This window comes from Pongo abelii, chromosome 16 (assembly GCF_028885655.2).
Source record: "Pongo abelii isolate AG06213 chromosome 16, NHGRI_mPonAbe1-v2.0_pri, whole genome shotgun sequence".
NCBI lineage: Eukaryota > Metazoa > Chordata > Mammalia > Primates > Hominidae > Pongo > Pongo abelii.
The window spans coordinates 104,367,254-104,497,760 of record NC_072001.2 but is presented as its reverse complement, the minus strand read 5'-3'; the positions used below and the strand labels follow the sequence as shown (position 1 = coordinate 104,497,760).

Genomic DNA, 130,507 nt, shown 5'->3' with positions numbered 1-130,507 from the left:
TGCTCATGGGCTGGATTTGGGCTGCATGCTGTAGTGTGTGGACCCCGTCTAGATCATCAGAAGGAAAAACATTAACCTTCAGAATAGGGGTAATTCGCTACAAAAGTACTCTAGGATGTTCTCATACATAAATTAGTCAACATTTGTTATCTCCTGCAGGTAGAATATTCCGTGGTTGCTTCTTGACCAAGGGAAATACAGTCTGGCTGTGCAAGACTTAAAATCTCTTGAGGAGCGCTCTGGAGAATGGCTGAAGGAGAGGAAACAGGAGCTTTGAGCAGTGTAATTACAAACAAATAGGTTGGCATAGTCTTTAAGTCTTTGAGTCTAGAGAGATTTGAGTTTTATTTTGCCTGTGGAGGAAATTGGGGGTTTCAGGTCAAAGACAGGGTCAGTGGAAACAAGGATGGGCCTTGTGACGTGTGGGGAAGCCCTGGGAACCTCACTCCCCTTCCAGTGTGTAACTGGATTGGCTCCCACCAGCACAGAAGATTTACAACGTGGGAAATGATATACTTGGATTAAAATATTTCATCCAGATACTTGGATTAAAATATTTCATCCAAATCTGGAGAGAACCCCTTGTAGGTTATAAGGAAACTTTTTAACATTCTTCTTTGAATATATTTTCTGTAGCTGAAAATGTATGTGAAGTGGCTGTCAACTACACATTTCATAAGCAGAGGGGCTCTGGGTCGGGGTTTCATATGCAGCAGAGCAGCTCCCTTGCTGCCGTCCATCAAGAGCCCTCAACACAAGAGTTTGTTATAAATAGAAATAAACTACGAAAAGTAGAAAAAAAAAAAAAAAAAAGTAGAGGGGTATGTTTAAGTATACTATTAGATGTGACTGACTATCTTGAAACCTGATTTTTTTTTCATGGGAAGAAACAGTGCTTGAATTCTGCATGCCCCCCTTGCATCTAGCACCTTTTGGTGGGGGTGGAAGGAGGGTGTCATGGAGAATGATTAGGAGATAATGGAGGGGAGGGGAAACTTGCATTCTGTAATAGCATTTGAAGAGCACTTACCACATGGCAGGAGTGTCCATTTCTATTTGATCCCCCTAGAATCCTATGAAATGGGTATGTTACTAACCTTGGTTTTCAGAAACTGAAGCTTAGATGCGTTTAGTAACTGGTCCACAACCCTTCACTGTAGTCTCCTTCATCCTTGTGTTCATATTAGCCAAAGGTCTTAGGTCATCAAGGTGTGGGAAGCTTCTTGTAGCTAATGAAACAGTTATGTGGCCAGGCACAGTGGCTCACGCCTGTAATCCCACCAGCCAAGATGGGTGGATCACCTGAGGTCAGGAGTTCAAGACCAGCCTGACCAATATGGTGAAACCCTGTCTCTACTAAGAATACAAAAAATTAGCTGGGCGTGATGGCATATTCCTGTAATCCCAGCTCCTTGGGAGGCTGAGGCAGGAGAATCGCTTGAACGTGGGAGGTGGAGGTGGAGGTTGTGATGAGCCAAGATCGTGCCATTGCACTCCAGCCTGGGCAACAAGAGCAAAACTCCGTCTCCAAAAAAAAAAAAAAAAAAAAGTTACGTGGAGTAATAATACAGTGAAAATCACATTACAGATCTAGGGCTTTTAGCATTTCAGAAAGGTGAACTGAGCCTGCCGGAGAAAGCGGGTCTTGGACCTTTCTTGAAAAAATGAGAAATTGGGGCCAGAGGTGCAAATGCCAAAAGCTGAGGCCCCTGGGGAAGAAGGGACGGCCAGAGCCATAAAAACCATGCTTCAAACCTATGCCATGTGCTCACCTTGTCCACCAGCAGAGGCTGCGGTGGGGCTCGTGGCAGGTCCTGGCAGTTTGCAGGAGTTTGGGACAGACACTGGGAGCTGTCAAGCTTTAGGTAATGTGTGACTCACCCTATCCTAATCATGGAGCAACATGAGTAAATTGTGGGGCAGAACACACATGCGTCTTCAATTGGAATGCTTAGGAGATGGAGTTGTGCCCTTGCCCAAAGGTTTGAGGAGAAAAGACTTCAACAGCCACGTTTGGATCCCATCACCGCCTGGATCCCATCCTCTCCTCAGGGACTCCACTCTGCGCCCCTTCCTCTCCTCTCCTTCATGCCATCTCCACTGGCTGCTCCTCATCAGAGAGGTAACATGCCAAGTCTGTCTCTTCTTGGAAAGAGCAAGGCCCCGTCAAATGCGCAGCCCTGGGTGCCTCTGGGTAGGCGTTCCTCACCCTACTCCTTAGGGATGTGGCAGGTGCTCTTACTGAGTTCATCCCATTTCAAATGCCAGTGGAATTTTGGTCTCACTGTATTTGACTTGACAGCACATTTCCTACATGCCTCTCCTCGCAGCCCTCCCTTCTTCCTTCTAGAACACTCTACACACTGGATCTTAGCCCCCGTGACAGTCCACACCTCTCTCCTTTGCCAATTGTGCCATGGTCTCTAGTCTTGAAAAAGTGTTCTGTGTTCCCTAATTTCTCTTCCTGCATTTGCTGTTAAATCCATTCTGCTGAAGCTGCTCTTCAGGTCACCTGTGGCAGGGAGTGATGTGTCGCCTCGGTCCTCGCCTGAAGTTAGCATCCTTTGCAGTCCTTGAGCACTCCTCAAGAAACACCTCCCTTGGCTTCCAAAACACCGAGTTGGCCTGGTTTTCTCCTGTGTTTCTGGCCACTCCTCGTTCTCTTTTGCTGCTTTTTCTCACCTTCCTGAAACCCCTGGGGTGCCCAGAGCTGTCTTTAGACCTGTTCTCTTGGCCACATTTGTCCTCAGTCTCACAGTGGCTGAGGGGATCCCCCTCCCTCCCCCTTTCTCGCCTGACTAAGGGGAAGAAGTCAGGTTGCAGTGACTGCTGTGTGTGCTCGGAGCATCCAGGCTTCCCCTGGCACAACTGTCACATTTCGTTGTAATTGTGTCTTTTCCTCACTCCAAGACAAACGGAGTTGTCTCTTTGGTGTGTGGGTGCATCCCCGGCAACTAGAACAAGGCCTGACGTAAGCGCCTACCTCATGGAGTTAGAAAAGGCAAGAAGGAAACCATCACTAATGCCACGTGGCGAAAGTGGCATTGTGGATACCACATATGTGCAAACGCATCTTCTAGTGATTCTGTAGACGGGTAATTGTGGCTTATGATAAAATATCAGTGTCTCATACCCCAATTCAAATGCTCTGTTTCGAAGAACTCACAGAAAATGATGGGCTGTGGGGAACTAAAGGCTCAGAATGGGCCTGGGGGTGCCGAGGATGCTGTGGACAGTGTAAACACAGGCCCCGCCCTGAGGGCCTTGAGATCTGTGGGGGAAGACGAGCACTGCATGGTCACAGAAGTAGATGACAATAGCTGATGAAGACCCATAGATGGGAAATACACATTCCAGTAAAATGATCTGACTTACGAAGACCTAACTTAGGTTTATTCTGTAGCTACAGATTCCACTTCTGTGGAAGTAGGGGTTGGAAGTTGTAGGAAATAATTTAGAGATGAAACAACCTTTTCCTCTGTCTTAGCTGCTGTAACAGTACCACTGATTGGGTGGTTTCTAAACAACAGGCATTTGTTTCTGGAGGCTGGAAGTCCAGGATCAGGGTGCAGGTTCTGGTGAGGCCTTCTTCCAGGCTGCAGATGGCCAACTTCTCGTTGTGTCTTCACGTGGTGGAGAGAGCTCTGGGGCCCCCATTATAGAAGAACTAATTCCATCATGACCTAGTTAACCTCCAAAGGCACCCCTCCAATACCATCACCTTGGGGGTGAGGATTTCAAATGCTAATTTGTGGGGGACACATACATTCAATCCATAACAACCACAAACCAGGAGACTCTAGTGTTCAGTATTAGTACAGCTCCTAACACTCCTGAGTAGCTATGTCCGTCTTGGGGTCTAAGTGGTCCTTTGCAGGTTCTGAGGAACCTTCACTGGCCCCTTGCTGCCTTCAGCATCCTGAGAGGGGGTCATCCAATGCCACCAGACCAGCTTCAGGAGAGCACGTCTGCAGATGCTGATGCAGGTTAAGCCCCCTTCTCTTTGAAGTAGCTATTCCAAGCCTCCACTCGGCTCACTTCAGGCTTCTCTTCATCATCATCCAAACAATGGCAAACCCTGTAATACAAAGGGCTTGTCATGAACAAATGCAAGAGAAGTGAGCTTGCCAGGGTGACCTCTGATTTGGAAGATGGTCAGCTCAGCGTTTCCAGCATCTAGACTGCTCTGAACATAATGACTTCAAACAACCATTTATCCCTAAGATTCTGCTGGGCTGGCTCCGCACTCACGCTCGTGGTCAGCTGGCGGCTGGCGGGGCCCAGTGGCCTCCCTCACACCTGCCCGCTGGCTGGCGCTAAGCTGGGCGACAGGCGACTGGCCCGTGTGTTTCTGCCTCTGCAGCTAACCCGGATTTGTTCATTTCCAAAAACAGTGCGCCCAAGTTTTTCAAGCTGCTGCTTGCTCCACGCTTTGCTACCATCCCACGGGTCAAAGCAATTCATAAGGCCAGTCCCAACGCAAAGGCTGGAGGAAGGCACAGCCTCTCGGTGGGAGGGGCTGTCGAGTCACATTGCAAAGGCGTAGATGCAGGGAGGGGAAGAAACTGGCCATTTGCAGTAGAAGTTGAGTCTTCCGGGTCACACAGCCTTAGTATACATCTTTGCGTCTGTGAAACTTCTCCCCATCTGGATCAAGACTGCCCCAACTTGATCTTTGAGGATCATCCCCAAAATTTATAAGCAAGAGAATTACCCGGCAAATGTGAAGACTCCTGCTCTGACCAATACACTCCACCTGAATCCCAAAAGAGCCTAGGAAATGGCCTGTATCAGTCAGGGGTCAGCCGGAAATGGCATCTAAATTGGCTAGCTGAGGAGCGTTCAGTAAAGGAGCTGTTTGCCAGGGTGCAGACAGGGTTAGGCATGATACAACCCGGGCGGCTAGCAACATCGGGGAGCCTTTAATGCCCCCAAACCTGAGAGCAGTTACCAGGACCTGGGGAGAGGGCCGCTCGACAGAGACCAGCCTTCAATAGAGACAGCCAGCTCTCAGTGACCCAGCGAGAAGGACCATGATAAATGACCTTAGTCTCCTCCCACCCACCAGCCTTCTGCCCGTGCCTCCCATTGGCTGAGCCCAGCTGAAGGCGTGAGCCTCTGGGGATGGCATTAATATCTCTTTCTGTTTCTTTTTTTGAGATGGAATCTCACTCTGTGACCCAGGCTGAGTGCAGTGGCGCGGTCTCGGCTCACTGCAACTTCCGCCTCCCGGGTTCAAGCCACTCTCCTGCCTCAGCCTCTTGAGTACCTGGGATTATAGGCACACACCACCACGCCCAGCTAATTTTTGTATTTTTAGTAGAGACAGGGTTTCACCTTGTTGGCCAGGGCGGTCTCAAACTCCTGACCTCAGTGATCCTCCTGCCTCGGCCTCCCAAAGTGCTGGCATTACAGGCATGAGCCACTGCACCCGGCTTTAATACCTGCTAAGCTCATTAACCCATGCCTGCACTCAAGGTGACTGTTAGGGGTTGAGTTGTGTCCCCCAAAATGTGCTGAGGTCCTGCCCCCAGTACCTGTGAACATGCCCTTATTTGGAAATAGAATCTCAGCAGATGTAATCCAGTTAAGATGAGATCTGCTGAGAGGGTGGGCCCTGAGCCAATGTGATTACTGTATGAGTTGGCTAGGGTTGCTGTAACAAGATGCCACAGACTGGGTGCCTTCAACCACAGACATTTATTCCCTCACAGTTCTGGAGGCTGGAAGTTGGAGGTGGTGCTGCAGGACTCTCCTCCAAGGCCTCAATTCTTGGCTTGCAGATGGCCACCCTCCTGCTGCCTGGTCACAGGGTCTTTTCTTTGTCACAGTTACCCCTCCTGCCTCTCTGTGTCCTAATCTCTTCTTACAAGTACGTCAGTCTTACCAGATTAGGGCCCACTCTAATGGCCTCTTCTTAATTACTTCTTTAAAGACTGTCACCAAATATAGTCACATTCTGGACTACTGAGGGTTAAGGCTCCAACATATGAATTTTAGGGGGGACAATTCAGCTCGTAACAATTGGTGTCCTTATAAAAGAGAAGAGGCCAGCCATGGTGGCTCAAGCCTGTAATCCCAGCACTTTGGGAGGCTGATGTGGGCAGATCACTTGAAGTCAGGAGTTCAAGACCAGCCTCGCCAAAATGGCGAGACCCCATCTCTACTAAAAATACAAAAATTAGTCGGACATGGTGGCGTGCACCTGTAATCCCAGCCTCCCAACTGGGAAGCTGAGGCAGGAGAATCGCTTGAACCCAGGAGGCAGAGGTTGCAGTGAGCCGAGATCCCGCCACTGCACTCTGTTCAGCCTGGGTGACAAAACGAGACTCTAAATAAATAAATAAATAAAAGAGACGCAGACACTGAAAGAAGGTGACACATGAAGGCCTGGGGGACAGAGCGAGACTCTGTCTAAATAAATAAAAAATAAAAGAGACGCAGACACTGAAAGAAGGTGACACATGAAGGCCTGGGTGACAGAGCGAGACTCTGTCTAAATAAATAAATAAATAAATAAATAAAAGAGACACAGACACTGAAAGAAGGTGACCACGTGAAGCCCACGGCAGAGACCGGAGTGACGCAGCCACAGCCACAAGCCAAGGAAAGCCTGGGGCCACCAGAAGCTGAAAGAGGCAAGGAAGGATTCTCCCCTCAAGGCCAGGAGGGAGCATGGCCCTGCCGACACCTTCAGTTTGGCCTCAGAAACTGAGAGAAGCAATGCCTGTAGTTCTAAGCCACCCAGTTTGTGGTCATTTGTTCTAGCAGCCACTGGAAGTGAATACAGTGGCCTTTGGCAAGTTCAACTGTCGGAATTTCCCTCCCATGTGACGAGATGTGTCCCAAGGCTCAGGGCACACGCGAGTTGCATGGATGTACCACGTGTAGCTTGCTCAGCACCCCTTCCCAACAATGCTCCCCAGAGATGCTCCAGAGGACATTCCTTCATCAGAGCATAAAGCAAGTGCTGGCGGGAGAACCAGGACTCTTGCAGCAACATGGGAGGAAGGCCGGCTGAGGGCAGTGGGACTGTGCCATGCTGGATGAGGTCTGTCTGCCCCTCCACATCTACTCTCCACCCGGTTCCAGCCCCAGGAGGCTGACCTGTATGCATGCAGGGAGCCCTTCTATGCAGTCCATTCAGGCCCTCTCCTGGGGTGCTGTCCCTAGGCCACCTTGACTGCGGGCATAGGTAACTTTCTCAGTGGATACGAACACCACCGCAGGTGCTCTGGCCAGCACAGTAAACCCTGAATTCCTTTTCCTGAAGTTGGGCTCTAGCAAGCCTTAGGATCCATTCTCCTCCTGACACCCTTGGAGTCCGTGGCCGTGATTCTTCCCAGACTCCTGCCACAGGGATGGATGAAGTCCTACTACATTTTCAGTGATGGCTATGTACAGTGAGCCTTGTACTTTTCGACCTGGGATTTTCTGGAATCAGACTCTTTCCATTGCCTGGAGGTTGTGAGGGGCGATGAGAATGAGGCCTGCAGGATCAGCAGCAGCTGGAGAGACAACTGTCCCAGTACCTTAAGTGAAAGCTGTTTCTGCAGGAGGAAGGCAGGGGGCTGAGATGAAGGGATTTGGAGGCCCAGCGTTCTCAATTCTCAGCCTCCTTTGTGATGACCCATATTTCAGGGTCCCGCTCCTTTCCCGTCAGTGCCCTTAGCATTAGAGACCTGACGGGTCAGCATTTCATTGGCAATGCTGCTCTGCAGACCTTAAAGCCAGGCCTGGGCTGGGCTTCAGCCATTTCTCTCCTGCAACTACAGGGGATGGGGGAATTCCAGCAGGGCTAGAAGTCACAGTATTCACGTCCTGTGGCTGCTAGAACAAATGACCACAAACTGGGTGGCTTAGAACTACAGACGTTGCTTCTCCCACAGTTGCTGAGGCCAAACTTAAGGTGTCGGCAGGGCCATGCTCCCTCCTGGCCTTGACAGGAGGGTCCTTCCTGGCCTCTTTCAGCTTCTGGTGGCCCCAGGCTTTCCTTGGCTTGTGGCTGCACCACTCGTCTCTGCCATGGGCTTCACGTGATCACCTTTCAGTGTCTGTGTCTCTTCTCTTATTTTTTATTTATTTATTTACTTACTTGAGACAGAGTTTCGCTCTGTCACCCAGGCCAGAGCGCAATGGTGGGATCTCAGCTCACTGCAAACTCTGCCTCCTGGGTACAAGCGATTCTCCTGCCTCAGCCTCCCAGTTGGGAGGCTGGGACTATAGCTGGGACTATAGGCACATGCCACCATGTCCGGCTAATTTTTGTATTTTTAGCAGAGACAGGGTCTCACCATGTTGGCCAGGCTGGTCTTGAACTCCTGACCTCAGTTTTCGTCTGTGTTCCGCGTCGGATCCTAAGTAACTTTAACGTGTCCTTTTCCCTGTACACACTCAAGGCCCATCAGAAGCAGCCAGGTGACCCCACCTTCTTCATAGTCATCCTCATTGCCATTGTGCCTGCTTCACAGCCATTTGGCCTCCACTGCCTCGCTCTGCTCTCATCCACTTTCCTCGGCCATGGCCATTGGTATTTTGAATGCCCATGATGCCCCTGCCTGCCATGGAGTAAGCACCAGAGTCCTGCTGCTCATTCCTTATTAAATAGCTGAGCGAGCCTGTCCCCAGTCCCATTTTGAGTGTCTGTCTCCCAAGACCACAATGTTAGTCATTAGGAAAATGCAAATTAAAAACCACAATGAGATAGCACTACACACTTATTGGAAAGGCTAGGCTGGGCGCAGTGGTGGCTCACGCCTGTAATCCCAGCACTTTGGGAGGCTGAGGATGGCGGATCACTTGAGGTCAGGAGTTTGAGACCAGCTTGTCCAACATGGCAAAACCCCATCTCTACTAAAAAGAGAAAAAAAAAATTAGCTGGGCATGGTGGTGCCCACCTGTAATCCACTTGGGAGGCTGAGGCATGAGAATCGCTTGAACCAGAGAGGTGGAGGTTGCAGTGAGCTGAGATCATGCCACTGACTCCAGCCTGAATGACAGAGTGACACTCTGCCAAAAAAAAAAAAGAGCTAAAATTAGACTATTCCAAATGTTAATGAGGATGTGGATGAACTGGAACTCACACACTCCTGGTAGCAACAGAAAATGGAAAACAGTTTGGCAGTACCATAAAAAGTGACATTACACCTACCATATGATCCAGCCATTCCACCCATAAATACCTAAGGGAAATAAAAGCATCTGTCCATACCAAGACTTGCACCTGAATGTTCCCAGCTACTTTACATGTAGTAGCCCAAATTGAAATCAATGCAAATGCTCATCAACAGGTGAATGGATAGATAAATCGTGGTATGTTCATAGAATGGAATGCTATTCAGCAACAAAATGGAATGAACTATTGATGCATGCCACGTGGATGGATTTCAGAATAGTTACGCCATGCGAAAGAAGCCAGGCCAAAACAACAACAACAACAAAAAACACTACATACCATATGATTCCATTTCTACAAAAATCTAGAAAATGCACATTAATTTATAGTGATGGAGTGCAGATCAGTGGTTGCCTGAGGTGGAGGTGGGGAACAGGGAGGGAAGGAGGAAAAGGTGGTTCAAGAAAACTTTTCAGGGTAATAGACAAGTCTGCTGTCTTGGTGGTGATGGTGTCTGTGATACTGTGAAACATATATTTGGTTTTCAACTCTGTTTGCTGGGATACAACTCCTGAAATCCTCAGAATCTTCAAGTGATGTCCTCTCCTATGCTAACGAGTTGACTGGTGGCTGGTAGCTCCCTAGGTAGCTTCGGGATGGGGCTGGTACCGGAAAGACCAAGGCAGGGTTAGAGGGTTGGGACTTCCAGCCCCATTCCCCAACCTCAGGGAGGGGAGAGAGGCTGAAGGTTGAGTTGACCACCAATGGCCAGTGATGTAGTCAATCGTGCCTGTGAAATGAAGCTCCCATAACAACCCAAGAGGACTGGATTTGGGGAGATTTCAGACAGCCGAACATTTGGAGGCTTACAAGGAAGTGAACAACACCTCATCCATGTGCCAGGAGGGTAGTGCCTCCCAACTCCACCAGGACAGAGGCTCCGGTCCTCAGGACCCTTCCAGACCTCTCCCTGTGTCTCTCTTTATCTGGCTGTTTATCTGTGTCCTTCAAAATATCCTTTGTAATGAACTAGTAAACATAAATGTTTCCCTGAGTACTGTGAGCCACTCTAGCAAATTCACTGAACGAAAGAGGGGTTGTGGGAACCCTAGTTCATAGTCACAACGTCCAAAGGCCCAGACTTACACGTGCCTGAGTGTGGACAGGACCCATCTGGGGCACTGAGCCCTCAACCTGTATCTGACGCTATCTCCAGGTAGATGGTGTCAGAATTGAATTGGAAGACACCTAGCTGATGTTGGCTGCAGAATTGATTGGTTGCTTCTTGGTGGGGAAAACACAACCCCCAACACATTTGATCACAGAAACCCTCTGTGATGATTGTTATGGTGTGAAAGCAGGGGAAAAACACAGGTGAGTTGGTTTTTCCACACATGGCGTCACAGGTGTATATGTCAGCACTTAAACTGTACATTTTACACGTGGCGCCACAGGTGTATATGTCAGCACTTAAACTACATTTTACACATGGTGTCACAGGTGTATATGTCAGCACTTAAACTACATTTTACACGTGGTGTCACAGGTGTATATGTCAGCACTTAAACTACATTTTACACGTGGCGTCACAGGTGTATATGTCAGCACTTAAACTACATTTTACACGTGGCATCACAGGTGTATATGTCAGCACTTAAACTACATTTTACACATGGTGTCACAGGTGTATATGTCAGCACTTAAACTACATTTTACACGTGGCGTCACAGGTGTATATGTCAGCACTTAAACTACATTTTACACATGGCGTCACAGGTGTATATGTCAGCACTTAAACTGTACATTTTACACATGGTGTCACAGGTGTATATGTCAGCACTTAAACTACATTTTACACATGGCGTCACAGGTGTATATGTCAGCACTTAAACTACATTTTACACATGGCGTCACAGGTGTATATGTCAGCACTTAAACTACATTTTACACATGGCGTCACAGGTGTATATGTCAGCACTTAAACTACATTTTACACATGGCGTCACAGGTGTATATGTCAGCACTTAAACTACATTTTACACATGGCGTCACAGGTGTATATGTCAGCACTTAAACTACATTTTACACATGGCGTCACAGGTGTATATGTCAGCACTTAAACTACATTTTACACATGGTGTCACAGGTGTATATGTCAGCACTTAAACTACATTTTACACATGGCATCACAGGTGTATATGTCAGCACTTAAACTGTACATTTTGCACATGGCGTCACAGGTGTATATGTCAGCACTTAAACTGTACATTTTACACATGGCGTCACAGGTGTATATGTCAGCACTTAAACTACATTTTACACGTGGCGTCACAGGTGTATATGTCAGCACTTAAACTACATTTTACACATGGCATCACAGGTGTATATGTCAGCACTTAAACTGTACATTTTACACATGGCGTCACAGGTGTATATGTCAGCACTTAAACTACATTTTACACGTGGCGTCACAGGTGTATATGTCAGCACTTAAACTGTACATTTTGCACATGGTGTCACAGGTGTATATGTCAGCACTTAAACTACATTTTACACGTGGCGTCACAGGTGTATATGTCAGCACTTAAACTACATTTTACACATGGCGTCACAGGTGTATATGTCAGCACTTAAACTGTACATTTTACACGTGGCGTCACAGGTGTATATGTCAGCACTTAAACTACATTTTACACATGGCGTCACAGGTGTATATGTCAGCACTTAAACTGTACATTTTACACGTGGCGTCACAGGTGTATATGTCAGCACTTAAACTACATTTTACACATGGTGTCACAGGTGTATATGTCAGCACTTAAACTACATTTTACACATGGTGTCACAGGTGTATATGTCAGCACTTAAACTACATTTTACACGTGGCGTCACAGGTGTATATGTCAGCACTTAAACTACATTTTACACATGGCGTCACAGGTGTATATGTCAGCACTTAAACTACATTTTACACATGGCGTCACAGGTGTATATGTCAGCACTTAAACTGTACATTTTGCACATGGCGTCACAGGTGTATATGTCAGCACTTAAACTACATTTTACACGTGGCGTCACAGGTGTATATGTCAGCACTTAAACTACATTTTACACATGGCGTCACAGGTGTATATGTCAGCACTTAAACTACATTTTACACATGGCGTCACAGGTGTATATGTCAGCACTTAAACTACATTTTACACATGGCGTCACAGGTGTATATGTCAGCACTTAAACTGTACATTTTGCACATGGCGTCACAGGTGTATATGTCAGCACTTAAACTGTACATTTTGCACATGGTGTCACAGGTGTATATGTCAGCACTTAAACTACATTTTACACGTGGCGTCACAGGTGTATATGTCAGCACTTAAACTACATTTTACACATGGCGTCACAGGTGTATATGTCAGCACTTAAACTGTACATTTTACACGTGGCGTCACAGGTGTATATGTCAGCACTTAAACTACATTTTACACATGGCGTCACAGGTGTATATGTCAGCACTTAAACTGTACATTTTACACGTGGCGTCACAGGTGTATATGTCAGCACTTAAACTACATTTTACACATGGTGTCACAGGTGTATATGTCAGCACTTAAACTACATTTTACACATGGTGTCACAGGTGTATATGTCAGCACTTAAACTACATTTTACACGTGGCGTCACAGGTGTATATGTCAGCACTTAAACTACATTTTACACATGGCGTCACAGGTGTATATGTCAGCACTTAAACTGTACATTTTACACGTGGTGTCACAGGTGTATATGTCAGCACTTAAACTACATTTTACACATGGCGTCACAGGTGTATATGTCAGCACTTAAACTGTACATTTTACACGTGGCGTCACAGGTGTATATGTCAGCACTTAAACTACATTTTACACATGGTGTCACAGGTGTATATGTCAGCACTTAAACTACATTTTACACGTGGTGTCACAGGTGTATATGTCAGCACTTAAACTACATTTTACACGTGGTGTCACAGGTGTATATGTCAGCACTTAAACTACATTTTACACATGGTGTCACAGGTGTATATGTCAGCACTTAAACTACATTTTACACATGGTGTCACAGGTGTATATGTCAGCACTTAAACTGTACATTTTACACATGGTGTCACAGGTGTATATGTCAGCACTTAAACTACATTTTACACATGGCGTCACAGGTGTATATGTCAGCACTTAAACTACATTTTACACATGGTGTCACAGGTGTATATGTCAGCACTTAAACTACATTTTACACGTGGCGTCACAGGTGTATATGTCAGCACTTAAACTACATTTTACACGTGGCGTCACAGGTGTATATGTCAGCACTTAAACTGTACATTTTACACATGGCGTCACAGGTGTATATGTCAGCACTTAAACTGTACATTTTACACATGGTGTCACAGGTGTATATGTCAGCACTTAAACTACATTTTACACGTGGCATCACAGGTGTATATGTCAGCACTTAAACTGTACATTTTACACATGGTGTCACAGGTGTATATGTCAGCACTTAAACTACATTTTACACATGGCGTCACAGGTGTATATGTCAGCACTTAAACTGTACATTTTACACATGGCGTCACAGGTGTATATGTCAGCACTTAAACTACATTTTACACGTGGTGTCACAGGTGTATATGTCAGCACTTAAACTACATTTTACACATGGTGTCACAGGTGTATATGTCAGCACTTAAACTACATTTTACACATGGCATCACAGGTGTATATGTCAGCACTTAAACTGTACATTTTACACGTGGCGTCACAGGTGTATATGTCAGCACTTAAACTACATTTTACACATGGTGTCACAGGTGTATATGTCAGCACTTAAACTACATTTTACACATGGCGTCACAGGTGTATATGTCAGCACTTAAACTGTACATTTTACACATGGCGTCACAGGTGTATATGTCAGCACTTAAACTACATTTTACACATGGTGTCACAGGTGTATATGTCAGCACTTAAACTACATTTTACACATGGCGTCACAGGTGTATATGTCAGCACTTAAACTGTACATTTTACACATGGCATCACAGGTGTATATGTCAGCACTTAAACTGTACATTTTACACATGGCGTCACAGGTGTATATGTCAGCACTTAAACTACATTTTACACATGGCGTCACAGGTGTATATGTCAGCACTTAAACTACATTTTACACATGGCGTCACAGGTGTATATGTCAGCACTTAAACTGTACATTTTACACATGGCGTCACAGGTATATATGTCAGCACTTAAACTACATTTTACACATGGTGTCACAGGTGTATATGTCAGCACTTAAACTACATTTTACACATGGCATCACAGGTGTATATGTCAGCACTTAAACTGTACATTTTACACATGGCGTCACAGGTGTATATGTCAGCACTTAAACTGTACATTTTACACATGGCGTCACAGGTGTATATGTCAGCACTTAAACTACATTTTACACATGGTGTCACAGGTGTATATGTCAGCACTTAAACTACATTTTACACATGGCGTCACAGGTGTATATGTCAGCACTTAAACTACATTTTACACATGGTGTCACAGGTGTATATGTCAGCACTTAAACTACATTTTACACGTGGCGTCACAGGTGTATATGTCAGCACTTAAACTACATTTTACACATGGCATCACAGGTGTATATGTCAGCACTTAAACTACATTTTACACATGGCGTCACAGGTGTATATGTCAGCACTTAAACTACATTTTACACATGGCGTCACAGGTGTATATGTCAGCACTTAAACTACATTTTACACATGGCGTCACAGGTGTATATGTCAGCACTTAAACTACATTTTACACATGGCGTCACAGGTGTATATGTCAGCACTTAAACTACATTTTACACGTGGCGTCACAGGTGTATATGTCAGCACTTAAACTACATTTTACACGTGGCGTCACAGGTGTATATGTCAGCACTTAAACTACATTTTACACATGGTGTCACAGGTGTATATGTCAGCACTTAAACTGTACATTTTACACGTGGCGTCACAGGTGTATATGTCAGCACTTAAACTACATTTTACACGTGGCGTCACAGGTGTATATGTCAGCACTTAAACTACATTTTACACGTGGCGTCACAGGTGTATATGTCAGCACTTAAACTACATTTTACACGTGGCGTCACAGGTGTATATGTCAGCACTTAAACTACATTTTACACGTGGCGTCACAGGTGTATATGTCAGCACTTAAACTACATTTTACACATGGTGTCACAGGTGTATATGTCAGCACTTAAACTACATTTTACACATGGCGTCACAGGTGTATATGTCAGCACTTAAACTACATTTTACACATGGCGTCACAGGTGTATATGTCAGCACTTAAACTACATTTTACACATGGCGTCACAGGTGTATATGTCAGCACTTAAACTACATTTTACACATGGCGTCACAGGTGTATATGTCAGCACTTAAACTGTACATTTTGCACATGGCGTCACAGGTGTATATGTCAGCACTTAAACTGTACATTTTACACATGGCGTCACAGGTGTATATGTCAGCACTTAAACTGTACATTTTGCACATGGCGTCACAGGTGTATATGTCAGCACTTAAACTACATTTTACACGTGGCGTCACAGGTGTATATGTCAGCACTTAAACTGTACATTTTACACGTGGCGTCACAGGTGTATATGTCAGCACTTAAACTACATTTTACACGTGGCGTCACAGGTGTATATGTCAGCACTTAAACTACATTTTACACGTGGCGTCACAGGTGTATATGTCAGCACTTAAACTGTACATTTTACACGTGGCGTCACAGGTGTATATGTCAGCACTTAAACTGTACATTTTACACATGGCGTCACAGGTGTATATGTCAGCACTTAAACTGTACATTTTGCACATGGCGTCACAGGTGTATATGTCAGCACTTAAACTACATTTTACACGTGGCGTCACAGGTGTATATGTCAGCACTTAAACTGTACATTTTACACATGGCGTCACAGGTGTATATGTCAGCACTTAAACTGTACATTTTGCACATGGCGTCACAGGTGTATATGTCAGCACTTAAACTACATTTTACACGTGGCGTCACAGGTGTATATGTCAGCACTTAAACTACATTTTACACGTGGCGTCACAGGTGTATATGTCAGCACTTAAACTACATTTTACACGTGGTGTCACAGGTGTATATGTCAGCACTTAAACTGTACATTTTACACATGGCGTCACAGGTGTATATGTCAGCACTTAAACTGTACATTTTGCACATGGCGTCACAGGTGTATATGTCAGCACTTAAACTACATTTTACACGTGGCGTCACAGGTGTATATGTCAGCACTTAAACTACATTTTACACGTGGCGTCACAGGTGTATATGTCAGCACTTAAACTACATTTTACACGTGGCGTCACAGGTGTATATGTCAGCACTTAAACTGTACATTTTGCACATGGCGTCACAGGTGTATATGTCAGCACTTAAACTGTACATTTTACACGTGGCGTCACAGGTGTATATGTCAGCACTTAAACTACATTTTACACATGGCGTCACAGGTGTATATGTCAGCACTTAAACTACATTTTACACGTGGCGTCACAGGTGTATATGTCAGCACTTAAACTACATTTTACACATGGTGTCACAGGTGTATATGTCAGCACTTAAACTACATTTTACACGTGGCGTCACAGGTGTATATGTCAGCACTTAAACTACATTTTACACGTGGTGTCACAGGTGTATATGTCAGCACTTAAACTACATTTTACACGTGGCGTCACAGGTGTATATGTCAGCACTTAAACTACATTTTACACGTGGCGTCACAGGTGTATATGTCAGCACTTAAACTACATTTTACACGTGGTGTCACAGGTGTATATGTCAGCACTTAAACTACATTTTACACGTGGCGTCACAGGTGTATATGTCAGCACTTAAACTACATTTTACACATGGCGTCACAGGTGTATATGTCAGCACTTAAACTACATTTTACACGTGGTGTCACAGGTGTATATGTCAGCACTTAAACTACATTTTACACATGGCGTCACAGGTGTATATGTCAGCACTTAAACTACATTTTACACGTGGCGTCACAGGTGTATATGTCAGCACTTAAACTACATTTTACACATGGCGTCACAGGTGTATATGTCAGCACTTAAACTGTACATTTTACACATGGCGTCACAGGTGTATATGTCAGCACTTAAACTACATTTTACACGTGGCGTCACAGGTGTATATGTCAGCACTTAAACTACATTTTACACATGGTGTCACAGGTGTATATGTCAGCACTTAAACTACATTTTACACATGGTGTCACAGGTGTATATGTCAGCACTTAAACTACATTTTACACATGGCGTCACAGGTGTATATGTCAGCACTTAAACTGTACATTTTACACGTGGTGTCACAGGTGTATATGTCAGCACTTAAACTACATTTTACACGTGTAGTTTATCGTATATCAATTATACGTCAATAAAACTGTTTTTTAAAAATCCTCAGCCAGGCACAGTGGCTCACGCCTTTAATCCCAGAACTTTGGGAGGCAGAGGTAGGCGGATCACCTGAGGTCAGGAGTTCGAGACCAGCCTGGCCAACATGGTGAAACCCCATTTCTACTAAAAGTACAAAAATTAGCTGGGCATCGTAGTGGGCGCCTGTAATCCCAGCTACTCAGGAGGCTGAAACAGGAGAATCCCTTGAACCCTGGAGGCGGAGGTTGCAATGAGCCAAGATCGCGCCACTGCACTCCAGCCTGGGTGACAGAGGGAGACTCCATCTCAAAAAAAAAAAAAATCCTCTCTGTTCAAATAAGTGGCAAAGTTTCTGTACCCTCATGACACAGGTGGTTCTGGTTCAGGGTCAGAGCTCCCTGTGGGATCTTGGAGTCTCTGTGAGCTTTGCTTCTTTGACATCATAAAAGTTGACCAAAAGTGAAGCAGAGGTGGTTTGGCCTGGAATATGTTTCAGGCAAGCATCATGGGCAGCTCCAGTGCCCTAGCTGAAGTGACACAGCTTCTCACCCTTGTTTCTGATATTTGCTGTCTCATAGGTGAAGCAGTTGGCCTCGCTACTACTAAATACTTTAAAATTATGTGTACTTTTCAGTGGCACAAATGTTCATTTCTGAGTTAACAAATGCTAAGTGGCATACATGTTTTTTTAACCAAGTAAAACATTGACTCAAAAATTTCCCATCTCTACAAAACATTTTGCCGGGTGTGGTGGCTTACGCTGTAATCTCAGCACTTTGGAAGGCTGAGGCGGGTGGATCACGAGGTCAGGAGTTCGAGACCAGCCTGGCCAATATGGTGAAAACCCATCTCTACTAAAAATACAAAAATTAGCTGGGTGTGGTGGCGTGTGCCTGTAGTCCCAGCTGCTCGGGAGGCTGAGGCAGAAGAATCGCTTGAACCCAGGAGGCAGAGGTTGCAGTGAGCTGAGATGGCATCACTGCACTCCAGCCTGGGTGACAGAGCGAGACTCCATCTCAAAACAAAAACAAAACCCCAAGTAATCCAATTTAAAAATGGACAAAAGATCTGAATAGACACTTCTCAAAAGAGGACATACAAATGGCCAACAGGTATTTGAAAAAATACTTAACATCACTAATCATCAGCGAATTGCAAAGCAAAAGCACAATGAGATATCACTTCCACTTCACCCCAGTTAAAATGGCTTTTATCAAAAAGACAAAAAATAACAGATGCTGGCAAGGAGGCAGAGAAAAGAGAACTCGTACGCTGTTGTATAAATTAGTACAGCTATTATGGAGAACAGTATGGAGGTTCCTTTAAAAACTACAAGTAGAACTACCCTATGATCCAGCAGTCCCACTGCTGGGTATGTACCCAAAAGAAGGGAAATCAATATATCGAAGATATGTCTTCAATATCCCACACTTATTGCAGCACTATTCACAATAGCTAAGATATGGAATCAAAAGTGTCCATCCATGAAGCTGGGAGCAGTGGCTCACGCCTGTAATCCCAGCACTTTGGGAGGCCAAGGTGGGCGGATCACTTGAGGTCACGAGTTTGAAACCAGCCTGGCCAACATGGTGAAACCCAGTCTCTACTAAAAATACAAAAATTAGCCAGGCGTTGTGGTGGATGCCTGTAATCCCAGCTACTCAGGAGGCTGAGGCACAAGAATCGTTTGAACCTGGGAGGCAGAGGTTGCAGTGAGCCAAAATTGTGCCACTGCACTCCAGCCTGGGTGACAGAGTGAGACTCTGTTTCCCCCCGCAAAAAAAAAAAAAAAGAAAAAAAGAAAGAAAAGTGCCCATCAATGGATGAATGGATTTTAAAATGTGGTATGTATTCACAATGGAGTATTATTCAGCCATAAAAAGAATAAAATCTTGTCATTTGCAACAACATAAATGGAACTACTAAGGACATGTTAAGTGAAATAAGCCAGGCACAGAAAGACAAATATTGCACTCATATGTGAGACCTTTTTCTCATGGAGATAGAGAATAGAATGGTGATTACCAGGGATTATAAAGAGGGAATGATTAATGGGTACAAAAGTAGAGATAGATTAGAAGGAATATGATCTAGTGTTCAGTAGCACAATAGGGTGACTTTAGTTAATAATTTATTGTGTATTTCAAAGTAACTAGAAGAGTAGAATTGGAATGTTCCTAACACAAAGAAATGATACATGTTTGAGGTGACCAGTTACCCTGATTTGATCATTACACATTGTAGGTTTGTATCATGTACCCATAAATATATATGACTATTACATATCCACAACAATTTTCAAAATACCGAAAAAAAAAGTTGGCAGTTTTAGGAGAATTGCAAAGAAAACAGAAGTCTCAAAGAGGTCAGCAGCCCCTCATGGGGAGGAAGAGGGGCTCACTCCCTTTGCATTGGTGTTGGGGGGCTAGTGAAAGCCCGATGATGTAAACAACCTCTCTGACCTTTAACCCTGGCCCCTCCTCCCACTGCCCCGGATTCTATACCCACCAGCCCCCATGGGACATCAAGATTTGCCCGGCTGAGGGAAGGCACTCTGATGACCTTTTGCATTGTGAGCATGTTTGATGCTGTTGGAGGCAGTGTACCCAAGAGTATCCCGGACAACTCCAGATTTTGTACAGCCACATAGTGCTTATTTGGCTGAGACTTCAGCAGCAAGGGCCTGCAGACAAGCTGTCCTGGGTGACCTCCTCTGCAGCTTGAGATACCCATGCGGATACAGGAAGACAAATCTTCTCAACTAGCACCTACAGCCGTGCGCAATAACTTACGCTGGCTGACAGTTTGCATCTGTTGGGGGATAACTGACCCGTTTCTCACATGAAAGCAGAGACTGTGACTCTCAAACCACTCTGGGTATCAGAATCACCTTGGGTGCTTGCTGAAGTTTAGGGGGAGTTTCCAGCCGGCAGCTTTTAATTCAACTTCTCTCATGTTACAGTGTCACCAGCTGGAGAACCACAAATCCAGAACTAGGGTATCACCTTGGAAAATGCTGGAATAGGCGATAATTAGAAGTAGGTTATTATTAACCATAAAGTAAAATGTCTGACCATTGTTCTTTAAGTCCAAGATTAAAGAACTCCTCACCTCGCAGGAATTAGCTGTATACCACAAGAGGGTGCCATTGTCGCAAAGTTGTAGCACTGCCCCTCCAGCTGTTTGTTATATTCAATACGACATCCAAGGAAATTTTGAAAAATTATTTTTCTATGTTAAAAGGCTAAAAAAAAGACATGACACAAGGCTCTAATAGTATGGAAGGTCCGAGAATAAAGTACAAGGAGGGACACATATAAAACGAGGGAAATAAGGCTGGGTGCCGTGGCTCACGAACCTGTAATCCCAACACTCCGGGAGGCCAAGGCAGGAAGATCACTTGACCAGCCTGGGCAACATAGCAAGACTCCATCTCAAAAGAAAAAAAAAGAAAAGTCAGGCCTGTAGTCCTAGCTACTTGGGAGGCTGAGGTGAGAGGATGGCTTGAGCCTGGGAGGTCAAGGTTGCCATGAGCCAGGATTACTCCATTGCACTCCAGCCTGGGTGACAGAGTGAGACCCTGTCTTTAAAAAAAAAATCACGCCAGGCGCAGTGGCTCACGCCTGTGATCCCAGCACTTTGGGAGGCCAAGGCAGGTGGATCACCTGAGGTCAGGAGTTCGAGACCAGCCTGGCCAACATGGTGAAAACCCGTCTCTACTAAAAATACAAAATTAGGCAGGCATGGTGGCAGGCACCTATAATCCCAGCTACTTGGGAGGCTGAAGCAGGAGAATCGCTTGAACCCAGGAGGCAGAGGTTGCAGTGAGCCAAGATCACGCCTTTACACTCCAGCTGGGCAGCAAGAACAAAACTTCGTCTAAAAAAAACAAAAAGGGCCAGGCACGGTGGCTCCCGCCTGTGATCCCAGCACTTTGGGAGGCCAACGTGGGCAGATCATGAGGTCAAGAGATTGAGGCCATTCTGGCCAATATGGCGAAACCCCTGTCTCTACTAAAAGTACAAAAACTAGCTGGGTGTGGTGGTGCACATCTGTAGTCCCAGCTACTGGGGAAGCTGAGGCAGGAGAATTGTTTGAACTGGGAAGCGGAGGTTGCAGTGAGCTGAGATCGCACCACCGCACTCCAGTCTGGCGACAGAGCGAGACTCTGTCTCAAAGAAAAAAGAATATGTGAGATATATATATATCTCTCTCTCACATATACAACATATATATAAATAATATATATAAACTATATATATATCTCACATATACTATATATAAATTATATATATACAAATTATATATATAAATTATATATATATACACACACACATATCAGTGATATCAAGGATATTTATCAGTGCCCAATTAGGAAATCTTGCACACACACTTCAACTGCCCTCATTTTCCCCACTCCCCATTAGGCCATCACTTTTATTTCTTGTGCATCCCTCTAGCGTTTTGTTATAAAAACACTAGCAAACTTCTTATTCTTTCTGCTTTCTGTTTTGTGCCATTTCAGTAGAGAGAGCACCTCCTTGCTGTGGTTTACAGCTGCACAATAGTTCATTCTCTGACGGGTGCACCTTTGTGTATTTATCCATTCCCCTATACATGAACACTGGGGTCTAATCTTTCACTATCACAAACAGTGTCGCGGAGAATAACCTCGTTCAAGTGTCATTTTGTACTGGTATGGTTGGAGGACAAATCTCAGAAGTAGGACTGTGGGGTCAAAAGTAAATGCACTTATAATTTGTAATGTTGACAGTGAGCCACGATCACTCCACCACACTCCAGCCTGGGTGACAGAGTGAGAGCCTGTCTTTAAAAAAATGAAAATAAAAATTCACACGTATATTCAGACAAAACTGCCCTCCCAGTGGGTTGTATGACTTTGCTCTCCTGAAAGCCTCTATTTCCACAGACTCCTCCAAGGGAATATACATACGGTGATTATTTTGAATTCCTAGAGAGGCCTTAATTGCCAAGTTTGGATAACAACATTTATCACCCATGAGGTGTGCATTAAGAGTATTTATGACCCTAGCATGGGCTTGATAGCATAATAACGGGGTGTATGAAGGATCAATGACTTGGGGCCATTTAGCCGTGAGTATCATGGTGACAGTGTTTTCTCTTGCATTGTACTTTCAGGTGTTTGTAGATCCCTATTTCTGCTGCTTCACTTGTAGCTTAAACCGTCTTCTGCAGTGTGAATGTTTTTCCCAGTTTTACGCTTCATTAGGCCTCCAGTGGGAATAGAGTCTGAGCTGCACATCTGGCCCCAGCTGCGCTGAGCCCTCAGGTAGCCGTGCTGCTGCCCAGCTGTCCAGTGCCTGGGTTCCTACAGCGAGTTCCCTCCTGTGGATGGGAGCTTTGTCTTTGTGCAAACTTCCCAGCTGTGGAAACGCTGGCACCGCTTTAAAGATCAATGCATTTCTTGGCAAGGGATGGGAAAGGCAAACTCCTCCACACAAGGATTAAGTCTTACACCAGAAGCCAATTGTCCTCAGCCTCTGCAGTGAGGTTATCTCCTAAAGAACATTCAGGCTGTTTCCCAGTAGTGCCTGTGCTGGCGGCACCCAACGTTTTCTAGTTACGAAGATCACATCCCATCTGGTGGTCCACAGAGTTGTACTAAATTTAAATTTCTCCTGTGTCTCTGTCATACACATGAACACTCACACACACACACACATTGTGTGAGAAGCACTCACACTGACTCAGCGTCTGATGGAAACAGTGTACACAGCTGATGAGCAGATCCCGGCAGCGCGAGGCACTGCAGGACTTTCCAGAACACCCAGGGCTGGATAGGCCAGTGTGTGAAGCCAGAACATAAGCCCTGCTCACTTGCCCTTTCCTGCATCTGACTGGAAATGCTACAAACAGAAGGAAATATTGAGCAAAATTAATAACCTAATGAGGATCTTGCTTGTAAGTTTAATAGGAGCATTAATAATGAAGCAGCGTTTTACTGGGTTAACGGAGGTTAAGTGGCAATATTAGTAAAGTGGTCATTATAGATTTTTTTTTGCAGGCAGTGAACAGAACCTTCTGAAAGGATGATTATAACTCCTCAGCATTCACTGTTTCTTAAAACAGGCCTTTCTGAAAGTTTTTTTTCTTTAATAAAAATTACCACTTTTTCCAGGGACCCCTGTTTGAGGCATGAGCGGAGAGGCTTCATCTTTAAAGAAGCTCTTACAGGGAACTCTGTCGGTCGTTTGAGGCTTGCTGCCAACAAACAACTGAGGTATTTACCAAGGGTTTCCAAGAAATTGCTGCAAATTATATGAAATGTTATACTGGTAACAGACGTTCAATGTATTAGCAACAGAAAAAAAATGTGAAGTGTGTGGGAACAAAGCTGCCATCTGTGAGAAAATGTTCAGTAAGGTAGGTGGCGATGAACTTTAATGATGTGTCATAAAGAGTCACACTCATGAACACAGAAGGGAAGTTAAATGATCTGGGATTTTTGAACAAATTTCTGAATACTGGTCTGGAATCACTATGGAGGACCGTTTAACGTGATCCAGCAGAAAGACTCATTTGGAGACACAGTCGGACTCCCGGAGCCCCTCCAGGTGGAACTCACTCCACGCGGAGCTCAGACTCGGTCCCACACTCCTGATCCCTGATCCATCACAGCCCACCTCCTGGGCCAGTCCTGTGCCATTGGGACTTTCATGGAATAACTACAGTTAAGGGCTTCCTTACAAGTGTTCCTGGTAAGTTAATACCTCCCCTTCTTTTATGATGAGAAAAATGGTCAATGATTCCCTCAACAGAGAAGGGCGGTAGCACACTGAAATCAAGAAACCCGGAATCATGAGAAGTCTTTCCTCAGCTCACTGCAGTGAAATTCCCGTAAATGCGAATCACCCTGCCTTCTCCTTACCTTTAAAAATAAATTAGGGTGAGGGGGCTTTAGGATGAGGAGCAGCCTTGGCCCCCAAGGGGCTTCGGGGAAGGACGCATGTGTGTGCATTCGGGGCAGATGTTCCAGACCCTCGTTGTCCTCCCTAGCTCCTTGCTGGTATTGACTAGTGGGGCTGGGCATGAGACAGGCCTTCATACTGGGGGTACCAGTCCTGTCTAGCTGTTTGGGCCTCTGGCTGTCACTGAAGTTCTTGATTCCAGGTATTTGCTACTGGCTGTGAAATCTCCACTTAGGATAGCCCTGTCTCCTGAGCCAGGCCCCTTGCTGGGACACTTTTGGATTCTTCCCCAGGAGAACTGTCTCAGCTCAACAATCCAGCTGCTCCTTCCAGCTGTGCTAGAGCTTGCCCTCCTGCTCCTAGGCTGCATGCCGGAATTGGTCCCTGCCCCTGGCAGACTTCTATAGGACCTCAGTTTCTCTCTTCTCCTTCCAACCCTCTCTTGGCCTGGCACATCCCTCTTCTCCCAGAGGGACTTCTCTTATGTCTTACTCTCCTTCTCCAGGGAACTGTAAGCCTTCAGGCTCAGCCTTTACAAAGAAAACGGTATCCTTTCCACATTACGAAAGACCCCCACTGAGCCTGCAGGTGAGACAGGTGAGACTGTTAACCTAGGAACTGAGAGACAACTAGGAACCAGGATATTGAGGAGGACAAAATATTTGGCATCCTCAAAATATTATTCCCATCACATATTTATATACTTTTTTTTTTTTTTTGAGACGGAATTTCGCTCTTGTCGCCCAGGCTGGAGTGCAATGGCACGATCTCGGCTCACAGCAACCTCCGCCTCCCGGGTTCAAGCGATTCTTCTGCCTCAGCCTCTCGAGTAGCTGGGATTACAGGCATGCAACACCACCTCCGGCTAATTTTGTATTTTTAGTAGAGTCGGGGTTTCTCCATGTTGGTCAGGTTGGTTTCGAACTCCTGACCTCAGGTGATCTGCCCGCCTCGGCCTCCCAAAGTGCTGGGTTTACAGGCGTGAGCCACCGCGCCCGGCCAACTTCTCATTGGACACTAGTTTAGAAGAAAACTAGCAGGTTAGAAAATATTGAAATCATTGAATATGTCACAAAATTGAACATCTGAAACTTGCCAGATTTGTGTTTCATGTAAATCACTGTGAATGACGGGGCTGCTGCTGAATTTGGGGGATCTGGTGACTCCTCGGCATTGTGGTTTATGGTCTTACTGGAAACCTCTTTCGATGGTTTTCGAGCCTGTAATTCATGGTTGTATGTTCTGTATTTTTCCCAAGACCACTACTGGAATCCTGTATTCACTGCATAATGAGTATTTTATTTTTAGATGTGGATCACCTCTTAGGGAGGGAGTTTGTGGGAAGGCAGGTAATGAACTATTTTTAATATAAATCACAAGTGTCAAAGAAAGTGGTAATATCCAAAGAATAAACAAGAGTGACCACCATTCAGGTGCCGAGAAGGTATCTGAAGCTCCCACAGGCATTTTAAACTGTGTGATAGTATTTCAACCATTTGCTCAACAATGAAGAAAGATCCAAGGATTGCCCCAGGCATGTGTTTATTTGATTTAATGAAGGTAACTTCTCAGGCCCAGGGAAACACTTTGCCCTTCAAAAGTTTCATTAGAAAACCCCAATATACTGGAGACTAAGTAACAAGACTGAAACTCTACACAAACTTTTGTACGGAGACCTCCGCTTTTGTTGCCTTAGCTGAAGTATTGTAGAGGAAATGTATAAAACTTAAAATCCAGAGTAGAGGATCTGGGACCCAAAATCCGTCTTTAGAAATCCACGGCACTTTTACAGACAGACTATATTAAAATACTGACAAAGTCCCAGGCTGGGGGTACTAGCCGGCTATCTGCCCACACAGTATGTAAATGAAAGTAGGGTTTACCATCCAGGGCATTAACATCACTTTCCTTGTCTTCAGGATCCATTAAATGCTAGTACTGTATGAGAAGCGTGGACCTCAAATATTAAAGATGGCTTTTTCTTCTTCTTCTTATTTAGCGTAGAAACTGGCAACAGGGAACAAGGTGACTGAATTCACGGTCCACTCGCAGGCGCGCACGTCCCCAGGGCTCCGGGACGGCTGTTCCCTGCGTGCGGCCGCGGGACTGCGGACAAAGCTGCAGTGTGGTCGGGAGCGCGGGGCCGGGAGCGGGAGGCCGGCCGGGCGGCAGGAAGGGCGTGGCCGTGGGGTGCAGCGAGGACGGTCTGTGCGGGACGAACGTGCGCAGCGTGGAGCCTCGGGGCCGAGAAGCCCCCACTGCAAGGCTGGCTCCTGAGACTCGCGCCCCGGCGCCGCGGTGCAGGAACCGGCCGCCCTTGCGCCGGGTGTAGGTGCGGATAACGGGCAGCTCCGGCCCCGCGGGCCCGCGCCGGAGCCCACGCCCCCTCCGCCCGCCAGCTCCAGTCGCAGACCGCGCGGGCGGGGCGCTGAGGGCTTTTTTTTTTTTTTTGGTCAAACTTTGGCCACGTGAACCGCCCCTCATTCACTTTTGCGCCAATCGCGCGGCGCGGACGGATCCCGAGAGGGGCCACGGCTCGCCGCCGGCGGGGCCGCTTCATAACGCGCTGTGCGTGACGTGAGAGGCTCCTGTTGCAATGGCGAGCTAAGCCGGAGGATGTGCAGCTGCGGCGGCGGCGCCGGCCACGAAGAGGACGGGGGCAGGCGCCGCGCGAACCGAGCCGAGCCAGCCGGAGGACGCGGGCAGGGCGGGACGGGAGCCCGGACTTGGCTGCCACTGCCGTCGCCGTCGTGCCGGCCCCGCGTCCCCGCGCGCGAGCGGGAGGAGCCGCCGCCACCTCGCGCCCGAGCCGCCGCTAGCGCGCGCCGGGCATGGTCCCCTCTTAAAGGCGCAGGCCGCGGCGGCGGGGGCGGGCGTGCGGAACAAAGCGCCGGCGCGGGGCCTGCGGGCGGCTCGGGGGCCGCGATGGGCGCGGCGGGCCCGCGGCGGCGGCGGCGCTGCCCGGGCCGGGCCTCGCGGCGCTAGGGCGGGCTGGCCTCCGCGGGCGGGGGCGGCGGGCTGAGGGCGCGCGGAGCGTGCGGCGGCGGCGGCGGCGGCGGCGGCCCGGCGGGCGGAGCGGCGCGGGCATGGCCGCGCGTGGCCGGCGCGCCTGGCTCAGCGTGCTGCTCGGGCTCGTCCTGGGCTTCGTGCTGGCCTCGCGGCTCGTCCTGCCCCGTGCTTCCGAGCTGAAGCGAGCGGGCCCACGGCGCCGCGCCAGCCCCGAGGGCTGCCGGTCCGGGCAGGCGGCGGCTTCCCAGGCCGGCGGGGCGCGCGGCGATGCGCGCGGGGCGCAGCTCTGGCCGCCCGGCTCGGACCCCGATGGCGGCCCGCGCGACAGGAACTTTCTCTTCGTGGGAGTCATGACCGCCCAGAAATACCTGCAGACCCGCGCCGTGGCCGCCTACAGGTGAGCCCCTGCTCCCCGGGCACCGCCTCCTGCGTCCGGCATGCCGGGTCCTCTCCTGGCTCTCGCCTCCGCCCGCTTTCCTAGGCCCTTCCTGGGCTTCCGGTGGGATCGGGTTGCCTCTCGGTAGACGCCGGGCCGAGGGAGAAAAGATCAGAGGCGGGATGGTGAGCGCAGCGCTCAAGAACATGGCCTTTGGGGTCAAATGGACTAGTGTGGCCTCACTGGGTGTGCCTCTCACCCTGATTAAGGCACTTTAGCCCTTTACAGATCGAAGCTTCTCGTTAAAAGGGCCCGACAGATCGGGTCTCCCTCGTAATGTTGGAAAACTCATAGCACAGTACCTGATAGTGGAGGCAGTTGGGGCTGATATTGGATTCCCTAAAATGTGCACCTTTGTCCTTGCAAAGCTAGAGCCCGTGTCCATTAATCTAGTACTAGAACCTTTCCACATCGTACTCTCACATTTCGCCTTTGGAGGCACTCCTATAAATGAAAGAGAATGCCCGCAGCACACTGGACCACACCAGTCTGTTGAGTAAAGAGAGAGAGAACCTTGGGGGAAAGCAGTTCTTGGCCCTTGGTAGATTCAGTGGAAAACTGCATTCTGGTGTTAATTAGTTCAGCTTGGTGGTGTATGCTTGTTATCCAGTAACTGGGCTCTAGTTGGCCAAATGAGTCATAAAAGCAGCTGGAATCGTGTTCAGGTTTAACAAAGGGATTAGCCAATGTAGTCTTTAGAAGGGAGATGATTTTGGAATGGCTGGCATGGTTAGAATCAGATTTGTATTGGAGTGAATTTGAAGTTGGAGAGGGTTGTAGACTCAATAAAGGGATTTGATGGAAACCCTATATGTGTGAAGTATAGAAACACTTACTGTATGGATAAAGTTTGGGTCTTATCCAGCCACAGAGCAAACCAATGTGGGGAATGGTTTTAGAGCGTCAATGGTCTGGGAATGAAATTTCAGAGCAGCCAGTGCTGAGCCAGGCTAAGCTGGTTGCTGTTTGTTCTTATAACCAATACCTTTACACTTCAGTTTTAAATGCAGTCTTGGTCAGATTTTTCAGGCACTAGATGTTGTGAGGGGAAAAGCATATATGGTCCCCCCTGCCTTTAAGGGAGAAAGTAAAGGTCTGAGAAGGAAGGTGAAAGTGGTCTTCAGTGACTGCCCGTTGAATGGCTTGATCCCCATTCCTGCACATTTCCATTAGGGTCCTGCTTAAGTCCAGAACCCACATTCCGCCAGGAAGGGTCCTGAGTGGCTTGAAGAGCTTAGAATGCAGGTATTGTAAATACAGACTAATGCAGGCCAGGCGCTGTGGCTCACGCCTGTAATCCTAGCACTTTGGGAGGCCGAGGCGGGCGGATCGCCTGAGGTCAAGGAGTTCGACACCAGCCTGACCAATATGGTGAAACCCCGTCTCTACTCAAGAGTAGAAAAATTAGCCGGCTGTGGTGGGTGCACCTGTAGTCCCAGCCACTCAGGAGGCTGAGGCAGAAGAATCGCTTGAACCCAGGAGGCGGAGGTTGCAGTGAGCCAAGATCATGCCACTGCACTCCAGCCTGGGCTACAGAGCGAGACTCCATCTCAAAAAAAAAAACAAATTCTATCTATCGATCGATAGTTAGAGATGCATAGACTAATGCAGCGATTTGGGAACCAGCCGATCAGGATTCTCTCCCAGATCTACCTTGCATTACCTGAGGTTTTATGGGATTTTTTTTTGACCAGAGAAACAGCCGCATCAGAAATCGAGGATGAGCCATATAGATTATTTACAGCATGGTTTTGAAAGTAAATCTGCATGACTCTAGTGTGATAGACGATGTGAAATCACAGTTTTGGGGACAGTTACCAAACTAGTTAGCACAAACAGTAAATTAGGTAACTCCCTTATCTCCCCCATGCCCCCTGAACAGATGCATTTTCATGGTTTCGGTATCAATATATTCAAATCAGTGGGGGGCCTAATGCACCAGCAATACTCAGAAAATGTAATGCAGGCCGGGCGCGGTGGCTAACGCCTGTAATCCCAACACTTTGGGAGGCTGAGGCGGGCGGATCACGAGGTCAGGAGATCGAGACCATCCTGGGTAATACGGTGAAACCCCGTCTCTACTGAAAATGCCAAAAAAAAAAAAAAATTAGCCGGGCTTGGTGGCAGGCGCCTGTAGTCCCAGCTACTCAGGAGGCTGAGGCAGGAGAATGGCGTAAACCCAGGAGGCAGAGGTTGCTGTGATCCGAGATTGCGCCACTGCACTCCATCCTGGGGGGCAGAGCGAGACTCCATCTCAAAAAAAAAAAAAAAAAGAAAAAATGTAATGCAAACTAGAACTACTGTTTCACACTTGGAGATGGTTTCCCAAACCCGAGCTTAACGCTCTTACTTTTGGCCTCCTTTCCACATCTCTTCCCTCATCTTTTTCTGGATGTAAGATTTAATCTCATTGTTTATTTATTTATTTTTTTCAGGTAGTTAGGGGAAAGCAGAAACACAGTTTGCCCCCAGGCCGGGTTCTCCCTTTCTTTTGACACTTCTGCTTTTCTGAGAAAGGAAAACGCCTGCCGGGAGATAGTGTCCAGCTAGTGTCACTCCAGCTTTCTCACATAAGTTTCTTTTATCTCTCAGATCTTAAGAAGTCAGTGTGTGTGGAGCCTGGAGGTGGACCTGCCCTGCCAGTTAGGGTCCTTTGCCTCTTGCCTGCCAACCCTGTGTTTAGACTGACTGCAGGAGTTGGCACAAGACGATTTTAGCCTTAAGGCTAAAAGTTAAGAAACTTTTGGGGAAGGCCTCAATTGGGACGGAGGTTATAGGGTATAACATATGATTACAGTTTTACTGTGCTTTGCAGCCCAGGCCAAAAGTCCGCACTGAGCTCTTAAATTGGAAATTCCATGCACAGTTCAGTATAAAAGTAAGCTTGACTCTTCTAGCACACGGTAGAACTCTGGTTTGGAAATCGATGTGCTGAGCTTTACATTTCTCCTGAAAGGTAAATTCATTCTTTATCTTAGAGAAAACTCTAGTTTTGTTTTTTAAAAAAACAAAAAAAAACTGTTGTTTGGTTTATAGATGAAGGAGATGCCAGCACTTTCAGTAAGATGATACTTTGGTGTAGAATACTGAAAATGTCAGAATTTAGGTCTAGGGACTAGTAGCTAGCAACCTCTTCATTCCAACAACTCTGAGATCCAGAAAGGGGCTAAAAAAGCTTTTGAAAATCCAAGGAGATATGCCTGTCCACACTAAAGGCACTGCGCTTTGATGATAGAACATCTCCATCATTACACATTTTTACTTTCTAGACCTGCCATCTGCTTGAGGGGTGGATGGGGGCCACCAAGATATAGCAGGGCAGTGACAGCTGATAGCAGACAAGAAACAGATTTTTCAAAGCAGGCGAGACAAAACTCAAAATGTAGCAGGTGAGTGACCAGCCAGGGCTGACCTTTGGAGGCCCTGAGTGACACAGTAGCTGTTAAGTTAATAGGAGTGATCCTGATTCATTACTTAGGATCCATTTCTTTGTAAAGCACGTGCATGCATGGCCCATCTGGGCCCGGACCCTGAGTCCTGGGGGACACTGCAATACACGGCTTGCTGTCATGTTCTTTAGTCAGAGGGACGACACTAAAAAGAGGGTTTCTGCTAGTGATGGATGCTGTAGAGAAAACAGAACAGGGTTGGGGCAGGACAAGTGTGTCCTCTCTGTGTTAGGTGATTAGGGAAGAGTTTGGAGAGAGTGTCATTTGGACTGAGATCTGATCGTGAAGAGCCAGTTGTGTGAATGTCATTGATGAGCATCAGGGCCAAGGAAGCACTGGGAAGTCCCAAGGCAGGGACCGGCTTGGAAAGGAACACCAAGAAGGCCAATAAAAGAAAGGGAAGGGGCTCGCTAGTGTCCAGTCTTGTAAAGTTTCATTCTGAGTGAATTAGAAAGCCACTGGAGGGTTTATGCAGGAAAAGGAGGTGGGTAGCTGGGGTTCTGTAAATTAACACATAAAATAATTTATTTTGACTCATCTGCAAGTGTGTGTTCTAGGTAATTTCGCTTTAAAATGGTACTGTGATTCCTCTGAAGTCATTTATTATGCGAATTAAGGACCGCTTGTCAGAACCTCTGGGTTTCTTGTGTCTTGCATTACTAGCTGCGATTCATATTTTTCCCATATTTAAACATTTCCTTCTTAGTTATGTTCTGTGATACATGGAAGGGAAATGTTTATGTAGTTTAGTCTATGTCTTTCCCTTTCTGATTTTAGTTTCCTCTACCCCAGGTTCACAGTTACTGCCCTGGAGAGATTTTCAAAGGTAACATTTCCTTCCTAATTCTAGAAAGGGTAGAAATCATCTCAACTTTATTTTTTCCCCAAATAGTATGTGGTCGCAGCACCACGTACCATTGACTAAGTTCTCATTTCCCTACCAGTTTGAAATGCCATCTTCGTCATGCTCAGAATTCTTGGGTATGTTTCTGGACTTCATGTTTTGTTCCATTGATCTTTCTGTCTGTTCTTGTGCCAGTACCACCCATTGAAATCATTGGAGGTTGAATAATATTTTAATATCCGGTGGACAAGTTCCCCTTTGTTCTTCATCTGCTTCAAACATTTCTTGGCTACACTTACCTTTTCTTGCTGAGAGAGTTTTTATGCTATTTAGATTTTTTAATCAACGTTTGGATAAAAAGAAAAAGCCACACATATTTTGCTTATTCGTCCATTTTTATGCCCAGAACCTTGAGCTAATCCAACACCTTTTGTTTGTTTTGGTTCTTACCCTCTCTGGGCTGAAGATGGGGAATAGTTTTGTTCTTTTTTTATGTCATCAAAAGAAAGAGGTGGATGATTTCTCTTCTATGCACCAAGATTGAACAAGGGCACCATTAAAGACTAGCATCAGTCTGTAGGGGACTGTGGGAAGAAAGTTTGAGAAGCATTACCTTGAGATATAGGAATCTTATTTCAAGATACTGTTATCAGTTAATGATCTCTTCCTAATGCTTTAAATGAAGACGGACTGTTCCTTTACCAACCTTAATGAGATCCTCCTACCTTATAAATCTGAATTCATTTCCTTATTTCTTGAGCTAAGTAAACCATGTTTATCTTCAAACAGTTCAGAGCAGTCCTCACTTTCTTAGATAGAATTCAGCTTGGCAAACATTTATACAGAAGGCTTTTCCATATAAAATCTAAGTAATCAACCTGTAAGTGAACTTTTGGAGCACAAAGTCATTTCAGATTATGAATTTGCTGTAGGAGACTAGGGAACAATGTGGCTCTGAAAATGAGTGTAGTTTTTTATGTCATGGTTCAAGATCTTGATGCCCTCAAACAGAATATTCCAGGGATAGCTATGGCTGTCAATAGGGGATTGTGCATGACTGTTTTCAATGCATCGGCAGCTTCACTTTCCCCTGTCCATTAACTAAGCTGCTCTTTATTAACAGTAGATTCCAAATACAGGGCCCTAGTCTCTGCAGAGTTCATAGTCTCAGAAGGAAACGAGCGACGGTATTGGTTGATGAGGGCTGTCAAGGTGCCTGAACTAATCACTGTGGGGGAACAGAAGAAAGAGGCTTACACCCAGTGGGTGAATGGATCAAGAAATGTCTCACCCACACTCCCACCCTTTTTTTTTTACCCACTAGCTGAGTCTTGGAAGATGAAGAGGTGTTCTTGAGGCAGAGACAACTACAGGTTTCCTACAACATGAAATGGCAGGAGTTAGTGAAGGAGCGATGGGAAAGGCCAGCTCCTTGGGGCTGGGTGTAGGCTGTGGGTGGTAGAGTGGTGGGCAGGGACCTGGAGGGAAGGTCTGCGTTCCAGGCTTTGTGTGGTTGCTGTCCAGAGCTATTGGTGACATTTCAGCAGGACAGTAGCCTGATGGGATGTGTGTTTTGGAAGATCAGCCCAGCGGTGTTGCTGCTGCAGAGGGTGGCTAGAGTTGGTCAGGTACCGGTACCTAGCTAGAGTTGGACAGGACCGGTACCTGTTGAGGGGTGCTTGGGTAGCATTTATCAAGAAGTCTAAAATGCAGCTCTCTTGAGGTCTAGCAATTCCTCTAGAATTTTTTCCAAAGGAATTTTAAAGGTGTGCTTAAATGTGTACATATGAAGTGGAAATTTCAGGTATCTTAGGTGTCCTGCTTTAGGAGATAAGGACCAAAATTGACTTAACTGATTCATCCATACTGTGGTCTGCATCTCTAACAAAGTAAAAATGGTGTGGCTGAAATACTTTTATTGACATGAAGAGAGGTTCAGAATATACTTAAGTGAAAGTAAACTGTGAAACAGTATGGCCAGTACAAAGCCCTTTGTGTTTAAAGTAAAACAAAAGTGTATGTTTGTGTAGCGTAGAAAAGGAAACATAAAAGGATGTACTCACTGTGATGCCACATGATCTTTTATATTCTTCTTAGTACTTTTCTATATATTCTAGTTTTTCTACAGTAAGCAGTTATTTTGTAATAAAGCTACAGTAAAACCACAAAAAGATGTCAGCTCTAAGAGAAACTGCATTCCATTTTGAGCACATTAGGCTGCTGGCGTGGAGGTCCGCTAGGCACAGAACTGCAGCCCATTCTTGTTTCAGTCAGTTACCATTGATTCTGTCCTGAAGTGACATTTACTTGGTTAGTGTAATGACTGTTTTCCTCAGTTACTGTAACTTCACGCTTCCAGGTGATACTGGGGAGGATCTGGTGGCAGCCTTTTCAATGCAAGGGCCCCAGCTTTTGTATCTTAATGTAAATACTCAGTGCTTCCACCTGTTGTTGATGCCTTTTTGGCTTCTGGTTCCGGATGGCATTGGGTGAACGAGAAAACCTAGCTACAGTTTACAAGTATAAAAGCTGTCCATCTTCTCACCTGAATTCAGTGTCATCTCTGAAGCATTTATAGCTGCAGCATTTATTCTATAGACAAATACATTTTCTGGATGATTAAAAATAAGGTACAGTCTGCTCTGATACGGTGTCAAGTTGGTGCTTGTAAACCAAAAGCCTGAGGATTATTGACAGTGTAGGTTTGAGGCCACTGAAGTTGTGGTTTTCTAGGTGGACCATAGGCACAGAGGCTGTTATACTTTGCTCGGCGTGTTTCTGATGGTAGTGTCTGCAGATAATTGGGCAAAATTTAGAGTAGCACACGGATCCAGAGTCAGAATGTGGCCTCAGAAGCTAACGTTGGAATCAAGGTTTCTGGCCTTCAGTTAAATGCAGCCCAAGCACTGCAAAGTTGTCCTTGACAGGCAGGTTTTGTCCAGGTTTTCAAGTCGCCAAGCCATGCACGCTGAGAGTGGGTCTGAAAGTGGTTGAAGTGTGTAAGGCTGGTCTCCTTATCCACGGTGACTGTTTGTCCAGCCTTAGCAGTGTCCGTGAGACTGGAAAAGTGATGTGGGTGATCACCTGGGAGGCGCATGTGTGGGATGGAAAGCCAGTGTGGAGGCTGTAGGGCCGGGGTGGCTGGTGACTGTGGTTAGGTGGGCTTCATACAGGGCAGTGCCTCAGTCCAGGAAGACGGTGATTTGCAAAGTGGTCGGCCGGAATAAGTTCAGGGTGGTTTAATTGTTTGCATTAAATGATACTAATTTTTGGTTCATGTGGATCGTTAAGAATTAGTCGCATATTTATACTTTAAGGGTACAGCAGTGATATGCAAATTATATAAAGTAGCTCTCCAACACTTTCAAGCTTTGGAAATGTCTCATGAGATCAGAATTTGTCTTCTGTCATTTACACTCCAAATTTTAATTCTTATGTTTCAAAAGTGGCCTATTTGTGGTCTCTGTTCCCGTTGTTTGCTGTGAACCTGGGCTCAAAGGGCAGGCTCCTCATAGCTCTTAATACCTTGGAATGCCGTCTGGGCTTGTGCCCAGGCCATTGTTGAAGTGAGAAGCTGTAATCCACCCTGCCAACAGCTTAATTAAGAAAAAAAAGGGCTCTTTACTGCTTCCTTTCCCTTCAAGTCTATTTTTTAGGATGGACAGTAAGGAGTATAATTTGGTTTTTCTTTTAAAATAATTTCCCCACCATTCACAGCCTCTGTTATATTTTCCCACCTCCTTTCAAAAAGGATTTGAGATTGGACAGGTCATAAGGACGTGCACGATGAGACGGTTAAGGGTTTTGAAAGAGGAAACCACATGCCCAGGAGTGGGAAGCTGCAGCTGAATGCATTTGCTGCAGAGCTTCTGGGACCAAGGCAGACGACGGAGATGAGGGATTGAACAGTGTTTGCAGCATCCTGCCAGAGGGATTCCTTCCAGCCCAGGCGAGGCCCGTGGCATCACTTGGTGGCCTTGAAAGACCTCTGCCTTTTCTGAAGGCCGTGGCTCTGACTGGCAGCATAGAGTAGTGGCCTCCGTGTACTTTTTTGGAGGATGAACTTGGACTGCCGCTCCATCATCCTGTGCTTCCTGTAAGGACACCTCCATCACTGACCTCGGGGGAAGTTTCCCTCAGGCCTTAGTATCTGAAAGAGTTTTTACACTTAACCCTGAACAGTAGAACACAGTCTTCTGACTTCTCATGGCTGCCTGCTGAAAAGTTTATAGCTGAATTTGGGCCCACCACTAGCAAATCCGTAGGTCACGTGATGGCGGATAGGTCTCGGCACATGAGCACTTTGCAGTTGAAGTGGTGACTCCTGAGAGTGCTCTCACTGAGTCAGGGTTTGCCCTGGGCAGGGCAGCCCCCACTAGGATTTGCCTTTTGTTCCTTGCATAAGGGTTTCCTACTCTTACTTTTCTTTGGTCTCATTTTCTTGCTGATTTTTCTCATCCTGTATGCATTTTGGTTAAGTTGTCTTAAATCCCTTCTGTAACAGGGGAGAATGTAAATACAGCTGGCCCTGCTATCTGCTACATCTGTGGATTCCACCATCCATGGATTGAAAATATTTGGGGGGAAAAACAATGAAAAATAACAATAATAAAAACAATACAAGTAAATACAATATAGTATGACAACTATTTACATAGCATTTACGTTGTACTAGGTATTATAAGTAATCTAGAGATGATTTAAAGTAGACAGGAGGATATGTGAAGGTTTAAGCAAGTACGGCACCATTTTATATCAGGGACTAAAGCATCTGTGGATTTTGGGGTCCTGGGCTCATTCCCTCTTGGATGATAAGGAACAGCTGTATATACACTTAATTCCTATTATCCATCAGTTCTACAGAGAAAAACCCATATCCTCCCTTCTTTAACTTCCAAGATGATTTTGTCATGAGTCCTTTAAAACTTACTGCCGTGTATCCATCAGACAGCACATGTAATAGTGATTTTGGGGAACTCACAGAAAATCTCCCCACCTTTTTGATGGTAAATAGTAGAATAACTATTAAAGCTTAAAAATCACAATCGAAACGACTCAATTTTACTCCATTTTTCTTTCAGTTTTTCTTGTTGGGTAAAAAAAAAATGTTTTATTACAAAAGTAAAAATTCTCTGTTGTTACATGTTTTGATTTCTTTGGTTGCTTGTTAGCCTCAAAGCTTTTGCCCAGTTAAAACTTTTTTTCTAACGCTAAATATACCTGTTGCGGAAAACTTAGAAAATTTAGAAAGCACAAAGAAGACTGTTGGCCAGGCGCGATGGCTCCCACCTGTAATCCCAGCACTTTGGGAGGCTGAGGTGGGCGGATCACAAGGTCAGGAGTTCGAGACCAGCCTGACCAACATGGTGAAACCCCGTCTTGACTATAAGTACAAAAATTAGCTGGGCATGGTGGGAGGTGCCTGTAATCCCAGCTACTCGGGAGGCTGAGGCAGGAGAATCGTTTGAACCCAGGAGACGGAGGTTGCAGTGAAATCACGCCATTGCACTCCAGCCTGGGCGACAGGGCCAGACTCCGTCTCAGAAAACAAAAAAAGACTATTAAATCCTTTCTGGTTTTCCCATCCAAAAATAACCACGGTGAATACTTTGGGGGTGGAGTTGTACGTTATTTTATTTTTGTATATGTACTTTTGTTCCCTTGGTAAGCCACATATATACTGTTGCCTGCTTTTTAAACTTACCCATATATTATGAATATTTACCGAGGACAAGAGTCATGCTATAGATGCAGTTTTGTACAGAAGTGTATTTTATGTAGTTTTTCTTAAAACAACACTGAATAGAAATGGAGACTATGATATTAACCCATTTATGCCTAGAGTTCCATTATTGGAACGCTAAGCTTGTGGGAGTTATTTATATCCTGCTCAAGGTCATCACTAAGGTCTGATTTTTTTCCACACACAAAAATCGCAACCTCCGACATAAATGGGTTAAGTCCTAACCAGCAAAGGCATTCCTTAGCTAAGCTAACACTGGTCCAGCTGAATTACTTAACTGTGATTTAACTCAGTGTAGGAATAGCGTTTAGAAACCTAGATTGATGGAAGATTCACTTGGCACTCTCAAGTTTCAGCTGTCTTATCTGGGCTTAAGCAAGAGTTGGATATCAGTTCGTTGAAAATGAGCTTTTTCTGGCAAGTCCTCTGCAAACGTTTTGTCGTTTCAATTAAGTGAGAGTTCTTTGCTCCCTGTAACACATTTGTTGATGGCAAAGCTGACGTTTGCTTATGAAAATGAAGGAACTGGACCTGTTGATATTGCAGAAGAGGGGACAGCTTGCTTCTTTGGGAGCATTCCCTTCAATTATTTGAAATTATTAATGCACCCCCTCCTCCTTCCTCAAGATGGTGGTGAATCACGATTGATGTTCCAGAACTCGTTCACTTTGTGGAGCTCTTTAAGTTAAAGGACCCTAATTGAAAAGATGATAATTTCTTAAGATTGGAGGGTTTACAAAGATTTGACATTGAGAGATTTCCCTCAAACCAACCACCAGTCATTTAGAACAGAAAAGGACAACATGAGGTTTTTCCCTGAGTTACCTAAAAAGGAACAGATAATAATTGGGTGGAGTTACCATAAAACTGTAGGGTTGAGGTTAGACTGTTTTTAAAATTAATTGGTTTCTCTTCTTGGGCAAATTACACCGTTTCAAGTCACAGTTGAGGCATTAGTTGCGTACGTGCTGGTTGTACTGCTGGGGCCTCCTTCACTGTGTTCTTCCTGGTGGGGCACACGGGAAGCAGGGCCAAACTAAAATGAAGTTTCATCCTCAGTCTAATAGGAAAGTTTCTCGTGTTCTACAGCAAAAATACTTGTGAAATTTAAAGTTAGACTTCTTTCCTGTAGCATTGTCTGAAGTTGATAGTAAAACAGGATTTCAGTACATAGCTTGAGGCTCAGGTTTTTAGCCAGAAATGTAAGAAGGATTTTCCACATTACCTTTGCTCTGTGTGCTGCTGAGACTGACTAGTCCATGTGGAGCCCACACTTTCCTGTCTTCCGTACTTTTTCTTTCACTACCTTATTTGATTTGCAAACTCTTGTCCTCCTTAATAATAAGTCATACTTACATAGTGCCAGGCAGGCTTCTAAGCTGGTTATAGAGAACTCATTTAACCCTCACAGCAACCCCCGTTTACAGATAAGGAAACTGAGTCACAGAGTAACTTGTCCAAAGTGGAGCTGGGATTCTCACCCCATGGCCTGATTCCAGAGCCAGCTCTTGACTGTGATGCTGTAGATTGCCTCCTTAGTTGGTTGTTCTTTGAAGGCAGGAATTGTCTTACCCACCCCATCTCCCAAATAACATTATAGTGTTTTAGTATTTTCATGGCTTTCTAGGTTGAAAATTTCTCAAAGATACAAGAAAGAAATGATTTCTGACCTTTTGCAAACACATGCGGCACCATTAAGTCACTTACTGTACACGAGTGGGAAGTATTCAGTCCACACATTTATTGATCTCTATAATGTGCCAAGCACTGAAATTATTTACATTTTCAAAGAATTGTTGTGACTGCCAAATGAAAAACATTTCTCTATAAAGAGAGCATTATCAGGGGGGTCATTGCACTATAATTTTGTCCTTACTAACTTCCCAAGGCTGGAGGAGTTCTGAGAAGTTATCTCCCCTCCACATGTCACCACATCAGAAGACTATGTATAGCTTGTCACACATTCACACATTGTCGCATTTGCAAAAGGACTTGTCCCTTTGTAGGTGGGATTGGTTTTTCTTTAAATTAATTGCCACATCTCTATGTTTATTCTACACCCTTTTTCTTCAGGAGCATATCCTTTGTGAAAATGGAGTGCAGTACCTGGAACAGTATCTGTTAATAACCGTGGAATGAATGAATGGGCTGAATTTGTTTTTTGTTGTTATTGTTGTTCTTTGTTAATGAGTTGTTTACGTGGCATAAGAATACAGGTCCATCTTAAATCCATAGGCACTAAGGGAAAACATTAACAACACCATCTTATATCCATTCTGTGATTTTGACATCTCAGAAATTAGGATGCATTTTATAGTTACTGGCATCCTGGGATTATGATTGGCAGTATTTTTTTAATTTGTTGATAGATAAAACAATGGTGCATCTTCCAGTTAACATCCTAAATTTGATGGAAAAAGGTATATATTTAATCCTTGCACTTTTTGAGAGGCGTGTTGGCAGAAAGTTGAATTCCATCGAATTTTGCCTCTACTTGAAAGAGATACATTCGAAGTTGTTTTGTATTCCTCATATTTGGGTTTGGAAGAGAAATAAAAGCCAGTCATTTGTTTTCCAAGTACTTCATTGTAAATTCTTTTTAAAATTACAAAAGTAAAATGTTTAGAATCTCAGTTTTGCAAGATGAAAAAAGTTCTGGAAATGGGTAGTGGTGATGGTTTCACAACACTCAACGCTGCTGAACTTTACATTTAGAAATGGTTAAGATGGTAAGTTTTATGTATATTTTATCACAATTTTTTTTAAAAAAAATAAGTAATATGATACTTATGCAGTTGTCCTTCAATATAGAGATGCATAGAATAAAAAGTGAAAGTCACCTTTGTCCACACACATTCCAGCTCCTCCCAGTTTTCCTCCTTGTGTACCTCTTCCCCAGAGATTTGGTGTGTATCTTTTCAGATATTTCTCTCCTAAGTCTTTCCCTTAAAGATGTGTGGGGTTTTCATTGATCCTTCAAGTAATTTTTCACTATAATGAATACACTTGTAACAGGTAAAATAAAAAATATTTGAGAGAACATCATTTGATAACTGCTTTTTTGATTTTAGGATTAAATTTACTATTTTATTTATTCTCCATGATACATTTTTCTTGGAAGTAGTCTGTATAAATGAATTATTGTAGCCAAACAACTTTAGATCTTAATACAGAACGTGAAGAAAGTAGGAGGGAAAGTGCGACATGACAGCCTTCCATTAGCTGCTCAGCAGAAGGAGCCTTTACGTGGTTTCCTTGCCACTCATCTTCCCTCTGTTGATGGGCAACCGTTGTCTCTTGAACCCGGGTCTGGGCTGCTGCAGTAGTTTACTCGGTGGTCTTCCTGTGTCCACTCGGGCTTCCTTCCGCCCTCTTCTCCATTCCTAGGGGGTTCAAAATGTGTGGGCCTTAATCTTGTCTTCTGCCGCGTTCCCTCTAGAGGCTTCGTGTGGCTCTTGCAGCATAGAGGCCTGCATCTCTAGTGTGCTCTGCCAGGCCCTGCACATTTGCCTCTGTTTTTTGTTTGTTTGGTTGGTTGGTTGTTTGTTTTGAGATGGAGTCTTGCTCTTTTGTCCGGGCTGGAGTGCAGTGGTGCGATCTCGGCTCATTGCAACCTCTGCCTCCCGGGTTCAAGCAATTCTCCTGCCTCAGCCTCCTGAGTAGCTGGGATTACAGGTGCATGCCACCATGCCCGGCTAAATTTTGTATTTTTTTTTTTTTTTAGTAGAGATGGGATTTCACCATGTTGGCCAGGCTGGTCTTGAACTCCTGACCTTGTGATCTGCCTGCCTCAGCCTCCCAAAGTGCTGGGATTACAGGCATGAGCCACTGCGCCCGGCCACATTTGCCTCTGTATTAGTCCATTCTCACACTGCTGATAAAGACATACCAAAATAGGTAATTTATAAAGAAACAGGGTTTTTAAAATTATTTTATTTATTTATTTATTTTTGAGACGGAGTCTTGCTCTGTCGCCCAGGCTGGAGGGCAGTGGCACGATCTCAGCTCACTGCAAGCTCCGCCTTCCGGGTTCCCGCCATTCTCCCACCTCAGCTTCACGAGTAGCTGGGACCACAGGCGCCGCCACCACGCCCGGCTCATTTTGTTTTTGTATTTTTAGTAGAGACGGGGTTTCACCGTATTAGCCAGGATGGTCTCGATCTCCTGACCTCATGATCTGCCCTCCTCGGCCTCCCAAAGTGCTGGGATTACAGGCGTGAGCCACCGCGCCCGGCCCAGAAACAGAGGTTGAATGGACTCACAGTTCCACGTAGCTGGGGAGGCCTCACAGTCATGCTGGAAAGTGAAAGGCACGTCTTATTTGGTGGCAGGCAAGAGAGAATGAGAGCCAAGAAAAAGGGAAACCCCTTGTAAAACCATGAGATCTCATGAGACTCACTCCTGACCGTGAGAACGGTGTGGGGGAAACTGCCCCCGTGATCCACTTACCTTCCTCTGGGTCCCTCCCGCAACATGTGGGAATTGTGGGAGCTATCATTCAAGATGAGATTTGGGTGGGGACACAGCCAAATTGTATCAGCCTTCTTCCTCGCCTCATGACAGCGCTCTCGTGCCCTGCATTCCTTGATGTTTACCCTGTTTCAGGGGAAGGCTCCCTGTTCTGTTGATCTAGCTCATGTCCTGTGCTCTGCCCTTTGGGAGTACTTCTCTTAGTTCATAATAATATGTACATTAGTCTCATTATTCTGAAAAGTGTCTGTCTCTCCTGATGTCCTCTCTATGACTTGGGCACCACGTTTTTGTTCACTACCGCATCCCTTTAGCTTAGCACATACTTGGCACTTGGTTCAAAGAAAATTTTTTGAGTGAACCATTTGATTTTGTTTTTTGTTTTATAGAGGTGAGAAGTTTTTAGGTAGGGAGTTGATAGTATCACAAAATTAATCTGTATACCCAGACCTTGGTCCCCTGGCAGTTTGGTTTTCAGCCATAACTAAAACTTAGGTATCCTAGAACAGTTTTAACACTTCTTCATTTTTTGTTGGGGTTCTTTTGAAAATTAGTTTAGACTTTGCAATACCCGGTAACTTGGCCTTTCATTAAGAGGAACCAAGCAGGCCAAGTAGCTTTTTATCATTCCACTGGACACGGCGATACAAGATGAGCAGATACATGAATTCCTGAAAATCAGCTTGAAATAAAGTGTTCTCTAACCGATATTTATTTTAATTCCAGAACATGGTCCAAGACAATTCCTGGGAAAGTTCAGTTCTTCTCAAGTGAGGGTTCTGACACATCTATACCAATTCCAATAGTGCCACTACGGGGTGTGGACGACTCCTACCCGCCCCAGAAGAAGTCCTTCATGATGCTCAAGTACATGCACGACCACTACTTGGACAAGTATGAATGGTTCATGAGAGCAGATGATGACGTGTACATCAAAGGAGACCGTCTGGAGAACTTCCTGAGGAGTCTGAATAGCAGCGAGCCCCTCTTTCTTGGGCAGACAGGCCTGGGCACCACGGAAGAAATGGGAAAACTGGCCCTCGAGCCTGGTGAGAACTTCTGCATGGGGGGGCCTGGCGTGATCATGAGCCGGGAGGTGCTTCGGAGAATGGTGCCGCACATTGGCAAGTGTCTCCGGGAGATGTACACCACCCATGAGGACGTGGAGGTGGGAAGATGTGTCCGGAGGTTTGCAGGGGTGCAGTGTGTCTGGTCTTACGAGGTAAGAACAGAATTCTTTACCATGGGAAAAACTTAATTTTGTCAATTTTGTCATTAGTTCTAGCGTATCATAGGAAACTAGAGATGATATCCTCTTCGAGGGTTAAAGTTGGTATTATTCTACATTTTTAGCCTTAGATTAAAAAAAAAAATTCAGTTCCCCTTTATTGCCTTTCCTTGGCTTTGAGCGCGTATCTTCTGTACTTTTTTCCCCCAGAGAGAGTCTTGCTTTGTCTCCCAGGCTGGAGTGCAGTGGCACCAATTTGGCTTACTGCAGCCTCTGCCTCCTGGGTTCAAGCAATTCTCCTGCCTCAGCCTCCTGAGTAGCTAGGATTACAGGCGCCACCACGCTAGGCTAATTTTTGTATTCTTAGTAGAGACGAGGTTTCACCATGCTGGCCAGGCTGGTCTCAAACTCTTGACCTTGTGATCTGCCTGCCTCAGCCTCCCAAAGTGCTGGGATTGCAGGCGTGAGCCACTGCGCTCGGCTCTTCCATACTTTTGTCCTAATGCTTAGTTAATAAATAATGGCATTTGGGGCCTAAAGAAAAGATAATGGGTTGCCGATGGTCACAGTGATATTTTCTTGATTATCCAGAAAATCGTCTTGTCTGACTTCTGCTGATTCCACAGATGTAATTGCGAGAATGTAGGATATTTCCCTATTTGTTTTTGCAAAGGCCTGGCTCTTCTCATCTGGTCATAATGACCTACACAGATTAGAAACTTACATGTTTTGAATTTATAAAAGGAATTATGATGTAAAAAAGCCAATAGCATTTGACTTCGCATTTGTTGTGTACCTTGACTTTTCAGATAGTTACTTTAATCTGTGAGTTTACAATATAGTTGTTGCTTTCAGAATAGTTGTCAATGCAGCTCCTGAGTTACCGTGACACATAAATGAAATTTGCCAAAGGAAGTCCACTTGTAGATGTTTTCTCTGTAGCAGTTCTAGAGAAGATCAGTTGGCTTTGGACTTTCCTCTGTTGTTACTGGCAACAGAGGACTTTCCTCTATTGTTACTGCTCCCTTTGCCTGCAGTTTGCAGAATCTGATATCAGTTAATGGTGAAAAAAATTATTTAGGTTGTGTTGTCTTTAGGTTGATAAACTCCTGGCAGTTGTGAGGAGCAGGGGGAATTGCTGGATCTTTTGCCTAAGAAAAAGAATCCACTTTCTAATATGAACTGTTAGCTTTTTTCTGAACTAATTTTCTAAACCACTTACTTGAGTGAAAGAGCAGTATTCTTGCCTGTACTTGTCCACCCCCAGACTTACTTTTAAATGTCTGCTAATCACTCGTACTTTTTTTTTTGTTTGAACTTTAGGGAAGTGGACATTTTCAAGCATACAGGGAGTGGTCCTGTAATTTTTAATTACAAAGTCACAAAGATACATTTTAAGTCCTAAATGTGATCTTGAGTGAACTCTTCAATCCCTGTGTGCCTTACACTATCCCCCCAACCCCAGCACTTAGGGGACAGCTCACTGGGCCTACGGGATCTCTCTGTTGTCATGGATTTTTGCAGCGAGGAAAGCTGTTTGAGGGTTTCACGCTGTTTTAAGCAGAATACAGCTGGCAATATTTCTGCATTTTTCCCCATCCTAATTAAGTAGTTATAACCTTGACACATTTCATTATGGTTAAAATATGTAACACGTTGTATATTTTGGAACACTTTCTCCTGACCGTCATCTCTGAGAAGACAGCCTTCTTGCTGGATTCACAGAAGACAGACCTTCTTTTGGGAGAGAATTTTTAAAAGTATGTCTTAGTGTGGTCGCGCTGTTATATACTGCTGGACAGACACCAACAGAGCCAGTCTCTTGAGTTTGATCAAGAACATGGGTTTAGCGTTAATGCCAAGATGTAGTTAGAAAGTGTCATCCTGGGGCTGCAGGGCTAGGAGGCCATTTTGGAGGTGGTTTTCCTCTGACATGAGGTAATTACAAAAGGTTTCTGATGACCTGCGAAGGGGTGCATGGAATGATCCTGTCTGGACACTTGGAGCCCCCTCTTAGGCTTGGTGCATCCTGTCAGTGGCCTCATCAGCTAAAGGGACCTGGTTGGTGAGGAGGCCTCCTCCCTGTGTGGTTCCCTGTCTCCCTGCCTTGGGAGGTGGGTCAGGGACAGCAGCAGCAAGGCTGTCCCTGGGAGTGTGGTTATTGGGCCTGCTGCCGCTCTGTATTTCTTTAAATGCCCTGTGGTTGACAGAGCTTTGACTGACTGCTGCAGGCTTCTCCTCGGGCTTGTGCCACAGGGTCCTCCCCCCTGCAGTGCCCAGAGCTCTCTTTTTCTCTTCTGTGAGCTGCCTTGCCTGTCCATAGTGTTGGCCCATCTGTCTGCTGAAATGTTGTCTGTCTTACGGTTTTGTTGAAGTGCTTTATTCTGGATAGAGTATCTTTTCTCAGACTGTGACTTATCTTTTCACCTTAATTGTGGGATTTTTATTGTACACGAATTGTGAATCTAAGTGCAATCTAATGCATCATTCTTTTCCTTTACGGTTTATGCTTTTGTGTTTAAGAAATTCTTCCCTTCCTTAGGTCATGAATATTTTTTCTCCTGTATGTTTTCTTATATGTTTAAAGTGTTTCCTTTCACGTGTAGTTCTTCATTATAATTTTAAGAATTCATCTATTGGAACACTTGCCATTTTATTAGACCTTTGATTTCTATTTTTTTTTCTTTTTCTTTTTATAAAGCTTTAAGTGCTTCTAACCTAAGTTGTTATTAGGTTTATCATTGTGTTCACCACTCAGTTAAGATTAATCCTTCGTGTGGATGAGGAACTTTTATTAAACTTCCTGTAAATCTAGTTTCCCCATTAAGGCTCACATTATGGGAAATTATTGAGGTGGAGTCTTATGTTAAAGACAATTACGTTAAGCTTTGGGACTTGGAAGGTACTTATTTTGCCCTATTATAAGCCTAGCCAGAAGGTACAGGGTTTTTTTGGCAAGTAGAAATAATACCTTGGGATAACACTTAGGTAATTAAAATGACTTGTGAGGAACAACTGTCAAAATCAAAGTCTAGATTCATTTCTAAACTTGTTTTGATAATTATTGGTGGTTATTAATAAATAGCCTTGAGAACTGTGTTTGGAAATAACGTTAAACTCAGAGAAGTCACAGGAGAGTGATAGCTTAGGCCTTGAGGCTGGAGAAGAGCTGAGAGGAGCTCAGCTCCTGGTTCCCTTGCCACATGGTGTCAGCAATATTGACTCAACTCAGGTGAGGTGCTTTTGAGAATTATTATTGAAAAATTTGAAATAGGAATTCATTTTATCAAGGCAAATATATGAAAAGCTATACTACTCTTAAGAGGGAACAAAAAGAAAATTGACTTAAGTAACCTATTCATTTTGTCTTTAACTTTCAAGTTGACGTGTACTATACCTATGGAAAAGTGCGTAGGTCGTAAGTGTAGAGCTCAGTGCATTTTCACAGACTGCACGCAGGCAACCAGTAGATCTTTCTTTTATTGTTTTCTCATATTTGACTAGGGGTGAAGGTGTAGACAGTAATCATTATTAATGAAATTTGGAGATAGGCAAAGGTGGATTTGACAACTTTAAAATATTAATTGTTTTTAATAGCCAATATTGTCGCGTGGCTCAAAATTCAGAAGTGCAAAGGGCATGTAGGAATAGTCTTCCTTCCTCTGCCTCCAGCCCCTGGGCTTCTGCTGTGAATTAGCCACCATGGTGCCTCAGGTTTCCTGTGTATCGTATCACATACAAACAATTAAGTTTCTACTTCTCTCCCCATTTACACGAATGGTAGCATAATACCTACTATCTATGTCTTGGAAGATTTCCCATTTGGTAAATAAAAGAACTTCGTCTTTTTGATGACATTCAGGCTGACATTCAGGCTGTTTCGAGTTCTTTCAGCAGTGTTTCCAGGCGGTCATTTAGCCCAAGGCTCCCCAACCTTTTTCACATCATGACATTGACTCAATTCACTTACGCTGAGGAGCCTGCCTCCAAGGGCTGCTGTTACCCCAATCCCTAGCTCCTGTCCCCTCCACCACCCCTACAGCCCCATACCACTCTAGGCCTGGAAGGTTTGTTGTCTGGGCACACGTGGAACTTGTTCATGTTACACCCACACACCAAAATACACCAGTTATGAAGCTCCGAGTTAGCCAGTGAGTAGTTGTTAAGGGTTCATTAATGACCTCAGAACTGCCCTCTGAATTGGTAGGGAAATTGCAAAAGATTGAAACATGAATGGCCACCTTTTTCTCCCTCAAGGACTTCAGAGTAGTTGAGGAGACAAAGACCATATGTTCATGAAACAGTTGAAGAGAAATTAAAAATATGAAACCTGTGATACTGATTTTAAATATTGAAACTTGTGATACTGATTTTAAATATAAAACAGTACAGAGAAGGCTGAAATGGATAATGTTCTTTTTATGGGGAGGCATATATCATCAAGGGAAATTGGAGTTTGCAGCAAAATGTGTAAAAAGATAAAATCTTCCTTGTTAGTCTGTCTTATAAAGGAACGTTGAACATCCATATACCAGAAGCCTGGGGTATTTTTCCCTTTAATAATAGAAGAAATAATGTCTCTTTTTTAAAAAATATTGACACATTATAATTGTACATATTTATGGAGTATGGTTTAATGTATTCATGTATATGTTGTATAATGATCAAATCAGGAAGGTTGACATGTCCATCACCTCATGAGAGGTTTTTGAATGTTCTCTCCACAAATAAATAATTTTTCTTGACTTTGGGTTGTCGTGGAGATGATTTGTTTTCCAGTAGTTCCTTCCTCACTCATTTAGGCTGCCCGTTAAACTTGCAGGCCTGAGAACCAGGCAGACCGTCAGTGGCTAGATGTCCCAAAGAGTGAGCACTAATGCTGCATGTTCTATCCATTATCAAAAGTGGGGTATTAGGGTCAGGCGTGGTGGCTCAGCACTTTGGGAGGCCAGGGTGGGTGGATCACCTGAGGTCAGGAGTTCAAGACCAGCCTGGCCAACATGGTGAAACCTTGTCTCTACTAAAAATACAAAAATTAGCCGGGCATGGTGGCGGGCGCCTGTAGTCCTAGTTACTCTGGAGGCTGAGGCAGGAGAATCACTTGAACCTGGGGAGCAGAGGTTGAAGTGAGCCGAGATCACACCACGTCACTCCAGCCTGGGCAAAGAGCAAAACTCCATCTCAAAAAAAAAAAACAACAAAAAAAAAACAGTGGGATATTGAAGTCTCTAATATCATCATCATTATTTTTGAGGCAGAGTCTCACTCTGTCACCCAGGCTGGAGTGCAGTGGCATGACCTCAGCTCACTGCAACCTCTGCTTCCTTGGTTCAAGCGATTCTCGGCCTCAGTCTCCTGAGTACCTGGGATTACAGGAGTATGCCACCATGCCCAGCTAAATTCTGTATTTTTATTAGGGATGGGGTTTCACCATGTTGACCAGGCTGGTCTTGAACTCCTGGCCTCAAGTGATCTGCCTGCTTCAGCGTCCCAGAATGCTGGGATCACAGGTGTGAGCCACTGTACCTAGTCAGAAGTCTCTAATGTTATTGTTGAATTGTCTATTTCTTCCTTCAGTTCTGTCAGGTTTTTCTCCTTTTATTTCAGGGCCGTGTTTTGGGATGTATATATGTTTATATTTGTTATACCTGCTTGATGCATAGACACTTTTATCATTATAAAATTCCTTCTTTGTCTCTAGTAACAATTTTTGTCTGAAGTCTATTCTGTCTGATATTAGTATAATGACTCCAGCTTTCTTGGTTACCATTTGCATGGTATATCTTTTTTCATCCTTTTACTTTCAACTTGTTTGTGTCTTTGAATGTAAAGTGTGTCTCTCATGAAGACAGCATATAGTTGGATCATTTAAAAAATTCATTCTGCCAATATTGCCTCATAATTGGGGTATTTAATTAATTTGCATTTAATATAATTACTGATAGAGGAGGACTTATGTCTGCCATTTTTCTGTTTTCTGTATGTCATATCTTTGTTTTTCTGTTATTCCAGTACTACCTTTTTTATTACCTAGTGTACCATCTTAATTCCTTTTTCATTTCTTTTACTGTATTTTTTAGTAGTCGCCTTGGGGATGAACATCTTACCTGATAATTTAGTTCTGATTAATACCAACTTAATAACAATAGTAAACACAAGATTTGCTCATGTGTAGCTGTGTTGTCTCCTCTCTTTGTGCTGTTGTGGTCAAATAAATTATATCTTTATGCATTGTATGCCAGTCAACAGAGATTTATAATAATTGCTTTATGTACTTGTCTTTTAAATCAGATCAGAGAAAAAAGGAATTACAAATAAAAAAATGCATTTATACCCTTTTTTACCTATGTAGTTACCCTTATGGGGCTTCTTATTCATGCCTATTTGAGTTACTGTATAATGTTCTTTCATTTCAGCTTGAAAGACTTCCTTTAATATTTTTCATAGAGCAAGTTTGCTAGAGATGAATTCTGTTTGTTTCTCTTGGAATGTCCTAATTTCTCCTTCACTTTTTTCCTAATTTCTCCTTCACTTTTGAAGGAAATCTTTCTTGGATATAGAATTCTTAGTTGCCAATCTTTTTTTCTTTCATCACTTTGAATGGATGCTTTCTGGCCTTCATGGTTTCTGATTAGAAATCAGTTGTTAATCTTATTGAAGATCCTTTGTATGTCATGAGTTGCTTTTCTTGCTACTCTTAAGATTCTCTTTGGCTTTCAACAGTTTGATTAGGATGTGTCTAGGTGATCCCTTTGAGTTTATCATACTTGGAGTTTGTTGTGTCTCTTGGATATGTAGTTTGTTTTTCATCAAATTTGGAGATTTTTCACTTATTATTTCTTGAGTATTTCTGCCCCTTTCTCTCTGTTTCTGTTTTCCTTTGGAATGCCCGTCATGCTGTGTTCTACTCATTTTTATTCCTGTTTTCTTTCTCTTTCTCACACCAGATAATTGCAATGGCCTATTTTCAGTTTCATGGATTCTTTCTTCTGCCTGTTCGACTCTGTTGTGATATTTTCGTTTCAGATATTGTACTTTTCAACTCCATAATTTCTGTTTGGCTCATTAAAAATACAAATAATTTCTGTCTCCGTATTGCCTGGTTTTCCCCCCTTTGTATGGGCCATACTTTCTTGTTTCTTTGATACCTTATAATTTTTTTTTGGAAACTGGACATTTACTTACTATTATTTAAATGTGACAACTCTTGAAATCACATTCTGCCCCTTCTTCAGGTATGTTATTGCTGGGTTTTGTTGTTTGTTTAGTGTCTTTTCAGAACCACTTCCGTACAGTGTATTTTTTTTGTATGTGGCCACGGAAGTCTCTACATGATTTGCTTAGTGCTTAGCTAATGACTGGACAGAGATTTCCTTAGATGCCTGGAGCTAAAAAGTTTCTGACTCTGCTGAGGGGCTACGTATACCTGTTGGTGCTTGCCCTGAACACTCACCAGGCGTTTGACAACCCTGCCTTAACCTTCCCTTAACTACTTAACTTGCTTGTGCAGAGAGCTTAGGGCCTTCGTGGATCTTTGCTGAACCTGCCCCACCCCCACACATGCATGTGGCCTTGTGGATTCCCAGGAGTAATATATTGAAGCTTTTTCAAAACCCCATATCGCATCTTACTCCCTGCTTTTCTTTTTAAGCTTTTTATTTAGCCTGTTTTTTTTTGTTTGTTCCCCCCCCAACCCCACTGCGTTTATGGTTAGCCATCTCCCTTGGGCAGTGCTGTATTCAACAACTGCCTGTGATTGTTTTTGACCAGCCTCCTTTCCCCTTCCAAGAAGCTGTTTACGATGTTTACGATAGGAAAATTCTGAGTCAGGTCAAATAAAGGTCTTCCAGGGGACCACTTGATAGGTCAGATAATGACAGTTCTTTGGGAATGGGGCTTTGAAGGAGCTCCAGCCCCTCTTTGACCCCTCTAGTGGCTTCCAAGCTGCTGGTTTTTGCTGTGATTGTAGACTGTTGTTTTTCAAGGCTAGGGTAGAAACCAGGCTGGAAATAGGGCAAATTAAAATGCTACCAAGCTTACTGTTATCAAAATTTTTGTCTTTTTCTTGCATAAATACTATCTGGATTACTGCAAATCTTTAATATCCAGAGTCCTGAAAAGGTTGCCTCTGCCCATTTTTGTCAGTGTTCGCTTTACTTTCAGGGCAGACAGAATTTTTGGAGGTCTTCACTTTGCCATTTTCACTGATGTCACCTAAGAGCATCCATTATGGGGACTTAGCGCCACAGCTTAAATTTTGCTTTTTATAATTAGATGAATTACGCTGAGTGTCACCTTATACTCTGTTTAAGAAGTCAGGGTATTGTGCTCTAAAAATTAGAAAGACTTCCAACCAATTAGTGACTATTCACATCCATTCATTTCAAAAATAAATTTTGGACATCTGTAGCAAGACACTGTGCTAGCTGGGGACACAACAGTGCAGAAAGCCAAGACCATGGTCTCCTATATGCTGGTGGAGCTAGGTGGGGTGCAGTGAGAGACAGCACAGAGGAGTATGAGTGGTATGTTTAGGACATAGCACAGTGGCCAGCATGAGTGGAGTGACGAGGCAGAGTGGGGCGAAGGGTAAGGCCAGACAGCACCAGAGTTGAGGGAAGGCAGGGAATGCTGAGGACATTGGTTTGGGCGCAAATAGGCCTGAATTGAATCATGGTGCTTCATTCATTCAGCTTTGTTCTTCACTAGCTGTGTGGTCTTGGGCAGCGAGTTACCTGACTCCCCTGAACCTTAATTTCCTTAAAGATGGGGTGAGGGTAGAAATTGTCTACATTATAGGGTCGTTCCAAGGATAAATTGAGATGGTGCATGTTACCTATTACCATAGCTCATGTTTGGGACAGGTGAGTGCTTGCTTGTGAAATGTGAGGGCTACCGGAAACTATCCTCAAGTATCTGAAAAGCAAAGCCCTTCAGAACTCATTCCCTGAGACCACCACATAGGTTTTGATCTATATAAACAAATACTTGAATATGCTTTTTATTAACATTGTAGTCTTGGAATCTCATGTTTTTGTTTTTACAATTTAGGGAAGACTATTTTGACAGAACCAATCATAGTTTACCTAAAATGGATGTGTTAGTTGCTTTGGATCTGTGATTATTTTGTTGGCAAAACAAACCTTCTCCAGGTACATGAACATCTCTGAAATGGTTTCACCATTGGGTATATCAGAGTCCTGTGATTGTGGGAGCCTGTTAGCACATTCTCAGGAGGTGGGATCGACATATCATTTTCTTTATCTTAAGGCATAGCACAGTGGCATTTCCTGTATACATTTGAAGAGACTGAGATCACAGCTGTTATCACCTCAGTTCCCATAATAGAACTGGCGTGTTAGTCCGTTCTCGCACTGCTATAAGGAAATACCTGAGACTGGGTAATTTATAAAGAAAAGAGGTTTAATTGGCTGGTGGTTCAGTAAGCTGTACAGGAAGCATAGCACAGGCATCTGCTTGGCTTCTGGGAGACTTCAAGGAGCTTTTACTCATGGTGGAAGGCAAAGGGGGAGCAGACATCTCACGTGGCACAAGTGAGAGCAAGGGGAGGGGGGTGGTACACGTGTTTAAACAACCGGATCTTGTAAAGAACTAACTCACTGTTAGGAGGACAGCACCACAGCTAAACCATCCATGAGGGATCCACCTCCCACCAGGGTCCAGTTCCTCCCACTGGGACCCACCTCCAACACTGGAGATGACATTTCAACATGAGATATGGGAGGGGACAAATATCCAAACTATATCAGCGGCAATCTGCTTTTTAAAACGTATATCAATATTCGAAGCATTTTGAGATAGGAATAAAACAAGGCTCGGCAGTGGCTCACGCCTGTAATCCCAGCACCAAGGTGGGAGAACCACTTGAGCCCAGGAGTTCAAGACCAGCCTGGGCAACATAGTAAGACCCTGTATCTGCCAAAAAAAAAAAAAAAAAAATATATATATATATATATATATATATATATATATATATATTAGCTGGGTATTTTGTTGCACGCGTGTGGTCCTAGCTACTTTGGAGGTGAGGTGGGAAGATGGCTTGAGCCTGGAAGGTTGAGGCTGCAGGGAGCTGTGACTATGCCACTGCACACCAAGGCAGAATACTGTAAGCTGTACGGGAAAGCAGGGGGTGGGTGCCTGGATCAATTAGAGCAGGCAGGATGAGTTGGGGAGCGGTGGGAGGCACTCTCGTTGCCTGGGCCACGCCCTTCTGTAAAGGTGGCTGGGTTTCTGGACTGTTCCAACCAATCACGAAGGCATCCTTTCACATTTTTAAGAGGTCTTAAGATGGCATCAGCAAAGCTTTTGAGTCTTTAGTTCTAACATTTAATCATCTTTATTGAACTAATAAGACTCTCTGGTGTTTGAAAAGGAACAGGTGAGGGAACAAAGGTGCAGCTGGATCTGATGGTGGCAGTGTTGATAGGATGTAGGGAGAGAGTGTTGTCTGGGACAGGAAAATCTGAGGTAAAGTGTAAGGTTTAGAAGTGTAAGTCAGTGTGTGTGTGGACGTCAAGTATTAGCATTGCCTGTGGGTCTTAGACGAGGTGGGAGTTTCTTAGAGGCAGACCGTCTGCAAGAGAATCACTTGAGGTGCTTGCTAATGGGCAAATTTCTAGGCCCCGGACTTGGCAGGTGGAGTCCAGTGATCTGCGCTGTTTACAGGCTTCTCTGGTGAATCTTATAATTGCTAGTGTTTAAGAACCGTCATTGCCATTTATACTCTTAAAACATTTCTTATGATGTAGTGATGTTAGGGATGTGTGGAAACTGAAGTTATGTTTTTGTTAATTGACATCATCCCATTTAGCCCTGGGTCTTTCTAGTAAGTAACTTTTATAAAGTCAGGTTAGTGGGAGGCCAGACTTGGCACACAAATGCCCCAGTCATATGTTTGATAGGTTAATGCTTTATATATATGTATTCTTTTCCTTTCTTCTCTCCTCTGAGCCATGTTACTGGCAATGAGTTGCATAACCAGATGCAGTAATGTGTTACTTAATGACAGGGATGCATTCTGAGAAGTATATCCTCAGGTGATTTTGTTGTATAAACATCAGAGCACTTACACAAGCCTAGATGGTACAGCCTCCAACACACCTAGGCTGTATGGTGTAGCCTGCGGCTCCTAGGCTACAAACCTGTACAGCATGTTACTGTGCTGAATACTGTAGGCAACTGTAACACAATGGTAAGTGTTTGTATTTCTGAACATATCACAACATATGAAAGGTACAGTGAAAATAAGGTGTTACAATCTTATGGGACCACAGTCTAAGGGGTCAGTTGTTGACTGAGACATCGTTACAGGGGCCAGGACTGTAAAAGTGAGCAGATGAGTGGTCAGCACTAAATCCTGAGTCCCAATGTGGAAGTACTCTGTATTGGATGAGATGATGAAAACAAAGAGCTTTTGGTGGGGGGTTAAACTGACAAACACCTTAAAGCTAAAACTATATGATATTTTAAAACATCTTTTGTTTCTGTAATTGATGATTTCACAAATGTTCATGTGGTCTGGTTATAAGCCTTCTTAAGCCTCAGCTTTTGTTAGTTGCCATGAACTGTAACTCCAGATTTATTTATCGAACAAATTATAGTTTAAAGAAAGTAGTTGGCCGGGCATGGTGGCTCACACCTGTAATCCTAGCACTTTGGGAGGCCGAGGTAGGTGGATCACCTGAGATTAGGAGTTCGAGACCAGCCTGGCCAACATGGCGAAACCCTGTCTCTACTAAAAATACAAAAAATTAGCTGGGCGTGGTGGTGCATGCCTGTAATCCCAGCTACTCGGGAGGCTGAGGCAGGAGAACACTTGAACCTGGGGGGCAGAGGTTGAAGTGAGCCCAGATCGCGCCACTACACTACAGCCTGGGCAAAGAGCAAAACTCTGTCTCAAATAAAGTAGTTAACAAAGTATTTGTTAATCACTGTGGCGGTTTTAATGCTCATTTTAAAGTCTTTGATAATCTTCCTCCTGGAAGTGGAGCTTAATTTCCCTCCTCTTGACTGTGGAGGGACAGGGTGACTCGAGTCTCCTGAATGGAGTGGAGAATGGGAATCTGGTGGACACTACCTTGACATCACAGTGGTGGGTCACATTCGTATCAGGTACTCCCCCAACATGATGGCATGAGAAAGACACATCACCTCTGCATAGTCTTCCCCAAATCCACAACCCCACTTTCATCAGGAGAAAACTTCAGACAAACCCAAGGGGTGGGATTTTCCGCAAGATACTTGACCCGCAAGATACTTTTGTTCTTCAAAAGTGTCAAGGTCACGAAAAGCAAGGAAAGACAGGGAAACTGTCTCACAGGTTAGAGGTGACCAAGGAGATGGGATTAATAAATGTACTGTGGGGCCCTAGATTGGAAGAGAAAAAGGACATTAGTGGGAAAACTGGTGAAATCTGAATAAAGTCTACACTTTAGGTAATAGTGTACACGTGTATCAGTTTCTTAGTTTTGCTATGTGTAGCATAGTTAAGTGAGATGTTAACATCAGAAGAAGCGGGGTGAAGCTGTGGGAATTCTCTCTGCCATCTTTACAATTCTTCTTTAAATCTAAAATCGTCTTGAAGTACAAAGTGGCTAGAACCAAGAGATAATTGGACACAAAAGTGATGTCGCTGTCTCTGCCTCTGTATCCTGATAGCTTCTCCATGCTGAGGGGAGACTAGGCAAAGCAATAGAAGACTGGATCCTCTGTGACTCTTAAGTGGCTATTGTGCAGGATGTGATTTTTAGCTTATTGACTTCTAAGAACTCTCACACAGAAAGGTCTTTGTGTGTGAGGGCCGTAGACTTCTAACCCTTACAAAGAGCTTATCAGTTGAGCAAGCTTATAATGTGCTGTGTTATTACTGTGTTATTACTGTAAAAAATTTGTAATGGTACCATTACAGCAAAACGTTTCCCTGGCTAAAAAGATCTTTCAGCGTTCACTCAGCAATTTAACGCTCGGGCTTGCTGACATCATCTTGGTTAACCCTGTAGTGTTTGGCTTCTGTGTTTTCTCTCATTGAACTCTTGCAGGGATTTAAAAAAAAAAAAAAAGTACAAAGCTATTTTCTTTGATGTCTAGCACTTATTTCCACAGCCTTTTCTTAAGAAAAAAAAAAAAAAAACTCCCTGTGACAGAAAAATACTATAGGTGCTAGTTTTTCTTTCACATATGTTAACATGTCTGTGCCGTCTCCTGGAACAGGTACACTGGTTTTAAAGACAAAACTTTTATTTAAAATGATGTGGTTTATTTAAGGCAGAAAGTTGAGTACGGTTTCATTCATTTTTACCACCCGAGGAATGCCTGTTTGCTTTTTAGGTGCTTATATATTGATTCTGTAATCATTTAGAATTCTGGTTACTTTATTAGGGTAAAGTGAGCATGGATATTGAATATCCCAGATAATACAAACTTAATTTTTAAAACTTTGTTTATATATATATATAGAGGGAGAGAGAGAGAGACTGAGAGACTCTCAACCTAGTGTGCAGTGGGGCAAGCTTGGCTCCTCCCGGGTTCAAGAGATTCTTGTGCCTCAGCGTCCTGAGTAGCCAGAATTACAGGCACACCCCAGCACACTTGGCTAATTGTTGTTGTTGTTGTTTTTAGTAGAGAGGATTTTGCCACGTTGGCCAGGCTGCTCTTGAACTCCTGACCTCAAGTGATCCGCCCACCTCGGCCTCCCAAAGTGCTGGGATTACAGGCGTGAGCCACCGCACCCAGCCTGTTAATATATATTTTTAAAAAATTGTCTGTGTACCTGCATGTGACAGGCCCTGCTCTAGGCATAGGGGCTGCCACAGTGAACCCAGCAAAGCTCCTATTCTCTCAATGCATTTGTTTCTCTATGGGGATGTCAGAAAATAAGGAGACAAATAAATAAATAATGGCAGGTGGCACTGAGTCTGCGGAAATACAAGCGTGATAAGGCAGTCAACTGATGGAGGGACGGGGCTGCTCGTCCAGCTGAGAGAGTGAGAGGCAAACCATGGTCATATCTGGGAAAGGACCTTTTGAGCAGTTCAAGCAGAGGGAATGGGCGTGCAGAGGCCCTGAGGCAGTGGGATATGTACATGACTAAGAAAACACGGAAGTGAGTTGTTAGAGCACGTGAGTGAGAGGGCAGTGTCCTGTGAGGCCTGTCCCCTTCTGTGATAAGAACATTGAGGGTTACAGTCAGTGAGCTGAGAGGGCCCTGAGAGTTGGGGCAGACGAGCCTCCATTTCCAGAGGGTCCCTCTGCTAAGCTCATGGAGAGGCAGCTGCAGAGTTGGAGCAGGGAGGTTGGTTGGGCGAGGGAAAGGGACTGGGACCAGGTGACTGGTGAGAAGTGGTTGGATGGTGGATAAATGGATAAATTTTGCAGGTAGAGTTGATAGGATGTAGGGAGAGAGACAGGTTGCCTGAGCAGTTGAATTCCCAGGGAACTCACAGGGATAGGGTTCCTGGTAAAGGGGAAGACTTGGGAAGTTCAGGCTTGATATACAAATACCATCCACAGCATATTGATGGTATTTAAGTACACGAGGAGTTAGGGAGATAGAGGCAGGGTCTGAGGGCTGAGCCTTGAGGCTCCAGTGGGTTAGAGGTCAGAGATGAGGGGGCACCAGCTGAGGAGACTGAGCAGGGGAGGCAAATGAAATAGGAGGAAACTTTGATTTACGTTTGCTTAGTTTGCACTTGCAATGCTTGAACACTCACCATTTGGGTACTTATTACATTAATAGTTGACTTGGAAGGCAGGTATTTGGGAGATTCTTATCAAAAGTGAATATTATGTTTAAAAAGAGAATCCTAGGCTGGGCACAGTGGCTCATGCTTATAATCCCAGCACTTTGGGAGGCCGAGGCGGGCGGATCACCTGAGGTCAGGAGTTGAAGACCAGCCTGGCCAACGTGGAGAAACCCCCTCACAACATTAGCCGGGCATGGTGGCACATGCCTGTAATCCCAGCTACTTGCGAGGCTGAGGCAGGAGAATTGCTTGAACTTGGGAGGTGGAGGTTGCTGTGAGCCAAGATCACGCCATTGCACTCCAGCCTGGGCAAAACAAGAGCGAAACTCCATCTCCAAAAAAAAAAAAAAAGAGAATCTTCTGGTATGGGTGGACGAGGACGGGGTATGTGCTGGCATAACAATGGGAAACTTTTTTCTCTGCTGATGACTGGTGTACGAGACAGTACTTGAAAATAATAAACCTCAATGGCAGCCTGAGAACCAGTGGACCACAGACGGCTGGTGGTCAGCACCTGGGCAGAGCTGAGTGGTGTTTGTTTGGAGAAGTAAGCTGTGGAGTGTGGGCCCTGTGTTACAGAGGTTTTATTTACCATGAAATTTGACGTTTGCTTATATTGATTTAAAAACGTATGATTTGTTTATTTTTAAAAAGGTAATCCACCCCTCCCTACCATGGAACTGGATGCACCCTCATGAAGCTGCTTCATACCTTTACCAGCTGCATGGAAATGTATCTGGGCCTCAGCCTTTGTTTTGTAGTCTGCAGTCCATCAACTTTAAGAGACTGAATGCTATTGATCACTTGGTGATCTAAGCCTTTTGTAATATTTAAGATTTCTAACTGGACACTTACCTTGGCAGAAATCACTATTAATTTCAGGAGGCAATTATAATTGAACATTGATTCGGTTAAGCCTTTGTAATAAATAGATTTTTTTGGAGGAGGATGAGGTTTAAGGTTATCTTATACTTTTGGTGTAGAGAGAAACCCCATTTAAACTGCATTCTTCTAAGCCTCTGCTTCAGTTCTTCCCTAAAACAGGATTATTTAACCTTGTCCAAGGTTGTACTGCTTGTAAAGAGATAGATTCAGAGTTTTAATCCAGGCAGGTTGACTGTAGAGCCTGCAGTTTGAACTCTAATGATCACATTTTCTTTTTCTGTATGATACTGCACTGTACCTTTTTATTGTAAATACCGCCAGTATTTGTTTGAAAAGAACCAATAAAGTTGAAATGTTGAGAATTTTTGACAAAGGGAAAATTTTCATGGTTCTTACATTTCTTCATTTGGTGGGATACTTTTAGTATACTCATATGTTTAACAGTATATTCAAGTGACAGCTGTTGGACCTCATAGAGGGATTTGTTTTTGAGGCAAGGTCTTGCTCTGTCACCCTGGCCGGCATGACTGTAGCTCAGTGCAGCCTCAAACTCGGGCTCAAACAGTCCTCCCACCTCAGCCTTCTGTTGGCGTGAGCCACCATGCCCGGCCTGTTTTAGCGTAAGTTTAACTTCAGGAGAGTTTTATTTATGCACTGCCGGAGTGCAGTGGCGCGATCTCAGCTCACTGCAACCTCCACCTCCCAGGTTCAAGCGATTCTCCTGCGTTCAAGTGATTCTCCTGCCTCAGCCTCCCTAGTAGCTGGGATTACAGGCACACACCACCACACCAGGCTAATTTTTTGTATTTTTAGTAGAGACGGGGTTTCACCATGTTGACCAGGCTGTTCTCAAACTCCTGACCTCAGGAGATCCACCTACCTCAGCCTCCCAAAGGGCTAGGATTAACAGGCATGAGCCACTGTGCCCAGCTGGAGAGTTTTAGATTTACAGAAAAATTATAAAGATAAAAATCTATACTTTATTTAGATGTCCTTAGCTTTGACCTGCTGTCTTTTTTCTATTGCCATATCTCCAGGCTTCTCCCGTCTGTGCCAGTTTCTTAGGCATTCCTTGTTTTTGATGATCTTGACAGTTTTGAGGAGTGTTAGGTATTTTGTAAAATTTTCCTCTATTCAGATTTGTCTGATGTTTTTCTCACAATTAGATTGGTGTTATGGATTTCTGAGGGGAAGACTGTAGAGATAAAATGCCATTTCCATCACATCATATCAAGGGTACATACTGTCAGCATGATTTATCATTGTTGATGTTCACCTTGATCATCTGGCTGAAGGGAGTGTTTGTCAGGTTTCTTCACTGCAGAGTTGCTCTTTTACCTTCTTTACATACTGTGCTCTTCAGGAGAAGGTCACTAATATGCAGCTCACACTTATGGGTGGGGAGTTACACTCTCCTTCCTTGAGGTTGCAATATCTATGTGATTTCTTCTGTTCAGGAAGGAAATTTGTCTGTTCTTCCTCATTTATTTGTTGAGTTATATATTTATATCAATATGGTCTCATGCGTATTTATATTTTGGATTATATACGCTTTTATTTTGTTGCTAAACTTGTTCCACCTTTGTCCACTGGGTGCTCTTTCAGTTGGTCGGTCCTTCCTCCCTCCATCCCTTCCTTCTGCACTCCTGCACCTCTTTGCTTTCTGGCACTAGAAGATGCTCCAGGCTCATCTTGTATATTTCCTGCCCAAGGCCTAGAATCAGCCATTTCTTCAAGGAATCCAGGCTCTTCTCTTGGAGAATGGTATTAGAAAGCAAGATTTGGGTGCTAGGTATGCTTGTTGCTATTGGGGTGTCGCTTGGCCCCCTCAGATGACAGAGCATGGAAATATCTATGTGTATACTAACCCATGTGTATACACATATTTATAAATATTTCTGTATGGGACGATCGGTATTTCTATTAAGCTACGCATGAATTGATGGTGATGTCTCCAGCTCTAATTATTACCATGTGGATCGTTCTAGCCTCCTTCTTTGCTAAACTGTAACCTCCCAAACAGTAAGAAACCTGGCTTTTACCACCCGCCATCCATTTACTTAATTCTGTAATTTCAGTGTACAAGCATAGTGGTTTCAGAATTAACACGTATCTCTTTGGGAAACAACTTTAGCAAATAGAGTACAGTGCTTATGTACATTTTCTTTTGCCTTTAGTCTTACAGTCTCCACTCATTTTCACGGTTACTTAGGTCAGCACCTTCTGCCCTGCCCATTTCAGTGAGATTGTCTCATACATTTGTAATGCAGTTAGATTGTTTTGTCACACTCTGCATTCCATCCTGGGACCCCTGCTCCTGACCTCGTAAATGATTTCGTAAAAATTTATATACATCCAGGTTAGCTCTTTGTGCTGTGAAGTTCATGGGTTTTGACAAATGCAGTGTTATGCATCCACCATTACAGTATCATGCAGAATGGTTTCACTACCCTAAAAATCCTTGTGTCTCACCTATTCAGTGCTTCTCCCTCCTTCTTCCCAACTGCTAGGTCCTTGGCACCACTGATCTTTTTACTGTCTCCATAGTTTTGCTTTTTCCAGGATGTCATATAATTGGAATCATACCATACATAGCTTTTTCAGACTGGATTCTTTCACCTAGGAGTATGCATCTAAGATTCATCCATGCCTCTCTGTGGCTTGATAGCTCATTTCTCTTTTAATCACTGAATATTATTCCATCGTATGGATGTACCATATCTGTTCACCCACTGAAAGACATTTGGTTTTCGGCGATTAGGAAGAAAGCTGCTATAAACATTTGTGTGCATGTTTTTGTGGGGACATACATTTTTAAATCAGTTGGGTAAGTATCTAGGAGTATGACTGCTGGATTGTATATAAGACTATGTTTAGCTTTGTAAGAAACTGCCAAACTTTCTTCCAGAGTGTCTGTAGCATTTTGCATTCCCAGCTGCAATGAATGAGAGCTCCTTCTGCTTTGCATCCTCTCCAGGACTGGGTGTTATCAGTGTTTTGGATTTTAACCATTCTAATAGTTATAGAGCGATGTCTCATTTTTGTTTTAGGGAGAGGTTTTTAATGCCTTTTTTGATGGCTTAGTCCAGGCTCAGGGGCTTTTATTTGGTACTGTGTTTCTAGCTGTTTATAATTTGGGCAAGTTGCTCTTTCCATTTTTGTATTTTAATAATATTAAAGTTAGGCATGTTTACACCTGACTATAATGAGCATATGGAAAATTGTTGAACTGATCTTCTCTGAGGTTGGGTTTGATTTTTTTAATGTTCTTTTTATGATTGTTCACGTGCCTCAGGCGTCTAGAATATTAATAATATGGATTACTTAACCTTAATGGTAATGGCAAAAGTTTTTAAGACAAGTCTGAACAACTTACAGAAGATTATCACATTCCATGTTTCCTACCTAGATGAATATTAACAAGCTGAAAAAGATCTGGAAGATGTACATGAATTGTTTATTCATTTGTTGATGAATTCATATCTAATGATTTGAGACAGAGTCTCGATTTGTTGCCCAGGCTGGAGTACAGTGGTGCAGTCTCAGCTCACTGCAGCCTCCACCTCCCAGGTTCAAGCGATTCTCCTGCCTCGGCCTCTTGGGTAGCTGGGACTACAGGCATGCACTACCACGCCTGGCTAATTTTTGTATTTTTAGTAGAGAAGGGGTTTTGCCATGTTGGCCAGGCTGGTCTTGAACTCCTGACCTCAGGTGATCCACCCACATTGGCCTTCTCAGATGATTACAGGCGTGAGCCACCACACGTGGCCTATATTTAAAACTTATAGAAGATTCTGTACCATAGCAACTCTGTGAAGGTCTTACTCTGTAGCTGTTAAACTTTGTATCCTACCCCTTCATCTTTTTATGGCCTTGAAAACTTAAGTTTGCTGTATCTGATGATGTAGGCTCATACTGATAGTATACCCTGGAAAACCTTTTAAGGTTTTAAGCTCTGTAACTTACAGTCTTTATCTTGTATTCTCAGATCTTTACACATTGTGTTAGTTCTCACATTGCTATAAAGAAATGCCCGAGACAGGGCAATTTATAAAGAAAAGAGGTTTAATTGGCTCATGGTTCTGCAGGCAGTACAGGAAGTGTGATCCTGGCATCTGCTTGGCTTCTGGTGAAGACTCAGGAAACTTACAATCATGGTGGAAGGCAAAGTGGGGGCGAGGTGTCTCACATAGTGGGAGCAGAAGCAAGAGAAAGCAAAGGGAGGAGGTGCTGCACACTTTTAAAAAACTAGATCTTGCGAGAACTCACTGTCACGAGAACAGCACCAAGGGGAGGGTGCTGAACCTCATCCATGAGAAATCCACCTCTATGATCCAGCAGCCTCCCACCAGGTCCCCCCCAACATTAGGGATTGCAGTTTGACATGAGATTTTATGGAAACACAGATCCAAGCCATGCCACACAGCATTCATATACCAAAGTATATAAGCATCTGTTACAGTCGTTGAGGATGCACACAAGTGAAAATTCAGTTATCATTTTAAGATGGCAGATGCAGACTCAACTTGTGCAGTGAGATTGATGCAGATCTTACTTTAGTCCATGTCTTCCTAAAAAAAGGACATAAGGTGCTTTTATGGTATAACTGCAGTGAAATGGGTGTCCTTGCATCTTACACAGGCCCTGGTAAGTAGGTGTTCAGGGTATGTGAGGGACAGGGTCAGTGGGTGGTGAGATGTGCTGCACCCAGTAATGTGAAGCTGCTGTGTCTTTACCAAATGCAAGATGAGGCTGGGTTTGGCAAATAGGGGGTGTAAGTTCTGCACACACAGACAGCAGACACACATACTCACCCTGATGTCTGTACACAGCACAAAAACAGTTTGTGCAATGGGGACTCTCTGCACAAGGCCAGATGCCATTTCACAGGCTTTTGCCCCACCAGCCCCACAGGTGATGGATCCAGGTCACTTGGGACTGGCCCAGGTTTAACCAGTTTTCCATACCTGGGCTATCTGTTTAAGGTTGAAGGAGCCAGTTTTCATTGGAGGGAAAATGAGACAGTGGCTAGTCTGCCACGTTCTTGTATTTTTGTTTTAACCACATTAGGAAAAGTAAAAGCCTCGTGATATTTCAGGTACGACTGAGTAAGACTTAAACACCGAGTCTAGGAAATTACACACAGTAGGAACTATGTAAATATGTAATGTGGGAGTTTGCTTTTCTTTGTACCTGTATCTTCTGTTTCATCTTGCTTCGAGGTGTGATTAATCACAAAGACATATTTTGTGCTGCTGTGCTGCTGTAGTGTTTGGAATAGTTTGAGTGACTGCAGCGTAATTTATGCCATCCTAGTTGCTTGTTCATTTGGTCTCTATGTTAGCTGTTGTGGGAATACATTTGATAAACAGGATTTATCTGGTTTCAGCAGTATTCTGTCAGGTAGCACATTTCTTTTTTTAAATTTGAGAATAGTCTTAGAGTATTCAGTCTGTTTACTTTTAGTATAATAACTGACACTTAGGTTTAATTATGCCATACTTATTATTTGTTTTCCATTGGTCAGCCTCTTCTAATTTTTTTTTCCAGTTTAGATGCTTTTTGTTTTTTTCCTTCCTCTACCATTTGTCTAATGGTAAGCTCTAGAAATTACCTCATGCAGTTTTGACTTTTTAAAGACTATAAACTAGTATCACTTCCCAGAAAAAATGCAAGGATTTTACAACACTGTAGCTCAATGAAGTCCTCCCTCCTTTTAGGATATAGTTGTCAAGTGTGTGTGTTTGCTACAAGACATCATTGTTACTGTTCCATACAGTTGATTTTTATTTAGATTTATGTTCGTGGTTGCCCTTCCTCTTACTCTGTTTTCCTTACTACACCTCCATTCTTCCATCTGGATTTTTTCCTCTTTTCAGAAAAATTAACTCTTTCAGATTTCCTTTAATATAGGTTTTCTATTGGTGATTTCTTCATTTTTGTCAAGTATTAATTTCACCTTCCTATTTTTATTCAATATTTATGAAAAATTTTTAAATTGAAAGTGTTTTCGGTCAGTATTTATATACTTACCACCTGGATTCTACCAGTAATACTTTATTATACTTGCTTCATTACATATCTGTCCAACCATCTTATATTTTGATGCATGTCAAAGTTAATTGGTACACTTTCCTTCAAGTGTTTTCAACATGCTTATTATTACCTAGAGTTTCATATTGACTTACAGTTTGCTATTCTTTTAGATCATGTTTATATTCAACAAAATGCACAAATCTTAAGCTTGCATTCACCTAGTTTTGATAAGTGCATACACATGTAGTAACCCAGACTCCTTGTAAGATGTATATTACTGTTACCTCAGAAAGTTCCTCCTGTCCTTCCCAATGAATCTCCCAGCTCAAGGCAACCATTGTTGTGATTTTCTTCTACCAAAGATTGATTCTGTCCTCTAACTTAATTTAAATGGAATCATACGTATGTACTCTTTTGTATAAGGCTTGTCTCAATTGAGCATGTTTCTGAGGCTCATTCATGCAATTGTGTGTATCAGTTGCTCATTCCTTTTTATTGCTTAGTAAACTTCACCTGGAGTATTTCTAGTTTTTTACTATTATGAACAAAGTTGCTTTGACTATTCTTGAACATGATTTTGTTTGTGGACATTTTTTAATATTTTTTCTGAATAAATACCTAGGAGTAGAATTGCTCAGTCAGAGGATAGGTATATACTTAATTTCATAAGAAACTGCCATGTGTTTTTTCCCCAAAGTAGCTGTATCTTATTAACTCCCAACAGCACCGTATGAGAGTTCTGGTTATTTCATGTCCTCATCATTGTTTGGCATTCTCAGTCTTTTATGGTTTTAGACATTCAGATTGGTGTGTAGTGTATTTACTTCATTGTGATTTCAATTTGCGTTTTCCCTACGACTAGTGATATTGAGTGCGTTTCCATGTGCTTATTCATCATGTGCCTGTCTTTTGTGCAGTGTCTGTTCACACCTTTTGTCCATGACTTTTGCCTACCCCCAAGTCTTGAAGTTATTCTCCTATCTTTAAGCCACCTCCTTTTTTTTTTTTTTTTTGGATGATACATTTTCTAGGTATAGAATTCCAGATTGGCAGGGTTTTTTTTTTGTTTGTCTGACTATTCTTGAGCACTTGGAAGATATCATTCCATTGCCTTCTGATTTCAGTTATTTTCTGATGAAATCACCTCTCAAGTCATATTGTTTTTTCTTTGAAGGTATTTTATCTTTTCTCTGTATTTAGGATTATTTCTCCCTTGATAGTCAAATAATAGAAATTTTTTTTCTCTTTGATTTTGAGTAGTCCTATTATGATGTGCCCAGTTATACTGTCTTTGTATTTATTCACCTGTGATTCACTGAACTTCTTGAATCTATGGGTTTATATCTTTCATCAGTATTAGAAATTTCTCAGCCATTATTTTTATAAATATTGCTTCTGTCTCATTTTTGCATCTGTTTCTGGGTCTCTAGTTACATATATATTGCCCATTTTCACTGAGTCCTATATGTGTTTTATGTTATTTTCAGTATTCTTTTTTACTCTAAAATCTCTGGATTTTTTCCATCTGACACACCTTTCATTATACTAATATCTCTTCAGTTGTATCTAATCTGCCATCACACCTATTGTGTTTTGTTTGTTTTTTGAGACTGAGTCTCACTCTGTCACACAGGCTGGAGTGCAGTGGTGCAATCTCAGCTCACTGCAACCTCCGTCTCCCAGGTTCAAGTGATTTTTCTGCCTCAGCCTCCCAAGTAGCTGGGATTACAGGTGCCCACCACCACGCCCGGCTAATTTTTGTATTTTTAGTAGAGACGGGGCTTCATCATGTTGGCCAGGCTGGTCATGAACTCCTGACCTCAGGTGATCCACTCTCCTCGGCCTCCCAAAGTGCTGGGATTACAGGCGTGAGCCACTGCACCCAGCCTAAACCTATTGCATTTTAACTTTTAGCTGTATATTTTAATTTTAGATATTTCATTTGATATTTTTAATAGTTTAATGTTGTCTGCTAAACTTCTACATCTTATCATCTGTTTCTTGGACATATTAATCACGTTATTTCAAAGCCCATATCTGACAAGTATAGGTTTCTCTTGTCTGTTTTTCTTGGTTTTCAGTCACTTGGTCTTAAACGGCTGGCATGTTTAGTAGCTTTTGACTGAATCACAAACATTGTATTTAAAAAAAAAAAACTGGAATGTCTTTGGATATGATTACTGTCCTACAGTGAGTATATAATTTTGCTTCCGGCAGACGGTTAAGGTTGGACCACGTAACCTTAATCCAATCAGATATTAAGCTGAGTTCTGAATCAGCTGCTTCATTTTTCTAAGACTTGGTCTATTTCTGGTCCACCCCTGCTCTTAAGATGCAGTTCTCCTCCTTTTCTCCCTCTACTTTCCTCCATTTTGCAGTCTTCTTGATTATGATTTCTTTAAAATCACAACTTAGATTCTAGTTTTCTTTGACTCAAAAAAACTATTTGTAATTTTAAAACTCAAGAAAATAGGATTTGAGATTCAAAGCATTACTTTTCCAATATCCATCTAGGTATCTCTATATCTCTTCTAGATGTTATTTAGATGGGGATCAGTTTTTCTATTAACTGTAGTGTTTTTGCAGTGACAGGAAGATAAAGTCTTAAGAGGTTTATGTGTAAGGTGCGATGGTGCCTTCAGCCTCTTTTTCTGCTAAGCACTTCTGCTTTGCACGTTATGCAAAATTGCGGCTATAATAGGCCTTACTAACTCCCTGTAGCCAAGTATTTTTAAAACCTGACAATAAAAAGTACTGGCTAATCTAACTGTTTAGTAAGTGATTGTAATCATATTCCAAGGTTACAGATCTTGTTTTTGAACTTTGTTTTTTTCTTTTCCATGCTTTTTCCTAGAAACATTCAGAAAGTTTTACCAAGGTTAATCAGTAGGCAGGAAGAGAAATAATGGACTAAGAGTTGAAGACAAGTACTTTAAGAAACTTAGTATTTTAACGACACTAACTTGTAGTAACCTCAAAGAGTCTTCATTACAAAATTTAAGGCACTTGTATACTTTCTGTGTTGAACTTGCCATTTCAGTTGTCATTCAGTACAGATAAGTCACATGCCAGTAGATTTCTTTCTAGCATTATAGTGATGTCCTCACATCGTCTACACTAAGAAACTGAAGAATGCCACTATGTATCTTCTAAGAAAATACCTGTCTATTGGAACAGTTTCTGATTCACTATTTATAACCTGCCCTGAGAATTTAACATAGAAAATATAGAAAGATTCATTTTTACTGCCCTTTCTCCTCCTTTGTTGACTTCATGCAAACATTTCTTATTGTTGCATAGCAACTGATCCTGTATTTGTTATTTTTGTTTAGCAGTTTATTTTTTCCCATGGAATATTGAATTCATATCACAATTTCCAGTCTCTTAAGCTCAAGTGATGAAGGTTTTTATTTAACCCTTTTTCCTTAAAAGGCTTTATGGCATACAGGTACATATCGCTTTATTATTCTTGAGTAAGTCTATGTATAAGGTGAAGTTTTATTAAAGTGGATGGCATTTTACAAGCACTGGTATTATGTCTTTAGTCACTTTCAGTCTGAAGCAGGTCTCCATTCTTTTCTTGATTTTTATGACCTTAACACTTCTGGAGCTTACAGGCCAGTGGAATGATCAGTTTGGATTTATTTTCTCATGGTTAGATTCAAGTATGCAGGTAGTACAGAAACGATGCTCTGTTCTCTTTGTACCCTAACAGCTTGTGATTTTGGTTTGCTCTGTTATTGGTAGTATTAACTTTGATCATTTAACTAAGGTAGAGTGATTAGGAAAACCTAGCCAGATTTCTCCACTGTAAAGTTACTCTCTTTTTATAATTAGTGAGTGTCATTGTGGAGAGACTATAAATATCCTGTTCCTCATCAAACTCCCACCCAATAGTTTTAGCATTAATTGATGTTTCTTGGCAGAATAAATGAATACTGTGATGGTTGCTAAGTGGTGATTTTCTAATCCAGTCATTCCTTCTACTTTTATTAGTTGAAAGTGAGGAAAAGCTTGTTCCTTTTCCCATTTATTTGTGTGTGTGCTTGTATGAGTATACACTCTTGTATTCCTATTTTATTTAGTGAGTTATAATCTCTTATCATTATTACACATTTCCATGTTTATGTCACCTTAGACTTGTCCAGTGGCTGCTGTTTCTTGCAGGCTTCTGTATCTTTTTTTTTTTTTTTTTGAGATGGAGCCTCGCTCTGTCGCTCAGGCTGGAGTGCAGTGGCACGATCTCGGTTCACTGCAACCTCTACCTCCTGGGTTCAAGCAATTCTCATGCCTCTACCTCCCAAGTAGTTGGTATTACAGGCATCCGCTACCATACCTGGCTAATTTTTGTATTTTTAGTAGAGACAGGGTTTCACCATGTTGGCCAGGCTGGTCTCGAACTCCTGACCTCAAGTGATCTGCCCGCCTCAGGCTCCCAAAGTGCTGGGATTCCAGGCATGAGGCACCATGACTGGCCTTCTGTATCTTTTTGATATGCCCCTATACTTGTTTGAGCAATTTCTTTCTGGCATACTAAGATGTTTCAGGCTGTTATTTTTTCCTGCCCTAGCCTTGCAGTCTGCCATTTCTCGAAGAGTCTCTGGTTCTTTTTAGTGGAAAACATTTAGAAGCCAAGATCTAGACTGTGGGTGTGCTCGTTGCTGTGGGTGTTGGCAGGCCCACTCCTGAGCAGTGGGCTGACCAAGGGAAAATGTGCGTGTCTGTGTGTGTGTCCTTGTGTTCCCCCTGATCCTCCAAATCCCATTTCAACACCAAAGGGTTCTTCCTCTTCTCTCCCTTTCTGTATTTGTAATTGGTTTATTTGACAGTTGAGAAATCTAGCTCCCAATTGGCCTCAGCCACATTTACTTACTGCATCAATTTCCGCTGTAAGTGAGCAATCCTCTGTTGCAATGCCTCCTTCTCAGTGCCTTCCCTATGTGACTCAACTCAAGGGTTGGCAGCCTACCTGACGCCCCAAGGCTGGGCCACTGCACCAGCCCACCCTCACCCCATTTGGGGACCCTATCTTGCTTGACCCCACTAGTGGCTTTTTACTTCAGGACAACGGGTGGGGCGGGGGCAAGAAGCCTAACTCCATCTTGAAATAAGCTTTTTAATTTTAGTTACTAGATTCCAGGTACTACCTGTGTCACATGGCAACGCAGCCCTCATTTTCAGAGGATTTTAAAAACCTGTTGGTAAATTTAGCAAGACTGAATATTTGTTTGGATAGTATATTCTTGAAGATCTGTTTTCTCTGAGTGTTTTTTTGTGCCAAATATTCAGCTTTTTTTTTTTTGTAGTAGATTGGGTCTTGTCTTAATTATTTCTGTATTCCATTTAGAGGTTAACATATGAGGCACTTGAATGTTTGGTAACATTCAAGTTAATAGATATAGAGCATATGAGAGAGGTACCTGGAAATTTAAGAAAAATATCCTGTTAACATTGAAATGAAATATTATATAAAGTACTAGAAGGTATTGTTGTTCACAGATAGCCAGCATCATGAGTTGGTTCTAAAAATTGGAATGAACAATTTTTAAAATACTGTTGTTAGTTGGCGAAGTTAAGAAGCACTTGGTGACGCTGATTCTTCCCATTCTGAAGGGTTATATGGGCGTAACTCTTTCCTTTGCTTTCAGCCAAAGACTTTTTATTTCCAAAAATGAGGTATAGAAGAAAAGACTTTTATTCCCATTTTGGGTAGTGAGTGGCTTATTTTTCTTTTGACTGCAAATGCTATGTTAATATAAAAAACATTTGTCAAGAGTAGACCCTTTCTGAGAAATATATTAGACAATATTTGTTTCAGTTATCTTAGTAGGATTTTTCCCATTTTAGGTTTTGTTTGTTTCCTTTTGGCTTTGTTTTGTTTGGTCTTGTTTCTTTTAAATAAAACTAATTTTGGAATGTGCTGACACACGAGAGTGGTACCGGGTAGCCAGTGGAAATGCGTGGCATACGTTCCTAGAACATTAATTTTACCTGAGATCTGGGAGAGAGACTCTTTTTAAGAGATAAACATGGGTGTCCTAGAGTATCATGCAAATTAGTGTGAATTTTTATGATTAAAAATGAGAAAAGAAATTTGGTATTTTTTGGAGGACTATTTTAGGCTGTGCCCCAAAACCCTGGGAATATTTGTTCACTCTCTGCCATTATGGCTACTTCTGTGTAGGGAAAATAAAATGACAAACCTACATGTTTTCTCACAGATGATAAATATACTTCTTCTCTGTAGCCTATTAATTAATATCTAACACTGCTGTCTCTTCTAGCTTCCACAGTTTACTTTCTTTGAGTGCATAATTTAATGAGTGTTTGTTTATTTTCTGAAGTGTTATTTGTATAAAGTGAGCCCACATAAAAGCTTCTTTCCAAAGTGTTTTCATGGGAAACGGATCTTGGTGGTGATCTGTCACTTAGCACGCCACCGCCTTCAGAGCCCCAGCTGATGACTAACCCCACAGTGGGAGCTGCTGCCCCTGCCTGGGGATAGGGTGCCATGTCCTCCCTCACTGCACCCTCCACCCCTGCCTCTGACTCAGTAGCTGTCTTCGGGGGATCATACGAGTCTTTAGAAACAAACAGCTGGTCGTTGGTTCTCCTGCCGACTCGAGACCTGGTAGGTTTTCCCTGGTCTGTCTAGTTTCACTCCGTGGCACACGAGGCACACCATGCCTGTGCGGCCTTAGTTCTATTTCCTAAATCAAACCTCTTGCCTCAAAGGCTCACCCAGGGGGAGAGAAAGGAGAGCAGACATAGATTGGAGTTTCAAATTAAACTTCTCATTTAGTATTGCAAACATTATGAAGCATATAGGAACCTGAGATAGAAAACACTCCCATACCCGGATCATGGGGTAGAGCAAATTAATAAACAATCTTCTTTTTTTTTTTTTTTTTTTTTTTTGAGACGGAGTCTCGCTCTGTCACCCAGGCTGGAGTGCAGTGGGGCCATCTCGGTTCACTGCAAGCTCCGCCTCCCAGGTTCATGCCATTCTACTGCCTCAGCCTCCCGAGTAGCTGGGACTACAGGCACCTGCCACCACGCCCGGCTAATTTTTTGTATTTTTAGTAGAGATGGGGTTTCACCGTGTTACCCATGGTGGTCTCGGTCTCCAGATCTCGTGATCCACCTGCCTCAGCCTCCCAAAGTGCTGGGATTACAGGTGTGAGCCACTGCGCCCGGCCAACAATCTTCAAAATTAAAATTCTTCACTTAGAGCAGAATAAGCATGTATGGGCTTGTGTGTTTAAATGTCAGGCTGCTAATACTAATAGTCATTAGTAGAAATATCAAGCTCAGTTTTGTGATCACAGTACTCTTCAGGTTTGGGTATGTGTCTTTTAACAAGTAGCTATAAACATCTGGTAGACCTGTGTGTTTTCTCTCGTTATCAGGAAACATTGTGGAGTCTATGTCAATTGATTACTAGCTTGTTTATATAAATGGGGAAATATAAAGACCAGGCTTTTTCTTAAACAACTGAAAAGTATGCTGGTTCTGTTTCTTTCTTCTGAATCGTGTGTGTGGTGGCAATTTAGTGACTGGGAGGCACTGGAAATTATTGGTTATAATAAATTGATGTCATGCCCACAGCCCAGCAAGCAAAAAGGATGAATTAGAGACAGAAATAGTAATAGGGTTTTGTCCAGGAAACCTCAAGCATATGAGGTATTGCCATGTTGATTACTTTAAAAAAAAGAAAAAAAAGATAAAATATTAGAACTTTAAGCTTAATAAAAACAGATTACAGAGGAAAAACTTCTTGCTTTATGCTTCTGAAAATCTCTCTGAGTAGTTAAAGAGCTGTTTAGAACTCTCTTAGCCATAATTTCATGATTTGCTGGTGGATAGAGTATGTAGTATTGTGAAAAATTAATTACTATGATGTTCGCGAAGTGGCAGTATTCTTAACTCTGCCAGATGGTTTTTTTTTGTGTGGGTTGGGGGGAGGGGGGATGGAATCTCGTTCTAGCGCCCAGGCTGGAATGCTGTGATGTGACCTTGGCTCACTGCAACTTTCGGCTCCTGGGTTCAAGCAATTCTTGTGCCTCAGCCTCCCGAATAGCTGGGATTATAGGTGTGTGCCACCACGCCCAGCTAATTTTTTGTAGTTTTAGTAGAAATGGGGTTTCATTATGTCAGTCAGGCTGGTCTTGAACACCTGTCCTCAAGTGATCTGCCTACCTTGGCTCGCAAAGTGCTGGGATTACAGGTGTGAGCCACCATGCCCAGCTGGATGGTCATTTTTAACCACTGTTTTTTGGGGGGCAATTTTTATTTTGAAAAAATTTAATAGAAAACTCCTATAAGTCTTTCACCCAAATTCTCTGATTATTAATATTTACCACATCAGCTTTATCATTTTCTCTGTAAGTGTACATTATTATTATTATTATTTGAGATGGAGTTTCGCTCTTACTGCCCAGTCTAGAGTGCAATGGCACGATCTCGACTCACTGCACCCTCCATCTCCCGGGTTCAAGTGATTCTCCTGCCTCAGCCTCCCGAGTAGCTGGAATTACAGGTGCCTGCCACCATGCCCAGCTAATTTTTGTATTTTTAGTAGAGATGGGGTTTCACCATATTGGCCAGGCTAGTCTCGAACTCCTGACCTCAGCTAATCCACCCACCTCGGCCTCCTAAAATGCTGGGATTTACAGGTGTGAGCCACTGTGCCCGGCCTACATTATTTTTTCCTGAACCATTTGGAAGTTGCAGATATAATGCTCTTTTTGCCCTTAAATCAATGTGTATTTCCTAAGAACAAGGACATTCATTTACATAAACAACGCAGTAATCAAAATCAGAGAAATTAACGTTGATACAGCACAGTTACGTAATCTACAGAGTTTAGTCATATTCTACCAGTTGTCCCAGTAATGTCCTTCATAGCAAAATAAAGAACTTGAGGTGTTCCAGAGTGTAGTCTAGGGTCACATGCAGCATTTATATGGGATGTCTCTTTAAGTGCCCTTTAACCTTGACCTTGTCTTTGCTGTTCATGACCTTGACGTTGTTGAAAAGTACAGATGAGTTACTTTGTAGTTATTTGTCCTTCAGTCTGGGTTTATCTGACATTTCCCCAGGCTACATGATGTGTCCTCAGTGCCTCACATCAGGAGCATGTGATTTCGGTGTATGGTCCGTACAGGCAGTGTTAACTTTGATCTCTTGCCAAGATTCTCCTCTGTAAAATCACTACTTTTGCTTTTGTTATTTAATAAATATAGGGAGATATTTGGAGGCCATGAGATATCCTGTTCTTCCTGTAAGCATCATCCACTAATTTTTACTTGAGTTAATGATGAGTTAATCATCCACATGATTTTTACTTGAGTTAATGATGTTTGTCAAATGATGATATTGTTGAGCAGCCGTATATGGGGGCTTTTGGTAATTCTTAGAAGAATTCTGTTTCTCCATTCTTAGAAGTAGTTTGAATGACTGTAGTTGTGGGAAGCCTTTGTATTGAAATTAGTGTGTCTCTTTTCCTCTGTCCTCCTGTACACTTGGATGTATGGCCTTGGCCTGTGGAGTGGGCAGCCTAAAGGGAGAAGGTCCATGCCCTGTCAGTACTGTGGACAGGGTCTACTGGCTGTGCTGTGGGTGCCACGCTGCCTTTATACTCCCTCACCCTCCCTATTTCAGGGGTTTGTGGTTTCTTCAACCCAGTACATTTCTACTTTAAAGCTTGGCTTTAGGTGCAATCCGTTGTTAATAAAATTGATTTGTGGTTGTTTTCTTGTTTGTTTACTTGAAAATAGCCGTTACTGAATCCCATTGTCACATTTTTATTTTTATATGCTAACCAGCACTAGTAATGTTTTTCTCTGGAAACAAGTGACCTCTCTGTAGCAGTGCAGATTGGATTTTAAGAAATGTGGAATTTAGGTCTACATCCAGTATAAAACCCAAAGACCATGTTATACTCCCCAAATTATAGCTGGTTCATGATGGTAAAATATTTTTTTTCTTGTTTGATTACCATTACATAATGCCTTTTAAGTTATTAGTCCTCATTTTATAATCTTTTAGTCTTAACCACCTCTCCCAAAATCCCTAAATTTGCAAACTACTATTTATATGTTAGCCTTTTAAAGTTAAAAAAATCCTAAATGAGAGTCACCTTATTCCATGTTTACCAGTGAGTGCTGCAAGAGATCAGAAATGCCCTCCATCCTCCCCCTGCAGCCTCTGCTGTGTCGGAGACCCCACTGCCCCTCCTGCAGAAATGCTGCTTTCACCCTGGCAAGCTCCATAGGACCAGAGCATGTCATCAGCAGCTTCTGAAATTGCTAAAGCTCATGGAATGCAGTCTGACCCATAATCTAGCCCCAATTGACAGCTGAAGTGTGTTGAGGGCTGAGGGTTGTCCTCCTTAGCTGCTATAGTGGGCCCTTCCCTGACTGGCTTGCTGCTGGCCTGAGATTCCTTCTAACCCCCTCTGGGAGAACATGAAGGCAGCCTCCAGTTCTCTCTGAACACAGTTCAGGAAAGGTGGAAGGTAACAGCCTTCCTTTCCATCTGGTTAGGCGGATCTCTCTAAGAAACATTGGCTGGAATGAAAGGGCAGCCCCTACCAGCCCAGGGCCACCAGAGCTGCCAGGGAACGCCTGTCTGTATTTCTTCCCTGCTGCTGGGACTTCCAACCTCTGTCATCTCGCCATCCAGTGACTCACAGCTGCAACCCCAGCTAAGATTTAACTCCTCTTGGAGTCTTCCTGCCTCCTCTCCTCAGCCCACGGCCCAGCCGCCTGCTGGAAAGGGAGCCCTGGCGCTCCACCAATCAGATGGGTCAGGTCAGCCGCGCTCCACCAATCATGGGTCAGGTCAGCCGCGCGCCACCAATCAGATGGTCAGGTCAGCCGCGCTCCACCAATCAAATGGGTCAGGTCAGCCACGCTCCACCAATCAGATGGGTCAGGTCAGCCGTGCTCCACCAATCAGATGGGTCAGGTCAGCCGCGCTCCACCAATCAGATGGGTCAGGTCAGCCCCAGAAGGATGTGGAGGAGGCTGGGTGGGCTCCTCGGCTTCCTCCTCGTTTTTAGGCATCTTTCTTATGTGAGCCTTTCTCTTCTGCTCACTCGTCCCCACCTTGTTCTGTAGGACGTTTGGTGGTTCCTCCTGCCAGGGTGCCTTAACGTTGAAATTCACGGAAGCCTGAGGGCCGGGGGAGTAACAGGCAACTCCTCCTTTAACCACCAGCCTCATTACTCATTATTTTCTTTATGTAGTGGATTTTTGCCAGACGTGCGTTACAATCTCAGATGATTCTACTCTGTACCCATTTGTGGGGAATCACTGTTCTCTAAGAGGAATCAAAGGAGATTTCACATTCTCTCTCTGTCTCTCCCCGCCACCCCCGGCCACCTCCCCCCCGCCACCGCCCCCACCTCTAGACACACTCTGGGATGCCCTCGGAGGGCAATGGGCAGTGGGATATTGGATATTGTGTTTCAGAAGGTGTACAGGCTCCCACGGACTCTGGCTCAGGCAGGGAAGGGGGACAGGATTTACCCAGGGTGGCTGACTTCGCACACATGGTGAGGGAGAACCTCCTGCCTCAGCCACAGAACTGTGGCCTGGCAACATCAGGCCTGGCAGAGAGAGGAGGGGTGGCTGGAATGTGAGGGAGACATAGGGGGTATGCGGAGCAGTTGGGGTGGATCGAATTATTCCCAGCAAGCAACATGACCAGGGTTCCATATTGAAAGACCACCCTGACAGGTTCAGAGCAAGGTGAGGCTGGGGCAGAGGAGACATAAGAGATTTCTGCAACAGCCAGGTAAGAAATGAAGAGAATCATAGCTGAGAGGCTTGCTTGCGGCCTGCAGAAGAGTGGGTACATCGGAGAGACTCGGGAGCTGCATCTGCAAGAGTTTAGTCCCTGACCCATCTGGGGGTGCAGGGGCTGGCAGGGAGCAGCCAGGTGTTCTTAATCAGTGCATCTTTCATGGTACTTAAGAACAGTTCTTGAACAATTCTCCTACCCTTGTTTGTACTGTTAGTTTGCCCTGAATTGTAACCCCAGAAAAGACTTTTGTGTCCTTTCTGGTCCAAATCAAGCAGGAGACAAACTGGGACCAAATTAGTCAGGAGACTTGCTCAAGGACACAGCCTGTGAGAAGCAGGGCAGGCTCCAGCCCGTGTCTTCTTCGCATTGTGTTTACCAGTCATGTTAAATGCAGTAGCACTGCAAACCTGAATAATTTTGTTGATAGATAGCATTTTTGCATAAAGGCATCTCTTATTTTTTACTTGGATACTCTTTAAAATGAAAAAAAGGTTATTCTAGAAGTAAGCTGGCTCATGAAATGACGACATATGGTGACAACGTTTCGTCTTATTCAACCTAGAATGTCATCTTAGTTCCTGGATGATAAGGGATATTTGGAATGAAGTATTTATTTTATGTTGTAGAATATTGGATAACTGTGCCACAGTACTGGGCATATAGTGAGTGTTCACAAAGCATTTGTTGTGTGAAACGAATTGTGTGAGTCACTTTTTCTCGTACCTTATTCAGAAAGATGCTTCGGAGGGCTTTTGTGACTCACTTAGCTCCAGTTGCTGATGCAGCTGTAATGCTGTTAGACACAGGGATAAAATGAACATACTCTGCTGTTCGTGGTTTTGGGGGTTCTATTTTGGGGAGTGCTATGTCTGTTTTTAGTTTCTTGAAACTGCCTTTTATGCACAAAACCAAAGTAGACTGAATGTATAACCGCAGAGCCACGCAGAATCTGATGCGTCGTGTTTCCAGCTCCAGCGTTGCCACTTCCAGGTTTTTCATCTAACTTGAATAAAACATGTTTATTTTTTACAGAATTTCCACAAAATTTTATTTTTGAAGTTACTTTTCAGAAAATCTATTTTTAACTGGTAAAATACATGTCACATCTAAATATACAGTTCAGTCATTTAAGTATGTAAGTTGTGCAACCAGTCTCCAGAACTGTTTCATCTGAAATGATGTGGTTTTTTTTTTGTTTGTTTGTTTCTTTGTTTTTGAGACTGAGTCTCGCTCTGTCGCCCAGGCTGGAGTGCAGTAGCACAATCTCAGCCTACCGCAACCTCCGCCTCCTGGGTTCAAGCGATTCTCCTACCTCAGTCTCCTGAGTAGCTGGGACTACAGGCGCGTGCTACCACGCCCAGCTAATTTTTTGTATTTTTAGTAGAGACGGGGTTTCACTGTGTTAGCCAGGATGGTCTCCATCTCCTGACCTCATGATCCACCCACCTCGGCCTCCCAAAGTGCTGGGATTACAGGCATGAGCCACCGCGCCCGGCCGCAATGATGTGTTTTGAAGGAGTTCTGTTAGAATTGAAAAGGTAGGAAGCCGGAGGCGCAGTGTCCACAAATGTAACAGAGTGTCTTGGTGTCAGGAAGACACAGCAGGGCACAGGTCAGGCATGGTGGTTTGGGCAGCTGGAGTGGGAGCAGGGAGCAGCTCAGTGGTAGATGGGAAGGCAAACTGCTTAGGAGGATGCCACACTTAGGAATGAGTTTCTTTAGGCAAAGTCTGCATGTGCCTGGTTTACCTCCAGTAAGTGGGGCTCCAGCATAAAGGTGAAGGCTCTGGATCAGGGCCAGCAGACTCTGTGTTGTGTAAAGGGCTGGCCGGTAAATGTTTTAGGGTTTTTGCAGGCTGTGGGATCTCGCTCCCAGCTACTCAGCTCAGCCAGTGTAATGCAAAAACAGCTGTAGACAGTAACAAAAGTGAGTGTAACTGTGTCCCAGTAAAAATTTTAATGGGGGATTTTGGCCAGTGGGCCGTAGTGTGCCGACCCCTGCCCTGAGTTACAGATATAAGCGTTTTTTGTTTTGGGCCTGGTACTGCTGACTGCTGTTTCCTGTCAAGTTACCCAGTTTTTCAAAGTACACTTTCTCCGCTGTAAGATGGGAGCAATACCTATAAAACCTGTGCCTGGCATGTGATGACATGAAATAATATGTAAAATGCCACTCTGAAAGTAGAAGTTACTGATGTGTTTTTTGTGAGATGTGACTCTGAAAAGTGGCTTTTAAATCATAGTTTGTTCATGGGTTCCTGTGTTTAATATAGTAGCCAACTTAAGACTTACGAGAGGGCTAAACCACTGTCACAGACAACTGAGAGGATGCAGCAGAGATAGATGTTAATTTCTCTGTCCAGTAACAGGATGGCTTTTCCAGGATTTCGGGGGACTCCGTTCCTTGTGGTCATTGAGGGGTCCAGGGTCTTCCATTTTGCTTTACTGCCGTCTCCTGTGGCAATTTCCTTGACCGATCAATGGCATGGCTACTGTGCTCAGGTGACAGACAGCTGCAGGAGAGGAAAGAGAGCCTGGGGACACAGAGCCCAGAGCCAGGTCTTAAGCACAAGCCGAAAGGGGAGCAGGTCTCTCACTCACACTCTGCTGGGGGGGGTCTTGGTTCACACCTAACTGGACAGAAGGCCCAATCGCCGGAGTCAGACCACAGTCTGTCACCACACGGGAAGGGGGACAGATACATTGGCGACGAGGTCGCAGTCTGTGCGACGTGACGGAAACAAATCCTTACATCCCAAAGTGAGTCCCCAGCAGCCTTTCCTGTCTTTGGTGGACTGGGTTTTTGTTTCTCAGGTTTCAGATATAAGGCGTCCAAATACCACTTTCGGAATTCTTAGGGTATACCAAGGTCAGATGTTTAAGAAATGCAGTTGCACAATGTAGTTTAATTGACTTTTAGGTTAAAAAGCTCCTAATTTGAGATTCAGATAGGCTTCTAACAAGTATTTCCATTCGTAAGAATCCTGGCTTCTTAGGAATCGGTCACCTGTATTTGTAGTTTTGGTTTTGCCGTATTATAATTTAACATTATATAAATTTATAGCTTTACATTATAAAAGGAGTTTATCATTTAACATTATAAATTGTTTATAATTTAACATTATATAAATGCCATAATTTGGGGTGTCCTTAGATATTTGCCCTAAATTTGTCTCTCCTAGAAAATCATTCTGGCTGTAATAGTAGATAGAAGAACTTGGGAATCTTCTCAGGGTATAAACCAGCAGATCAGTCCAGATGGAAACGTTTCCCTTAGGGTTCCTTCCTTTAAATTTGTGTTATTTGGCTTTTAGCTCTTCCTCTGCCATAACAAGTGAGCTTGGGAATACATTTGTGATTAAACTTACATTTGGGCAGGTATGGAAATGTCTTGTGATTAGTTACCAAGCTTAACGTGACCTTTAAATAAGGAACATAATTAATGGGCTTCCAGTCAAATATATCAATAATTTGAGGGAAGAATCTTAAATTGCCAGGCATTGCCTCTCCCCACTCCTTCCACCCGATGGGGCTGGCCTTGAACTCCTGGGCTCAAGTGATCCTCCTGCCTCAGCCTCCTGAGTAGCTTGGACTACAGGCATGTCCCAGCGCACCTTGCCGGAAAATCTCAAATTGCATAATGCCACTTTCTTTGAATCAAGCAAAATTTGTGATTCTTGAATATCTGTATAGATGTATACTTGTGAATTAGGTAAACAAAGAATAGAAGAATTAAGACTAAACATGCTTTGTCCCTTTTTGTTCTAGGGATGTACTAGTAGTTCACTGAATTGCTGGGGTCACATACACCCAATGTGGTATAGTGAAGGGTTTTTTAAAAATTATTTTTTCTTTCAAATACAAATGAGGTCTTGCTGTATTTCTTAGGCTGGTCTCGATCTCCTGAGCTCTAGCGGTTCCCTTGCCTTGGCCTCCCAAAGTGCTGGGATTACAGGCATGAGCCACCATGCCCAGCCTATATTGAATGTTTGACAAATACATTTGAAGCCAGGGTATTTACATGTAAATTATGGCTTTATTGCTTGTGTTGGCTAATCGTCCTGTAGTTCGCATAGTGTCTGTGGTTCCTAGTGTATGTGGTTTATAGTCTTAGTCATGGATCTCGGGGTGTAATCCCGCTTGCTGGCATTACAGTGTTGCGGCTTCTCTCAAGTTAGTTTCACATGAGTTGTACCCTAAGATAATAACAGTGGTTATCACTAGGTAGACGGAATAGGTTTAGTGTTTCTTTTTACCTCTCTGAGTTTTCCTAGTTTCTGCCAGTAAACATGGGTTGTGCAGTAAACCTTCCCGCTTCTGACACCTGGCCTTCACATCAGCATGGGACACCAGAAAGTGCCTGAATAAGAGCCAGCAAAGAAAAATGTTTTCATTTCTTCTAGTGTAATTTATACTTATGGATCTCATGAGAATTACATTGTTTAGTTAGGGTATGCTTATTTTACGTATATGTCTTTTTTTTTTTTTTTTTTTTGAGACTGCATCTCACTCTGTCACCCGTGCTGGAGTGCAGTGCCGTGATCTTGGCTCACTGCAACCTCTGTCCCCCAGGTTCAAGTCATTCTTCCGCCTTAGCTGGAATTACAGGCACCCTCCACTACACCTGGCTAATTTTTGTATTTTTAGTAGAGACAGGGTTTCACCACGTTAGCCAAGCTGATCTCCAACTCCTGACCTCAACTAATTCGCCTGCCTCAGCCTCCCGAAGTGTTGGGATTACAGGCATGAGCCACTGCTCCTGGCCTTGTATGCCCATTTTTAATATTTATATATAATTTATATTGACTAACTGGGGTGTTGACACTATGTAACTGGAATTTGAATCTATTTGATAGTCTCTCCTGCAATTACCTCCTCCCCGGAGACAGCCTTTTTTTTTTTTTTTTTTTTTTTTTTGAGAGGGAGTCTTGCTGTCTCCCAGGCTGGAGTTCAGTGGCGCAATCTCGGCTCACTGCAAGCTCTGCCTCCCAGGTTCACGCTATTCTCTCGCCTCAGCCTCCTGAGTAGCTAGGACTACAGGCGCCCGCCACCATGCCCGGTTAATTTTGTTTTTGTATTTTTAGTAGAAACAGGGTTTCACCATGTTAGCCAGTATGGTTTCAATCTCCTGACCTCATGATCCGCCCGCCTCAGCCTCCCAAGGTGCTGGGATTAGAGGCATGAGCCACCGCACCCGGCCAGCTTTTAAATAAAAAATGTAATTAAAAGTTTTTAGCTTTTGGTTGACACATGACTTACACCTTTACCATTAGCCTTTAAGCTTTCTCACATCTGTGAAATTTTTGTTGTTCTTATAGCTTATAATTTTCATGTCTCTTTTTCTTTGGTTTGAAATCCTGACACAAATAGTAGGATAGCTTGATTTTATTTAGCAGTTAATGTTGTTAACTATTTCAGGAAAATAAGATGATCCAAAATATGATTATTGCTCAGGTGTGATATACAAGTACGTAAGTACTATGTAGTTTGCAAAGTATAATTAGTTTTGTAATCTTATATGTGAATATGTTGCATTAGAAGGAATGTTTTTCAAATGTCAGAGTAGGATTATGAGTGATTCATCCCATTTCCAGAATTTTATAATAAGTATATATTGTTTTATAATAATAAAGAAGGTTTAAAAATAGTTAATCATAAGTGATGTAAATGTTTCTACTCGATGGCATTTTAAGAGTCACGTGGGTTATGGGTGAGTTTACGAAATGCTGTTTGTAAGACTACTTTTCATTCATGAATCCCTCTTTATTTCATTGTAGCCAGTCTATTATAAGACATATGTTGTGGAATCTGTTCAAAACTTGGGGAAGAAGTGCATGAGATCTTATCTTCTTGGCATCAGAAGTGTACTCTTGAAAATAGCATTTTGAGTTTTTGAGATGCCACTGTTTATCCTCCCACCCTTCACAGCTCTCCCTGTCTCCCTTCTCCCAACCCAACTCATGCATACAAAAAGTCAGGGTTTGTGATTTAATTTAGAAATAGAGGCAAGATTAGAAAATGGAATTGTGTGGAGACTTGGAGATCATGTAGCATGCAGCAGATCTGTTCTAGGAAGAGTAGGAGGCTCTGGTTGTGAGTGATTGAAGACCACTGCACTGTTTAGAAACAGCTGTCACATCCTCTTCCATTCAGCACCTGATTATTATACAGCTTTATTTAATGGTGCAAAATACCAAATAGAGAACAAGGAACATAAGGGCAAAATTAATGGCTGGATAGCTGTTGTGGCTACATAATTCTGATCTAAAATTAGTTTAGAAATTACAATTCAAAATGCAATTGTGAAATATCATTTTGAAATACTTTAAAATGCTGCCTAGCCTACTGAAATGTTTCTCAGTTGAGGTACCCATGTAAAATGTGTGCGTACACATGGACACACAAACAGGCTAAGAAAGAAACAGAGGAGTAGAAACATTTCATTAGTTGAGACAGGTTTACTTCCAATGAAATTTTTCTTTTCTTTCAGTTGGTAGTACTTGGTGGTCTATGTGTTAATGTTAATAATAAAACAAAAGTTACCCATTCTTAGATTACTTAACTCTACTATTACTAGTGATGGCTTTCCTGCTGAAGGCGCTCCATAGCTACATGAAGAGGGCACAGAGAAAGTTACTTGATGCTTTCGAGTCACTTTCACTTTTAAAAGATGCTGGTGGCCTTTGGATCCCACTTTGCCCTGGTGCTTGGCCAAGGCCAGGGCATCTGACCGCCCCTAAGCACATGGAGGAAGGAGGTGGTAGAGGGAGGTGTGGAAATCCATGCTGATGGCCCTACTCTTGCTGGTGCCCTTTGTTGCTGGGACTCGGTGCCCCACCTGCTCACCAAGCAGAAGTGATCTCTGAGTGGTCTCCATGGCCAAGGCAGCAGGTTTTGTCAGGCAGGGAAAGAGCGTGAAGATGCACACTCTCCTGGTGTGGAACATGCTGCTGTCCCCAGCTTGTCTTCCTTGGTGCCAGGAGTGTTGGTATTGTGTGCACATTAACTAGAGGACTTTCCCACTCTTCTCTTTACTCTTATGCATTATCTGACCCAAATTTGGTTCCATGGAGTAAACATACTTGGTCAGAAACTGTGAATAGTCATTTCCAGCATTTAAACCTTTCTTGCTGATGATGCCATTAAAATACACACATGTGCATGCACACAGTGTGACGGTGGCTGGAGAGGAAGGAGCATTCACCTGCTCCCGGGCAGCTGGTCAGGCTGGTGACCCAGCTGTCATGCTTGCTCCTCGCTCCAGGGTGTGGCCCCTTGCCTAGAGGAAGACATGAATGTTCTGAAGGAGGACAGCGTATTCCTCAGTCTGCTCCAACTTAGATTCCCTCTGGAAAGCTTCCCTGGCCCCCTCACTGCTGTCAGGTCTCCCTCAGGTTTTCCCTGCTGGAGAGGCCTTCCCTGACCCAAGGATGTGATGCTGCAGCCCCCCCTCGCTGCTGTCTCCCCAGCTTTGTGGTTCTCCAAAGCTCTAATCCCCGTCTGACACACTCCTTGTTTGTTGCCTGCTTGCCGGGCAGGCATTTCTAGTTGTCTTGTCAAGAACCAGCCCAAGAGAGAGCTGAGAGCCAACCTGGGCTTTGCTGTGTGCAGTGGCTGTGGGGTATGAGCAAGTTGCTGAATGCACAAACTAGAGTATCACCGAAAGTAAAATGTGGACAGTAACAGAGCTGCCTCGTCGGGTTACATTAGTGCATACAGGGTAGGTCCTTGGTATAGCTTCCAAGAGATGTTAGTTGTTAATGTTATTATATAAAATCACATAAATTATTTCACTTCAATGGGAGAGGAGTTGTAATAAGCATTTTTTAAAATGAGGTGCCTCTGAAGGGTGAAAGGCTGGCTGTCAGTTTAAACATGTTGCCTAGTGTTTAGCTAATAGGATAGTTGAATGATTGTGCAGGGAAGTAGGTGATTTTGGAAATACATGTAGGATGATTACTCTCAGCTATTACATCTTATCCTTTGAATAAATGTTTATTAAGGGAATATATTAATGCCAGGCTCTGCTGTGTGCTATGGGTGTGGAAAGAATCTGTGAGACCTGCCTTCAAGGAACCTCTGGAGCTACTAGGGAGGCGTTTAGAACTCTGAATTCTGCAAATTCTAGTTGATCCTCTTTGAAGGATGCTTTTCCTCTCGTATTTCTGAAGATATTGATCTTCTGTATTTGAAAGTCCCCTTGTCTTAGCTCTTGTTGCCATATTATTTGGGAGTAGGGGGAGTTGGGGTTGAGGTTGGCTGTCTTGCCTTGGCTGGTCTGCCCCAGACCCCTGCCTGGCTGTCTGGGAATCTGAGGGGTAGGGCGTGGGGGTGGGGGTGGGGATGTCTTTTCTGAGCAGGCAAAGGCCCTGTGCGGAGTGTGTGTTCTCTTAGCTCTTGTTTATTGAGCATGACACGTCTTCTGCTGTAATGTTTACGTATTGACAGGAGCCACTTACATTGTTATCTGTGATTAATCTTTTTGTCTTTACCTGTAAACGAGATACAGTATCTGCTCATTCATTTATTCAGCAAGTACGTAGAGGGCAATTACTAAGTGCTTGGCACCTAGAACAAAATGAGTTTTGCTCTCAAGGAGTTTAAAATTGTGAGGATTAAATGAGTGTGTTGAGAGAGAGAGAGAGAAGTATGGTATCTCATAGCAGATGCTTAAAAATATTTCTCTCTTCTTTTGTGTAGGGCTTTTCAGTTTAGAATACTGTGTTAAAGAACAAACAGTCCTACTCGTTGTTAATTATTAATTAGTTGCATTTTATTTCCACCTACCTCTTTCCACAAAGGATCTGAAGTTTAGTGTATTTTATGTATTTCTGTAAAATTTTTTTTTTGCTTAGAGCAGTGAGTAGATGGATGAATGAAGGAAAATGAATGAATTTATTATAAATGAGAAGCCAGAGAAAAAGTACTACCAGTTTCCCCCTACAATCTACTTAACATAGATAATTTGAGGACATTTTTTCCCTAATAGGTTGCTTTAAAGAAAAATTAAGTTTTTTGGAGCAGCTTTAGGTTCACAGCGAAATTGAGTGGAATGTGCAGAGATTTCCCAAGTGGCCCCTGCTCCTACACATGCACAGTCTCCCCCCATATGGACACCTTGTACCAGAGTGGTGGTACCTTTGTTAGAATCAGTGAACCTACAGTGACGTGTCATTATCACCCAAAGTCCACAGTTTAAAATACGAGTCACTCTTGGTGTTGAACATTCTGTGGGTTTAAACAAGTTTATAACAAATACCCTCATATATGTATCATACAGAACAGTTCACTGTCCTAAAAATCCTCTGTGCTCTGCCTGTTCATCCCTCCTTCCCCCATAACCCCTGGCAACCACTCATCTTTTTACTGTCTTTGTAGTTTTGCCTTGTTTTGTTTTACAGTGTTATATAGTTGGAATCGTACAGTATGTAGCCTTTTCAGTTTGGCTTCTTTTACTTAGTAACATGTATTTAACTTTCTTCCATGTCTTTTCATGATTTGATAGTTCATTTTTTGAAAATGCTGAATAGTATTCCATTATCTGAATGTGCCACAGTTTATTCATTCACCAACTGAAGGATATCTTGGTTGCTTCTGAGTTTTGGCAATTATGAATAAAAGTGCTGGAAACACCCATATGCAGATATTTGTGTGGACACTAACTTTTCAGCTCTTTTGGGTAAATACCAAGGAGCTCACTTGTTGGATCCTATAAGAGTATGTTTAGTCTTGTAGGAAACTGCCAAACTGTCTCCCTAAGTGCCTGTACCATTTTGCATTCTCACTGGCAGTGAGTGAGAGTTCCTCTTGTTCCACTTCCTCACCAGCATTTCGCGTCACTCCTTTCGGCCCTTCTAATAGGTGTGTAGTGGCATCTCGTTGTTTGAATTTGCATCTCCCTAATGACATATGATGACTTTCACATGCTTTTTTTTGCCATCTGTATAACTTTGGCAAGGTGCTTGTTAAAGCCTTTTGCCACTTTTTAATTGGGTTGTTTTCGTATTTTTGAGTTAAGAAGTTCTTTGTATATTTTAAATAAGTCTTATAAGTCTGTGAATATTTTCTCTCAGTCTGTGACTTGTCTCCTCGTTCTCTTGGCAGTGTCTTTTGCAGAGCAGAAGTTTTTAACTTTAATTAAGTCCAGTTTATCAGTTCTTACATGGAGTGTGTCTTTGGTGTTGTGTCTAGAAAGTCATCACCAAACCCAAGGTCATCTAGATTTTCTCCTCTGTTTTCTTTAGCAGTTTTGTAGTTTTGCCTTTTGCATTTAGGCCTGTGATCCTGTGAAGGGTAAGGTCTGTGTCTCGTGTCATCTTCCTGCATTTGGATGTCCAGTTGTTCCAGCCCCAACGGTTGAAAAGCCTGTCACTTCTCCGTGGGATTGCTTTTGTTGGTTGCCTGTGCTCTGAAAACTGTCCATATTGCTTCCCTGAGAATTTGACACTATGGAATTTAAAGCTTTACTAGCTTCCCTTCCCCACATACCCTTCCCCAGAAAAACAAACCCACTCCCTCTTCTTCCCTCAGTCCCCTCTCCAGTGTTTTTCTTACCCTCTTTTTTGAAAAAACTTTCAGAATGGTGCCTTTGTGAGGTAGGTGTCAAGTGAGAGTCCCCCCTCAGACTTCATATGAACTGGAGCTGGCAGACATGGAGTCTTCAGCCTCACAGGGGTCGTGCTCAAAACCTAGGGTCCAGACCTGTGGCATTTAACCCCCACCCCACTCAACACTGTGTAAATGACAGAAACACTGACAGTTCTGAGTGTAATGCATGACCCAAAGCTGGGTTGGGACCCCGGGGCTTCCAGAGCAGTTGCTTTTCCTCCGAGGACTCGAGTGGTGGAGCGGGGCTGTGGGAGCCCTTGTTCCCCGCGCTGGCCTGCCCCCCCGCCCACAGTGCCACCGTGCTGTCCCCACTCACCAGGCCTCCACTGTCCCAGCGCTGCTTCAGTCTTTAGGTGGTGGTGGGGGTGGTTGGGTTTTTTAAAGTAAGACATTACTTCATTAAATGCTATACGTTAACACGGCGTTGAATGTCTTTATGTCAAATAAGATTCTACGAAAAGGTGTAGATGAAAAAATATCCTAGAAGGAAGTGAATCTGTAGGTCATATTCAACCCACAGATATATTTTGGCTTGTATTTCTTTTTTCTCTCTTCCTTTTCTCTGTCCCTTTCCCTTTCTCTCTCACTTGAACTGGTTGCCAGCACTTCAGTTAGACTTGACACAGAACAGCTGAATTTCTAGCTTCCCTTTAAACCTGGCTGCACTGGGTCTGTGTGGCAGGTCCTGGTCCCCCTGAGCTCCATCCCTTCTGGCTTACAGCCACCTTGTCCCTGTAAGTTTGTTTTAAATTTTATTTTTGATTTAGTTTGTGCTTTGGCAGTCCCCTAGACTAGAGCTTATATCATGTTCTCACATAGAGATACGTTGGGTCATGTGTGACGTTGGTGTGTGGTCCGTGTTGACTGGAGTGAAGAGGGTGTTGAGAGAAGCACAGGTGTGGAGGTCAGAGGGCCATACCTGGTACTTGGGTGAGCCGGGTTTTAGAAACACCTTTGGAGAGAAGCCTGCTAGCCACTTCGTGGCAGGCCCGAGCTGGGCCTGTTAACGCCACGCTCACCGGCTCTATCTTGTGTTCGCGCTTGTTTCTTCTTTGTACGTGACATTTGGGCTTTCACTGCCTGGTACAGCGCCTTTCACAGGAGTGTTCAGTAAATATTGAGTGCCACATGTGCACAGGACTTTATCCATTTAAAGATGGTTCTGCATGGATTCATCCTGCATAATGCTGCCACGTCTGCCACTTTATTTTTGTTTTTGTTAAGGTGATGCCTGGTGCACTCAACTGATTGCCCCAGATCAGATGTTTGTGAAGGGAAGACATGGGAGTTTAGATAGTTTTCGGACTGCAGATAAGGGTCTCCTGCCACGGTCTCTGCTGATTATTTAGACATGGAATGTTCACTTGCAAAATCTATTGTTTCAGTTTTATCACTTTACTTATAGTCTTATGCAGAAGCCTTAAATTACTATCAACAGCTTTTGTTTTACTTTGCTAAGCTTAATTATCAATTATTTTGAAATGAGTCAGGCTTCTCTAAAAGGTGTTTAGGTTTCAGAATTAGTCACTAACCATTCAGGACTCATTCATAATAATTCTCATTTTTTTTTTTTTTTTTTTACCACTAAAGTCCCAGCTTAATTTCCATGACAATTTTAGTTTTTTGAATGGAGTCTTTAAAATACAAAAACGTAATCCTTGAACTTAATTAGATGAAAATTGGCAAAGCCTACACAAAACTAATTAGGAAAGACCTAGTAGGGACAGTAGGATAACCATATGTCCTGAGAGTCTGGACAGGCCCAGTTTATGCTGGTGGTCTCGGCCTGATTATTAACAGACCCACTCTTTCATCTCAAAAGGTCCTGCTTGGGACATTAAGTTACCTGTAGAGCCTACCTAGAAGCATATGAGAATGTAATTTAAATGTTTAAAAACTTGTGACTCTGGCTACCAGCAGTTACGGTCTCTTGACATTTAGACAACGCTTACTTTCTTTGAACCACTTTTCAGGACAAAAGGGTGAGAAAACCGCTTCTCTGTATAAATTGAAACACTGCCTAAGTCCGAATGGGAAGTTGTTGCTCTGTAGCAGTGACGGTCTGTAGCTGAGGCTGAACGTGTATGTGCTGAAGGACAGTCATGTAAACAGTTAACAGGAAGAACGAGGACTTAATGAGAATGTTGGCTCTCCTTGCAGAAGACAAGAAGGACATTTGCTAATGAAGACTGTGGAAGGTATTTGTTAACCAAAGATTAGATATGGGTAGTTGATGGTTATTCCCAGCTGGGCTAGAAGTTCCTGGGAATAGCGTGACCTTGGTATTAGCCCCTCTCAGATTCACTGGAGGATGACGCAGGGCCCTGAAACATCTCACAGGAAGGGAGATGGCTTTGCTGGAGTTGAAGGATATGGAGGCACTTTTTATAACAAAGATTAAGAGTTGTTTCATGGACAGTGGAAATTAAATGAAGTCATCAGTGCCACTATAAGCATCTTAAGGTTTCTTTACTGAGTTTTTTTTAAGCAAGGAATACTCTTGTGATTATTAAATTAACCTGTCTATATTGACTTGTGTTTTCTTCTGCAGTACTTCTAACTTTGTTTTATAATATTCTTCTAAGTGGTGTGCCAAATTATAGATTATTGAAATATCTTATGATAATAAAATCCTCTTAAATTTTGAATTTGGTACTATTCAAAATATTCTGGAGTTTTTTGTTTGTTTGTTTGTTTTCTTTTTTGAGATGGAGTCCTACTCTGTCGCCCAGGCTGGAGTGCAGTAGTGCCATCTCGGCTCACCACAGCCTCCGCTTCCCAGGTTCAAGAGATTCTCACACCTCAGCCTCCCGAGTAGCTGGGACTACAGGCACACGCCACCACACCCGGCTAATTTTTGTAATTTTAGTAGGAACAGTGTTTCGCCACATTGCCCAGGCTTGTCTCAAACTCCTGACCTCAAGTGATCTGCCTGCCTTGGCCTTCCAAAGTGCTGGGATTACAGGCGTGAGCCACTGGCCCGGCCCAAAATATTCTTTATAACAAAAATGTCATTACTTTGTTACTCCTGGAGCTGCTAAAATGAACTGTTAAGAATCTCATATTTTTAACTAATTTTATAGAAGAGTTGGAGGTTAATTTTCACAGGAAACAATTAATAGGGATGTGGTATTACCCTTTAATGCTTCAAATATAGTTTTAGTCAATGAAGATATTGCTGCAGCTTCAGCCATATCAGGAGTAGGTGAGCAGAAGAATGTCAGAGCGGGGCTTTAGAGGATTTGTGGCTCGTTCTGACATGGTCACATAAGATCTTTGAATTCTTTACCTTGACGGATCCTCTGTCTAGTACAATGCAGTCACTTTTTTGTGGGTCTTTTTGTTTTTTGTTTTTTGTTTTTTTGACAGGGTCTTGCTCTGTCACCCAGGCTGGAGTGCGGTAGTGTGATCATGGCTCACTGCGGCCTCCACCTCCCAGGCTCGTGATCCTCCCCCCTCAGCCTCCTGAGTAACTGGGACCACAGGCATGTGCCACCACGTCTGGCTAATTTTTAAGTTATTTGTAGAGATAGGATCTCACCATGTTGCCCAAGCTCATCTTGAATCCCTGGGCTCAAGCAACCTCCCGCCTCAGCCCCATAAAGTGCTGAGGTTAACAGGCGTGAGCCACCTTGCCCAGCCCAGTCATTTTATAAATGAGAAAACTTGAGACTCGACCAATTCAAGTAGCTTGTCCAAGGTCTTACAGCTTTATTCTTGAAATTGTTATATTCTAAACTTTCTTCCAGAGAAATAGTAGCTTTATTTCTGTTACAAGAAAATTGCAATTTAGTCATGTGACGATACGTTTTATTTATTTATTTATTTTTTTGAGACAGGGTCTCACTTTGTCACCCAGGCTGGAGTGCAGTGGCACGATCTCGGCTCACTGCAACCTCCGCCTCCCAGACTCAAGTGATTCTCCCACCTCAGCCTCCCAAGTAGCTGGGACCTCAGGCATGTGCCACCATCCCTGGCTATTTTTTTTTTTTTTTTTTTTTTTTTTTTTTTTTTTTTGGTAGAGACAAGGTTTGACCATGTTGCCCAGACTGGTCTGGAACTCCTGAGCTCAATAATTAATACACCCGTCTCGGCCTCCCGAATTGCTGGGATTACAGGCGTGAGCCACCATGCCCAGCCTGACTATACTACTTAAGGGTCAGGGACTTCAACAATTTCCTGTTGAATGGAGGAAATTGCCTGGAGCTCAGTAATTAAATGTTACCTGCGTCTTTCCTAGTTAATGGCATTCTGGTGGTGAGCAGTGACGTAGCCCATAATATGAGGGAAAGCAGGAAGATGGTTGGAGATGTAGGTGTTAAACGCTTAATGACCACCATTTCTCATGTGCCTAGAGCAAAATGATTCAGTTTCATCTCACCCGCAGCATGCCTCTTAGATAGGCATCCTCAAAGAAAATGAAAGGTAGGAAGTAGGGAAAACCCAAATCACAGCAGAGAAACTAGAAACTTGGTGAGGTAAAAAAAAAAAAAAAAAAAAAAGATATTTTGAGGAGAACATTGCAGAGGATTCCAAAGTTGAGTACAAATGGCAGCAGTGCCACAGAGGCCAAGACTCCATCCAGAAGCACTGAGATCTGTTGATGTGGTCACATGGGAGGGGCACCTGGGAAGGTGGGAAAGGGGGATGGAGGGTGCTCCGTGGAGGGTGTTTTCACAGGGAAGGGGGATGGAGGGTGCTCCGTGGAGGGTGTTTTCACAGGGAAGGGGGATGGAGGGTGCTCTGTGGAGGGTGTTCACAGGGAAGGGGGATGGAGGGTGCTCCGTGGAGGGTGTTTTCACAGGGAAGGGGGATGGAGGGTGCTCCGTGGAGGGTGTTTTCACAGGGAAGGGGGATGGAGGGTGCTCCGTGGAGGGTGTTCACAGGGAAGGGGGATGGAGGGCATCCACACTCAGAGCAAGGGCTGGCCTGGAGGCCCCATGGCCCTGGAGCCTGGTGGGGCCGGTCAGGGCTTCCCTAGGTTTTCCTTCCTGCTCCATTCAGAAATCACAGATGATGTATGAATTTCTTTCCTAACCTGGCTTTAATATCTCATTGACATTTTTGCTTTGCTTTATACTTCACATTTCCTGTTCTTAAAGAGCTCTAAAGACAGCGTATTTGATTTCTGCCTGTCTGTCTCCCATTCCACACACTGAGGGTAACAAGAAAATGTTTCCCTACCTCTACACCAAAGCCGTTTATGACAAGGCTTTGTGCAGAAATTGGCTGAAGGGCACCACCTGAAGCCCATCTGGGGCGGTCTTGGTTAAGGTGGAGGTACTCATCCTTACCTGTGACAGAGTGTTTGCTCACCTGTTGCTTAAACCCGCATCAGCCTCTTAGAAAGGGAGCTATTTCCTTGACGTCAGTTCAGATTTTTTTAGAGATCATTACAGATATGTGTTCCACCCAGTCTGTCAGGTAGGAACTTCTTTGAATTGTTTATATACCGTAGCAACATTAATAAATAATAAATTAATAAAAGTAAATCCTCTGGGACAGAGCAGGGGCCCACCAGCCAGTCTGGGCATAGACTTGGCTTTAAGTTCACTTTCTGTCAGGTGCTCCCTCCCCCAAGCATATGTGCATGCGCACCACTCACACACACCTTTTTATCTTACAACAGATTTCTTTTTCATTAAAAAGAGAAAATGGCCAGGCTCGGTGGCTCATGTCTGTAATCCCAGGACTTTGGAAGGCTGAGGCAAGCAGATCGCTTGAAACCAGGAGTTCAAGACCAGCCTGGGCAACCTGGTGAAACCCCTCTCTACAAAAAAAATACAAAAATTAGCTGTATGTGGTGGTGCACACCTGTAGTTCCAGCTCCCTGGGAGGTGGAGGTTGCAGTGAGCTGAGATCACACCACTGCACTCCAGCCTGGATGACAGGAGACCCTGTCTCAAAAAAAAAAAAAAAAAAAAAAATTATATATATATATATCACATTTATTTCAAATTTTTAGAGTTTAGCCAGAAGGTACTTAGAGCAACTTTCACTGTAGTTAAAACCCTCAGTCTGTTTTACAGCTTCTACCAGCCTGTTAGTCAATACTTTTCTCCATGTTTACCCCCTTAGCACACAGACTCTGTGAAAGTAACAACCATAGGCAGCTTCTAAAACATTTTGTGAAATGGATTCCTGAAAATGTGTGGGGACGTGTTGTCCTAGTGGGTGTGTGAGAAGTAATCAGTCACGTAGAGGCCTCCCATGGGGGCCCGCCCTCTCTGTGTGGGGTGTGGACGGCTAGGAATAAAGTGTGCCAGTCATATTTGGTCTAGGGAGTTAAAAAAGGTGACCACTACATCATCCCTCCAGAGTAGTATATATTTTCTCTTTAAATATGCTACTGATTTTTGCATTTTAAAACACATCCTGGCCAGAGGAGCCCAGCCTTATCCTTGTATGCCGTTTACCATGTGTAACATATCATGTCTGTCCTCATCAGCTGTTTCCTTCTGTATTGATGTCATTCAACAATTTCTCCATACTTGCTCTGTTTAAAGGCCTCACTTGTTATGAATTCGATGTATCAAGCTCTGAGCTGGACTCTGGAGATGGAGGCAGTGAGCACCCACACCCTCCCCCGTTTGCACGTGTTCCCGCAGCTGCTGCAGGGCTGTCCATGTGGTACCTCCTTGCATGGTCATTCTGGCCCATGTGTCTAGTTTCCTGGATCCTGTCATCTTCTTTACAGCTTTCTTTCCTCGCTTTAGAGGAATATATCCTTCAATAGCTTCCTGGGAAGGAATGAATGCAAGGTAAAATGGAGTCCTGAGTATCGGAGCATCTTTCGCTCTTCTCACTTGATGGATAGTTTGGGAAGAGAATTCTACACTGAGAGTAATTTTCCACTCCTCCCGCTTTTGAAGGCATTGTTCTTCAGCTTCCAGTGATGGTATCTGTGTCCGGTGTCATTTCCATTTCTGATTATTTGTATATGCCCTTTTTCCTCCTCTTTGGAAATTTTTAGATTGCTTTTTCCTGTAGTTTTTATACTGGATACTTTTATACTGTACTTTTTATACTGGATACTTTAGAGTTTAACCCAGGCACCTGACTCCCTTAATTCTGGATCCTTTTTTTTATATTGTTGTTGTCCCTCCTATGTGCTTTTTGTTCCTAGAATGAATACTTTTCTCTCCTGTTGTCTGTTTTTTTTATCGTTATGATCTTCTAGGGATTTCTTCAGCTTTATCTTCAAACTCTACTCCTTTGTTTTGCTGTTCTGTGTTTGGTTTCAAGGGTTTTTTCCTCTGATTTTCATGTTTATCGTATTCTGTTTTGGTTGCACGGATGCACTGTCTTCCCTTTGACTATATTGTAGCTTTTTGTTTTTGTTGTTGAGTTTTTCTTCTGTTCACTGCGTTGTGTCTTTTCCACCAAGGTTTTTACTTTTGTTTTGTTTTGTTTTCATCATTCCCATTTGGAACCCTTGACTGTTGATTCTCATTTAAGAGTGAAGCATTGAGAAGCTGACCAGAAGCTGTGTAGCAGAGGCTTTTAAAACTAGTGTCTTTGCTGTAATGATCCAGCTTTTTGGTTGATGTTTTTGTTGGCAGACTCTAGGTATCTATGGTACTGTTCAGTTGATCCAGAAAAGACTATTCCTGTTTCCTGCTTGGGGTGGGGAGTAGGGTAAGTTTTCTGGGACGCAAGTGGGATATGAGGGCAGGGTCCTGCGTGGGGTGGGGAGTGGGGTAAGTTTTCTGGGAGGCAAGTGGGATAGGAGGGCAGGGTCCTGCTCAAGTCCCCCAGTTTCCATTTCCCCATTATCAGACTTGTGCCTCACCAGCTTGTGCTTGGGTGTAATTTCTGGAAAAACTAAACTTCAGGGTTATGTATTTATCAAGGAAGTAAACCCAGAGGACTAAGATGCAGCATTCAATCATAACTGTATAAAACAACTGTAGTACGTACTCTACTCCCGTAGTGACTTCATAGCTACCTCCTGTTGCCACTGGGTGAGCTCAGGTGTTGGCAAATATAGGCTTGAAATGCTGGGTGACACTAATCATCCCCACTGAACAGTTCATCGCTCCAGAAAATTGCATATTGCAGTAAAAAGCAATCTCTTGCAGTTCTTGTATTTTTCATCAGATTTAGTGCAATACCGTGAACCTCGAGTAACACCATGGGACCCACATGAAGTACCACTAACCATGCTGAAGTGGCTCCCAAGAAACAGAAAAGTCATGACATTACAAGAAAAAGATGAATTGCTTGCTGGGTACTGTAGATTGAGGTCTGCAGCTGCAATTGCCCATCCATTTCAGATGCAGACGATTGATCTTGTAAACAGACAATGTAAACTCACAGTATTAATAAATACAGTGTTGTAAGTGTATTTACTCTTCCATGCCATTTTCTTAATAACATTTTCTTTTCTCTAGCTTCCTTTATTGTAAGAATGCAGTATATAATTCACACATCATGCAAAAGATGTGTTATTGATTGTTATTGGTAAGACTTCCAGTCAACAGTAGGCTATTAGTAGTTACGTTTTTTAGGAGTCAAAACCCATACATGGGTTTTTGACTGCACGAGGAGTCAGCACTTCTAACCCCCACGTTGTTCAAGGATCCACTGTATTTGGGAAGAGAGGAGAAAATCATGTGAGTTCCACCACTCCTGTTCAGCCATAAGTCTCCAGTGTGTGTTCTAAGAATACCTCTGTGCTATCAGCCATAGGTCTCCAGTGTGTGTTCTAAGAATACCTCTGTGCTATCAGCCATAAGTCTCCAGTGTGTGTTCTAAGAATACCTCTGTGCTACTGTCTTGAAGCACTGTTGAGGGAGGAACAGAATTCTGCAAGCAGACCCACGGGGAAGCTGTGGCATGACCCAGTGGGGCTGGAGAGAGAAGGGTCGGAGATACATGGAGAGATGGGATTGGCAGCACGAGCTTCCTGCAGGGCAAAGAAGGAACAGCACATGCTTCAGACTGTTCTTACCTCACTGTAGAAGACAGCTTGTAAGGCCAAATTAATGTGTGTTACACTCTTGGAAATGGAGAGACCTTCCACAAACAATATTATGGTTCTTCATGTTCATTGTTAAGAATTTGGAAATTATGAGCAGATGAAATGGAAATAATATATACTTGAAACAAATATATATAGAATCTCTGCCAGAATTGTTATCTAGCTTTTTATCATATAGCAGACAGTCATGATTGTGCTAGCTCTCAGTTAGGCGGCATGTGGGTTTGTGAGTTCTCTGCCATGGTAGAGCCTTCCTTACCATGAGATCCTCAGGTGGAGTCAGCGGTGGGGTCTGGTGGCCTGCACAGTTACTTAAGTCACGTTACAAAGGCTGGCCTTGGTGAAACAGGAAGCATGGCTTCCCAGACCCTGGGAGCATCTTCTGAGGCACCATAGCAGGTCCTTGTAACTGCTGTGCCCCCGAGTGCCCCAACAGGATTGTAAAATGACTGTATTTGCTTCAAGGTTTTAGAGCCTGCAAAGAATCTTTCTAAACCTTTCTTCTCTTTGAGTCCTCACATTACATTTGCCACCTTGTAGCCCTGCCATTTGTACCCAAGAATCAGCCCAGCTAGAAAGTGAACAGTAAGGATGCTTTGGGCAGGGAGTTCATAAGGCTTCTTTTGTTGTGACCCACAGAAGGAGCAAAGTAAAAAGAGATAAGTTAACGCGGTTCATCCAAGTCTTGTGGCAGGGCTTTATCTTCATGTTGTTTGTATCTGGCCCACCCATCAGGGCTTGAAGGAGTCCCGGCGCCAGTCGCTTACTGCCTTCTCTCAGCAAGCCCCAGGTTACTTCTTTGCTTCAGTTTATTTAAAAGGAGAGTTTGAGATTTGCTTTCCTGTAGTTGATAGTAGGTAGCAGAAGGGGCATGTAAAATTCCACGTAAAGTGTGCCCTGTGTGCTGCCTGGGGGTCAGGGTCGAAGTTTCTCCTCCTAGCCCAGGGAGGCCCTGCTTCCTACCCCCGTAGAAAACCTGACCACCTTTTCTAGTTAATTGGAAAAGTGTGCCACAGTGTGGCAGCGATTTCAGTGGTGAGTCCACGCGTGCACCTCCCACGTGGGGAGCATAAGCGGTGTGGGAAGGAAAGTTGGAAACAGCGGCGGCACTTTGGAGGACCTGTAATTCCGCTCTAATTCTTGCTCTAAGACCAGACTTACGGGTGCCCAGGAGGTAAAGGTCCTCAGACCCCAGCTCTGTGCGGGGCCTGCCAGGCATGCTGGCTCCCTGTTTTCTTTTTACCTTATGAGAAAAAGAAATAAGGTATAAAAGTGCCCATTTATATTTCTCTACTATTAATGGTAGTTGCAGTGGCTCAGGAAAAAGTCAGCATATGATTGTCCAGAGGCAAATAAACCAGTCAGCCAGAATGCGTATCATCCCTTACCACGAGTTAGTATTTAACAATATGAACAAAAAACAACCATGCACTTGAAGGAGACAGGACTAATTTACCAGATACCAACCTCAAATGCTTTCACTGAACATTTTTCGCAAACTGTTATTCTGCATTCCAACATGCTTTGTAAAAATGTTCATCTCCTTGCCCGGATGTCCTGAGGCATTAGGCACATTCCCTTTCTAACTTGAGGGAACCCATTTTGGCTGATGGCCCGTAAGCCTGTGCTGTCCCAAAACCTGCGCCACGGGGCGGAGGCAGAGTTGGTGGAATGGTGAGCCCTGTGCGTCCTGCATGTTTCCCATCTGCCAGCATTTTCTGATCCCCCAGGCACCAAGCTCCGTGCTGGTGCCGGAGACCCCATGCTGAGCAAGCAGGCCCACTCCTGCCTCCACAGAAGACCTGGGAGAGGGGTACCTTCCTCGTACACAGGGAGGCCAGCAGCGTGAAGAGGGTTTTCAGCGTGTGCTTGCTTCCAGAGACTTCACAGAGCCTTGTTTCATCCCTACAGCGTCCTTGCAGGGCCAGGCCTCCTCCTGCCTCTGATCAGCATCCTCGCAGGGTCAGGCTGCCTCCTGCCTCTGATCAGCATCCTCGCAGGGTCAGGCTGCCTCCTGCCTCTGATTGGCTTTCCTTTCCCTTAGCTCCCTGGAAGCAGGGTACTCCTTCGCTCAGGTTGTTTGTCTGGAGTTCTCTGGCTCTCAGGAGGAAGTTTATTCCCATAGATAGAAGCCACAGGGTCTGCTATTCAGGTCTTCAGCCAGGGACACATGACTCTGTGGGTCCCTTTCACAGGCATAGTAGGATGGGGGTGGCATTATCTTTCAGGCGTGCTCCTGTGGTGTGCTGTGATCTCAGTTTTATACGTTTTCATTATGGGACAACTTTTTCATAGTTCTGTTTGCCTGTAAAGGTATATTGGCCAACTTTGGTTATTAACCCTTATTTCCTTAAGTAGTTTCTATCTGTGCATTCTTCTAACCACGTTGGACTGCCGTTGATTGGGCCTTATCTGGGGCCTTTTGTGTGCTGTGGTCCATTCAGAAACATTTCTAATATTTGCATTTTCTTAAGCATGTGCTAGCACTCAATCATACAGTACTAAATTTGTGGTCTCTTTTTTTTCCCATAACAGATGCAGCAGCTTTTTTATGAGAATTATGAGCAGAACAAAAAGGGGTACATTAGAGATCTCCATAACAGTAAAATTCACCAAGCTATCACATTACACCCCAACAAAAACCCACCCTACCAGTACAGGCTCCACAGCTACATGCTGAGCCGCAAAATAGCCGAGCTCCGCCATCGCACAATACAGCTGCACCGTGAAATTGTCCTGATGAGCAAATACAGCAACACAGAAATTCATAAAGAGGACCTCCAGCTGGGAATCCCTCCTTCCTTCATGAGGTTTCAGCCCCGCCAGCGGGAGGAGATTCTGGAATGGGAGTTTCTGACTGGAAAATACTTGTATTCGGCAGTTGACGGCCAGCCCCCTCGAAGAGGAATGGACTCCGCTCAGAGGGAAGCCTTGGATGACATTGTCATGCAGGTCATGGAGATGATCAATGCCAACGCCAAGACCAGAGGGCGCATCATTGACTTCAAGGAGATCCAGTACGGCTACCGCCGGGTGAACCCCATGTATGGGGCTGAGTACATCCTGGACCTGCTGCTTCTGTACAAAAAGCACAAAGGGAAGAAAATGACGGTCCCTGTGAGGAGGCATGCGTATTTACAGCAGACTTTCAGCAAAATCCAGTTTGTGGAGCATGAGGAGCTGGATGCACAGGAGTTGGCCAAGAGAATCAATCAGGAATCTGGATCCTTGTCTTTTCTCTCAAACTCCCTGAAGAAGCTTGTCCCCTTTCAGCTCCCTGGGTCGAAGAGTGAGCACAAAGAACCCAAAGATAAAAAGATAAACATACTGATTCCTTTGTCTGGGCGTTTCGACATGTTTGTGAGATTTATGGGAAACTTTGAGAAGACGTGTCTTATCCCCAATCAGAACGTCAAGCTCGTGGTTCTGCTTTTCAATTCTGACTCCAACCCTGACAAGGCCAAACAAGTTGAACTGATGCGAGATTACCGAGTTAAGTACCCGAAAGCCGACATGCAGATACTGCCTGTGTCTGGAGAGTTTTCAAGAGCTCTGGCCCTGGAAGTAGGATCTTCCCAGTTTAACAATGAATCCTTGCTCTTCTTCTGCGACGTCGACCTCGTGTTTACTACGGAATTCCTTCAGCGATGTCGAGCAAATACAGTTCTGGGCCAACAAATATATTTTCCAATCATCTTCAGCCAGTATGACCCAAAGATTGTTTATAGTGGGAAGGTTCCCAGTGACAACCATTTTGCCTTTACTCAGAAAACTGGCTTCTGGAGAAACTATGGGTTTGGCATCACGTGTATTTATAAGGGAGATCTTGTCCGAGTGGGTGGTTTTGATGTTTCCATCCAAGGCTGGGGGCTGGAGGATGTGGACCTTTTCAACAAGGTTGTCCAGGCAGGTTTGAAGACGTTTAGGAGCCAGGACGTAGGAGTAGTCCACGTCCACCATCCTGTCTTCTGTGATCCCAATCTTGACCCCAAACAGTACAAAATGTGCTTGGGGTCCAAAGCATCGACCTATGGGTCCACACAGCAGCTGGCTGAGATGTGGCTAGAAAAAAATGATCCAAGTTACAGTAAAAGCAGCAATAATAATGGCTCAGTGAGGACAGCCTGATGTCCAGCTTTGCTGGAAAAGACGTTTTTAATTATCTAATTTATTTTTCAAAAATTTTTTGTATGATCAGTTTTTGAAGTCCGTATACAAGGATATATTTTACAAGTGGTTTTCTTACATAGGACTCCTTTAAGATTGAGCTTTCTGAACAAGAATGTGATCAATGTTTGCCTTTGAACACATCCTCTTGCTGAACATTATGTAGCAGACCTGCTTAACTTTGACTTGAATTGTACCTGAGGAACAAAACTTTTTTTAAAAAATGTTATCTTTTGAGACCCTTGGCTCCAGTCCTATGGCAGAAAACGTGAACATTCCTGCAAAGTATTATTTTAACAAAACACTGTAACTCTGGTAAATGTTCTGTTGTGATTGTTAACATTCCACAGATTCTACCTTTTGTGTTTTTTTTTTTTTTTTTTACAATTGTTTTAAAGCCATTTCATGTTCCAGTTGTAAGATAAGGAAATGTGATAATAGCTGTTTCATCATATTGTCTTCAGGAGAGCTTTCCAGAGTTGATCATTTCCCCTCAATGGTACTCTGCTCAGCATGGCCACGTAGGTTTTTTGTTTGTTTTGTTCTTTTTTTGAGACAGAGTCTCGCTCTGTCACCCAGGCTGGAGTGCAGTGGCGCGATCTTGTCTCACTTTAACCTCCACTTCCCTGGTTCAAGCAATTCCCCTGCCTTTGCCTCCCGAGTAACTGGGATTACAGGCGCACACCACCACACCCGGCTAGTTTTTTGTATTTTTAGTAGAGACGGGGTTTCACCATGTTGGCCATGCTGGTCGCGAACTCCTGACCTCAGGCAGTCCACCCACCTGGGCCTCCCAGAGTGCTTGGGGTGGGCCACCAAGCCCAGCTGGCCATGTAGGTTTTAAAGCAAGGGGTGTGAAGAAAGCACAGTGAGATATGTGGCTGTTTTCGTGGTAGTTCGTTCGGCCTAAATAGACCTGGAATTAAATTTCAAGAAGGATTTGGCATTTTCTCTTCTTGACTCTTCTCTTTAAAGGGTAAAATATTAAGGCTTAGAGTGACAAAGGTGAATTATTACAATAAATCTGATGTACACAAACTGAAACACACACACACCCCCCAATCAAAACATTGGGGAAAAATGCATTTAGTTTTGTTCCTTTCATCCTGTCTGTGTTATGTGGGTGGAGATGGTTTTCATTATTTCATTACTGTTTTGTTTTATCCTTTGTATCTGAAATACCTTTAATTTATTTAATATCTGTTGTTCAGAGCTCTGCCATTTCTTGAGTACCTGTTAGTATTATTTATGTGTATCGGGAGTGTGTTTAGTCTGTTATATTTGCAGTAAACCGATCTCCAAAGATTTCCTTTTGGAAACGCTTTTTCCCCTCCTTAATTTTTATATTCCTTACTGTTTTACTAAATATTAAGTGTTCTTTGACAATTTTGGTGCTCATGTGTTTTGGGGACAAAAGTGAAATGAATCTGTCATTATACCAGAAAGTTAGTTTTTTAAATTCTCAGATCAAATGTGCCTTAATAAAATTTTTTTTTCATTTAGATTTCAAACAGTGATAGATTTGCCATTTTAATACACATCATTGGAGATCTGCGTATTTGTAAATAGCCTGATGCTCATTTGGAAAAATAAACCAGTGAACAATATTTTTCTATTGTACTTTTCAGAACCATTTTGTCTCATTATTCCTGTTGTAGCTGAAGAATTGTATTACATTTGGAGAGTAAAAAACTTAAACACGATTCATAAAGTTTTTCAAGTTATTTGAGGGAAATGCTTCTGTGGACTGCAGTTTGGGAGTGAAACGAAACCCAGTTTCAAGTGCTTCCTTCCGTTTTTTCCTCAAATGAGCTCGTCCTTGTTCCTCATCAACTCGCTGACTCCACGTTCTTCAAAACAAAGGTCTTCAAACCAGGCCCAGGCCCCGTCTGGCTCCTGGATAGAAATGTCCCCTCCTAGGCCCCATAGAATCTGCATTTTAACAAGTGCCCGGCGTGGTGCTGTGGCATAACTTGGGGTTCTGGGATCAATCTAGTTAGAGGATAAATCAACACAGTTGCAATATAACCCAAGAATCAAAAGAAGTGAGATCTTTGATGCCAAGGTAGCAAGCTCGTGTGGACAAGCATTGCCCCCAGGATAGGTATATTTACAGTGTAATGACAGTTAAGTCCCAGCATAATGACATTGCACTCACAGGAAGAATTGCCGTAATTCAGCCTAATTGCCATTTACTCTGTGGGAGTGTTTAGTTTTTTCTTGGAGAAAAAGCAGAGACATTTTTATTCTTCGGTAAGGAAGAACATAATATGTATCTTAATGACAAAGTATTATAAATTCTTTCCTATTTACCATAGTAACAAAGTGGGGGGATTTGGGATGTGGTGTGAGTGACACGTTTGAGTGAGCATCCAGCATTTCGATGACCCTTGGTTAAACCTGCCATTTCCTTCCCTGCTCCCACTCCTGATCAAGTCTGTCCCTCTTCCTGATAGCAGTGTTGGTGTTCATGGAGGTACTGCCTCCCTTCCAGGCTCGGTTTCCAGAAACGCAGTGGGACCCCTCCTCTGGCTCCCTGCCCTGGCAGTGGCGTGCCTGCACTCCGCATGCTGGCCTCCAGGTTCCACTCTCCTCTCCGTCACCTGGTGCTGTTCTTTTGCCCAGAGGGTAGACTCGGCAGTTCCACTGGCACCCGGGCCCTCCTCAGCCTGGCTACTGTCCCCACGTCTGTCTTCCCCCCATTCCACAGGGCACCTCCTCCAGCCGCTGCGCCCCAAGTTGTGGGGACATCTGTGTCTGTGGCCCTGCCACACACTTTCCCTCCATCTGGACAACCTGACTGTTTCCCAGGACACAGCTGAAACACCCCACTGTCCACTTCGCTGCCACCCTGGACCCTTCTGTGGGATGTGACACAGCTGGGCCTCCTCCTGTGACCATGTGGCTGTATCTGTCTCACTAGAGCCCCTCAAGGAGGCCTGGGGCTCTTGTTCCTGCCCGTCCCCTGGCGTGTTGGGAACCACACTGCCCTACTCCCTCCAGTGCCCTGTCCACATGTGCCTCCTGCCAAAGGCATGCCCTCCCATCTTCCGCACTGAGTACTCCTGCCAGTGCACAGGCTGAGACCTGCGGCCCCTACTGGGCCTGGAACTAATCCCTTACCCCTGAATCTCTGGAAGCTTCCTACTTAACCCTTCCACTGTGGTTTCCTGCTTTGTGACTCCTGTGAACAGTATTAAAATTGTAGTGTGTAATACGGCTGAAGAAGGGGAGAAGGGCACAATCACAAAAGCATGAAGGGGAACCTCCCTCCTTCCTCCCAGCACCAGCCCAGGACTTCCCACAAAGAGCCACCAAGTTTGTGCTGGCCAGGAAGCAGAAGTGTATGTATAGATGCATAGACAACATGTTTGAACTTTGCACACAAATTAGGGAATTCCTTCTCTCTTGGGCATGTGGACCCTGGCGGGGAGCCTCAGGGCAGACGACGGACGTGGCTTCATGACCCAGGGAAGTGTGTGGGGAGGGGTTGCCAGTGGGATCCTGGCCTTGCGGTTGGATGCCGGGGGCCCTGCCTGGAGTGGAACCAGGAGAGCCTGCAGCTTGCTTCCAGAAGGTGGGTCACCTTCCCTGCACTGCTGTTCTGGGCTGGGATGAGACCGGAGCATGGATGTGAGCCTAATGTCCCGAGGCCTTCTGTGGAGACGCCATGTGTCACAAGGTCATGAGACGGTCCCTCTTGGCTGCAAAAGCAGGCAGGCCTCGAGAGCGAAGGTGGAGCATTCCCTCCACTCTGGGATGTGAGGGCCAGGGCGGGCGCTTGTAAACTCGCAGCTTGGGCCCTTCGACAGTTCAGATAATGGAAGGAACTCTGACCCTCGGATGTCTCATCTTATTCCCGCCCCAGCCCCAGCACGCCGTCACGGCCCTGCTGATAAGTTTTCGAGGCCTATAGGCAAAGTCAGTCTGAGCCCCTTCCTGCTATTTCACAAAGGCATCAAAGCCTAGGACCTGACTGAGCCCAGAAGTGGACACGGGTTTCTTTCCCCCCAGCCCAGCGGGCTCAGGGCACTCACTGGCCATCTACATAGCAGTTCACCTGAGCAAAATGATTGATTGTCATATTTGCCTCCTTGCCATGCGCTTGAAGGATCACCTAGAGGTCTGGGCGTTCCTGCAGCCACCTCCATTCACTACTCAGTGTGTTCACCGAGTCAGATGTACACGCTAGTGAGTTGCCGGCACCACACTCCATCTCGTAAGGACAACACTTAGGTTATGGGAACCAGCGGCTTTCAGAGGCATTCTCCCTGCTGTTAGGGTCTCGTTTCTCAAGACCCATCCTCCAGTAAGGTGACACACCTGCCTACTGCACTGAGGGGCTCCTGCCCAGGCCCCAGGTGGCAAGGTTTCCTCTTGTGCCCTCATCACGGAGGAAGCCAAGGGCCAGCCCTCCCTGTGCCTGACAGACGCCCGCCCTGGGGAATTAGGCTGCATTACTGCCGTATAACTTGCTGTAATCTCTGCTGCAAAGGAGCTTATGTGCTTCAGCTGGAGGGGGGTGGTGGTCTGTCAGCTCAAGCGGCTGCACAGGGCTGCTACCTGCCGCGGTGGGTCCCGCTGTGCTTGCTAAACCCTTGAAAGATGGTCCCTTCTGTTCTGCTTGAAATGAAAATGCTCGCACCAAATCTGCTTAGTCTAACCTGTTATAAATGCATTGAAAATGTAAAGGTTACAATGCAATGGATCAAATTACAGTAACTGATTTTGAATGGCTTCCAGTAGAAAGCAGATGCTTCAGTTAGGTTTGGTTTTCTGCAGGGGTGTTGGGGTGAGGGAGGGGGTGTAGATTTTCACCGGAAACTATCACGTCAAACAGATTAGGGGCTGGCTTGTCATCAGTGCAGTTAAACCACTTAAATGTCTTTTGTCAGATATTTCTTACTGCGTTTAATTTACCATTCATGAGATTCAGTGATGAGGGTCTTCATTTCTTACTAATACAGACAAAAATGAAATGTCCTTTAAAGAACGTTCTAGCTACATTTCCTTTCAAACTGTAAGAGTAGTCGGTTATGCCTGACCGCTTTTTAATGAGAAAATATAATAAGAAATTGATCAAATCACTTAATAGCAAAGTGGTTGGGCAAGCTCTGGAAAATGCTTAAATGAAGCTGGCTTATCTGCAATGAATTTCTCTCCATCACAGTCAAGTCGGCGATGCCCCCGGGCTGCCGCTGCCCCCTTCTGCTCACCAACTTGCCATGACTCATCCCCTTGGTTCACGCCACAGCCCCCCGCATGCCTCGCTCGCTGCTCCACGTGTGACTCTACTGGAGAAAAGAAATGCTTCCAGCCAAGCCTTAGAGCCACCTTCAGATTCATTCATTCTGAATTAAGTTTGGGTTAAGTTTTAGGCAAAAGCTCAGAAAGGGGAATTTCATTTATAGCCTCAAAAGCCCTGGGCACACCCCGAGGTCTGAAGCTAGAAATGAATCATTTCTAAAAGTGCACTTTCAAATGATCCCATTAGTGTTGTGAAGGAAGCATTTTGGATATTGTTTTTTTGGGGGGTTTTTTGTTTGTTTGTTTTGTTTTTTTCTAGAGAGAGTCTCCCTCTGTCACCCAGGCTGGAGTGCAGTGGTGCAATCTCGGCTCACTGCAACCTCCACCTCCCAGGATCAGGTGATTCTCGTGCCTCAGCCTCCCAAGTAGCTGGGACCACAGGCATGTGCCACCACCCCAGGTTAATTTTTCATATTTTTATGAAAATGAGACGGGATTTCACTACGTTGAAACCCTCTGCGGGGTAGAGACGGGGTTTCACTATGTTGGCCGGGCTGGTCTTGAACTCCTGGCCTCAAGTGATGGATCTGCCTCAGCCTCCGAAAGTGCTGGGATTACAGGCATGAGCCACTGCACCCGGCCTGCAGTTTGGATTTTTGAACAGATTCTATTTCTTCCATGGGAAATAGCAATGTAACTGCAGCAGAGGATATCCATATAGGGAAGTAGAGAAGGGAAAGGAAAGACCAGGCCCTTCCTCTGTACCACCCTGTTCCCAGTCTGCCGAGTTCCCGTCAGGGGCTGTGGCAGTTACCGTTTGATGTAAGGGTGCACATACCATACAATTTGACATCTTGCTTTTTTTCCGTCCATTTAAAACACATTGGTCCTGTGAGACTGCCCGGGAAGGCTGCCTTCTCTCCTACAGTTGGGCGTCTCCCTCCTGCTGGCCATCTCCAGCGTCCCGTGGTTCCATCCTGAGTCAGAGGATGCAGTGAGCATCTTTCCACATCACCCTTTTCGTACTTTGGATCATCCTCTTCCAGGGCTGAGGGACTTTGGGGCTTGGCCATTTCTGATATAACACTAAGTTGTCTGGCGTTTTGTTTTATTTGGTCAACGTTGACATTTTGTACCTACTAGCTTGTTCCAATAAAACCTTTTTAAAAATAAGCCTGAAAAGTGAAATGACCTTTAAGAAATACTGTGAGAATATTGCACAGTGTCTTGGATCCCTCATCCTGTGAGAATATTGCACAGAGCGTCTTGGATCCCTCATCCTGTGAGAATATTGCACACAGCGTCTTGGATCCCTCATCCTGTGAGAATATTGCACAGAGCGTCTTGGATCCCTCATCCTGTGAGAATATTGCACACAGAGTCTTGGATCCCTCATCCTGTGAGAATATTGCACACAGAGTCTTGGATCCCTCATCCTGTGAAAATGGCAACTCCGCAGACCCAACTCTATGACTGCAGAGCTTGAGTCAGGACAAAGTGAGACAGATTTATTGATGACTCAGGGAGCGAGAAGAGGCACGTTCCAGACAGAGGGCCTGTTCGGGAATGAGGTACACTCCACTTCTAGGAAGCTGGCGCTCATTCCAAGAGCTGGGACAGGGAGGGGCGTGGAGTGGAAGTGGGTAGCCTGAGATAAGAGCAGCTCTTTCCAGACTTGGTGGCGGCGGAAGCGTTGGACGAGATGTGGACATGACCAGAGGCACCGGGTCTCCGTTTGGGCAGCCAGGAGTGATTTCCTAGTGGGAATTTGCAAACAGATGGGAATACATTTTGATATGCATAGATGGAATTACTGACCACCTTTACCTATGTTCTAGGCAAGTTTTGAAGATTGATATTATATTTTATATAATGCCATATAGAAAATATATATCGGTTATGATTTATCATTATGTGGTTTCTGTGCTACTTGGAAGGCACGGCACATTATTAGATCTGAAGATAATGTTTGGCTGTGGGGTGGACTGGAGTCCAGGGACCTGGGGATGCTGTGAATGAGCTGGAGTCCAGGGGCCTGGGGACGCTGTGAGTGAGCTGGAGTCCGGGGGCCTGGGGACGCTGTGAGTGAGCTGGAGTCCAGGGGCCTGGGGACGCTGTGAGTGAGCACTTTTGTAGGAGTATCAGGTGATGAAGGGAAGACGCGGGGCATCTCGTGGCAGAAAGGGCAGCAGCAGTGAGCTGGGGGTCTCTGAGAGAGGGTCGTGGGCTCCAGGAGAGCAGTTGTTAACAACACGTGCCTTCCCGGCGTCCCCAGGGCTAGAGCAGCCCAAAGGTCTGAGGCGGCTCCCCACGCAGCGCCTGGGTAATGAGCAGTTAGGATAATGATTCATGGGCCTTCTTTAAAATTAGATTTGGGGATGGGCCTTTCTGCTAAGAGGATGTGCCTTCCAGCAGGAACTCAGCAGCCCGGCTTCTCGAAGGCGGGTGTCAGTGCACTCACCATCTGGGCCGCATCCTCAGGAGGAGGTGACATATGTGTTCCATCAGCTCGGCGGGAGAGGAGGGCCCTGTGCAGCCCCAGCTGGTTTCCCAGGGTCCACCAGCAGCTGCTGGGCAGCCTTGACTGCTCTGCCTGCCCAGAAGTCGGGTCTCTGCTGCCAGGCCTTCCCTGAAGAATGCTTGGTTTCCACGTCACACCTGATCTGGGGCCCTGGCTGAATGCCCTGTGGTATCATCTCACCGCCTTGTCCCCGAGCTGAGGGCTGGTGCAGTGGCCTTTCCCTCTGAGTCGCTGCTGTTGCAGCCAACCGCCCTGAGTGGCTTTGGGAGGTGAGTTTGTCACAGAATGGCTCCGTTTTGCCCCCGTGCCCTGTCCCTTTTCACCCACACAAGGGCCCTGTCCGCGCGCGGCTCCACTTGCCCGCCTTTCCTGGCCTCGTGGATCTGCCTTTCTTCTGCCTCCACAGCAGTCAGTTTCAAGTTAGAAGGAAAATATCCACAGGCCACAGGATTTGGGAGAAAATGGGATGCATATGGACTTTTGTAGGTTTGGGACTAAAACACTGCACATTGTCTTAAAATGAATTGTCTGAGAGGATGTCGAGTTGCCAACTTTGAGGACAGCTGCTGTGCAAATTGAATCCATTTGCAGATTTTGACATCAGAAACACAATTCCTATTTGGGACAAGACCTCACTGTGTTTGGGTTCTGAATGGTGAGCAGGTAGCTGTTATGGCTAATGTCAGAGTTTCGCCAAGCTGCAGCCACCTCAGTGAGCACTAAAACCAAATCCAGCCGTGCTGCAGTGATTCCTGTGAGCCCTCAGCAGAATGTCCCTCTGCAGGAGACTTGATGCTTGAATATGGCTCCAGAAGAAGTAACTAAATTGTCCATCCTGAAGTCACAGAGCAGGCCTGGGCTTGGGGGCAGAGTGGGAGATAGTGATTCTGTTATACTGTCAGATATTTTCCTATATCCCACTGTATACACCAACCTGTATATAAAACCCATGAGAGACTAGGGTAAAGGGCAGTGAATACAAATACCAAGACCTGGATTAGTTGTGAGCTGTGTGCTTGGCACTGTGGAACCAGGCTGACCTGAGTTGGAGTCAGTGGTGGTCTGAAGCCAGCTAGGGACTGGCTCATGAAAATGGATCCCCAGCTCCACATTCAATGACATCATACTGGTCACTGAAATTGGCTGAGGTGGGAGTATTTACACGACAAGAAATGGCACATGCTTCAAAGCAGGCTTTTTTTTTTTTTTAATTGGACTTACCAGCATAGCATTGGTTTGGATCAACTCCACAGACAGTTGGCCAGGCCCTGTGCCAGTGTGCCTGCAGCTGTGTGACCTTGGACAAGTTCCATGTACCGGAGCTCAGCTTCCTCCTCTGCAAAATGGGCATAGTTACCAGTATCTCCCAAGACTGATGGGAGAATGAACAGAATCTGGCCCTCCTCCTGTCACTTCATTTCAGTTTGGTGTCACCTCCCCACTATCTCCCCACCTGGTAGCATCAGCTGCTCAGAACTCCTTCCAGACCCACATCCCATGAGTCACCAGGTCCCACAAACCCTCCTGGATAAGGTCCTAGGATGCTCCTCCCACCCCCTCATCTCTTGACAAAGCTGCATTTACAGGGCATGCCCTGCCCATTTCCTGCTCCTCCAGTCCAGCCTCTTCCTTAAAAAAAAAAGAAAAACAAATCTTATCTGGACTCTCCTGCTTAGACTGAACCGGTTCAGGCCCAGACTTCCTGGCTTAACTGGGCTGAGGCTCTTCTCGACCGGCATTGCCTGTATTTCTGACCTCATCTGTTCTCCACAGCCCCCACCCCATCACCACTGCCCCCCAGTCACCTCCTCCTGAAGAGGAAGCCAGGCAGTGACTTCTTGGAAGCGATGCTTTTCCCCCAGGGCTTCCTGTGCCTGGAATGCCCAGCCCTCGCTGCCCTGGGCGCACTTCCTGATTCGGGGGCAATGAGACCTTCTCTCTGGGCATGTTAGGCAGGGTTTTAGCCGTGCCTCCCCCCACCCTCAGCCCGGGCCCCTTTCCACCTGCCATGAATGGATCTCACTCCCAGCTGGGGACTGTGTCTTGATCTACTGGGTGCCTGCTGCCCCACCAGGCTGGCCAAGCCCATGCACACCCAGCTTTGTGGCCCCCCCGGGGGTCTGGGAGGTTATGGTGTGCAGCCAAGATTAGTTACCCTTCACTTCTGTTCTAGCCTCTCAGCTGGGTTTGCCAAAGGAAAATAACAGCTAAAATTAGATATTTCTATAAAGACAGCCTGGGACATTCAGTTTTTAGGTAAAAACAATCAAATAGCTTTCAATGTAAGAACAAGAACCTGACTTCACAGATATGGAATGTTTCACTCTTGAATCATAAAGTTAACATTTACGGAACCATTGCTAAGTGCCAGGCACTTCATATAAGTTACTTCATTTACTGTTCCCCTATCTCTGTGAGATCAGAATTCTTGACCTCAGTTTACAGATGAGGACTAGAAGGTCAGGGAGCTCAGGTGACGTGCCCAAGGTCATGGAGCCAATAAATGGCAGATCTAAAATTCATACCAGATCAGTCTTATTCCAAAATCCATGTTGGGGGGAGAGGGGAAATGCAGTGCCAGAGAGATTTAAGATCCTCAATTTAGACTGCTGGCAGGGTACCAAGAAATGGCAGCCCCTTGAATACGATGTTTTACAGTAAAGCTCATAAATAGTTTACCTGTTTAATTTTTCTCTGCCTTTTAAAAGTTTGTTTTTTTTAAGATTCCCTAAACATACTATTCAATATAGATGCAGTAAAATCGTTTTTCTTCAAAATACACAGTATTCAGAAGATTCTAGTTTCAGGAATTGTAGAGTAGCTCATATCTTATAAACTATGGACAAAGTAGCAACCACCACGACAAAAAGAAACAGCTATTTGAAGGCCCTGGAGAATAACAAAGATCAGGTAGAAACTTGAGAGAATTTGATGCTTGATAAAAAGGAACTGCATGGGGTGAGATGCATGTTACTTATACAGCCCCTTCCTGGAGGGCACTTTCTAGGCCATAGCACTTAGGAGCTAGAACTCAAAAAGTTCCATTATTATTGGCTTGAGATCTTGTAGGATGAGGGGTTTAGAGCTGCCAGAGTAGCTGGAAGTGGAGGAGGGAAATCCCAAAAAGAAGGGAGACTAAAGGATGGGACTCCCAAGTCTGCATATTAACCCCCTTCTCAGTCTCAATTAACTCCTAATCATGTTTGCATGGGGGAGACTTCAAGGAACCCAAAAGAAAGTAATCGCTTGGGGGGCTTGAAAAAGCCAATCAGAGATTTCCCATTGCAACAAAGTCAGAGTTTGGAGTTAGAGTCCCACTAAGTTATATGAGGCTTCATAAACACCTTTGGATTTCCACTGAAACCCCAAGAGGGTTATATATTAGGAACAAAGACTAGGTCTTATATTTATCTAAGACCAATGGCAAAAACAAAACAGACCTTCCCTAATAAAGTGTGAAAACCAAGCCTCCACAAAAATCAATACTCTTCAGAGGAAGATAACATAATCCAGAGCTTATACAACAGATCATCTATGATGTTCAGAATTCCTTCTTAGTCAAGCCTTTCTTAGTGCCTTGGGCAGTTTTAGTCGTAGCTTCCCATCCTCACTCTGGACTCTGCATCAAGCCCTGTAAATTCTAGCACTTCTTGCCAAGATCTGCTGGTTGTCTGGCTGCCATGCAAGACTATTAACTTTTTATTAGCAGGCATGTGAAGAAACGGGGAACTGTAACATATAGTCAAGAGAAAAATCAGGCAATAGAAGTAAACCTTGAGATGAACCAGGAGGTCAAATTAGCAGATAAGAACTTTAAAACAGCTCTTATAAAAATACTCAAGGACAACCTCTGCTTTCCAGTTTCAAGAGATTCTCCTGCCTCAGCCTCCCGAGTAGTTGGGGTTACAGGCACCTGCCGCCGCACCCGGCTAATTTTTGTATTTTTAGTAGGGACAGGGTTTCACCATGTTGGCCAGGCTGGTCTAGGACTCCTGACCTCAGGTGATCCACCCGCCTGGCCTCCCAAAATGATGGGATTACAGGCATGAGCCACTGCACCTAGCCAAACTTTTAAACTGTTTTGTAGAGATGGGGTCTCACTATGTTGCCCAGGCTGGTATCAAACTCTTGGCTTCAAGCAATCTGCCTGTCTTAACCTCCCAAAATGCTGGGATTACAGGCATGAGCCACTGTTCCTGGCCTGTTCTGTTTCTTTACCTGGTGTTCATGTTATAATTATTGTTTAAACTGTGCATATGTTAATGGCCTCTTTTATATTTATGAGCTACCTCACAAAAGAAATGAGTTAAAACATAAACTGAACTATAGTACAATATTCTGTATTCATTCAAACTTGTCTTCCTGAAGACAATTCTACAACATGGGAAAATGCTCGCATAGTAAAAAGAATAAAAAGCAAGTTATAAAACTGTATTCACATTATGATCCCAGCTTAGAAGAGAATATATATATTTACAGAGATCCACAGAGAAAAGACTGAATGGAAAAACCTCAAAAATGCTAAGTGATTATTTTGTTTTGTATACTCTTAAGTAACTCCAAATATTTCACAATGAATAGGTGTCAATTTTATAGTCTTAAATAGGGAACTAACAAACGGTGTTTAAGTTCTCTGCAGAAAGGTCTGAAATAAGACTTACCAAATTATTTCTATCACTCAGGATCTAGGGAGGGAAATGAAAACCACTTCATGGCTGGGCACGGTGGCTCACACCTGTAATCCCAGCACTTTGGGAGGCCGAGGCGGGCAGATCACAAGGTCAGGAGATCGAGACCATCCTGGCTAACATGGTGAAACCCTGTCTCCACTAAAAAAATACAAAAAAATTAGCTGGGCGTGGTGGCGGGCGCCTGTAGTCCCAGCTTCTCAGGAGGCTGAGGCAGGAGAATGGCGTGAACCCGGGAGGTGGAGCTTGCAGTGAGCCGAGATCGCGCCCCTGCAGTCCGGCCTGGGCGACAGAGCAAGACTCCATCTCAAAAAAAAAAAAAGAAGACCACTTCAGGCATTTTCAGCGCTAAGGCATTTAATAGAGAGGATTTAGGGCTGCTGAAAACAGTACCAAGGCTGGGTACCTCTGGCTTACACTGTCTCATGGTTCTGGGGCTGGAGGTCCAAGCTCAAGGTGTCAGCAGGGCGGGCTCCTTCTGAGGCTGTGAGGGAAGGTCTGCAAGCCAGGGTCTTCAAGGTCTGTTCCAGGCCTTTTTCCTTGGCTTGCAAAGGGCCATCTTCTCCTGTGTCTTCACATTGTCTTCCTTTGACTCATGTCTGTGTCCAAATTTCCTCTTTGTGTAAGTGTAATCTCCCAGTGGGTTCACCTTGCCCACTGCCTAGATGGAGCCAATTCATCAAGACACAGGAATTGCAATAGAGAAAGAGTAATTCGTGCAGAGCCAGCTGTGCAAGAGCCTGGAGTTTTAACATTGAATCGGTCTCCCCAAGCATTCGGGGAGCAGCGTTTTTAAGAATAACTTGGTGGGTGCGGGGAGCCAGCGAGCCGGGAGTGCCGACTGGTCAGGGATGAAATCAAATGGAGTCAGAGCTGTCTTCTTGCACTGAGTCAGTTCCTGGGTGGGGGCCACAAGATCAGATGAGCCAGCTTATCGATCTGGGTGGTGCCAGCTCATCCATCAAGAGCAGGGTCAGCAAAATGTCTCAAGCACTGATCTTAGGAGCAGTTTAGGGAGGATGGGAATCTTGTAGCCTCCAGCTGCATGACTCCTAAACCATAATTTCTAATCTTTTGACTAATGTTAGTCCTACAAAGGGGATCTTGTCCCCAGGCAAGAAGGAGGCCTGCTTTGGGGAAAGGCTACCATCATCTTTGTTTCAAACTATAAACTATAAACTAAGTCTCTCCCAAAGTTAGTTCAGCCTATGCCCAGGAATGAACAAGGACAGCTTGGAAGTTAGAAGCAAGATGGAGTTGATTAAGTTAGATCTCTTTCACTGTCTCGGTCATAATTTTGCAAAGGCGGTTTCGTAAGGACAATTGTCATGTTGTATTAGGACCCACTCTTTTCCAGCATGACCTCATCTTGGCCTAACTAACTACATCTGCAATGGCTGTATTTCTAAATAAGGTCACATTCTGAGGTACTGGGGGTTAGGACTCCAACTTATGAATTGGGGAGGGGGTTGGACACAATTTAATCCATAACAGTACTGTTTAAGGTTTTTACAAAAAGCACATATAATGGGGAGAGAAAAGGAAACCTAAGATTATCTGGAGATAAATAGTGGAGGCCTGGACAGATGCCATTCTGGGAGTGGCCTTCTGGAGGCAGGGACCCTCAGGGGCACGTCTGAGGCTGAAGACTGCCACTAAGTGTACAGACATCGGCCTTCTGAAATCATTCTTCCAAGTGATCACTTTGTTGGCAGTGGGACCCAAGAGCCAACATAAACTCCCATCTGCCCCTGCCACCATCTGATGTTCTCTATGTGACAGAGAAGATGCCCTGCCCTGTCTCCTGCCTCTGCTACCATTGTCTGGTTGCATCCATCTGCCACCTGGCTGGACTCACCTTGGAGGGGAGGAGGGTGCCTGTCCTTGGGGCTTGGAGTTCACACACTTCCTTATCATTCTAGATAGAGCTGGTTTGGTGCCTTGGAAAGTGTTTAGAGAGCAGAGAGAGGCCCCAGGAGAAACTGATCTCTTTATCTCGCCTGGCAAAGGCTGGGCCTCAGAGCGGGGCCACAGGCCTCTTCCTTCTACAGATGCTGCGGTGTCTCTGGATCAGAACAGGCCTCGCTCCTCCAGTAGCACCAGAAATGACTCTTGAAAGGCTGGCCTCTGGAGGGCCCCAGCTCTGCTCCTCCCCATAGGGTCTGTCCCCTTGAATGGTAAGTGGTCATCAGTGGCCGGAGGGCTGGGAGCTGAGCCATGCGGTTCCCAGTGAAGGTTTCTTCTTTCCCTCCTGGCAGGTGTTGGCTGAGACAGTGCAGATGCCTTTGTCCCTGCTGGTTGCTCCGAAACTTGGATTCTGTCCCTGGCCAGGCCCCAGTGATGCCGGCTGGTTTCCTCCAGCGGAAGAAGCTGCTCTTTTTGTGTCTGCAGATGGTCCTGCTGCAAGACACCTCTGTCAGGGCGGCTCTGGGAGAGCCAGCTGGAAGACGCTCGCTCCCCTTTCATCAAGAGGGGGCTGCTGGCTGGGCTGGCCATGACCTTGAGGTCAGCGGGTTTCTGTTCAGTGCTGCTCTGGAGATTGTTCACCCCAGCCCCGCCATATCTTGCTGCCTTCTTTTCCACACCTTTCCCCTCTTATCCATGTGGACAGGACAGTTTTAGAACCTCTTTCTGCACACCATCATATCACCCTCAACTTGCATCCTGCCACCACCCTGCTGAAAACTTTCCATGGCTCCCTGGTGCCTAAAGTGTGCTTCTCAAACTGTATTGTGTCTTGGATTTGCCTGTAGCTCATAAAAGACCAGCCCCTCCCAAGCTGTAGCTCAGAGCCATCATCAGATCACTATGATGGAACCCAAGGACCTGAATCTTAAACTCACTCCGCAGGTGATTTTTGTTTTACTTGTATAGTTTTTCTTTAAATTGTGGTAAAATATACATAACATGAAATTTACCATCGTAACCATTTTTAAGTGTGTAGTTCAGTGACATTAAGTACGGGTACAGACTGTCTCACTGCCAAATTCATGTTGAAGCCCTGACTCTGAATATGATGGGTTTTGGAGGTGGGATCTTTGGGAGGTGATTAGGTTTGGTTGACATCCTGGGAGTGGAGCCCTCATGATGGAATTAGATCCCTTATAAGAAGAGGAAATCAGATTTCTCCACGTGCTGGCACTGAGGAATGTCCACGTGAGCACAAGGCAGGAAGGTTGCTGTCTGCAAGTCAGGAAGAGAACCCTCATCAGCCCCTAGCCATGCTGGTACTCTGATCTCGGACTTCCAGCCTCCAGAACTGTGAGAAGATAAGTGTCTTTTGTTTAAGCCATTGGGTCTATATGTTATTTGTCACAGCAGGCCAAGCTGACTCAGACAACTGCGTTCACGTTGTTGTGCTACCATCACCACCATCCATTCAGAGAACTGTTTCATTTAGCAAAATTGAAACTCCATACCCATTAAATAATAACTCCCCGTTCTCCCTGCTCCCAGCTCCTGACAACGCCATTCTACTTTGTCCCTACAAATTTGACTATTCCAGGTACCTCATACAAGTGGAATCACATAGGATTTGTCCTTTTGTGCCTGGCTTATTGTGCTTAGCGTGATGTCCTCAAGGTTCATCCATGTGATAGCTTATGTCAGAATCTTTTTCCTTTTTAAGGCTGAATAATATTATATTATACGCATATTGCTTCCACCTTTTGGCTATTGTGAGATCCCGCTTTCATTTCTTTTGGGCATATATCCGGAAGTACAATTGCTTGATCACATGGTAATTTTTCTTTTCTTCTTTTTTTTTTTAGAAAAGGTCTTACTCCATCACCCAGGCTGGAGTGCAGTGGTGAGATCTCATCTCACTGCGACCTCCGCCTTCTGGGTTCAAGCAATTCTCCCACCTCAGCCTCCCGAGTAGCTGGGACTACAGGGGCGCACATGCCCGGCTAATTTTTGTATATTTTGGTAGAAACAAGGTTTCACCATGTTGGCCAGGCTGGTCTCGAACTCCTGACCTCAAGTGATCCACCCGCCTCGGCCTCCCAAAGTCCTGGGATTACAGACATGAGCCACGCCTGACCAGGATCACACAGTAATTTTATTTGGATTTTATTGAGGAAATGCCATGCTGTTTTCCACAGTGGCTACACCGTTTCACATTTCCACCAGCAGCGCACAGGGGTTCTAATTTCTCTACATCCCCACCAGCACTGGTTATTTCCTTTTTTGTTCTCTTGTAATAGCCATCCTACTGAGTGAAAAGTGGTATCTCAGATGGTTTTAATTTGCATTTCCCTAATGATTAGTGATTTAAGCATCTTTTCATGTGCTTATCGGCCATTTGTATATCTTCTCTGGAGAAATGTCTATGCAAGTCCTTTGCTCACTTTTGAGTTGGGATGTTTCTTTTGTTGTTGTTGTTGAGTTGTATCCAGAGGTGATTTTGATAGAAAGTGAGAGAGTGATGGATGGAGAGGATGAGCTGTCTGTGGGGTGTCCGGGACCCTCTGTGGGTGGCCTGACCCACCTTCTCTCTCATTTCCTGCTTCTCCCAGCAAGAATGCTTTGCCCTGGCTGGCTGTTCCCATCTCTAGCCTTTAGTTTATTCCATACCATCAGCTTGGATTGCTGTAGCAGACTGACTTTTTCTTGTCTGCACAAAACCACCCTCCTCCATCTCCAGCGATAGTTCTGGTGGGACTGTGGGTCATGGTCCCATGCTCTCCCGGCCACGTCATTGGCACGTGACCCTGGCTTGCCCAGAGCTAGTGCTCTCGTCACCCTGGTATCAGGGGTTGCCTCAAGGGGTAGGCCTGTGATCCACGCCAGTCAGGCCTTTATGTGGCTATTAGAAAAATGTCTCTTTCTGCTTGGATTACCAAGCTGGGATGATGTGAGCCTGGGCTACTGGTGGTCTCTCTTCCTTGATAGCATGACCCATCTGCAGGAAGACATAAAAGGTCAACACACAAATGAGAGCTAAGTCAAGATAAGGAAAGTGAAGAGAGAATGTGAGTGAGAGAGAGAGAGACTGAGATCATTCCTTGAGTCCTGGATCCAGCCATACCTGAAACCAGCCCACCCCGGGATATTTCAGGTGCACAAGCCAAGAGATTCCACAACATACCCCAACCCTCTTTTTTTCCACCTAAGCTGGTCTGAATTGGGTTTCTGTCACTGGTAACAGAAAAAGTTCTGACTAATGCAAATCCCTCTTCCCAGTTCCATTTCCCCATGCGTCCAACTGTCTGTCCTTCCAATTTTCATCCTGCCAAGCTCAGATCTGCCCTTTTCTGTTTTATATCTGGCCTGAAGAGCTGCTCCCTCTAGAGAGCCCCAGTAGTCAGGGGGTGAGAAGGGGGCTTTCCAGGTGCTCTGATCTCCAACCTCCTGCCCGCTGTGCCCTTTGGGAACCTCTGTACTATACACTTCTGTGTGTAGCTTGTGTGTCAGAGTGTTCTTTTAACACTCTGAGAAAGCTTATCCTGTGGCAGCTGATAGGAACTGCCCAGGAAGACATCCAGCATCCCCTTCCCTGACCAAGGCCCCTAGGGCAGCCCAAGACAACATCCTCCACCCACACCTCTGGGGCAGCTTGGGCACAGGCCCAGCCCCGGCTAAGGAGCATGGGGATCCACAGGGGCTTCCAGAGAGAGGGTGTGAAAAGGTGAGTGGCGATGGAAAAAATGACTTGGTGTTTCCTTGTTGTTGGTTTTGAGTGTGTGGCTTTATTCTTTTGCAGCTGTGATCCCTCTAGAGGGTTTTCCACCCCCGGCCCAGGAAGGGGAAGCCGCCTCCGGGTGTCCATGGGGAGCCACTGGCCCTGGTGGTTCAGTCTCTTGGTGGGGTGGTGGGTTGGGGGCTGGATCACTGGAACAGAGAACAGGATGCATGCTTTGTGGGGAGTGCGTGTAGGGGAATGGCTGGCCCTGGAATTGAGACACTTGAGACAGGGGAAGGGGCTGGGCACTGCTCAGCGGTGTTGTTCAGTGTGCAAGCGTGGTGCCTCAGTTTGCGGGCCAAGAGGGGGCGTGCACGATGTACCCAAATGCTGGATCCCTTCGCCTGTGGCACAGCCCCGGAGTGGCAGCTGCAGTGGACAAAGACCCAGACCCTTCCCAAACTATACAGAAAAAATCAGCCCCCAGTTCCCGTGTGACCCTGAACATGACTGAGGCTGAACTGGCTCACAGCTGGGGAGGGGTGTGTGGATGGAAAAGCAGACAGCTGTGAACAGCACCCCTTCTAGGAGGGCGGAGAAGGGGCAGTGCGGGGAGACCCACTCCCTATACTTGTGTGGCGCTGGGCTTACACTGAGGAAATGCATTCTGGTACTACTTGCTCAGTCCAAGACAGATTTTTTAAAGTTTAGAAATGTTTATTTGAAAAACAAGTGTTTCGCACACCCAGGTATCACACAGGAAGTTGCGTGCCCCGCGTCGTTGCCATGTTAGCTGTGGCTACGTGCGTGTCCCGGTTCCCCAGCTGTGCTCTCAGGGGGCCACTTCTGCAGCTTCGAACTGCCCACAGACTCTGGAGCTCAGCCTGGGAGAGATGCTCAGAAGGTGTGAAACTGATGCTGAATCAACAGCTAACCTTAGAGAGGGCTTAGTGGGAGTCGGGTACTGCTCTAAGCACTTTCACAGTATTGCTTCATCTCATCTCAACAACTGTGTCCCCATTTTCTAGGTGAGGGTCAGAGGACTGAGTGAGGCTCAGTGGATTCCAGCAGTGGGGACGAGGCTGAACAATGGGAGGAATAGTTCTGAGCAGCAGAACAGCACGGTGACCAGAGGCCTGGTCCCAGGCAGGTGTGGATGCCTGCCAACCGTGAACTTGACTTTGTTCATTTCATGTCCAGTGGCATTTTGTGGGGTGGGGAGAAGCATGTGCTGTAGACAGACCTGGTCAGATGTGGGGAGTCTTGAAAAAGCGCTTCTTTTCTCTGAGCCTCAGTTTCCCCAGCTGTGAAATGGAAAGGGCTATACTTTATAGTTGGGAAAAATGAATGGGATTGTTGGGGAGAGAGCCTCGCACTCGGGGCTAGATCAATGCTGCATTTTCCAGTTTGGGTCACCTCAGGGCCTTCCTCTCTCCCTTGGCTGGTGAAGAGTAGGGTCATAAGGCCTGGGGGCCTCAGCCTGAGCCCTCGCTGTGCCAGGTACTGGGCCACACTTGGCGCTGGGGCGTCCCCGTGCCTGAGCCCCTGCTGCACCAGGCACTGGGCCATACTTGGTGCTGATGCTGAGGAGTCCCCATGCATCTGGGGACTTGGGGGGCTAGCACCCCTCATCTCACCCCGGTTACCCACATGCCTGGCTCCCTCCAGTGCCGCCCCTCCTGAGCACCTTCCTTGTGCTTGGAGCTGGAGAACAAAGATGGATAAGACCCAGCTGCTGCCCCCAGGACTCCTGGTCTCATGGGAAACCCAGAACTGTATCAGATGCCAGCACAGCACTGGAGGTGATCTCGGGATGCTGGGGGAACCCTGTGGAGGAGCAGAAGATAAAATGCTCCCTTCTGCTCCAAGCAAGGAATGGCTTCAGGGAAAATACTTACAACACCATGCTAAGGTGGTGTTGACATCTATGACTCTCTACACGGTCTACATGGAACCCTGGCTGCGGTTGAGTGCCTTTGGGAAAGGAACTGGGCCATGGATGGGAGAGACTGACTTTTTGGTGTATATCCTTTTATGTGGTTTGCTTTAAAAAACAAACAAACAAACAAACAAAAACAAAACAAAAACCAGGCCGGGCGCCGTGGCTCACGCCTGTAATCCAAGCACTTTGGGAAGCTGAGGCGGATGGATCACGAGGTCAGGAGATCGAGACCATCCTGGCTAACATGGTGAAACCCTGTCTCTACTAAAAATACAAAAACTTAGCCAGGCGTGGTGGCGGGCGCCTGTAATTCCGGCTACTTGGGAGGCTGAGGCAGGAGAATCGCTTGAACCCGAGAGGCGGAGGTTGCAGTGAGCTGAGATCGCACCACTGCACTCCAGCCTGGGGGACAGAGCAAGACTCCGTCTCAAAAAGGAAAAAACAAAAAAACAAAAAAACAATGGTAAGATTTAAATTTATCAAAAGTTGTTATTGAGAGCAATCCTCGTTTGGTAACCTATGCAGCTGTGCACAGGCCGTGACAAACACTTCTTCACCAGCTCACCTGCAGAGCACACCGAGCCACCCCCGACAGTCTGTGGGTTTACTCCTAAGCTTGCTGTTGCCAGTTGCACTTGCTATAATAGTGATGTCATCTAATTAAATTTAGTGTAAACCAATGAGATATGAGGGTAATAAGAATGAATTGTTGTTTCTAAGAGATATAAGTCAATGCCTTGGAAACCTTTCTCAAGGTGAGTCATTTTACAAAAATCATTGTCAAATTAGATGGGGGCAAGACAGCTGTGCAAGTCCGGGGAAGCCCAGTCCCAGGGGACCCTGAGGTTGCTCTCGTCACACGAGTCTTTAAGTTCTGGCTCCACCTTAAAGAGAACCAAGCTGGAAATCGTGAATAGACATTATGGAAATGATTTATGCAAAAATGCTGATGTGGAATCCCATGGAGTGGCTCCTTTCCAATATTCCTGGGCCTCAAACCTACCTCCAAGTGTAGGCACTGAGTGTGTTTCCAGTTAAAAGCTTTACATTATCAGAGAGGTTTTATTTTATGATTCCCACTTTAACTGTCTTTTCCAGTGAACCCACCTGCTGTTGGCCACAGGTTTTGACCATAGATATGTGAGTGTCTAATAGTGGCCACATGTCCTTTCTTCTTAGGGATACTCCCAAGAAATTCCCTGGTTTGTTGGTTCTGGTACCCTCAATTAGGGGCAAGGTCTTGCCTTTATCCCAGCCCCCTCCAGGTGTCCAAGACTGTCAGGCAGTGGGTAGTCTGTAGGCCCAGGTCACTGGAGAATCCACCCATGGCCGTGCCAGGTCCCCCACCCACCTCCATGCTGCTCCCCCTGATGACTGACTCCAGCTCCCACCTCTTCCCCTCTGCTGAGTTTCACCTCTCCCTTCTCCCCTTTGCCTCACCTGGCCCTGCAAACACATATTCACATTATTCTATTTCTTTGTCTGGCACCTTCTTCAAGACCTTATTGTGAGGAAAACAATGGTCAGGGCACTGGGACGTGTCAGAGGGGAGGAAAGTCCCCAGAAACACATTTAAAGAACCCAGCTTTTTTGTTGTTGTTGTTGTTGTTTTAGACAAGATCTCACTCTGTTGCCCAGGCTAGAGTGCAGTGGCATGATCTGGGCTCACTGCAACCTCCGCCTCCTGGGTTCAAAAGATTCTCCTGCCTCAGCTTCCCAAGTAGCTGGGATTACGGGCATGTGCCACCACGCCAGACACATTTTTGTATTTTTAGTCGAGACAGGGTTTCGCCATGTTGGCCAGGCCTGGTCTTGAACTCCTGACCTCGGGCGATCCACCCACCTCGGCTTCCCAAAGTGCTGGGGTTACAGGCGTGAGCCACCGCGCCCAGCCAAAAAACCCAGCTTTGATGGAAGAACAAGCAAAATGCAGTGATACATATAATGGAATAATATTCAGCCTTACACAGGAAGGAGATTCTGACACGCGCTACCACATGAACGGACCTGGAGGACGTTGCGCTGAGTGAGAAAAGCCAGGCATGAAGGACAAATAGTGTGTGACTCCATTGGAGTAGTCACAGTCCCAGAGACAGAAGCAGAGTGGAGGCTGCGCGGGGCTGGGGGAGAGGCGTGGGGCTTTGGTGTTTGATGGGCACGGAGTTTCAGCTGGGTAAGATGAAAGGGCTCTGTCCGCAATGACGGTGGCGACGGCAGCACAACACCATGCATGGACCTCAAGGCCACGGCTCCGCACAGCTAAAGAAGTAGTTACGGCGATACATTCTGTGCTCTATATCTCTCATCACAGGAACGAAAACAAAACACAAACCCCCAAAAGAGCCTCAGCAATAGGCCGGGCGCAATGGCTCACACCTGTAATCCCAGCACTTTGGCGGGCCGAGGCCAGAGGATCACTTGAGGTCAGGAGTTTGAGACCAGCCTGGCCAACATGGTGAAACCCCCTTTCTACTAAAAATACAAAAATTAGCCAGGCATGGTGGTGCGAGCCTGTAATCCCAGCTACTCAGGAGACTGGGGCAGGAGAATCCTTTGAACCCAGGAGGCGGAGGCTGCAGTGAGACGAGATCGCACCACTGCACTCCAGCCTGGGCGACAAAGCAAGACTCTTTAAAAAAAAAAAAAAAAAAAAAAAAGAACCCTGGCATTGCGATGGCCCCTCAGTGCTTGGCCTCCCTGGGAAGTGCCCTGGTTGCTTCTGGGGATGGGATGTGGATATCTTCATGCTCTTCCCTGAACCTTAACGTTTCCCAATTCCCTTCAAAAAACACCTATTACTTTCCTAGTGGGGGAGTCGGGGAGGAGGGCCTGTTGAGAGTTTTAAAGAAAATGAGAAGGGTGGGAGTGGGGCGGTTAGTTGTCAGAGTTCATCCTTCTTCCTCCCAAGGCCCAGGTCTCCTCTAGGTGGGCGGAGATGCTGGGGGGCCAAGGGGAAGGGCACTTCCTGCCGGAGGAAGACCTGGCAGGTTCTCTCCCACCCAGCCCAACCCTGATGGGTCTGCTGCCAAGGAAACCCGGCACCTGGGTCCTTGCAGCTCCCAGAAAGGCCTATGAAGATGGGTTGGGCTCCTTCTGCACACCCCTCATCTGCACTCCTCACCAACCCCAGAGGAGATAACTAGCTCCTATTTGCAAGCAGCTCAAATTAGGGGGGAAACAACTGCCAAACCTGGACTTGTCAGTCTGATCCAATCAGTGCTTCCCACCTGGGGCTCTAGGGATGGCCCAAGTCACCTCTGTGGTCGTGGGGCAGGGGGTATGTGTGGGTGCACGTGTGGGTGCAGAGGCACGTGTATGTGTGCAAGTGTGTGTGTAGGTGCACAGGTATGGGTGAATGCACAGCTGTGTGTGTGTGAGTTCACGGGAATGTGTGGGTGCAGGGGTGTGTGTGTGCATGGTTGTGTTTGGGCACACAGGTGTGTGTGTGGGTGCATGGACACGTGTGTGGTAGCACAGGTATGTGTGTGTAGAGGACTGTGTGTAGTTGCACAGGTGTGTGTGTGTGGGTGCACAGGTGTGCATGTGGGAACGGGAGTGCATGTGGGTGCAGGGGTGTGTGGGGGTGCACAGATGTGTGTGTGCAGAGGCATGTGTGGGTGCAAAAGAATGTGTGACTTCAAGGGTGTGTGTGGGTGCAGGGGTATATGTGTGGGTGCGCAGGTGTATGTGTGCACGGTGTGTGGGGGTGTATAGGTGTGTGCATGTGGGGGTATACAGGTGTGTGGGTGCAGGGGTATATGTGTGGGTGCAGGTGTATGTGTGCACGGTGTGTGGGGGTGTATAGGTGTGTGCATGTGGGGGTATACAGGTGTGTGGGTGCAGGGGTATATGTGTGGGTGCGCAGGTGTATGTGTGCACGGTGTGTGGGGGTGTATAGGTGTGTGCATGTGGGGGTATACAGGTGTGTGGGTGCAGGGGTATATGTGTGGGTGCAGGTGTATGTGTGCACGGTGTGTGAGGGTGTATAGGTGTGTGCATGTGGGGGTATACAGGTGTGTGTGGGTGCAGGGGTATATGTGTGGGTGCGCAGGTGTATGTGTGCACGGTGTGTGGGGGTGTATAGGTGTGTGCATGTGGGGTATACAGGTGTGTGTGGGTGCGCAGGTGTATGTGTGCACGGTGTGTGGGGGTGTATAGGTGTGTGCATGTGGGGTATACAGGTGTGTGTGGGTGCAGGGGTATATGTGTGGGTGCGCAGGTGTATGTGTGCACGGTGTGTGGGGGTGTATAGGTGTGTGCATGTGGGGTATACAGGTGTGTGTGGGTGCAGGTGTATGTGTGCACGGTGTGTGGGGGTGTATAGGTGTGTGCATGTGGGGTATACAGGTGTGTGTGGGTGCAGGGGTATATGTGTGGGTGCAGGTGTATGTGTGCACGGTGTGTGGGGGTGTATAGGTGTGTGCATGTGGGGGTATACAGGTGTGTGTGGGTGCAGGGGTATATGTGTGGGTGCGCAGGTGTATGTGTGCACGGTGTGTGGGGGTGTATAGGTGTGTGCATGTGGGGGTATACAGGTGTGTGGGTGCAGGAGTATATGTGTGGGTGCGCAGGTGTATGTGTGCACGGTGTGTGGGGGTGTATAGGTGTGTGCATGTGGGGGTATACAGGTGTGTGTGGGTGCAGGGGTATATGTGTGGGTGCGCAGGTGTATGTGTGCACGGTGTGTGGGGGTGTATAGGTGTGTGCATGTGGGGTATACAGGTGTGTGTGGGTGCAGGGGTATATGTGTGGGTGCAGGTGTATGTGTGCACGGTGTGTGGGGGTGTATAGGTGTGTGCATGTGGGGGTATACAGGTGTGTGTGGGTGCAGGGGTATATGTGTGGGTGCGCAGGTGTATGTGTGCACGGTGTGTGGGGGTGTATAGGTGTGTGCATGTGGGGGTATACAGGTGTGTGGGTGCAGGGGTATATGTGTGGGTGCGCAGGTGTATGTGTGCACGGTGTGTGGGGGTGTATAGGTGTGTGCATGTGGGAGTATACAGGTGTGTGTGGGTGCAGGGGTATATGTGTGGGTGCGCAGGTGTATGTGTGCACGGTGTGTGGGGGTGTATAGGTGTGTGCATGTGGGGTATACAGGTGTGTGTGGGTGCAGGGGTATATGTGTGGGTGCGCAGGTGTATGTGTGCACGGTGTGTGGGGGTGTATAGGTGTGTGCATGTGGGGTATACAGGTGTGTGTGGGTGCAGGGGTATATGTGTGGGTGCGCAGGTGTATGTGTGCACGGTGTGTGGGGGTGTATAGGTGTGTGCATGTGGGGTATACAGGTGTGTGTGGGTGCAGGGGTATATGTGTGGGTGCAGGTGTATGTGTGCACGGTGTGTGGGGGTGTATAGGTGTGTGCATGTGGGGTATACAGGTGTGTGGGTGCAGGGGTATATGTGTGGGTGCGCAGGTGTATGTGTGCACGGTGTGTGGGGGTGTATAGGTGTGTGCATGTGGGGTATACAGGTGTGTGTGGGTGCAGGGGTATATGTGTGGGTGCGCAGGTGTATGTGTGCACGGTGTGTGGGGGTGTATAGGTGTGTGCATGTGGGGGTATACAGGTGTGTGGGTGCAGGGGTATATGTGTGGGTGTGCAGGTGTATGTGTGCACGGTGTGTGGGGGTGTATAGGTGTGTGCATGTGGGGGTATACAGGTGTGTGTGGGTGCAGGGGCATATGTGTGGGTGCGCAGGTGTATGTGTGCACGGTGTGTGGGGGTGTATAGGTGTGTGCATGTGGGGTATACAGGTGTGTGTGGGTGCAGGGGTATATGTGTAGGTGCGCAGGTGTATGTGTGCACGGTGTGTGGGGGTGTATAGGTGTGTGGGGTATACAGGTGTGTGTGGGTGCAGGGGTATATGTGTGGGTGCGCAGGTGTATGTGTGCACGGTGTGTGGGGGTGTATAGGTGTGTGCATGTGGGGGTATACAGGTGTGTGTGGGTGCAGGGGTATATGTGTGGGTGCGCAGGTGTATGTGTGCACGGTGTGTGGGGGTGTATAGGTGTGTGCATGTGGGGTATACAGGTGTGTGTGGGTGCAGGGGTATATGTGTAGGTGCGCAGGTGTATGTGTGCACGGTGTGTGGGGGTGTATAGGTGTGTGGGGTATACAGGTGTGTGTGGGTGCAGGGGTATATGTGTGGGTGCGCAGGTGTATGTGTGCACGGTGTGTGGGGGTGTATAGGTGTGTGCATGTGGGGTATACAGGTGTGTGTGGGTGCAGGGGTATATGTGTGGGTGCAGGTGTATGTGTGCACGGTGTGTGGGGGTGTATAGGTGTGTGCATGTGGGGGTATACAGGTGTGTGTGGGTGCAGGGGTATATGTGTGGGTGCGCAGGTGTATGTGTGCACGGTGTGTGGGGGTGTATAGGTGTGTGGGGTATACAGGTGTGTGTGGGTGCAGGGGTATATGTGTGGGTGCGCAGGTGTATGTGTGCACGGTGTGTGGGGGTGTATAGGTGTGTGCATGTGGGGTATACAGGTGTGTGTGGGTGCAGGGGTATATGTGTGGGTGCAGGTGTATGTGTGCACGGTGTGTGGGGGTGTATAGGTGTGTGCATGTGGGGGTATACAGGTGTGTGGGTGCAGGGGTATATGTGTGGGTGTGCAGGTGTATGTGTGCACGGTGTGTGGGGGTGTATAGGTGTGTGCATGTGGGGTATACAGGTGTGTGTGGGTGCAGGGGTATATGTGTGGGTGCAGGGGTATATGTGTGGGTGCGCAGGTGTATGTGTGCACGGTGTGTGGGGGTGTATAGGTGTGTGCATGTGGGGGTATACAGGTGTGTGGGTGCAGGGGTATATGTGTGGGTGCGCAGGTGTATGTGTGCACGGTGTGTGGGGGTGTATAGGTGTGTGCATGTGGGGTATACAGGTGTGTGTGGGTGCAGGGGTATATGTGTGGGTGTGCAGGTGTATGTGTGCACGGTGTGTGGGGGTGTATAGGTGTGTGCATGTGGGGTATACAGGTGTGTGTGGGTGCAGGGGTATATGTGTGGGTGCAGGTGTATGTGTGCACGGTGTGTGGGGGTGTATAGGTGTGTGCATGTGGGGTATACAGGTGTGTGTGGGTGCAGGGGTATATGTGTGGGTGCGCAGGTGTATGTGTGCACGGTGTGTGGGGGTGTATAGGTGTGTGCATGTGGGGTATACAGGTGTGTGTGGGTGCAGGGGTATATGTGTGGGTGCGCAGGTGTATGTGTGCACGGTGTGTGGGGGTGTATAGGTGTGTGCATGTGGGGGTATACAGGTGTGTGGGTGCAGGGGTATATGTGTGGGCGCAGGTGTATGTGTGCACGGTGTGTGGGGGTGTATAGGTGTGTGCATGTGGGGTATACAGGTGTGTGTGGGTGCAGGGGTATATGTGTGGGTGCGCAGGTGTATGTGTGCACGGTGTGTGGGGGTGTATAGGTGTGTGCATGTGGGGTATACAGGTGTGTGGGTGCAGGGGTATATGTGTGGGTGCAGGTGTATGTGTGCACGGTGTGTGGGGGTGTATAGGTGTGTGCATGTGGGGTATACAGGTGTGTGTGGGTGCAGGGGTATATGTGTGGGTGCAGGTGTATGTGTGCACGGTGTGTGAGGGTGTATAGGTGTGTGCATGTGGGGGTATACAGGTGTGTGTGGGTGCAGGGGTATATGTGTGGGTGCGCAGGTGTGTGTGTGCACAGTGTGTGGGGGTGTATAGGTGTGTGCATGTGGGGGTATACAGGTGTGTGGGTGCAGGGGTATATGTGTGGGTGCGCAGGTGTATGTGTGCACGGTGTGTGGGGGTGGATAGGTGTGTGCATGTGGGGTATACAGGTGTGTGTGGGTGCAGGGGTATATGTGTGGGTGCAGGTGTATGTGTGCACGGTGTGTGGGGGTGTATAGGTGTGTGCATGTGGGGTATACAGGTGTGTGGGTGCAGGGGTATATGTGTGGGTGCGCAGGTGTATGTGTGCACGGTGTGTGGGGGTGTATAGGTGTGTGCATGTGGGGTATACAGGTGTGTGTGGGTGCAGGGGTATATGTGTGGGTGCGCAGGTGTATGTGTGCACGGTGTGTGGGGGTGTATAGGTGTGTCCATGTGGGGTATACAGGTGTGTGTGGGTGCAGGGGTATATGTGTGGGTGCGCAGGTGTGTGTGTGCACAGTGTGTGGGGGTGTATAGGTGTGTGCGTGTGGGGGTATACAGGTGTGTGTGGGTGCAGGGGTATATGTGTGGGTGCGCAGGTGTGTGTGTGCACGGTGTGTGGGGGTGTATAGGTGTGTGCATGTGGGGTATACAGGTGTGTGGGTGCAGGGGTATATGTGTGGGTGCGCAGGTGTATGTGTGCACGGTGTGTGGGGGTGGATAGGTGTGTGCATGTGGGGTATACAGGTGTGTGTGGGTGCAGGGGTATATGTGTGGGTGCAGGTGTATGTGTGCACGGTGTGTGGGGGTGTATAGGTGTGTGGGGTATACAGGTGTGTGGGTGCAGGGGTATATGTGTGGGTGCGCAGGTGTATGTGTGCACGGTGTGTGGGGGTGTATAGGTGTGTGCATGTGGGGTATACAGGTGTGTGTGGGTGCAGGGGTATATGTGTGGGTGCGCAGGTGTATGTGTGCACGGTGTGTGGGGGTGTATAGGTGTGTGCATGTGGGGTATACAGGTGTGTGTGGGTGCAGGGGTATATGTGTGGGTGCGCAGGTGTGTGTGTGCACAGTGTGTGGGGGTGTATAGGTGTGTGCGTGTGGGGGTATACAGGTGTGTGTGGGTGCAGGTGTATGTGTGCACGGTGTGTGGGGGTGTATAGGTGTGTGCGTGTGGGGTATACAGGTGTGTGTGGGTGCAGGGGTTTGTGTATGGGCGCACAGGTACGTGTGTAGGTGAAAGCTCACATGCGGATGCATCAGGTCCACATGTGCACCAGGGGCATGTGTGTGTATGTGCACATACGTGTATATATGAGACCACAGCTCCCTGCAGCTTCTCTGTCTGTTGGCTAGCAACACTCAGTTTCTTCTCGTGAGACGTGGGCACCTCCCTCTTAGTCTCCCAATGCCCCTCTGCAGAGCGTTCCAGCCCCATGGTCTCCTGGGTGCAGAGGGAAAACCCAGGGACCCTAAGCCTGATGAAAGGCAGCTATCCTGGTCCCTGAGGAGCCTGGACGGTGCTCCCACTGTGGCCTTGAGCCTGGTCCTGGCCAGCTCCTGTAAAATATACCCTACAAATTAATACATAAATCCTACAAATTAGTATATTGAAAAGTTTGTACCTTTATTTTGTGTTTTAGAAAGAATATAAAATAAACAAATAAAATAAAATTAGTTGTATTAGTTAGGGTGACTGCTGTAACAAATAGACCCCCCAAATGCCTGATGGCTCAAAAACAATTGAAGTTGATTTCTACCCACCCCAACAATCCTAGACAGTGCAGGTCAGCAGAGGCAGGAAGGGAGGCCGGGCTCCTAC

The 130,507-nt window shown here is 45.2% G+C and overlaps 1 protein-coding gene across 1 annotated transcript; it reads left to right on the top strand.

The window, feature by feature from the left end:
- The first annotated feature begins 27,684 nt into the window (after positions 1–27,684).
- CHSY1 (chondroitin sulfate synthase 1) lies at positions 27,685–102,749 on the top strand. Its single transcript, XM_024232462.3, has 3 exons — positions 27,685–28,019; positions 43,291–43,786; positions 99,415–102,749. Exons 1-3 carry the CDS (start codon positions 27,700–27,702, stop codon positions 101,005–101,007), a joined length of 2,409 nt encoding a protein of 802 aa, XP_024088230.1. The 5' UTR covers positions 27,685–27,699; the 3' UTR covers positions 101,008–102,749.
- Positions 102,750–130,507: the final 27,758 nt, after the last annotated feature.

Coding starts and splice junctions, on each gene's coding strand:
- CHSY1 (XM_024232462.3), top strand. CDS start 27,700: ATGGCCGCGCGTGGCCGGCGCGCCTGGCTCAGCGTGCTGCTCGGGCTC. Junction 28,020..43,290: donor CGCGCCGTGGCCGCCTACAG/GTGAGCCCCTGC, acceptor TTTTAATTCCAG/AACATGGTCCAAGACAATTC. Junction 43,787..99,414: donor AGTGTGTCTGGTCTTACGAG/GTAAGAACAGAA, acceptor TTCCCATAACAG/ATGCAGCAGCTTTTTTATGA.